This window comes from Notechis scutatus, chromosome 1 (assembly GCF_049901735.1).
Source record: "Notechis scutatus isolate UNSWTSFEM ecotype Mainland chromosome 1, rNotScu1.2, whole genome shotgun sequence".
NCBI classification, from domain to species: Eukaryota; Metazoa; Chordata; class Lepidosauria; order Squamata; family Elapidae; genus Notechis; species Notechis scutatus.
The window spans coordinates 253,648,930-253,793,108 of NC_142009.1; the positions used below are offsets into that span (position 1 = coordinate 253,648,930).

Here is a 144,179-nt window from a genome sequence, read left to right on the forward strand (position 1 = left end):
AAATGGCAGCCTGCAGCAAAAAAGTATGTGGGGGAGGACTTTCCCTGCGTCCAAGGAAAGATAAGAAGCAGCTCTTTTTCAGCCACAGCCCTGTCCTTTCCAATGGGCTGCATTTTATTTAAAAATAAACATAGTTGAAACCTTTTACCACACATTTAATATATCATCTGGTAAATTCTGAATCAGTCTTCCCCAGATTGGTGTCTTGAAAAATAGATTCAATTTTAATTATCTTAATTTTCATCATCCTCAGCTACTATGGAAGCAGTGTGAGGATTATGAGTGGTCCAACTCATTTGGAAAGCACCAAGTTGAGCAAAACTATCAAATCTTTCCAAGTATTGAAAATGATTGATTGTGTGACATCAGGTTGTTGTCAGTTCTTAGTCACTGTGGACATACATTCTGAAATCTGAACTATAATTATCACTTGTGGGTTTCTGATCAGTCCATAGCTTATGTTTTCAACAATCTATTCTTGGTGAACTATATTAGCTTCCTTGAGTGCTATGAGAATTAATTCAAATGTCCAGATTGTTCATTTTGAAAGATTTCTTAACCCTATATTAAACTGTGCTTTAATTTGATACCATTAAAGCAGGCAATGATCTCTCTAGGTAGAATCTTGGAACTGGATTCAGAAAGCTTATGTCATGACTCCATTTCATTTTTAAGTATAGCTGTGTTTGTAATATTAGTGCTGAACAGAAAGAGTAAAAAGGCATTATCAGCAGATTTCTTTCTTTAGCCTTTGGAACCAATTACTTCACAATTCAGAAAATGTGATTTGTGTTATCCGTTATCTAGTTTATTGTGTATTGTCATGCAAATGAAAATAGGAATCCTTAAGTTACTATTTATTGCACATTTGTTCCAAAGAATAGTAAAAATGGAACAGGCAGAGATTATTTTTGACCAGAACTGTATAATCTGAGGGATTGTGGTAGAGGAAGAAGAATTCTGTTAAGTGGTATGAAAGAGAGAATGGAGAGGATGAGGTGAATAAAGAAAAAGTGATTGGGCCTTTTAGAAGCCCAAGTATGAATTAAAAGGGTGACTGGTGAATACAGTATCTGATTAGAAAAAGATATGTTTGTTTCAAATATGTGGCTTAAGCATGTCTATTGTTCATACAAGACAACAAAATGAGTACAACAAGTTCCTGAGTTTCCTGCCCTAGTTTAAGGACAATCCATAGTTAAGAATAGAGGCTACTGTAGCAAAATTCAAGTTAAATACACAAGTTCATTGCTTCAAGTTCATCACACAATGCTACTTATTCAGTATTATACAATAATATTGTTCTGGCTTATAATACTAAAATTTTGAGAATGGAACTTGTTCTTAAGCTCTGGACTATCTGAACAATTCTAAAAGTGTGATTGTGTTGATAGTTTATGGTGAAAAATTGAGAGAATTAGTGCAGGATATTAATGCAATAAAAGGTTATGAAAGCATTATTTTATAATAGCAAAAATGGATTCTGGGAGGACTGGCCATAGAAGAAGTGGAAAGAATAAAAGAAGTTAAAATTATAGAACTACTCCAAGAAAGAGGTTGTACAAGTATTGATCCATATTAGAGTACAGATTCTGATCTTGAATCTTTGGAAGAGTACAGTATGACAGCAGGTATAAGTGATATAAATAAAAGTTAAAATATGGATGTGTTTTGTTATGCAGGATCTGTGTGTCAGGACTATACTATATCTATGCCTCATGATAGGAAAATGATGTTATTGTTAGTGTTATTTGTGAAGTGTGCCTGTATTCAGTAGAATACTGATTGAAAGGTGATGACAAGAATTGGGAAGTATGGGTTCATTTTATGTCTGGCAGGGTGTGTGCAGACTGAATTCTGCTGTTCATCAGGTCACTGAGAAATAAATGAATGTGAGAAAGGAAGTTTATTGCATGTTTGTTGAGTTAGAGAAAATATAGGATAAAATGGATTTAATCATGTTTTAATTATTGAATATTTTGTGCAAATGTGGAATTGAATGCAATAAGAGTAGCTGAACTGCTGAATGTAATAAGAGTAATATATGATGGAAGTATACATGAGAATAAATAAAATGCTTAAAATAGTTAAATATTGAGCAAGGATTAAGATGTAGGATATTATCTTGATAATTTAATGCACTTACTGATACATTTTTATTTGTACAATGACATTAGAAGTGTGTTGGCTGGGAATGTGGATCTGTAAGTACTTTTGTGAGTAGAGGATTCTGTATTGTTGGCTAGACTCTGAAGGATTTGCAGTGATAGTTTGGTGATTTTATGATATAATAAGCAATATAGATCAGAAACATGTCAAAAGATAAATCACAAAACAAATACCTAGAAATGTGTATGGTTCTAAAAGAGGAGAAGACCAAGAAAATTTGGTTGGATGAGGTTGATGAACTCCAGAAACAGACAGGAGCAATAAATGTAAAGAACAAAAGCAATGTATGAGGCATTGTTTGAATTTAGTGGAGTCAAGAGTGGTTTGTAAAAATAGAAACTGATGGACAGATGTATCAAATAATGTTGGTTTTAGGCATATTTCCCTTTTCTTACTGCATACTTATGTTTTCTTTCTCTTTTTCTGCTATTCTGCATAATTTTACAAAATGCAATAAAATGAAAGATGGTGTGACCATAGTATCCTGAGAGTTAAAAAAAAATTCTGCAGCTTTTTTGCACACAAGTTGTTCAAGTAATATAGTCTGAAATGTTTGCTTGACATCGGATGAAAAGTATAGAGTATTTGAGATCCAAATGGAAAAGAATGTTATCCAACTGAAATTGTCTGCTCTCTTTTAGATTACATAATTGTTCAGCAGAAGTATGACTCACTATGATTGCCCTTCTATTTTCAAAACGAGTATTTTAACTAAAAAATATCTCGAGTAATACGTAATACAAATCTGGAATTCATTTCCTTTATAGTAATACACATTTTTGTTGCTGATACAATATCATTTTACTGAAAAATTTAATATTAAGTTAATTTACTGATTCCATCAAGCCCCCAGGTTGGCCATAATTAACAACTAATTAAACTGAAGTACATCAAGTTATTATTATTTTGGGCAGTAATCTAAGACATCTTCAGCTATGTGTTTTTCTGAAGTAATTTATTGTGCTTTTTCTGCTGCCTTTCCCAAAGGTTAAGATGACATAGTTTATCCTTGCATTTCCTTTATATGTTCATACTATAGAAGATAGTTAGGCTGAACAGGTTTTTGAAACCTGATTATCTACTAGAATATCTCCTTATATTCTAATATCACTGACTCTTAAAAGGTATCCACAAATATAACTACATCTTAGCATCTGGTTTTCATTCAGTGAAATATTTTTACACTATTTTTTTAAAGTGCTACTGTATCTAGAAATCCCAGCTGTATCATAGTCACAATGAATTACTATATTAGATAGTTCTTGCCTTATGACCACAATCAAGACCAAAACTTCTGATATTAAATGATGCTATTGTCATTACCTATTTTATGACTACTTTTGCCATAGTCATTAACTGAACCAGGCCATTATCAAGCAAATCCAATTTCCCTATTTGCTTATTAGAATCTGATTGGGAAGTTTGCAAAAGGTAATCATGAAATATTTCCTCAATATGCTGCAATTGTGGTAAATTCATGCTGGTTGCCAAACGCCTGAATTGCAATTACGATTGCAGGGGCACAACAACTATTGTGTGAGAACCATTCATCACTTTTCAACACTATTATAACTTTGAACAGTACTAATCAAATGGTTATAAATTGTGCACTAACTATAGTCCCATGATTAGGGAATTGTCTTCTGCATGATTATTTGTCTGGTGTTAATCCCTGCTTATTTGGGTGTTGGCTTCTGCAGAGGATGAATTGTTTTTTTTCATTTCTTTCTTAGCTTTTTATTGTCTCCTGAATGGTATGTAAATGTGGTTTATCCATGTGTTTATTCATGACTGATTTGTCTGAATGCCAAATTTCTGAAATTTCCTAGCATGTTTTGGATTTAGCTTGGTCTAGGATAGTCTATGTGTTGTAAGATTAAGGAGTTTTCATCATTCTGTTGTTTCTCTTTTTATGTGTGTATATACAAACAATTATATATACACTTAGGCATCCTTGAAAAGGCTAATTTTTAAAAAAATATGGTAGTGGAGTGTTTACAATAAACATTTCAAAGCATAAAAATACTTTATTAACTTAATAACAAGAAGATGTAGAACAATAAAGAATATGTACTTATGGCATCCTGTGTAGAAAGTTACAGAAATAATGATAAGCAGGATAATTCATGGAAACAAATTAGAAGAGATTGTTGTTCTTTTACATTTTAACAATTTCTCAAGGGTGTAACTGGTAAAAAATGGATGCTTTTCTATCCTCATAGCTCAGTATTAGTTGTTTAATCATGTCTATTTACATGCTAAATAAGCAGAGAAACAATAAAGACTTGTTAAAAATTTAAAACTTGTAAGGAAACATTCTTTAACATAACATTTAATATCCAAATAAGCTAGCAAGATTATATTGTTTTGCTTCCACACTCAATTTCATGTATACTAATTGGGTTAACCTTCGGGGCAGGGCTCAGTATTCAATCTCTTTTTTCATTAAGTTCTGATTGGAGCTCCACTCCTTTGGAAAACATTTAGATTTTTTCCCTCTAACCTCTCCATGTACATACTTAAGAACAAATTTAGTCAAGTTATTCAATGAAAGCGTAACAATATGATTCCACAGAAAGCGCCAATATTGCTCCAATCAGTCTATGTCCGGGATTGAAAATTTAAAAAGGTATCTTTTATATAATCCCCGGAAGACCAATATAATTGTGACTGAATTCTGTCTATAAAGTGGCTACACAAAAAATTTCTGTCATTGCTGTTCCAAGCCAAGAGGAAATGCCAAACCAGACTGAATAACATCTATGAAATGTGGAGAGACGGTTGTTGATTCTGAGCTATTTCCAACTATTTATGGCCTAACGGATTTCGTTTTCTTCTTTGAGCTCTTGTAGGGCTGGGTTTGAGTTAGTGACAATATCTGCCCACCTGATCTGTTGATTGTTTTTCAATTGCCTTTGATTTTTCTAAGCAGATAGAACCGTAGGTCATTAAAATTACACACTATATTTAGATTAGAAACAACTTAGATTACAAACATCTGGATAACCACTAGATGGAAGCAGAAAATTTCAGCTTTTATTGCTAACTAATTGTCCTCTGAATTTCTGCAGCCCAGACATAGTATGCTTACTTTTCTACCGGTAATATTCCAAGGATTTATAGTTAATATAAGAGGATCTTCTTCATGTAGTCCAAGGCTTAGGCACAACATTCACTGGGAAAACAAACTTACAAAGAGAATGAAAATTTAGGAAAGATTTGAGTCCTTATAGTAGATTTAGAGACACATTTAGTTTAAGAATCCTCCTGCAAAGTCACCTACTACACTACAGTACTCCTTTAGTAAGTTGAAAAGAGAATTGAACAGAAAGTTCTCTTTTACATAGCAGTTAAATCTGTAGCTACCTTAATCTGTTTTGTATCACTTTTATCCTTGTTCAATGTAAATTGGATTTAATAAACCAAATTTTAACAAACTGCACAAAATCTACAAAAAATCCTTGGTATTCTGAAAGACAAATCTATTCAAAGCCTATGATAAATATTAACATCTCTCTGAATTGCAGGACTTAAAAACATGTTTTAACTATTTCTTAAATATGTGTTAAAACTAAATAAATGCAAAATTGCTTTTTTGCCACATAGAAAGTTAACATTAGTTGTTGAATTTTATTAATATTCAATTTAGAGCAATAGTTTTTAAAAAATCCTTCATGCAGTTTTGCTGTTGTCCAAGAAGATAAATGATTTCAAGAAACAAAAGCTAGCAAAAAGCATGGAAAGAACAAAATTATTGATGATGTATGTTAAAAGAACTACAACTAGCTTTAGGAGCCAAACACATTTACATAGTAGCAACTATTTTTTCAAGGAAATGTTTAGAAATTAGTATGTTTAGAATCTTGAGGGGAAAAAGCAGCTGCTTCTCATAAATATGGATTCATTCTGTGAATAATTAAAAAAAAGATAATGCAAAGGAAGGAAGACAAAAGGGGACAAGAATCATTTCAGTTAATATAGAATGGAAATAGGCAAGCAAACTAACATGTAAGCTATCATAAAAACTATAGGAGTCTGGCTCTATCAAGACCCCTAAAATGAAGATTTATAATGAAATAAAAGTATTATTTACAATTTTTATTTTTAAAAAGGAAACATAGCTTTAAATATTTGACAGAGCACTTACAAACCATACATTTCTTATTCTAAGATAATCTCAAGGAAAATTGATTGTTTAGGCATCCTCCCAAATTAAATTAGAAGACTTATGAGAGTACAGTGTGTGTGTGTGTGTGTGTGTGTGTGTGTGTGTGTGTGTGTGTGTTCAAAAAAAATAATCTAAGACCGGGTATATAGTCTACAACTCATGCCCATTTCAGCATGTTGGTTGAAGCAAGTGGAACTCCAATTCTGTTCAAAGATTGTAACTGGGAGAATAATAGTCAAATGAAAGAAAATAAGAATGAAAACAATTTGGTTAAGAGAGGGAAAGAATCATAGACCCCAAGATATGAATCCAATTTTTTTTTGGCTCATTCTTAATATTTAAGCATTTGTTTTAGAGAAAGTTAAAAAAGTACACCATCTGCCATTGGAGATAAACTGTGGAACATAAAAAGGATATTAAAATTTAGAATGCTTAATTTAGTTTTTAGCTTCATATATATTTCTTGTATTAAAGTTACAATATAAACTTAAAAATTATGTCTGTGGAGATTTTCAGTCATCCAGGTCATGGATGTCCCAAAGGTGCTTTTTCAAAAGGCAGTTTCAAGAAGAAAAAGTCCATTTGCCTTTTGAAAAAGCATTTTTGGGTTAAAAACTATAACACACCTAATAAATCATTTTGAGAAGCTGATTCTATTGGTGGATTCTTCCAAAGTAAGCATATCAGACTTTTTAAAGCACTAGATGGCAATCTTTCACTTTAGTAAGTTATCTCAATAATAAAATATTCTGTCTTGCTGTGATAGTTTAAAAAAAATTAGGTGAAGTAAATCTAAACTTAATTCTATTAAAACTAAAGCCTCGCTAATGCCAAACAAAAATTCAAGTGGTGATTAGTTTTAAGGTCAACGGGGTTCATGATGCTGATTTTTGTTGAATTGTACTATCTTAAAAAATGTCCCCTTGTATTATTTAATGGGAATGAAGCTGATACTGCCATATTTTTTATTATGGATTATGCTTTCTTGCAAAAATGATGTATTTTAAGGAAAAGTGAAGACATGGTCTCAGAAATGACAGCCTTTTCACATACAGCAATATAGATGGGATATGCAACGATGATGTGCCCGATTTTATGGATTTGCAAAGCTGATTAGGTTTTCATTGATGGAATGACATTATTAAATATGTTTAAAGAAAACATTGGGTAGAAGCCATTGGAATCTGTTGTTGGTTGCTTTTGGAAATATTGCTGTTGTAGACACTGCATATCTATAGTCCTCAAAAAGGGAAAATCAGACCCTTTGTGGCCTTATGCTACATATCACAGTATGATTTGATTTTTTAAATGAAAAAATTAAAAACTATAGAATTCAGCACCATGAAAATCTATTCTTGTTACTCTGAGGATAATGGCAGGAAAATTAGTTTCTTTTAATTTTGCTGAGTTTCTTTTGGTCACAACCATATCCTGAGGTTCTAGTACCCATTTCCAAATATCCTATCTAAGAAATGTGTCACATATCTTACAATTGCAGAGTATCATTTATTTTGATGTGTAGCAACACCCTGGCACAATCAGTGGGGTTAGTGCTTGGTTGAAGCAGTATCAATGATGATATATGGACCAAAAGAGGAAAGGGTATTTTATAGTAATAAAAACTGGCTACTGTCATTTGGTCTTAAGTTATAGTACAAAGTTACTGTTCAGTTTCTCTGGAGCTTTGCTGGCTATCCCTCTATTCCCACTTCTTAATGATTTTAGAAGCCTCAAGAATCCCAACCATTTTCTTCTGAAAAGTGGGGCAAATTTAAATTAATCTCACTTTGACTTAAATATGAGTTTTCTATGCAAAAGAAGACAACAAGCAAAAACCTCAAACCTATTTTTATCACCTTGGTTTGGATTGCTACCATTTCATTTCTTTTGAAAGTGTTACTTGGTTTGTTGCAACCTTCCAGAAGCACAAAACCATATAACCTTACAGTGGAGTACCAATGGCAAAAATCTATTAAATCTTTTTGTTGTTGTTTCTAAAGGCTTAGCCTATATTATCAACACAACAAAAAATTTTTTATAGAACTCTGTGGACATCAGTTATGGAACATTACAATGTAGATTAGGCATTCTTGGATTGGTAAATTGTTCCAATATTTGCCTAATTGTTGGCAATCCAAAAGAATTCTTTGGGAAGGAAATTGTTATCTTAGAAAGAGCCAAGCAACATTCAACAGTAGCTTTAGCTCTGCAAAATCTCTTTAAGGAATTTAAAGCCATTTGTGCAGAACAGGGAGAGGCACAATGAGTTATTGCTTCCAATTTGGCTGAGTTTTCCTGGGAAACCATAGGGGGTGGTTTGCCCGTTAAAAACTTGCTTATTTTAGAATACCCATTACATTAATCTATAGCTGAAGCAACTGGTCTTCTGATATCAGAATATTATCTTCTGATGCCTATTCTTTGTAAAGTTCAGAACATAGCCAGTTATGTACTCTGCACAGAGCATGTTTTTTAAAAAAATAATAATGATAAAGGTATTTCTCTGGGTGATCATGATTCAGGGCAAATAAAAATAAAATTGGAAGAGAAAATAACTGTTACCTGGTGCTCAGTGCATGTTAGTAGCTATCATATTCTTGTTCGAATGACCATTTCAATTTCCATAAAACACTCAGTAAAAGGATGGGGAAAATTACTTTCACATTCAACATAAAGCATTATCTTTTTTTCTTTTCCTGATGAATTAAAATGAAATAACTATCATTCCATCATTTTCCACAAACCATTGATAACATCACAAATTTCCAGGGTATTTATAACCACTCAGTAAAAGGATTAATGCATTAACTGAGTTACTCAATTGTCAGTGTGGAATGAGGCAAGCAGTGGCAACCTTATAGATTTATTTTAAAAAGCAAGCAAAATAAAATCTATGGAAACCTTGGCACCAGAAATTCTATCAATTATTGATTTTTAGTAATATCAGATCACCATAGAAGTTCAAAAGATTTCATCTGAAAGAACTAGAGGACAAATTTCAAAGCTTGTAACTTAGCATCTCCTGTTTATAACATTTTCCCCCAGGGTTATACAACACATTCCATAAATCAGTCGACTTAAGTGTATATAACATTGCTCAATTGTGACCAACAGATTATAAAACTCTTGCAACATAGCAGATACTCCCAAATCCTCCAGAACTGAGATGTTTGACTATACCATTGTATATACTTCTTTGAACTCACTAAAATGGAATTAAAAGAAATTATCTTCAAAGCTTTTAATCACAGAAACTATCCAGACCTTTTTTTTTTAAACTCAATAGAACTGACTTCCAAGTAATTGAGTAAAAACTTGCAACCTAACCATAAGTGAAGAAGCCAGCCCAATGAGTTACTAAGATAAGTACATAGATTGTGCCAATGGTCATTTTATTTGTCCCCTCTATTTCAGATACATTATGCTAAAGAATGCGGAAGAATGCAATAAAGCAAGCTTTCAACGTTTTGCCAGTTGGCAAAATCCTTTTTTTACTGACAATAACTCGAATCCCCAATAACTCGAATTTCCATCTGTCAGAAAGCTAAGAAACGAACTTAAAAATAGGCGTATGTCACTTTTCTGGATTTTTGGGTACCTAGCAAATATAGCGCCCCCATCAGTTTTTTTTTTCTTCCAGCAATGGGAAACAACCGTCGATTTGTCGTCTGAACTGTCTTGCGCAACCTAAAGGTAGGCCCTTTATTTTGCTCTTTCAAGGTGCTCGGCTGAAAATCGCCAACAATCTGCACTGAGGTACAGTAGGAAGGGCCGATGTGATGGAGGAAAGTCCGTCTGTGAGGAAGCGTGGCCGGCAAAGAGTCCCGCCGGCGTGGCCGACCAGAGGGGAAAGGGGAGGGGGGGAGAGGGTCGCTTGAAGCCCAGCGAGGCGCCCGCTCCCGCTCAGCCCTTGAGATACTCTGTCTTGAGGCGGCTGAGGCGGGCGCCGTGGCTCCGGACGGTGAGCGCCAGTAGTTCGTACTTGTCCCGCAGGCCGGCCGAGACGGTCAGCGTCTCCTTGAGAAGGGCCCGCGCATGCACCAGCATTCCCAGGAAGTCGTCGTTGAGGCGGCTCTCCTCGTGGCTCTCGTGCTCCTGGCCCTGCCGGAACTTGTTTTCCAGCTCGCCCAGCGACTTCTCCGAGTTGGCGTAGGCGTCCCCGATCTGCGCGGATTCCCTGCGCAGGTAGTTGCCGTAATTCTCCTCGCCGTCCAGGTCGTAGGCGATGCTCTTCTGGATGCCTTCCAGCACGCGCGCCGCGTCCTCCACCTGCCGGCCCAGGAGGGTGAATTCCTCGCGCAGCGTCAGAGCGGGCGCCGCCGCCGCTACCGCCGCGGGATGCGAGCGTTCACCCTCCCCGTCCGCTGTGCAGCGGCGAAGGCGGTCGCTCACCCTGAAAAGCAACTGACACTTCTCCGGGTCGTCGTTCTCCTCGTAGTCCCCGTCGGGCACGAAATAGTGATGCAACGTCCCGTTGGACATCTCCGGATAAAGCGGGCCGTCGAAATAGCCGTGGCACAAGCTGATGGAAGAGCTCAGCAGCCACACCGACAGGACTCCCAGCAGCATCCCGGGGAGTGGGAGGGATGAAACCTGCCCCGACACCCTAAGCGTCCCGAAGTGGAAGAGGGCAAAGAGGCAACTCCGGTCGCGCCTTGTTTCAAGTCCTCCGGTTGCGGCCGTCCTTATTGCAGGGCTTCATTGGGACCCGCTTGGCCCTTCTCGCTCCCCGCGGAGAGTTCTCCGTTGCATCCGATTTGCCCGCGAGAACTTTGATTTTTTTTCCCTCTGGGAAGGGGGTGGTTGTGGGGGAGAGATTAACAAACCTTAAAAGGAGGAGCCTCTGGCTTCTTTCCCACCAACTTTTCCTTAACCACGTTTTCCTTTCTCCTTCCTCCACGCGCGTTAGGAAACTCCCACGTTAAAAACGGGGAGGGAGAGAGGGCGTGCTGGCGTCCAGATTTGACTGAGACCTGCCCGAAGCTGCTGCAAGCGCTTTGGGCTACTTTCCCCCCTTCTTCATTCTACATCTGGATTCGTGCTGCTAACGCGGGACTTCAGCTTTTGGCCGTAGGATCTCTCTTCTCCTCTCAAATTACAGCAGTGGGCCCCCGTTGCTTACGGAGAAGCCCAGACACCAAGTTTGGAATGAATCCTTACCTCAATGTCATTATTAAAGCTACAGTATCATCTCTGCTTGGAGAGCCCACGATTCTACAGGAGAGGACTTTCCTATAGAGGAAAAAAAAATCCTGTGCAAGGGGGATCTTGTAAAGATTCTTCATCAAATCAATTTTTGGGTCACAAATTGATTCTCAGCAACCTGTTTCCAGCAGAAACTCCAGATAAGGCTGGTCAGCCTATTTTTGAAGATCATAGCAGGAGACTGGTTTTTGAAAATGATTTATATGCTTTAAATGTAATAAAGGCATTGTTCACTAAGCAGAGTAAACATAAGGAACTTCTTTTCCTGGGCTTGTGAAAGCGGTGCGGAAAAAACAACTAGAAAGTAACCTTTGTGGAATATTCAGTGAAATCATGAAATGGTTAATGAAAACCAGAGTTGTGTGTTGTTGTTTACAAAGTACAGCTTTTCTATTTTAAAAATAGAAATAATAGGAATCCAAATGACACAATGGAATCGTGCAACATAGAATAGAGTTGAATCATCTCTACTATATTTAACAAATGTCCTCTGCCTCTTGTTCTGGATAGGATGGCCTGTGTTCCCACTGGCAGCTGTACTGTAATCCAGGGCTTCCTAATCCCTGGGCCATGAACCAGTACCGTTCTGTGGCCTGTTAGAAACTGGGCCACCATAGCTGGAAGTGAGTGGCAGGCAAGTAAGCAATGTGAAGCTATAGCTATATTTGCAGTCACTGCTCAGCAACTAGCATCACCGACCCAGTGCTAGCTGAGATCATCAGGCATTAGATTCTCATGGAAGTATAAACTGCACATGTTAGGGATCTAGGTTGCATGTTCCTCCTCCCCCCCCAGTTTGTGGAAAAAATGTTTTCCACGAAACTGGTCTCTGGTGCCAAAAAGGTTGGGGACTGTGATTACAAGTTGATTACAACAGTGATTTTCAACTGTTTGAATTCAGTTATCATTTCCTTCTTGGTCCTCTCAAATCAAAAGACTTCTGTTCTTCCACTATATCCCAGCAACTTTGGACAAATAGTTGTACGTTACATTTATATCTCACATTTAATTCAAGAGTGCAAATTGGCATACAGAGATTACTCTCTTCACATTTTTCTCCACTGCAGTGGCCCTGTGTGGTAGGCTGGGCCAAGAGATTGCCTCCAAGAGACCCACTAGTTTCTGTGAGTCAGGATGCACTTGATCTGGATTTTCCAAGGGACTATTCATCACTTAACCCACCACACTGGTTTGTCTAGCAAAGCTCTGGATTTCTCATACTGACCATTCTGCATCATTAAAATGCCTGGTGGGTTGACATATCATTTTATATTGTGAAAAGAAGACGTCGGACTGAAACAATATAGTTCACATTTCTGTCACTGCCTTAGTTGAGTCACATTACTGCTAAATCATTTGGTAAACTCTCCAAAGGAGCCACAGAAACAGAGGCTATGAAACTTGACCAACAAAATCATGCCCTCCCTCCCTTCCTTCCTCACCAATGTCTAGGCACACCTTAGCCAAATAGTAAATGGAGTAAGATCTCATGCTTGGCACTATCAAGACATTTCTATTTATTTATTTAGAATATTTATATGGCCACTCACTTTTAGTGACTGGGTGACTTTCAAACATTGTAATCATCCTGGCATTTTCCCCTATATGCATCTTTAGTACCTGACCCAAAAATGTTAAAGCTGGCAACAATAAGTGTTTCAAAATAAGTCCAGGGTAGGAAGATCCAGGAAATGGCAGGCATTAAACATTTAATACATGTTCCAGGCAAATTTGAAGAAGGAAGAACAAGCATACAGAACACATAAACTTCGCAGAAGAAGAAATTAAATATGTCTTGCAAATAGTCCTGTTTTACAAGTTCCTTAAGAATACCAATAAATATATCAATGAAGGAATCTAGTACATAAAATTCCTTGAAACAAAAATTACAGTTCTCTACTAGCATCCTGTTACGTATTACAGAGTTGTAAAAGAATTTCCTTAAAGTGGATGAACTGCTTTAAACTGTCTAGCTTATGTTCTTATATTTATAGAAGAACGTATCAAAAGTACTATCTAGGGTTTTTGGCCTATTCAGCCAAACTCATTGTTAATTCTCCCAGTGATGGGCAGATTCTTAAAGCTGTCGCAAAATCCACTGCTTCATCAATTAATTGGGGAGGGAGGGGAAAAAGTCCATTTTCTTCTGCATCCAAGAAACATCTTGTTGCCACTGTGAGAACCAAAGTGTTGGACCAAGATGATTTGATCACATGACCCCGGGATGTTACATTATGGTTGTCAAGCACCCAAATGTATGGTTGTCATACATTATGGTTGTCAAGCACCCAAATTTTGATCACAAGACTGAGGATACTACAGCAGTTGTAACCTCAAGGACAGGTTGTAAATAACTTCTCAGTGCTGTTGTAACTTTGAAGGTCAAACGAATGGTTGTAAGGCAAGGGCTACACATCTGGATGTATCTGGAAGTTAGATACAATAAGATATTGTTATTGGAAGCAATAAGATATTGGTACTTCAAATACTTAGGAAGATTAGTTAGGAATTAGCTGCTATGGAAAGATGACAGAACAAGGGCTCAGGTATTTATGCTCCTCACCCATCAGATAGTCAAGTTTTTTCCTTTTGAATCTCATTTATGAACCTTTTCAAAGCTCAGCATGCCAGGCATTTTTCTACCAAGACAGCAAGGCTTTTGTTAAACTTTCTAATCTTTACAATGATAAAACAAGTAACTATTGCTGTTTCAAAGGCCTATGAAATAATCCAAATAATCCAAACAGGCAGTTCCTCACTCTATTACAAAGATTCATAGAGCTTCCCAGCAGAACTTAATAAGCAATGGGTGGTTAAAAGCAGTTATGCTGACTTAATTGGTCCCACTCCACACTTGCTTTTTTCTTTCTAGGATTCTTAATTTTCTTGATGGAGTTTCTGGAAGGCAAAAAGCATACCCCGCTCCTTCAGTCATAAAATTAATGGATTTTCATACAAATATGCCTTTGCGGGTTGCTTTGTGGCTGAAGTATACATCACATTTCAATAGGTTTAAATTAAAAGAAGATGGTTTAAATAGTTCATGGGATGCTAGCTAGTATGGCAAAGAACAAAGAAAATCTCTCTGATGCTTTTTCAAGCAAGATCAAACTGGGCTGCATTAAAGACGTCAGAAAGAGGAGAAGGAAAAAGCCAGGATTAAACCATTTTGTCATCTATCTATCTATCTATCTATCTATCTATCTATCTATCTATCTATCTATCTATCTATCTATCTATCATAATCTATCATCTATCATTGTCTATATATTCTTGACTAATTTGATTAATTCAAGTCGAAGAGAGCCCAATCACAAAGCAACCTACGCAGCATACAAAGGGGGCTAAAATAATAACCAGAATAAAATAAATAAATAAAACAATGGCAATATTGTCTACTGTTGGAGCTTTTTTTAAAAAAACATGACACACAAATATACACACGCACACCTACACAGCCTACATACTTATACAAAAACCTACACACAAAGAATATTTTATGTAACTGACCTATAGCAGCTAACCACTGTACAGCTGTTTAAATATGCAATGTTACATTATGAAATTTACTTATTTTTTTGGCTTAAATTCCATAGGACAGCAAGAAGTTTGCTCTTGGGGCTGGTTTGTCCTCCAAGTGACACCACAGAAGTTAGTGCCCAGTTTTTTCATAGCAGAGAGTAATGTTGCTACTGGAGTTGGCAAGGTTTTTCGCCAAGAAAAGTGACCTCATGCTTTTTTCCCCCCTATTTAAAACAGTTCATCTTCAGGACTTGGCCAGAAAGATAAAAAAAAAAAAAGCTGTGTTGTTTTTCTACCGTGCTTCATTTTGTTAGGATTGTGATGGGCAGATAAAAACTTGTTTTGGAACAAGGAGTTTTATGCTAGTGATTGAATTTTATACTTTGTTTTCTTTCCACTTGAATGCCCTCTGAATATGGTAGACTGCCACTCCCGTAATCCATCAAATAGCACAATTTGCCACCAGTGTTAAATGGAGTATTGCAGAGTTATATTTGGAAGGGATTCATTTGTCATTGTTGCCTGATAGATTCCTAAAGGAATTTAAAACAACTCACTAAATATTTTCTCATACGCTTGGAACCATATGGTTATATATAAAATGTTGTGCTAGCCATCAGACATCTGGAAGGACAGGTTGTGTAAACTCATAATGATAGACATTTTGTTTACTTACCTTAATTATGTAGCCATTTTTCATGGTTTGAACCACATTATATAAAACATACCGGTACTTTCCCAATAGACTTTGAAAACAGAGTTTCATAAATATAAATATAAATTCTGTTGGAGGTTTCCTATAGCCTATAATTTTGTTAATTTTTTTGTACTTGTATCTGAAATCCAAATAAAGCTTTATTAAATGACTCTGATGAGGTCATAAACTGCTTTCAGCATGGTCTCAGCCATTTTGGGTTGGTTTCCTATGACTTTTGTGTTTGTGTTTTCATATTTAAAATACAACATTATTGTCTATCTTTTGGGGGGATTTTATGGTTTTGGCATTGCAAAATAGAATTCTTAACACAAAACTCAATCCATAGTTGTATATCAAAAATCTCAGCACAACAATAAACTTGTACTTTGAATTGCACATTCTCATTATTATAACTTTATATACTGGAATCCATACTCTATACCTGGAAGCTTAGAATTCAAAAAGCTTAAAAAGAAACAGGACTATAATGCCCCAGAGCTATATGAAGCAAAAAAACCTAACTGCTGCTTTGTAGAGTAAAATATTTGCTGTAGACTATAGGCTCTAATTTGAAAGTCTGTCATACAACAAGTCCTCTGTTTGAAGAGTTTCTCAGTCAACATCTGGTTTAAAGGACCATAATAATAGAGAGAATGACATTACAATAGCTAACTAGGAATGCATACAGAGTATGTGGCCAAGGGCTGTCCCATTTTACTAGGATATGTAATAATTCTTTTAAAATTACAGTACTTCTATGCGTGCATCTACAGTATATAATTTGAAAATCTCCTTCAGATCTTGAATAAACACAGCTAATTTCTGTGAAGAGTCCATTTATTTTGGCTTCCATCTGATTTTTCTTTTTCTTTTTAAATGTAGCTGTTTTCAGAATGGCATTTGAAAGCAATGTCTTCTTTTTTTATACTTATGCTTGTTTTTTATAATTGCATAAAAGCCATAGAGAATTAGCTGTGTTAATGAATAACAGTGTGGTACTGTACTTGCACAAGATCCAGAGCCATTTTTCTAAAATAAATTTGAAGTATGCAAATTACGATAAACAAATTTATGGAAATCTGTATCTGCTTTTTGAGGTGCTTGATGACTTTCCTTTTCTTTTTAATTGAACCTACAGGTGGATATCTCTTCCAGAAAATATATAATGAATGCCAGAAACTTTGTAACAATGTATTCTTTGTACTTCTATGATTTTACTAAACCCAGCAAAAACAAAAAGAAGACAGTAAAGAAGTCATTGCAAGTAGTATAAAAATAATTAAAGATAGGGCAAAGTGGAGATCGACTTGTTGGTAAATTCAGTCTGAAAAGACTATATGTGATTTAATTAACTGTCCTCACTTATTTCCCTATAACTTCTGAATGCCCACAAATAAATATTACTTTGATTCCAGGTAGGTTTGTGAGATGTAAAATTGTTTTAACTACTTTCCACCAAGAACGTTAAATCCAGACTAGTTGTAGAATACTTGGTTAGATTTCTATGGAATCTCAGTGCGAGTTTAATACCCTGAAGTTAAGTGTTTTGTTTATGAATCATTTCATTTGAGACTGACTCAGCCATATTTCAAGGATGTACAGGCTTAGGAGTGTTTGATTTGTTCCATATGCTTATCGACTTTGGAGTAAGGCATATTTCTTGACTCAGTAACATATAATGTCAAAGATCAATTGTGTATATCACAGGAATTGAAGTTCCTTCACTTTAAATATACAACAAAGCACTTAGCTTAATCAGAAATGTGTTGAACAAGTGCATTTTGCCTCTAGTAAGAAAATTTCAAAACCTAGATAGTCTCGACATCCCACTGATGCTTCATTAGCTCTGTATTTATCCAAGAATACCTATTCTGTCATTTCATCTTTGCTTTTTTGTTTCCAAGACAACTTGTTTTAAAACATCACTTACACTTTTCTTTTGCAGTCATACAGTGTAATATCTACCAACAGAGGAGAATCTTTGTAGCTCAGTTAAAATGAGGGATCCTTGGTGGTCTCTGAGTTTGCTTGTTTTCTTGAAGACATTTTATTACCCTAACTACACTAGCACTGATGATGTTACCTAGTTAGGATAATGAAACGTCTGCAAGAAAACAAGCAAGCTCAGAGAGCACCAAGGATGCCTTAGTGTAATATGCTGTTTGAAAAAGAGAGGGCAAGAGAGGGAAAGAAAGGGAAGGAAGGGGAAAGAGAAAAAAATGGATGCTCTTAATTCTGCAGTAAAACCTCCTCCTCTTAATAAATGTGTCACTATGCTAGATGCAAAAAACAGTTTTGTGAAGAATTGTTTGTTTATCAAATTTTTATACCATCCATCTCATTTCTGCGACTCAGCAGGTTCCAAATAAAACAACACAATCACATAAAACAACATTTTATGCATCAGCAGCAATATTTCTTTTAACACCATTGGCCATTTCATAGTTTTTCATGACCAAAAACCAACGTGCTTTCATCCAGCAATCATCAGCATGGCATTGTTTGCTTGTACCTGAGACTTTAGCAGCAATTATTGTATTTTCTATTAGATGTACTAGCAATATCTGCAAAGTTAATTAATTAATTAATTAATTATATGTGAATTGCTTCAACATTAGTGTTTATGTCATTGTACAAAGCTGTTGGAACTGAAGAACTGAATTCAAACAGTTTCAAAATGCCAATTAATGTTTTACAAGTTTATGCAACTTTTTTTCCCAACTGTAGACTTAATTGGGCTGATTTTCTGAAATATCAGAGTAGTCTATCTTTTGTAGAAAATTATAATGGGCCTATTCAATTTGGACCAGGCAAAATGTAAATAATTCATCAGAATGCTCCAGAAAGCAATATTTATCATGTTCAATGTTGATTCATATATGAATTAAAGCAGGGTATATTAAGGGTAAAAAGCTATATGCTTCTGAGTAAAATAATAAAGAAAAAAAATCATTTCAATTACTTCAAACTGTTTGTTAATGTTCAAATAGCTCTGAAGAAATGTTTGTAATTGCCTGGAGAGTTTTAATCTTCTTTTATCAGAGTATAGTTAATATAAAAAACTCATCCAGCAATTGAGCCTTAAGAGTTTTAACATTACCTCATTGGCATCCTTGTCTATCAGCCGTATTCTTCTGATGCAATTTATGATTAACATTCTTTCTGAATCATTTTCCTACAGGTTTAACTGATTATTTTATTTTTTTAATGCTACATTACTCATTTACTGTCTCTATAGATTTTAGGAAATTTCCAAACTTTGAAAAGAGGCTTCAATAACATTTCAACTAAAATCAGCAATCAAAACAGATTCATCAAATAATTAATCAACTACATTTACTTTCATTAATAAAATTCAATAAAAGTTATGAACCCTGTATACTTAATAAAATAATTTCAGTCTTCTGGCATATTAGAAATTTGTTTGATGCCATGTGGCCATCACCCAAACCTTCTCACAATATTGAATACTGGGACCAATTGTGCAGTAGCCATTTTTCATGGGGAAAATTGGGGCATTCAATTTTCCTGATGTGTGAAGTTTAACAATAGACACCTCATGTGGTTAGGCCTTTCCAAACCAAGGTATAATTGTTAAAAGAAAGAAAGAAAGGATAAAGAAGAGAAATTACTTGGATAACTAGAACAAGTGTATCTGCTACATGATACTGAGCATGGAGTGTTTCAGTTAAATTATCAAGGATTCCTTCCACACCTGCTTTCTTGGAAATATTGCAAACAAGCTCATTTCTCCCTATTTTACATAAGTGGTGCCAATTTAGCTATCTATATGTTCAGTTGTTTCATCTATATTTCATACACCTTCACTGTGGGATTTCATCACACTTATAGGCAGTTGGTCTAGTGGTTAATGCAGCAGATTAGAAAGCAAGAGACTGTGAGTTCAAGGTCCTTCTTGTCCATAAAACCCAGCTAGATAACCTTGAACCTGTCATTGTCTCTCAGGCCAACTCACCTCACAGATTGTTGTGGGGAAAATAGGCATAGGAAAGTGTGTTAGATAATAATATTTGTAGGGACATTTATGAATGAATATGTGAAATCCTTGGCATTTTCTAAGGTTTTCTTGCAGACAACCAAACTAGCTACCGGTCACATTATTAATTCTAGAAGGGAATGTGATTTGCTCTTATTTTTATATATTGTGACTGATAGTAACTTGCCCTATCAGTATTGATGAATGGTCTTGATTGTTCCTTGATTAGGCTTTTATTTACTGTTGTTAGTGTGTTTGTCTGGATACATAATTCCTTCATTGGGTAATTGTTTGCTTGATTGTTGGCCTAGTGTTAATCTTGGTGTTAATCTCTGCTCATATGGGTGGTGTTACTGCTGCTGAGGAGATGCATCCTTGTCTTCCCTCACAGCACATTTGGAAAATGTTAGTAAAAAAGACAATCCTTTTTTATACCTTCATTTTTGCATTTCATGTTTTGTTCCTGATTTTATGATAGAAATTATTCTGTTTGGCTACTAAAGGGCACTGATGGTGGAATATGGCATATATCAGTACCTTTAGAGAAGCTATATCTGGCTGATAGAATCAAATGCAATGATCAAATCTGCCAGAAAAAAGAAAGAGAGAAAGTGACTGGCACCAACATTTACTCTAAGACTTGATTCCTTCATTCTTTTCCCTCATGGATAGACAATCACTCCAGTGGACAACTTTCCATTTTTTAATGACTAACTAGAGTATGGGTGAGGTTTTTGTAAAGTTGTTATCATATATAATCTACATGAAGCAATGGTACACAGCAGAAATTAATTTAAAAAGTGGTTTTGGTAAAGGAAGGTTTCCATCTGGTGATTCCAAAGTTTTTAGAATTCAGAAATAGCCTGCCACATTACAACAAAAAATAATTCAGCAATAATGCTAACAATCTGGTGGATGTGGAGTTTTTTCTTTCAATGGGTGAATCATACAAGAAGCATAATCTTAAAATCAGACCTAGCTTTTGCAGTAGGGTATTATTATGCTGCGGTTGATTTACCAGCTGTTTTACTTTCTCTCGTGCTTCATTCATGTGCTATTTCAGTATACCTTATTGTAAGATAAAGGAATATCTTATATTTTATGCTTGTGTTCAGTAAAAAGGACTCCATATCTTTCTATCTAGCAAGAATAGCTGTATGAATCTATCAAGGGATTTTGCAATTTGAATAGCACCTAATTGGACTACTCCTTATATTTGTATGACTGAATTACTGAACCAGATCAGATCAGATTAAAAGTTTGATTTTTGGTCTCTTGGGTGATTTCTAGCTTTGCAAAGTCTGATTGTTACAGCTTTCCTTTCTTCCATGGAGTAAAGGTTGTGTAATGTAATGAACTCCATTTCATGACAGGAGATTCTGGTCAATGAGCCAGGCAAACCACCTTGCAAGACCAGAGATAGTCAGAGGGATGGGCTTTTCTACTTTTAACAAAATTATTTTTGAAAAAAGAACTTGAAATTTTTAAGAGGAAATAAAACATGATAACGTAAAAAGGTGATGCATATAACGTAATGGCATCATTATGCAAATACCATAACTTTATGTTATGTTATGAAATGATGATGCACTTGTTGTCATTCCCTTCACTTTTGAAGCTCGCATGGACCTCCAGAGCAGGTCACTTTCTGTATTTGTTCAGTCTAACTCAGTGTTTTTCAAACTTGGCAACTTTAAGATGTATTATAGTTTACTTTGGCTGATGAGCATACCCAAATGTTGAGGAAATCATAGCTCATTTTGTCTGTACATCTCTGCATGCGAATCTTAAAATCTAATGTTAGAGGTGCAGAGAGTTACATGTATGATATTCAGGGTTCTCTGAAAACACCAGTGTAACTTAGAGCAGTGTATGCATGCAGCTAGCTCACCACGTTCTTTGCATACAGCCCTTATCTGTCAGCAGGTTATGTTTTATAAATTGGGTTAAAAGGAAACAGGATAGAATAGTTCCCCCAATATTCCCTCATAATGTGTTTGCCAATAATTTCCAGCATTCTCTCCCAACATTTCTGTAACAATATAAAAAACTTCTGAAAATGTTTACCAAAGTCAAATGTATATATCATGGGTAGTTTTGTAAACTGTCTTTAATATTAATGGGAAAAAAACCAAAAGATATATCACAAACTACAATTGTCTGTCTCTCACAGTGACTATATACTAGTAATAAATTTTCCCTTATGATAATATGCTTCTGAAATCCACTTGAAATTGAAAGTAAACTATAATACATTCGTCTGCAGATGAATAATCCATTCTGTCAAAATGCATGAAATATAATATTAAATAATAATCCATTGTCAACAAATGCATGATTTTGGAGAGGATGTCTATTCACAAACAATTACCAAAATTATCTCCTTAAAAATACTAAAATTATGACAATATGCTTATTTATGAAAAACATTTTGAAATAGTTTTGTACTTGTATTGTAACAGAATAGTAGGGTTGTTTGATCAGAACAGTATATAATTAAAACTAATTTGGGACCAAATTATAAAACATTTTCTAGATTCTAATAGCTATTCATTTTTTTCTTTTGAATGCAAAACATTTGGGTCATAACTCATTGCAAGTGAAGGCTACAGATGGCTAACATATATCAAATCAAGGAAATGACACAACTCAGACATTATAATTATTATAAGAGCCATGGTGGCACAGTGCTTAGAATGCAGTACTGCAGGCTACTTCTGCTGCCTGCCTGCAATCTGGCAATTCAGGAACGTCTCTGGAGTTTTTTCCCCTTCTTTTGCTGGTACTTTGCTTGTGTGGAGTGACCATTCAAAGTTACAATGGCACTGAAAAACGTGACTTATGACCATTTTTCACGACTGTTGCAGCATCCTCACAGTTATGAGAGGCCAGGTGAGAAGATGCGTGCCTCGATGTGAGTAATATTGAGTTGGCCACACCCAGCCAATAACATGACCAGCAAGCCATGTCCACCCAATCACATGACCATCGCCACACCCACCACCTAAGCCATGCCCACAGAACCGGTTGTTAAAAAATTTGAATCCCACCCCTGCCTACCTACCTACCTACCTACCTACCTACCTACCTACCTACCTATCTATGCTTACCATCTCTGTCCTAATGTTTCTTTTTATTCGTATTCATTTCACATATTCATAATCATGTTTACACTTATACCTGTTATCTAATACTTGCTTGACAAATAAATACATAAAATAAAATAAAATATCCATCAAAGGGAAATCCACCACTTCCCTGATAACTGGTTCCACTCTTGAATGTATCCCACTGCTACAAATTTTTAAAAATTAATTGGTATTTATTTGTGCGTTTTTTAAAAAATAAAATGTATGGGTTGCTCTACTCCCAGTGACCCTGGGCAGTTTACAATTACAAATGAGAAAAAAAAAATACAAATAACAAAGAAGAAATTCATAAGTTCCTGAAGACAAATATGTACCTCACCCCAACCTCCCTTCCAGCAGGGGTTCACCTATCCCCTTGCCCCAAAGCTTGGGAGAATAGAGAATAGACAAGTCTTTAATAGCTTTAATAGCTTCCTGAACATCATCAAAAGGGCCATGGTGGCACAGTGGTTAGAATGCAGTACTGCAGGCTAACTCATTGCTCACCTGAGGAGTTTGATTCTCACTGGTTCAAGGTTGACTCAGCCTTCCATCCTTCCAAGGCCGGTAAAATGAGGACCCAGATTGTGCAATATGCTGACACTATAAACCACTTAGAGAGGGCTGTAAAGCACTGTAAAATGGTATATAAGTGCTATTGGTATAATAGTATTTTAATTTGTTTCATTGCTTAATCATCTGGCAATTATCTTTTCTTACTCCTATCTTGGACAATGGGTTATAGCAGGAAATAGATATGGAATATTGATTATATTGTTCTTGGTTTTTAAAAACCTACTTTAACATGCATTCTAAGATTTAGAACTTTTTCAATAATTGATATATGATATCATCATCACCATCATCACATTATTATTACTCCACTGACCTTAAGCAAATTTTCTGCTGTTTGATATAATGCATCACAATAATATGCTTATTTTCCAAATTGTCCTGCACCACTGCCCAATTGTATGTCCCACCTTTTACTCAAGAACTTAAGTATGTAGTATTCATTTTTCCTATTGTTCTTCAGAACAATAATCCTGAGGGTTGAAAGAGTATGACTGACCCAAAGTAACCCCATGAGTTTCTATGCCTGAGGGTGGGTTAGAACTTGGGGTTTCCCATGACTGCAATCATTGCAGCCATTTTGCAATAGAAATGAACTAATAGAATAACAGAATTACAGAGTTGGAAGGGACCTTGGAGGCCTTCTCATCTAACCACCTGCTCAAGCAGGAAACCCTATACCATTTCAGACAACAAGTGTTTGTCTAATCTCTTCTTAAAAACTTCCAGTGTTGGAGCATTCACAACTTCTGGAGGCAAGTTGTTCCACTGATTAATTGTTCTAACTGTCAGGAAATTTCTCCTTAGTTCTGGGTTGCTTCTCTCCTTGATTAGTTTCCATCCATTGCTTCTTGTCCTGCCTTCAGATGCTTTGGAGAATAGCTTGACTCCCTCTTCTTTGTAGCAACCTCTGAGCTATTCAAACACTGCTACCATGTCACCCCTACTCCTTCTTTTCATTAAACTAGACATAACAGGCCTTGTTTTGTGGGAGTCAATTAGGCAAAGAAATTTTGGCAGATTGTGTTGTCCCAAATGTGCTTTTTTCAAAAAGGCAACTGGGCTTTCTTGTTTTCTTTTCCACTTTGAAAATGTTTTGCTTCTCATTCAAGAAGCCTTTTCAGTTCCAACTGATTGATGGGTCCTATGATTTTAATTTTAATACCCTATGGTTTTAAATCTCCTTTTAATGAGTACCATCCAATTTGGTTTTTCCATGCTGTGAATCTCTGACATTTTAATGGAAGCTCTATTGGATCCCAAGGCACATCTGGATGCTTTATAACTGGAACTGTAGCTATTCAGATGTTTACCTAACCAACCCATTAATTTTTTTGGTTCATTATTCAGGCTAGTAAACAGTTTGCTTGGACACATTGCCAGAAGTCATGGAATGCATACTGTCTTTAAATATAGATGCTCATTTGAGACTGCTACTGTCTTTGGATGGCTGATATACTTATTTTTGGTAATACTGTAGTGTAAACAGACTCTATTCAGCACTAATTATTATGGAAAAAACTAATGAGGAGAAAATTGAACAAAATGTTTTGAAAGGTTTCAAAGCTAAGTATATATAATTCTTTGTGGAATGATTTATTTTCTGCTAATCTGGGACAAGTTGAGCTGTATATGGGTGAGAGCCTGAAAAAGCAGGGAGAGGAAAGTATCAAGACATCTGGGGTCATGATTCGGAGTAGTAAAGAAGACAATTAATTCATGTAGTGATAGGATAAACAGGACAGACGTGTATGAAAGCTGGAAATGTGAATCTTCTATACCTCTTGTACTGAGTGAAATTAAACAATTACATTTTCATACTAAATCCTTTTTGATAAATAAAACATTATTAAATCAAATTTCCTTCAGGTTGAAATCAGTATTGTTATTAGTGAGGTAGTAATCAATGCATTTTTATTCTAAGAAAATTTTTCTTGAGGGACTGTGGCAGGCACAATACTTTCTATATTTCAAATTCAACCACATGCAGTAGATCACCCTTACTTCCAGATTGGGTTTTTTTCTTTTCTATTTGTCACATAATCTCCAGATCTTAACCCTTCCTTTCTATTATTATTATTATTATTATTATCATCATCATCATCATCATAGAATGTGGGATATACAGGTGAAACTCAAAAAATTAGAATATCGTGCAAAAGTTCATTTATTTCAGTAATGCAACTTAAAAGGTGAAACTAATGTATGAGATAGACTCATTACATGCAAAGCAAGATAATTCAAGCCATGATTTGTCATAATTGAGATGATTATGGGTTACAGCTCATGAAAACCTCAAATCCACAATCTCAGAAAATTAGAATATTGTGGAAAGGTTCAATACTCTAGGCTCAGAGTGTCCCACTCTAATCAGCTAATTAAGCCATAACACCTGCAAAGGGTTCCTGAGCCTTTAAAGGGTCTCTCAGTCAGGTTCAGTAGGAATCACAATCACGGGAAAGACTGCTGACCTGACAGTTGTGCAGAAAACCATCATGGACACCCTCCATAAGGAGGGAAAGCCTCAAAAGGTAATTGCAAAAGAAGTTGGATGTTCCCAAAGTGCCGTATCAAAGCACATTAATACAAAGTTATGTGGAAGGGAAAAGTGTGGAAGAAAAAGGTGCACAAGAGCAGGGATGACTGCAGCATGGAGAGGATTGTCAGGAAAAGGCCATTCAAAAGTGTTGGGGACTTTCACAAGGAGTGGACTGAGGCTGGAGTCAGTGCATCAAGAGCCACCACACACAGACAGATACTGGACATGGGCTTCAAATGTTGTATTCCTCTTGTCAAGCCACTCCTGAACAACAAACAATGTCAGAAGTGTCGTACCTGGGCTAAGGAAAAACAGAACTGGTCTGTTGCTCAGTAGTCCAAAGTCCTCTTTTCTGATGAGAGCAACTTTTGCATCTCATTTGGAAACCAAGGACCCAGAGTCTGGAGGAAGAATGGAGAGGCACACACTGCAAGATGCTTGAAGCCCACTGTGAAGCTTCCACAGTCTGTGTTGATTTGGGGAGCCATGTCATCTGCTGGTGTTGGTCCACTGTGCTTCATTAAGTCCAGGGTCAACGCAGCTGTCAACCAGGAGATTTTGGAACACTTCATGCTTCCTTCTGCAGATGAGCTTTATGGGGATACTGACATCATTTTCCAGCAGGACTTGGCACCTGCCCACACTGCCAAAAGCACCAAAACCTGGTTCAATGACCATGCGATTACTGTGCTTGATTGGCCAGCAAACTCGCCTGACTTGAACCCCATAAAGAATCTATGGCGCATTGCCAAGAGAAAGATGAGAGACATGAGACTGAACAATGCAGAAGAACTGAAGGCCGCTATTGAAGCATCCTGGTCTTCCATAACACTGCAGCAGTGCCACAGGCTGATAGCTTCCATGGCACACCTCATTGAGGCAGTAATTGCTGCAAAAGGGGTCCAAACCAAGTACTGAGTACATATGCATGCTTATACTTTTCAGAGGTCCAATATTGTTCTATGTACAATCCTTGTTTTATTGATTGCATGTAATATTCTAATTTTCTGAGATTGTGGATTTGGAGTTTTCATGAGCTGTAATCCATAATCATCTCAATTATGACAAATCACAGCTTGAACTATCTTGCATTGCATGTAATGAGTCTATCTCATATATTAGTTTCACTTTTTAAGTTGCATTACTGAAATAAATGAACTTTTGCATGTAATATTCTAATTTTTTGAGTTTCACCTGTAGCTATTCTTTTTCTTCTATTTTATTTAACACTATAAAATAATTTGAGAAAATGGAGTGCAACAATGAAGACAACTGTTATTCAATGTAGAGTATGTCAGGAAAAATAAATAAATACATGTGTTCATCAACAGAAGCAGCTCAAGCAGCTGAGCAGAATTATATTGGGAAATTTTATCTGCTGGAATTGGTTGACAAGCTCAGATTCAACACAGTTGCCATGTTTGTCTTGGAATATGTAAATGTTGTTTAAATGCTATGAATTATGACGGCTTGTTCAAAGAAATAAACAGCATCTTTGACAGAACAAGTCTTTGAAAATATTTTCTGGATCTGTTTAAACTAGAATGAGATTTACAGAAGATACAGCTTTTCAATAATGACATCATCATTAAATACACAACAAAGGCATATTCTGTTGGCTTTATGCCATGCTACTTCCTGATGCTCTAAGAATGCAGTACTTTCTTTTCTAAAACATCTGTGGTTAAGAAAATGATCAGGCTGCCTTTGATACTAAGTTCTTAATAACTTTGAAGCAAATGGGAAATCTTAAGCATTGGGCAAAGAAATCTAAGCTTCTGTGGCATTAGTTTGAACACTGAACACTGAGATGCTATTAAAAGCATCTTATGAAATAATGATGATGTACAAAATATCATTTCCAATTTGTAACAGAAATGGTTCATCAAAACATTATTGGACTCACTAGAGTTCAGCCTCAGTTTTATACCAGCTTTTATTGTTCTAACATTGTCTCCTTCCTTTTTGCTATAAACAGTTGTGGTATTCCAATATAAAAGTGTAACTGTTTAATTACCAATACACTTAATTATTATTTTGAATAGAAATGACTGGAAGAAAAATCCCTGGTTTGTTCAAAATCCAGTGCAATAAAATTGGACATCCAAGGGAATTTATTATTTTTCAATTTTAAAAAACCTACTTGATTGTTTTTGTCTTCATACCTACAAAGTTTAGAATACTGCAAACAATTATCCTTGTTACACTTTATAGAAGCAGAAATTAGACTTTGGTTAAGACAGATAGAAAGTGTATTGATGTTTTTGAACACATGTACTATATTAAAGAAGATTCCTGAGAATACCATGATAGCAAAGAAAACAAACAAATAGTTCAACAAACAAATAATTCCCTATAGTTGAGGCATAAATGACCAGATTAAAGCAATCCTGTTTCAGATATTAAGTGAAGAACTACCTAGAGGCAAATAGAAGGAAATAGAAGAGAATGACCAAGTAGCAAGGTGACCAGTTACAGTGGTGATAAATTCATTGTTGGAAGACCTGCAATACTAGGTTGGGAACAAATTGACATGGAGAAAATCTAATTGGCTGCTAAGAATTGACCCTGACTTGATTGCACACCAACCAACCAACAACCAACCAACCAACCAACCAACTAATTAATTTTCCTCTGTAAGACCTTGATTCTTTACAAACTTGACAAACAATGGGGTAATTTATTTGATGTTATTTGAAAAAAAATGCAGTGTAGTTGATAATATTTATATTAAAGTATGCATGCATATTTTGCTAGAATATGATTTTTGATGTATTGAGCACAATTGCTCTGACTTTACTGATCTCAGAAAATTTATTTTCCTGGCTAGTAATGATGGAAGAGGATAACTGTAACTGCTTATGTGTTCTCTATATTCAGCAAAAGCTCATGAATTAATAAAGCAACAAGGAGTTGTTTCAGCTTAACAAATATGCACACATCAGCAGAAACGTTGAAAGTTTTGGATCCTAAACCTATACTAAGAGATTTTAAAATGCAGGTTTCTTTTTACATGGAATATCCACTAATATAATCAACCATGGGAAAATTTCCTGTAGCAGTGCTGTCTCATCTTAATGGCATGAGTTCTTATGAAAACTTTCCACAGAAATGTCTTTAAAGAAAAGTATATAATGAAATTGCTAACAGCATTATCCAGGCTCTGTATAAATGGCTTTGGTGACCTTTTAATATAGAAAATGTATTTGTGTCTCAACTAGGGTAGTAATACTTCAAATGGCCCATCTATTAGTTTGGAATTATATGATATCAGATGCTTTTGAGACATGAATTTTGTTAGTGTTTTTTTTAACAGTTCTGCTGAGAACTTTAAAACAAAACAGATAAAAGCTGGTATTTTCTCTGCAATATTTCAGCCTTGCAGAACTTGTGAGCAGTCTGTTTTTCCCTTTGGTAGGAATTATGGAATCCAGCTCTCAGCTCGCCACTCATCTAGGATAGTATATTCCAATCTGCATTGTTGACTTTTCCTATGGTAGCTGTGGTAAAACCAGGTTACAAAATTGTTGATAACTCAACTCATGTGAGACATTTATTCAATATGGAATAATGGTAAGGGGATTTAATAGAATATTTTATATATTTCTTTACTGATCAGCTGGAGGAAGCATTAATTAGTTATTGGTGATCACTACATGAAGATAAATGATAAGGAGTCCTGATGGCGCAGTGGTTGGAATGCAGTATTGCCAACTGGCCACAGACTGGAGTTCAATCAAGGTTGACTCAGCCTTCTATCCTTCCAAGGTTGGTAAAATGAGGACTCAGATTGTTGGGGACAATATGTTGATACTGTAAACTGTCCAGAGAGAGATGTAAAGCACGATAGGACAGTATATAAGTCTAAGAGCTATTGCTATTGCTATAAATGAGGGATGACTACAATGGCTTTAGATGGCTTATGTTTTCCTTTTAAATACCATGTCACCATAGTTACCAGTTAGGGTGAGGTTTTAAGTTCCCTAACTTTTCAGGTTGGTTTAGACAGATCTATCACGCTACCAAGTCATGCTTTCATGTTTACAAATCCTGTAAAATAAAAATAGATGGGGAAAAACAGCAGCTTCCCTCCCTGTTAAAGGACAGAACACAAGATTGCGGGATCCCACTAAAGCAAAGCTGAGCCACCAAGCTACTTCATTTTTTTCTAAACTGCATAGCTCTATCAGCCTCACTTCCTCCTGTGAACCCACCACCTACAGTTTTTGTCTATCCGTATCCTAATTTAGCCGCATCTGTATTTTAATTATGTATACAATGCGCTAATTGAATTGAAATGTTGTGCACTAAATGAGTTTCCGCTGGTGCCATATGGTTCAAAGGCTGAACAAATGTTCCAGTGATTCTTAATTAAGCCTGTCTCTGCTGAAGCACAATAACAATAGCCACAATAACCAGGGTTAATTTATGTTCCAGCTAAAAATGCATGTTGACATCTTGTCATGGAAAGAATAAAAATGTTCTAAGAAAAAGGAAGTGGAGGGTTGAATTTGGGCATACAGCTTGGCAATTTGGAAACCAAATCTTACTAATTCTACAATATGATCAGAAGGTATTACTTCTCAAAAGTGCTTTTTCAAGAGGCAACTGGACGGTCTGGTTTTTTCTTTAAAAACATTTCACTTCTCACCCAAGAAGCTTCTTCAGCTTCTTGGATAAGAAGTAAAACACCTTCAAAGAAAAACCAGAATGTCCAATTGCCTTTTGAAAAAGCACTTTTGGGACAATCATGACCTGGATGACTGAGAATCTTCTTGGACATATTGCCTTTCTCAGGAACATCATTCTTCCTAGAACTAAAGTAGCAAGATTCTACCTCCATAAATATTTATTTATTTATAACATTCATTGGCTTCCATTTTACCACAAGGCCTAGCTCTGTTCCTAGAGGAACAGAGTCCATTTGTATTTTATAGGGTTATGATAGCTTTGATTCTATGGTGGTTCTAGAATCCATTGAGTCTGGGGAAAAGTAAAAGTAGAATCCAAATGGGAGAAGCTCTGATAGTCAAAATGGAAATAGTTATTCCATTTATTCTACTTCCCAAAATTATGGTTTTTGGTGAGGTGCAGTGTGGTTGACAAAAGAAAGAACAATTGCAAAGATTACTAGGCCTTTCTGTAGAGGAAAGGACACTAGGAGAATTTTACCAATATTTGCTAAATTAAAAAAAAAATCCTGAGAACCAATAATTTTAATCGTCTTTTTATTCCTATTTCTTTGTAAAGTGGTATCGATTTGCAGTTTACTAAATTGTTTATTTAATTGAAAAAAAAAACCTATACTTGGGTCACATTTGTTTCCCTGTCCCCACCCAAAAATGAAAAATCTGATACAGCTGTAGAACTTCTAAGGAATTATTTCAATTGGCCAATCTTTTTCTTTTGCATTTTCCTTTGGAAGAACTGGCCTACAAAATAGCTATACTTAGCTTCAAATAAACACGTTGCCAAATACTTATTGTGAAAGAACTTTTCATGTCTGCATTGCATCAAGCACTGCTGGGAAACTTTTTCAAAGCTTAAACTGTCTGTGGGAATGGTGTACAACAAACAAACAAAAAAGCCTTGGTGTAAAATCTATATTCCACATGGTTGATAGAGACTATAAATTATGAAATGCTTCAGTAGGAAACTAAGACTACAAACTTTCAGAATTCTGCTTCATTCACTTAGAATTTCCTCCCCTTCTCCTGCATTTTGGGAACATCAGAGACGACCAATTTTATCAGGAACCACCCATATTTTTACTGGACTCTTATGCTATTCTTTGACCATAATAAAGGTTTGATTGATTGAGTACTGGATCTTGAGCGTTTGTACCATATGCTTCTAGGGGTAATTGTTGTATAGTGCACTGCATTATCTCTCTTGCCAATTCAGCCATTGCACATGTCCATCCAAGCCTGACAGTGGCTTTTTCTAAACAAAAAGATCCTTACGAAAGCTTCTTATCCTACATGGAATGTGTTTGTGGCTTCCTTGGGGTGCTTCTGAATCCTTTGGTACTGTATCTGGATTCCTAGCTTATTCTTCATTACCTGTCCTGGCTTGCTTTTTTGTTCTAATTCTTGATTTCAACCCACAACTCCTGGTTCCTTGCTTATTGTAGACTATTGCCAATGATACAGTCCAACATCATGCTTTGAAAAAGTTCAACTTTTGCATGTAAGATGTCTGAACTTTGAATCATTAATATCCTTATAAAAGCCATTCATATGGGCAGATTTCCAAATTGCATTCCTAAACATACTTACAAGGTCAATGTTTTTATATATTCCATGGAGATTTGATAATACTCTTGCAATAAAACATTTAATACCATATTCATACTGTAGGACTACTATTGGCAATTATTATGTTTATTTATTCACGTATACATTGCTGATCATTATACTACATTTTAGTTTCTGCTCAAAGCAGGCTCATCCCAAAGGATTACCAGAATATAAGATACTATGAAAATTTAAAAAAGCTAGTGACAAATGATGGATTCAAATACTTGGCCTGCTTGAATCTTGGTCAAAACTAAAGTTAAAAAAAACTAGTAATGTTCTTGTGCCCAGTTTCAGGGGGGGGGGAAATGTAATTGTCCTTAGCTTTGTTTCCTTGCATTGTGATAAAGTTCATATTTATGATGTCATTTTCTTCTGAATAAGAATTCATTTTTAACAGCCTAGTATTTCACAACAATAAATTAGAGACTGTGAGGAGGGAATAAGTGATTCCTGGTCTTAGACAGCAATAGCAATAGGACTTAGACTTATATACTGCATCACGGTGCTATTATAGCCCTCTCTAAGTGGTTTACAGAGTCAGCATATTTCCCCCAACAACTTGGTTCCTCATTTTACTGACCTCGGAAGGATAGAAGGCTGAGTCAACCTTGAGCCTGGTGAGATTCAAACTGCCAAATTGCAGTCAGCCGGCAGTCAGCAGTAGTCTGCAGTACTGCATTCTAAGCATTGTGCCACTTCGTTTCTCAGATTACTATTATGTAAACATAATACTCACCTCACAGAGCTGTTGTGGGGGGAAAAGTAGGAGGAAGATATGTTGGATCTGTTCACTACCTGGAGTTTATTTGTAAAAATAATAAAGTGAGACACAAATAAATAAATAGTTTATGCTTACACAAAAGCCACTCTTGCCAGGGTACCACCATTTCCATCCTCAACTCTCACACTGAGGGAGAAATGTGTGGCTGAGTTCACATGTTGGACTAAGCTGTGGTTTATTTAATAATGGCTTTCAATAAACATAGCGTTGATTTGCAAAACATGCTAGTGCAGACCAAGCAAATATTACACTATATCACTTTATGTGAATCTAATTCTAGTCTTAACCAGAGATAATCATATTTCTCAAAGGAGCATTGTCCAGTTTGACAATCAAAAGAACAGACCAAAGTTAGTGGAAAGTCATAGATACTATCAGATATGTACATTTGATTGCGTACATATTCACAAACACCAAGTGAAAAAACAAACCCATTTGCCAGTAATATTTTGTTGGTGTCAATTTGTTTGAATGTGGATCTGGCTTCCATCACTGTAGGACTAGACAGTTGAATTCAAAAACTCTGAGAATTATGGCACCAAGGGGACATTACAGATTGATGAAAAACATGTTTTTTTATTTATTCATTGGCAACAATAGGAAGTATGACTCTTTTATAAGCCTTGCAACTTGTAATCTACAGGGTATGTTTGCATCAGCAGGAACACAGAGTTATCCCAATGATTTTTATTCACATCACAGATAAATGCAACTGATGGAATATATACTGTATATATAACTGAAATATGCTACATTTAGAATTTAATATAGAACAGAGTTGGGCAATATGATGGCCAATGGCCACATGTGACCTCCATGTCCCCTTTTAGTAGTTCCTGGAGGGTTTTCTGTCCACTATTATTGAAACATGGCTCATTGGCGCACATGTAATTTGAGACAGGAAATGTGTAAACTAGAGAAAAATAGCTACCCATAATTTAGAAAATAATTGTGAAATAATTTTGATGAGCGGATGAGGCTACTATGTGTTCCTGAGTTCACTCCTGGCTTCTACACTCATCATTGCACAATTCACATCTTTCACATTTTCCTTTATACTAACTGTTATCACTTATCATTTTGTCTCCTTTCAACTCCTAACAACCACTAATATTTTTGGTTTTTTAAAAAAGTCACAGTAACACACACAAAATAATACTTAAGATCAATTTTTTAATGATCCAGGAAAGATGAATTTGTCTTGTGATAATTTTTCATACTATTATAGTAATGAAGGGAGATTCTGCTTATGACTATTGGAGAAACCATGGTCCTCATTAGAGATGACTACAAACAAAAGGGGTTGCAGCCACTAACTGAAAGTACTGATTTTGCGTTAAATTTCAGAAACAATCAAGGATTGCTATTTTTTTCACCAGAGATAGAATCCTAATATGTTCTGATGACCAGAGAAGGAACCCAGAAGAAAATGGAAAGGAAAACAATATGCCCAGTGAATGGTTTGTTTGGTTTTTATTGCTCTTGGACAGATATTACAAATATTATAGATGACTGCAAATATTATGGAGGAAATAGTTATTGCTTAGAGACAGCTAAACTCTGATACTACAAAAAAAAACCCACCAAGAAATATTTGTAGTACAACCATATAAAATAAGAACTCAATTAGTAAAAACAAAGCCCCATATCAAGGCAACTTCAACTTGTTTCAGCCATGTCACTTCAGATTCCTTCTTGGCAAACGAGGCAAATGATTCGAAGGGTTCATAGGAATCCTGATTGGAGATTGGCTCTTCTCTGTGGTAGTCATTTTGTTAATGAATTCCCTATTAATAAAGTCTTCTATTTGCTACATTGTCTTTTACCATAGTTTTATGGTTGTATGATGTTATGAGATGTGGCATTTTTCATTGTATTCTTCATTACAAAGAAGGGAGGGAAGGAGGAAAAGAAAGGAAAGGAAATGTTTGTATGTTTATAAATAAAACTTGAACACACAAAATCAGGTATACAGTTAGTGGAAAATTCTTATATTAGTATGTTATTCATTCATGCTCCTTATTCATGTATAGATCTAAATTGATAATCAGGGATGTCATACTCAAGGCCCGGGGCCAGATCCAGCCCTTGTGGTACTTAGATCTGGCCTGCAGGGGCACCCTGGAAACAGCAAAGGACTGGCCCATGGTGCCTCTGACACAGAAAGGGGAGCTCGGGACATGGCCCTCCCAAGCTCCGATTTTGTTGGCAGGAGCTTGCAGGAGGCTGTCGCAGCTGAAAATGGAGCTTGGTGCCTGCTTTTGCTGGCAGAGTGCTCGAGCCACCACAGGTGCCCCCGACATGAGTCAAGCTGGCCACACCCACCCTGGCCACACCCACCCTGACCCCCAAGGTCAAACACAACCCTGATGTGGCCCTCAATGAAATCGAGTTTGACACCCCTGTGCTAGTTCTTGTTTCTGATGTCATATATTTTGTTGCTCCTATCACTAATATCTGTAGGGGTAGACATCTGAAAAGTGACACTTATATGAGGAAGGCCTGTATATGAGCAAATAAATTCAGATATTTTGTATTCAGCAATGTAAGGGACAAGTTGACATGATACACAATGCAAGTGTGTGATTAAAAAAAGCAGATTTCCTAATCAATCCCATATACAGAAGAAATATATGAGATTCAATTCAGTTTCTGTTATGATCCTTTCATGTATTTCCTTCGGTATTTATATTCTACTACACATAGTACACACGCAACCTCAGAGGAATAATGCAAATATAAAAGTTTGCATTAAATCAGTATACTCAGTATAATATTATCAAATCTATTTGTACTGTGTTTTAATAAGGGAATCAGTACCGTTACTGCTTTTCAACTAAAAAAACTTTATACGTACAAGGCCCTAAAAAAATGAATGAATGAAAAAGTAAGGCTTTTGGTTTAGAAATGTACCTTTGGCTGCCAACTAATCCACAATTTGGAATGAATTGTAGTTATAGTTTCCAAATTCCATCAAAACAGCAGTATATATTCTGTCTATACTAATATTTTGGGAGTGAGACATCTATGAATTAAAGGTTTGACTATTATTTGTCATCTAGTTTCACGTGGAAAGTTAAGCAAATGTAATGGAATATTAAATACAGGATTTAGCACCAAGGATCATTTCAAGCACAATCCCACTAGTTTAGCCTCCATATATTATTCATTATTATTTGTATTTACTTACAGATTTACAAACACTATTATTTGTATTTCTGGAATCTCAATTAAAAGATATCAGATGGTTAATAGTTGAACTCAAAGCCAAAACTTACTATAATGCGTTGGGTGGACCAAAAATGTTCAGAACATCTCTAGCAACTGTTCTTCTCAAGGGTAGACATGTTTCTTTCATTATGATTTCAGAGGTCAAGAGAGAAAGGCATCTCCACCCCCACGCCTCTAACAGGCTGTATCATTAATCTTGAGTCTAGTCATTAAAGAGTCCACACCTTTACAGTGTACTGCCAACAGATGCTTCTTATATTTTATGCTTTATGGTGTACATGACCTTAAGAGATACATGTTAGTTTATAAGATTCCTGTATCATGACATAGTTTAACTCTCACAAAGCCTTATGGAGCAGACTGTAACACCAATATACATTCAGTTATTCTACTGACATTTTTTACTTTCAAACAATCCACTGTGTTCTACCTAACGTTTCAGCATTCCCTTTGCTTATAGATTTCCTTTCAAAGAACACTTAATGTTCAAGTTTATCTGAAGTAAGTTCCATTGTGATACGTGGTTAGGTAAATATGCTAACTAATCAAATTTATTGTAATATAATATCCAGTCATTATACTTCCTGTATTTAGCCCAGAGACATCACCCTGCCAACAAAAGTGCATACAGTCAAGGCAGTGGTTTTCCCAGTTGCAATGTATGGCTGGGAAACTTGGACCATAAGAAAGGCTGAGCACCAAAGAATTGAGGCCTTTGAACTATGATTCTGGAAAAGACTTTTGCAAGTCCCTTGGACTGCAAGGCGATCAGACCGGTCAGTCCTAGTGAGAGGAGATCAACCTTGACTGCTCTTTAGAAGGCCAGATCCTGAAGATGAAACTCAAATACTTTGGCCATCTGATGAGAAGGAAGGACTCACTGGAGAAGAGCCTAACGCTGGAAAAGATTGAGAATAATAGAAGAAGGGGAAGACAGCAGTGGTGGGATTCAAATTTTTTTACTACCGGTTCTGTGGGCATGGTTTGGTAGGTGTGGCAGAGGAAGGATACTATAAAATCTCCAGTCTGAGGTGGTATTTGCTGGTTCTCTGAACTACTCAAATTTCCACTACTGGTCCTCCAGAACTGGTCAGGACCTGCTGAATACCACCTCTGGATGACAGAGAATGAGGGGGCTGGATGGAGTCACTGAAGCAGTAGATGTGAGCCTAAATGGACTCCAGAAGATGGTAGAGGAGAAGGAAGGCCTGGAGGAACATTGTCCATGGGGTTGCGATGGGTTGGACAACAACATTTTGCAACTAATAACAACATTTAGTCCTAACAATGAATAAGAATCCCTTTAGGTATATAACAACAACAACAACAACAAAAAACAATAATAAACTTGATTGGGCTTCCGATTGCAGCGCTGCGGCGGGGTGGGGAGAGAAGAGCAAGCTCTGCTCTCTCATCCCCAATCTGCGCATTTGGAGGCCCCGGTGAGGGGCACATAGACCCTGGAGGGAAAGACAAAGGTGTGAGGAAGCCTGAGGAGAAGTTTGACAGCGGCAGCTGTTGACAGCTTCAGGGAAGACCTCATTTGCTCCGACGTGTGAGTGATCAGCTATCTCGATGGCAGACTGAAGTCGCAGCGCTTTAGCCCAATGAGGAAGATACCAGAGCATGAACAGCGTTTTTGGCATCAATTGACGGATTGAACTTGGAGTGAAGGAGGCGGAAAGTGAAAGTCGAGGAGAAAAATGGCAGAGAGAGACGGCAGAACTGTGAGTCTTTTTTTTTATTTATTTTTATTGGTTTTTAAAACGAACATAGACAAACAAAACATAAAAACATCAAGCTATCTTCCATAGGTGTACATACAGTGTGCCGGTTGGTTTACAAATTGTTTTGTGCTTCCATTTCGTAGTCTTCAATTACAATTACATTGTATATATTCTCATATTTTCAATCAAGTATTAAATATATTAATATCATTGTTAATCAATCATTGACTATACTTTTATTCATTCATGTTTTACGAAATAATCATATTTTACTTAATTTGTTTTATGACAGTTCATATTATCATCTCAAATCTATCCTACAATCATTTTGTAGATATAATAAGAAAAGAATACATCTTTATATATTTATTATTTTCTAAGAATCTACATATTTCATTAACATGTTTTATTGTCTAACCATTGATAGAATAGACCCCAAATTTTATAAAATTGTTTATCATCTTGTTCTCTGATTTCAAATGTCAATCTACTCATTTCAGCACATTCCAATATTTTCTTAATGATTTCCTCCTGTAATGGTATTTTCTCATTTTTCCAGTTTTTAGCAAATACAATCTTAGCCGCTGTTAATACATTTATAATCAGGTATTTCAATTCTTTACTATATATTTCAGGTAAAATTCCCAATAAAAATATCTCTGGTTTCAAATCTATATGCTTTTTTGTCATTTTTTCCAACCACGTGTGGATTTTAGTCCAATATTTTTTAGCATCCGCACAAGTCCACCACATATGGTAATATGAGCCAGGTGTCTGATGACATTTCCAACATTTTTCAGATTTGTTCTTGAACATTCTTGCTATTCTTGTCAGGGGAAAATGCCACCTGTAAAACATCTTATACAAATTTTCTTTATATGCTGTTGACATTGTCATTTTATAATTTTGAGACCACAATTTTTGCCATTTCTCTAGATCAATCCCATATCCAAAATTCTTCCCCCAAGCAATCATAGTTTCTTTAACTTGTTCTTCTTCTAGTTTAATTTCTAATAAATATCCATACAGTACGATTGGCTAAATAGCAGTAAAAACTCAAAAATGGAAGAAAAGACCATAAACACACACAAAAAAGAAAAAATTGTTAAATCCTGAAAAAGGCAGAAAAGTAAAAAGTAAAAAAGTAAAAAAGAGAAAAGGAAAGTTCTTCAGGTTCTTCAACACCTTAATTCAATTAAGAGGTCTCAGGTATAAAGGATGCATAAGAAAAAAAAGAAAGCCACAAAAAATAAAACAAAACTAATATGGAGGGTAAAAAAAAATACAAGGGAGGGAGAGAGAAAAAAGAAAAGAGACTACTCCCTTAAAAAGAAAAGAAATCATTAATACTAAAGCTTTTCCTTTAAAATAAAATGCAAATGTAAAAAATTTGACTTCAAAAAAAGAAGAAGACAAAAACAAGTTCCAAAAGGCCAAAAATCCAAATAGCTATTACGAAAAGTAAGCGAGTAAGGAGGTGGTTTGTTAAAGTAGGAAATAGCGCAGCTTAAAAAAAAATAAAAAGAGCACACTGCACCTTGTTTGATTGTCCAAGGCTTTTGTTAAAATTTATAACTCTCTTCTCCAGAGTCTTATAACCCTTTTTTTCCTTTAAGCTTCAACACCAGACTCCAACTGTTGACAGAAACCTAGAAGAGCACCTGCAATAATACTCTCCCATGCTCTTCCCTCTATCTTATCAAATAGCAATGTCCTTGAAAAGAAGTCTCAGTTCTTTCTCAGCTTTGTCTGGTCAAGAAAAAGAAATAGAATATTTCCAAGCCTCTAGTTGGCAGTGTTACAAAGTTTCTTTGCTTTCACTTTCCCCCTCCTTTTCCAAACAAAATATAATAAAAATTAATTAAAAAGGGAAAAAGATACTAAAAAAAGATGACTAAAAGGGAGTCTCTATCCTAGAATATTATAAAGTCAAAAAGGAGAGAAAGAATAGGTGAAAGAAGAAAAAAACAACCCAGTCCAGTTTCAAAAAATAAAATCATGTGTAGAAAATCCAGCAATGAGAAATAAAAATAAAAATATTACTTTGACATTCCTGTTTAAAATCGCCACTTAATCACTTCTGTCAAAACTTTTACAGATTCTTTCTTTTCCTTAGGGTGTCTTTTCAAATCTTAAAATAAAGAAAAAGTTCTCACCAAACCGGCACACTTTCTCTTTCTGTTCTCTTTCATTTCGGAGCTGTCCCAACTTCAGCAGCTTTAATGGCTGCCTCTTTGCCGCTGGCAAAAAGAGCTTCTCCTGGATCTACCAGGGACTTTGCAGTATCCCTGGGATTGACAGGATGCACTCTTTACATTCACCGTCTCTTCGGGACGGTTTAGATCCGATTGGACCGTCCAGGAGCAAAGATATCGGCAGCGATCTCAGACCTCCAAGATGGCATACCGTATCATCGTGACGCCAGCTCCACCCTCTCAGAACTGTGAGTCTTAAATAAGAGGACGGAAGTCCGAAGGGAAATGGCGATCCGGCGGTGGAAGCAAGGAACTCTTAAGACAGAGATCAAAGCTGATTTAGTTGATTAAAGATTGACTGGTGTCTTGGACTTGTTCTGAAAAATTTGGAGTTGATTTAGACTGATTATCTAGGAATTTGGAGTTTAACCTGATGGATCTGTCACTTGTAAAAGAAGAACAGTGGGAAAAAAAAGTAAGAGACAGGACTAAACCCAAGAACGGAAGTGACATTTTGAGATTATACAGAGAGAAGAGAAGCTGATGTAACAGACTATGACTAAACAAAACATGAATGGACAAGGAAAGGAAAGTGATTGAATATTACTGGACTTCTTTTCATAGAATATAATTAATGAAATAACATTTTGATTAAGATTTGATTGAATTTATTAAGAATTTAAAAGTTTAAATGATATGAAGCTGTGAAAACTGGTTAAATACTATTTTGATGATTATTGATTGATTACTAACAACTAATGAAATAAGTAAGGTCATACATATAAGAAGTGAAATATAGAATTGTTTAAAGGAAACGGAACTTTACAGTTAAAGATAAAGAATACAGTTGATATACCATAATATAGTAATATAAAATAGTTGTATAAGAACAATTAACTGCAAGTATATTTTAGGATATTATATTACACTCTTTCTCTCTTTTCTCTCTCATTTTGATATTATCCTTCCTGTCATCCCTTTAGTTCTCTCCCTTCTTTATCTTCTTTAATTTTGGTGATTCAGTTAGTTTCAGATTCTATAAAAGATTGAATCAAATCTGAATAATTTAGAATATCATAAGTGGGAAAAGATATTTTTATTCTAAGGGAAACTACTGAATAGAACTAATAACAAAAGAAAAATTAAATAGTGAATGGTAAAGTGGGAAGATATCTACAATAAAGTTAGGAATATGACCAGTACTACAACAGTGAACCTGAAAGGGAAAAAAACGATGTCTGGTTCATCAATGTCTATTGCATCTCCAGTGGGCCAAAAAACAATAGAAGGAATGTTGAATATGGAAAAGATGAGCAACGTGGCCAGCATGCAGATGATGCAAGCAACATTAACAGCTATTCAGGAAACGATGCTTAAAATGCAGGAGACAATGGTTAATAACCATACAGATATGAAGATGGAAATGGGAGAAATTAAGGGTAAGATTCAAAATTTAGAGGAGAAGATGGGAACAATCCAACAGACACTGGAGAAGAATGAACAAAGAATAAAGAATATAGAAACTAAAGCTGAACAAACAGATAAGAGATTGGAAGGAATGGATGGATAGGAAAGTAATAGAGATGAACAGAGACTTAGAAGATTCGATTATCCATCTCGAAATGGAACGTGCAGCATTCTATTTGAGGTTCCAAAATGTATTGGAATCCAAAGATGAAGACCTGGGAGACATAACGTCCCACTTAATAGCAGAGGCATTGCAAAGGGACCAGCAGGAAATAGTGAAAGAATTAGATGAGGTCTACCAAATCCATACAAACTACACCAGACGAAACAAGCTGCCTAGAAAGGTCCACATCAGGTTCGCCAGAAAAAATGTAAGAGATATTGTATATAGAATCACAAAGGACGAGCCAATGGTGTATGAAGAGATCATGACCTTGAAACAAATTCCGAGGTGGGTAAGAGAGTTGAGGAAGGACTACAGATCTCTGGCGATACTCCTGAATAAACGAAACATCTAGTTCCGATGGCTGGTCCCTGAAGGAATGCTGGTGATGTGGCAAGAAAGAAGAATAAATATTGATAGTATTGAAAAGGTGCAAGAACTTTATGATCAGTTGATGGAAACAGAGGAAGAGGGGAGCAGTAAAGAAGAGTCAGAAAGCTAGAGTCAGGAGGACCAACAAGAAGATCAGCAACAGGGAATACAGGAAATGGACCAAGAAGAGAGAGGCAAAGAAAAGAGAGAATACCCAAGGATTGGATTAAATTAAGAGACAAGAGAATGTTAACATTAGAAGGACATGACCTCTTGATAGGTTGGCATGCATTTTTGTGGGAAAATAAAATTAATATACATACCTATTTCAATCAACACCTAATAAGAGACTCATTGATTACAATTTGGAAAAAAATCAAGGGTAAACACTATACAGAAATCCCATGATGGCTGTCAACTATAGAAACCATAATACATCCAAATAGATTAGACCTACGGAAAATGGTAAGCTATGAAGAACTATTAGATAGTCAAGGGAAATTAAAATCAAACCAAGAACTGAAGGAAAATGGAATTATAATCGATTAGTGGCCATATTTGCAAATTCAAAATAAATATAAAAAAGACTCAAAAGATTTTGGATTTGACAAAGGGCAGAACCAACTAGATAAAATATTAATGGGACCGGAACAAAAACTTATAACTAAAATATATAAATATTTATTAGATTTTAAAATGGAAGAGGAAATAGTCAAAAGTACAATGATTGCATGGGCACAGAATTTTGGATACACTATAGAATTAGAGGAATGGGAAAAAATATGGAATATAAATTATAAATTAACGGTATCTGCAGCATACAAAGAAAACATATATAAAATGTTTTATAGATGGTATTTAGTCCCAACAGGATTGGCAAAAATCTACTCCAATATGAGTCCTGAATGTAGGAAGTGCAGAAAAGTTTATGGTACATTTTATCACATGTGGTGGATGTGCCCCAAGGCCAGGACATACTGGATTCAAATTAAAAATTGGATAAAAGAGATCACTGGCTACCAGATTGAGCTCAGACTGGAATCCTTCCTATTAGGAATCATTTTAAAAAGACTATCAAAAGAAGTAAAATACCTAGTGTTACATATTATAACAGTCGCCAGAATAGCCTTTGCGCAGGTATGGAAAACACCAAATACCCCCAATGAAGAACTAATAATACACAAAGTAACAGGAAGTGCTGAGATGAATATGCTAACAATAAAATTGAAAGAAAAATACGACTCTGAATTCTTTACAATTTGGAACAATTGGTATAAATGGCTAACAAACAGAACCAAGAAGTGAGACAAAAATGTTAATTGAAACAACCCTTAAGAAAGTAAAATAAAATTTTGTAAACTATATAAAGATTTAAGAATAGTAATTATAGCTAAAGATATTATTTAATAGTAGATAAATGCAATATAATGTATTATGATATTTAAATCAAAATCTTGTATAGATGCCAAGAACGTTGTTGATACCATGATGTTTTACAATGTAAAAAAAAAGAAAATTAATAAAAATATATTTTAAAAAAATAAATAAATAATAAACTTGATTGACATCTAGGATCTGGCAGCATCCCGTATCAACCATCAGAGCCAGTCAATGATTTGTGATACATTTTTAAATGTTCAGTTGACTGAGTTTCATGTTTAATGAATAAAAGTATAATAATAATAAAATTAGAGATTTAGAATCTAATTTTATAGTCCCTAGATTATTGTAATATCACAGGAAACTCAGAGTGGTCAGATTTTTACTTTCTAAATTGGGGAGACTGCTATAACTCCAGAAGAAGAATGTCTAGGGAGATTCTCATTCATCCAAGTCATGGTTGTCCCAAAGGTATATGACCTTAGGAAATACATGTTCGTTTATAAGATTCCTGTATCATAACATAGTTTAATTCCTGCAAAACCTTATGGAGCAGACTGTAATGCCAATATACATGACATAGTTTACTTTCCAAATTGGAAAGACAGCTATAACCCCAGAAGAAGAAAGTCTATGGAGATTCTCAATCATCCAGGTCATGATTGTCCCATGGTTGTCTTCTTCTTCTTCCTCCTCCTCCTCTTCTTCTTCTCTCCTCCTCCTCCTCCTCCTCCTCCTCCTCCTCCTCCTCCTCCTCCTCCTCCTCCTCCTCCTCCTCCTCCTCCTCCTCCTCCTCCTCCTCCTCCTCCTCCTCCTCCTCCTCCTCCTGAACTGAAGAAACTTCCTGGATGAAAAGCAAAACCAAGTCCACTTGTCTTTTGAAAAAGCACCTTTGGGGATGCCCAGAAGAAGAAATACAGCAAAGATTTCATTTGTCTACCATATGCTTGATAGTAGGTATGGCAAGAACTGTATAATAGAGGAATTGAAGTTTTCAAACACGCTGAATTTTCAGGTTGCTTTCAGAGCTTCACGCATGGCAGGAAAAAAGGTCTGACTTTCATGTTACTCTAGATATACTCCTTCCTCTGTGGTAGAAAGAGATGAAGAGAAACATAACTACCCTCACTTTGGTTCTGATGCTCTGCATCTGGCAGAAAATAGGAAACCTCAGAACATTTTCTCCTAAAGAGAATGAGATGATAAATTACTTTTCAAATCATTTAAAAAAAAAAACTAATAACGGAACAATCCTAGTAATAAAGGCAAGCAAATAAGTGATATGGAACAATGCAAGCAAAAGGAATGAAGATTCTGGATTAAATATTGAGTGTAATATTTTAATTGGAATAAAAAACTCATTTTCTTTCTCTTTCTGGAATGAGTAAAAGTATGGAAGGTGATATAAAAAAGAGGAATGAGAAAGACACATTTGTATGGGCTGGCAAAAAATTGAGACAGGTGAGGTGATAACAAAGATACAGACTGTTTTAGCTTATTGCTGTCATCTAGTACTCATCTGGATTTCTGCCCCCTTATCAGGATTGAGAGAAAGGAGTGGTGTAGTGGCCTAGAGATGGAGCTTTTGCCTCACAATCAGGAGGCTGTGAGTTCAATCCTAGGTACAGGTAGGTGTTTCTTTTTCTGGGCACACTGAGAATATATCTGCTGAACAAAACTCTGCATTGGTGACAGGAAGGGCATCTGGCCATTAAAACACTCTGCAAGCTCCATTCCTCAAGGGATTATGGGGTCCTTAAAAGAAGATGATGAAGAGAATTGAAAGAACCCTCTTTCTGAATAAAAGAACTGTTTCCAACATACATAATCTGTTTTACGATTATGTAGCTGTGAACAGATTAAATTATTCTAGCCCATCTTGGAGGACAAGAAATCCCTGTGAATGGAAAAACTAGACTCCTGGAGAGGAGAAGTATATAATGTCAAATATGATAGAAACATAATAATTTTTAGTGTCAGGGAGATACAGTAGCATTTGTTAAAGCTACTGACAATATTGAAGTTATTTTCATTTTGGAAAAATGGCAATATGAAGAATCAATTATAGTTTCTAATGCATCCTTGTGCCCACCAACAATAATAGATTATTAACGTGCTTTCATCTCATCACCTGATGATATAAATTGTCCTCACTATAATGTAGATTGATGATCTACTTTTAATTTCTTCTGTCTGTCCAAATAGTAGCACAAAATTAATAAATATAGCTCTTGGGTTCATATTTTTACTAGCATTTCTTCAGAACTTTACATGATCATAATCCTAAAAATAAAATAAAATAAATTAACTTGAAATGCCAGCTCTTCCTCTTGATTCTTTTACATGCCCCCACGCCCCAAATTTCAAATGATGAAAGTCAAGCTGACCCTCAAGAATGTTGTTTGATTCATATAATTTTTTCAGTATTGTTTGATTTCAAGACTTTTCTAGGGATGTGGTAATGAAAATCCATTCCAAAAATATCAGGTGCTAAAACAAAGTCAGGAAATCACATTGTTCGGCAAGTAGGCCATACTGTTTAAAGTATTTCTTTGGATTAAGATTAAAGATATTTTATAAATGATCTTACAAGACTTTTCTCATACCTGCAGAGCTTCTGGATCTCACCTCTGCTGAGACTGTTTTTCAACTTTTTGCCAGATCAAATCATACCTAGCAGCCAAAAGAGTCTGGGTTTTTTGATAGACACGTGTAAAATAAAATTTATTACTACCCAACAATGAAATAATATTGAATGAGTGAATGAATGAATGCTAAATAAATAAGATGAGTAAATTAATACAGCTTTGCTACAGCTTTTACCCTTCCACTCTCCAGCAAACTGCATTGGTCTGTAATGAGTTCTCAAAATGTGCGCTGTCCCTTCTGATAGTGTTCTAGGATATATTCCATGTATAGGAAAAGTATTTGGGGAAGATTGACTATAGATTCTCATGTGGGCCATTCACCATTGTACCTTTGTAATATGCAGTATGAGGCAATTTAAAAGCTCAGTAATTCCAATAACTCAGTGATTACAGGAAATATATACTAGTTTTCCTAGCCTGATCACTTCCAGATGTATTTGAGTACAACTGTTGCCACCCAGACAGTGAAGTCATGAATATTCTTCTTTCAAGATACTAGGAAATGGAAATCTCCTACAGGTTTTATATGGTTTATTTTTACCCAGAAGCATACTTTAACATACATCATAGTCTAAGCAGAAAAAGATCATACTTCTTCTTCTATCTAGCCCCCCTATTTAGGGAACCAAGCTCCTTTGTGTTTTACTCAGGGTTCTACCTCTTTTACATAAGGAATTGAAAGAGAAAAAACTACTCTTGAATTACACATCTTTCTAGTTTCTTTCACAATTTTCCTTCCTGGATTTTTTTCATTAGACTCAACAGGCAGATATTTTTTTCAGAATATCTCTTTCCTGGAGGAATATACCATGGCTGACCATGAACTTGCAGTTTGGAAGCCTTCTTTGATATTTCCATTTTCACTAGACTTTGCTCAATAAAACTCAGTCCAAGTGATGCCTTTATATTGATCCCTTTAAAATCTTACTCTGATTTGAAGAACACCTTGCGGTCTCTTCCTGCAACCAGAATATAAAGAAAGAAAGCCATAACTTTGTCTCAGCTTGACATGTTTTAGATTTCTCTTACAATTGTTTCTGCAACCAAAGCAACCCACCATCTAGTCTCCTTTGTCTCAAGTTGGTTTCTGAGATAGCTTATGTATTCTCAAGAAATCTCCATCTCGGGAAAGGCTGTGACCTTACTTCAGTAACTCCTCTAAATATACTTTTTGCTGTTCAGACTTAGAGTAATCAAATGACTGTAAAACAGTTCAAAACTATCTCCTGGTCTATATTAGTTCAGAATCCTTCATGATCTGAAGATGTGTACTTCTGAAATAGCAGTGTCTCTGCAGCCATCGGTGGAGGTGTGTACCCGAGCATGTATAGTAATGGGATATTTTGCAAATAGTCTTCTTCTATTTTATTATTTAAAAATGAATTTTGAGGGGCAAAATGTAAAAGTGTTATGCTGTTTTTCAATTTTTATGTAGAAGAGTTATGAAACTTCAATATCCTCTTTTCACTTGCTCAATCCCTAGTCCAAAAGTTAGACTTGGAACTCATACTATTTATAAATGTAAGAAGAACATTGCTGTGTCTGGGGATTGTGATGAAGAAGGATCTCCACTTGGATGAAAAAGGTTACCTGTGTTCAAGCTTACCCTAAGCCTGCTTTATGTCTTAGAAACATTACATTGGAGAACTATGGATTTCCCTTTCTAAACAAAGGTGCTTTTAATGATGTTTTGATTTTCTTCCATGAAATACTCACAATAGCATCATAGAAGAAACATTCATATTAAGGAATTAAGACATCTAAACTGAACAATGGCCAGTATGGTATAGGGGTTAATGTATTGGATTTTAATCGCTGAAACCAGGTTCAGTCCACCCTTAGCCAAAGAAACTCATTTTGAGACAAATCACATGCTCCCAATCCAACCAACCTCACTGTGTTTATTTATTCATCAAATTTAGAGACCATCCATCCAGAGGTGGGCTGCACATACTGCAACAACCGGTTTGTCTAGTGCAAAACCGAAAATGTGAGCGCCCACAGACCTGCCTGTTTTCTGCGGCTGCAAAAACATGAGGATTTCCTGAGTGTGGCAGCTGTGGTGAGTAGAGCGGGTGAGGTCTGACAGTCAGCTGGGCTGCATGGGTGGGGCAAGCAAGCCAGATATACAGGACGGAATAGCACTGGGGTGGATGGGTGAGCCCAGCCGGTGGTTGGAACTACCAGTATGGGTGAGCCGGTCCAAACCAGCAGCAGTCCACCACTGATCCATCTCACCTTTAGAATGACTGTGGTCAGTATACAATTATAATATTTTCATATAGTTTTTATGTTTCTATCTCAGTAAAATGAGCCTGGCAAAACAAGGATGAAATAAATTAAAAGTTAGAAGGACAGAGGTGCTTCAAGGTGCTAACCAACCACAAGATTGTGTGCTCCTATGTGTGTCCCATGTGAGCTGGCAAACCCAAATCTTCAAACTCTTTTAAAAGGCAAGGAAAGCACTGTTACTGCTTAAACATAACATAAAACATAACATTGAACATAAAATTATGGAAATTCTCATCTGAGTTCTTGGAGGAAAGGCAGGATATAACTCTAAGGGTAATCATAATGAAATAGCTGGTGCCACCATGAAACTACCATTTCCTACCATGACATATATAACTTAAAACAAAATCAACAAGAAAAGAAGTGTTTGACTAAAACTTCACTTTGAAACTTACAGAGGGACAATAGATGACAGTCCAATCTTGTTAAATGTTCTTTTGCTAAAGCAACATCTAAGATTGTACAAATGTAAATGATTATACATATGTAAAAGAAATAAATGAAATGATGATGTCTAGACTCTTTTCCCCACATGACTCCAGCACAGAAACTTCTGACCAGCCCTGTCCGAGCCTGCATAATTTATACATCTGCAGTATATTTTCTCTGTATACAAGCCAAGTTCCTATAGTTGTCTTGCCAAGGAACTTTCCCACTCATTTTTCACTGGATCAGGGTATGTTTGTAAGCTGACTTCCTTTTTGACCAAAACCCAGGAAATAAGAGCTGATTTGTTAGACACTGTATTTTCCATTAAGAAACCAACATAAAAAATATTTTAACATATACATTATTAGCTGTACCCTCTTATTATGGGAGTTATTCATTTTAATTAACTATCGGTATTTGTTTTCTTTCCAATTATTTGCCTTCAGTATGGGATGCTAGGAAGGTTACAAACCGCTATAGAAATTGATGCATCACAAAAGAAAAAAGCAGTCTTGCTCACTAAAGAGGAAGAATCTGACAATCCATCCAGAACTGCCCAATATATATTTTGTATTTTTTTACTGGGAAAATCCTTTTCTGCTAAATGCAATAAGAATAATGGTTCAACCAACTGGTCATTCTAATATGATACCAGTTATGTAGCATTTGATTAACTCCTTCACTACACTAACCCATCTTTTTAGGATTGTGTTAAAGTCTTTGAAGAAGATCCTGCTCTTTAAGGCTTTGTTTTTAGAAGTGAAACTCCTGGATCTGCAATGTTTTCCCATTTCAGGAATATTTCATTATTGATGTAGCAATAGCACTTAGACTTACATACCGCTTTATAGTGCTTTACAGCCCTCTCAAAGTGGTTTACAGAGTCAGCATATTGCCCCCAACTATTTGGGTCCTAATTTTACTCACCTCGGAAGGATGGAAGGCTGAGTCAACCTTGGGCCTGGTGGGATTCGATCTGCCAAATTGCAGTAGGAGTTGCTTGCAGTACTACTGCACCACCGAGGTTCTTGTATGTCCTCCTTTCTCAGCTTTTTCACCTAGCTTTCACCTTGGTGTACGGGGTATGGAATAGCAAACATAATGTTAGTAACAACAGCAAAATATAACAATGTACTTGAGTTAATGTTTATAATTTATGTATGTATTTATATGTATGCACTATATTCCTCTCTTTGTCTTTTGCATGCTTTATCTATTTCTGTTGTTTTTATAATTGAAAGCAGCAAAATAATCAGACAGGCTCCCCAAAGTTCATTCAGCAATCTGAAATTCTTATCGCCTAGCTAAAAAGAAAAAACAAGTATTTATACAGATTTATTAGTAATGGATAAAAACAAATATTAATATTGTGAGGAATAAATAAGTGGGCTTGTTTGGAATGGTGTATTCCTGCATTGAAAGGTAGTCCTGGGATTTGTTGATGCTCCATCACCCAGGTACTATAATACAAATGTGCAAATACAAATACATTTTCAATATTGAAATATTTTGCCTTAGACTGTTTAAACAATTTTGTTTTTTTGTGGTGAGATTGTGTGAACAGACGATAAGTAGGTAAGTAGATAGATGATAGATAGATGATAGATAGATAGACACAGAGAGACAGACAACAGACAAGATGACTCAGCCACTTTTTAATACAGGATAATATTACCAAATGAATGTAAATATTCACAGAAATGAAGAGTAAATATTTGAGATGAAAGAAGGCAGGCAAAAAGGATTATCATAAACCAATCCCCATTCTACTATTCACAGAGCAGATGTCTTTGCCAAAGGGCTGTAGTCATGGTTTTTATTTATAGATCAATAAAGTAATGCTGCCAAGGAGCTGATAAACTTCTATTAAGCTATTTTGCAGGGCAAAACAAAGTTTCAACAACTGGGGGAAATGATTTACCATCATAAATCATGTTACAAAACCAAGGCTGGAGGCTTGAGAAAAGGGGAAAATGAACCAAAATGTGCAAATTTACTTCTAGTTCCAGTTTTCCAGGAGTTGTAGCACCTGATGACTCTTTCACTTTGAGCCAGCCTTGGGCAGAATGACAACCAAATAACGTATCCCCATCCGATCAAACCATCTGTGAACAATTGCATGAAAATTGGATTGGCCAGTGTTATATCAAGCAGATGTAAATTCCATGGATGCTTGCCAAACCTCTGCTATGATTTAGAGCTCCTGGTTTAAATTCTTCTGAACACCAGGATTGTTTTTGAAACCCAAGGGATTGCAGTACATTAAGAAAAAACAAACAAACCATAAAATAGGTAGTATTCTCATTACGTAACCATTCCAATGAGCTCTTCACAAGATTTGGCAAACACAGAACAACACATTTGCAAGTATAATGGATTAGCAAAGGTGCCAATCAATGTATAGATGACAGATGGAACCATCACATTACAAGAACAACCGCCTTGCCATACATTGGCACATGTCCTATGCACAATAGTTTCCTATTGGAGACATGACTTGGCAATCATGGTTGGATGAAGAGTTGTATTCAGACTTTTAGAAGGTACATAAGAGCGTTTGCAAAACTGGATGGGGTTGATAGGGAATTGTAAGGGTAAAAACCTGAAAGTTTGTCTAAAGCAAACAGATGGATATTATATTGTAGATTGTATCATCTCTTTGAACTTATGAACTTTTTTTGACAATAGGCCAAATGATGAGAGATAGATAAGGGGAAGGTTCTTTCCAAGCTGACCCTGTGTCTATCTCTCACCTTCCCTGTGGTTAGTAACTTGAGTCTTTCTGTTTAAAATGGTAACTCTTTCCCTCTCTCTCTTCCAAATATAATATTGTTAGAAGTGTGGCTTTCTTACAAATCTCATTTTTACTTCAAAGGCAGTAAGTATCTATTAGCACTCATTGATAGGATAAGCCTATATTCAGCACCCCAAATAACTATATTATGAACATAGTTTCAGCTACACAATTACACAATTCTAATGTGAAATTCTATACATTAGAAACTAATGAAACTAATTCTACACTGGGATCTGAAACTGCATTCCAATAACATCAGAGAACACAGCTGGACAGAGCTAGATATATTGGATTTGATAGTTCTTTGATTCGATTCCTTAAAATAATTTAGGTGAATTTGCCATAGTGGTGAATATCTATAGCTTGGGTTTAAGAATTTTGGTGAATTCAAGTGGCTGGAAATCATATTTAGTTTTTGGAGGAGGAGACAAAGTCACAGTAGGTGGGAGCAATAATGCAGATTGGATGGGATGAAAATGTACTGTGCACACAGGCCAATTGTTTAAAAATTTGGAGAATTGCTTTATCTCACCTCCCCACCTTTAAAACATGTTAAGTATAACAGCTGATATTACAGCTTCTTTCACATAATGGAGGGAGATGCTATCAATTTTGGGGAAGAACATTTGGCAGAGCAGTTGAAGTGCTGGGGCCACCAAAAGGAGATCTGGAGGTTACTGGGGGCTTCACAACTACTTGTTGCCATTCCTGAAGGATCTTTTTTTTTTTTTTTTTTTTTGGTAAGGCATTTCTGAATTTTTCTGAAAATGTCTGAATCTTTTCTAAAAGAAGCTTTGGCAAACGCAGGACCATGTATATGAAATTCCCTATTACATGTATATGGGGAAGAGGTACAGTTATTGTTCCAGTTTTCTTGTAAATCTGTAAATGCTCATAAACTCTGCTTTAGGGCTTCCTCAGTCTCATTCAGAGGATGAAGATGATTGGTACAACAGAGTTTCTAAGGCACATATTAGCTACTTCAGAGAAAACAATACCTTATATAAAAATTTTTCTCGGTCTGTGTCCTCCGGTTGTACTGGCCCATTTTTCAGCAGACATTAAACAACAGATCTCTGCTTTTCATATGCTTAAGATGGTTCTGCTTGTGAGTATGGATTCCAAGTTATCCAAAAATCAGCACTTTTCAAGTGTAATGGAACATGTGGATGACCTTGGGGAAGATGTGGGAGAAGGGATACTACCTAGGAAACAATCAGACAAGTGAGGCTTAATGGTCAGAGAAAGAAAGACAAAGGAACTGCCGTAATGGATCAAGCACTTCAAAGTGGCGGCACCAAGCTTGTATTTTTAGACCTGTCACATTCTGTTAATGCAGCCTTACAGGAAAATACAATTAGTTCATCTAGTCCTGTCTTCTGTCTGGTTTATTTGGCAGGGCTGACATCAGCACACTGGAGTTTGCCCTAATCTATTCTCAACAGGACAACCATCAATCCAGAACAGGTTAAATTCATTTTCCTTCCTTCTCTTTCCTTGCACTTTTATCAGGGGCTTAAGTCAAGCAGAGTTTCTGACATGTGCACAAAAGCTAAAATGATTTAATGCTAAAGGCAGTTACAGTTGCAGTAGATCATTTTTATCTATATCATTTTTATCTATATAAATGTTAAATATTATTTGACTAAAGACATTTCCAAAAAAATAATAAAGAGCACTTTTTAAATTCTCTTTTTACTCTAGAATTTAAATGAAACACGGAATCGATGCATCTTCTTGTGATTACTGAACTGAAGAATTTATTTACAATTCAGTACAGCAGCTCCAAAAAAATAGCACTTAGCTTATAAACAAATGCTTTGAAGTCCAGCAGCAGCTGGGCTTGCTGGTTAGCTGACAGTTCAGCCTCCTCGGAATGCAGCTTCTCCAGCAGCAGTTCATCTGGCAACTCTGGAACTGGCTGCTCATTGTTAATATCCTCATCTGATTCTTCGTTGACGCTGTCATCGTCCTCTTTTAGTGACACCATAATTTCTTGTGGGATGGAGTCTGGACAACTGAATGGAGCTAGCAGAGTGTTTTAATGGCCGTATGCCCTTCCTGTTACCAATGCAGAGTTTTGTTCAGCAGATATAATATCAAGTGTGCCTAGAGAGAGAAATAGCTGCCTCTACCTAGGATTGAACTCAAAGCCTCTGATTGTGAGGTGAGAGCTCTACCTCTAGGCCACTGCACCATTCCTCTTCACTGACTCTATGAAGTGCTCAAATGGTGATCATGTGACCGCTGGATGCTGAGACTGTCATAACACCTGTTGGCTATGAAATGCCTGAATTTTGATCACGTGTCCATGGGGATGCTATGATGGTAGATTAAACAGGAGGGGCATGCTTCAGGCCCTTTTGTTAAAGCACCGCTTGAGTCTATCCTCTTGGCACCTTAGGAGGTATACCTTCTGACTAGCCACCCTAGCCCTTTGGGACTGGTCAAAAAGTTACTTTTTTCAATAACGTAAAACACCACGTAGTTATTAAATAAGGAGGACCTGTAAATTCCTTTTGTCTCATCAGTACATGTTTTATTCCATTAGTGAACTTTGAAAGTGATTTCCTCTGGAACCATGCTCCATCAACAATATGGATTATCCTTATTGCTTTATTGCAAGTAGTACAGCAATAGAAAAGTGGATCAAAAAGGGCTGCAATGTCAGTACACACCATTTATTGTTGAACTTTACAGACATAGAAAAACCAATAAAGAGGACACCAACATCTGGCTGTGAAATTCAGGGACAGAAATAATTACATACATCTATTTCAACATGCCCATGAGAAATCAAACAGTTAATTTGTATATTAAATAGACATTTCATAAGAAAGGAAACTAACATGTTAAGATGGTATTAAACTGGATGGCTGGTATAGCATGAGAGCAAGTCACAGTTGACTATTAAGGACAGGTAGTGGGTGATATTGTGTTCCTTGAAAACCCTCTTCCCCCAACATACAGCAAAAAATCTTGCTGTATGTTCATTTCCACTTATATGGATCCATTTCCACTTATATGAATCGATGTAGTCATATAATATAAAGGCTAAAAAAAGAAAGAAAGAAAGAAAGAAAAGAAAAAAATGAACCAAAACTAAAAACCAGCATCAGCCTTATTCCAATAAAGTCAGCCATTCGGGGGAAAAATGTAAGAATATGCTTAGGTCTCACACTAACATTAATGGGTTAAATATTTTGCACCCAGCTTCTTTTCCTGGGAAAGTTTCTTGGATATATTCCTTGCCAAAATTCCCAACATCAGAGGAAGAAGGAGCTGTCTTGAAAGCTTTTCCCCCTTTCAGCTTTCTGCAACACCTTTCACATTTGGAGGAATAAATTTCAACAGCCTATGATAAGCTTGGGGATATAAGAACATAGGAATTTACACCTTAGCCTTTTCCAGACCCGCAGGAAGCTTTTTTCTGCTGCATCAGAAACTTAGTATACATATGCATGGAGCTGTTCCATCCAGTGAAGGCTGGTCCTGGATCCAGCTTAATATATCTTCTCAAATGTTGAGGTTATTAGAGGTTCTTCAAAATAAGGTCAACTCAATGTTAAATAGATTCAATAACAAAAAACAAAGAACAAATATAATCTTGATTAAAATTAAATTACATCATTTTTTTTCAGAATCAAAAGCTTTGGTCAATTTGATATTAAAAAAAAACCTATTACATAAGTTTCAACTGGGAAATATGGGAATATGAAGATTATAGCTTCATGGCTGGCAGATATTCGCACAAATTGCACCCATTTCTCAAGCAGGAGAGATGCTCTTGGTCACTGAAGTTACCTCCCATTTGGAGTCTGCTGCAACTTCTACATGGGGCTGCCATTTAAGACTCTCTAGAAGCTGCAGCAAAAATGAAGAATGCAGCAGCACATTTTGAAATGCCCTACAGTTCATTCAAGTTATACCATTGCTGTGTAAGCTTCTTTTGGTATCTAATTGCAATTTAAGGTGCTTCTTATAATACCTTTGAAAAAGACCCGGGTTATTTGCAGGACCACCTGATGATATCTGCCTAGTAGATTAGAGAGGAGGGACATATGTCTTTCTCTTAAAGGACCTCCTGGGTCTCCTCTCCTGGCATCTCAGGAGGTACAACTTCTGGCTAGCCATCTCAGCCCTTGGATATAGCTTCTCTTCTGAGATTCAAGTGATTCCTACTCTTTTAGACTTCCAAAAGCTGTGAAAACCTGGTGGTTGACCTGGGAGACTGTTTACTTTGGTGACTGGTGATAGACATGGTTTTGCTTTTATGCAAAGTAATCAAGAGGTTTGTTTCAGCTTTATCAGCCTGCACTATTTATCAACCTCAATCAGTACGTTTTGCAGAAATGATAATCTTTTCCAAAAATGTTAACAGAATTGCCTGCAATGAGATGAGTGGCAAATAAATTTAATAATAAATAACATCAAACAGAATTGGTTGCAGCTTTCAATTAAGTGCTTCTTTCACTGTTTCATGTTTTATTAATTATTTTGTAAACAGCAAGGGGGGAAAAAACCATACATTGGCTTTTTGCACAGTTCACAGGAGGTGTTGGGAAATAGGTTTTGGGATCCCACATTAAACACCTTGGCATCTTAGCATTTTAGTAATATTCAAACATACAAATTCAATATTTTAGAACCAGCAAAGTCAATTACTGGTAAACATTTGCAAGCAAACCATATTTCATGTAGAAACATTTTATTTCATCAGCAAACATAAAAGAAAAAAGACATGTCTTGATGACATTCAGTATAGTTGAGACAAATCTCTTCCATTTAAGTCCTGCTGCTATTTACTGGATTGTTACCATTAATCACAAGGTTTTATTAATCACAAGGTTTTATAATAGTAGCACTAAAATGATTTTTTAGCCAGCTTGTCCATAGATATCCCCTTTCACACAGTTGGCCCTTTAATAAAATACAGATTCTATAGTTGATTAGAAAAACACATGTGCACTCAGAAATATATAGGAATTAATTCTTCCATCAGTGGAGAGATCAGTGGCAAGGGATAAATAAAAAAATAGTATAAGAGAAACAAATCCTAGAAGAATTGGCCATACCATAATAGTAAAGCTGCCTAAATATTTTCCAGTTTTGCAACTAGCAATTTTCATAGTATTAAAAAAACTTTCCTGAAAAGTGCTTAGCCTGTGTATTTAGTCCATTTTTGTCCAATACTATTCAGCAATCTTCCATTGCTTCTTTTTCTGGTAGCTGCTACTTTGGTACCTTTTTCCCACAAAGATTGCAGTAACTTCTTCCTACTGTAATTAGTCACAGTGGTGATACTAATTTCAAAGTGATTGGGATGTAACCACCTACCACAGGTAGGTAATCAGTAAATAGGGACATTTGATTAAGAACGAAAGTGCTCTTGAGTAATTGAAAATCAGAGTGTCAACTCATAAAACATTTTGTACACACATTTTATAGTTGACAACAGAAAGAAGGGGCAGAGTTTCAAAGAGCAGGCAGCAGTGTGGAATTGAAAATACATTCCATTCATATTTTCTTCAACGACTGATTAGATGACTGAGGCTTCTGCCATGCAAAAATCTAATTGGAGAGCATGATTGATAACTCTTGGCTATGGACGTTTTTCATTGGATGATACACCCAGAGAGGTGGGGATGGGGGAAAAGCAGGACCAAGGGAATTACATATCTCAGAGTTGGCTACACCCAGGTAAATGCCAGACATAGAATGTTAACTTCAAATAAATCTTTTTTAGTTTTGGGAGTGTGGCTAGACGTTTATGATTTAATTGGAGTAACTGTCGGAATCCTGACATAGAGAACATGAATGTGGAAAATTACCAAAAAAGAGAAATCATTATTAGGAGTCCCATTGTGCTGGAATTGCATGTTAAAAGAAGTAATTGCTGATTGACTGCCAGTGAAAATGCAAGATAAGTTAATTATAGTTAGCTGCCAAAACTGAAATGGAAGTAGATTACAGGCATGGGGGAAACCAGTTAATTCACCAAAGAAATAGTTTAACTAAGGAGAGTTCAGGCTGGAAAAAGGGGTGTCTGTTAAATGTAATTAAAAAGCAATTAAAGTGGGTAACTTTTGTATCTATAGAGGTAGAACAGTAGGTATACTGGAGGATGATAGCTTTTTTGTCAAAGAAGTTATAGGAAACAGAACTAAGTGAATTTAAAAAGTAAAACTTGAAATAGCATTTGAAAAATGGACTAAAGATATTTCAGGACAGAAAAAGAAAAAAAAGCTGGAGTATGGGAAGGAAGGAAGGAAGGAAGGAGGAAGGAAGAAAGGAAGAAAGGAAGAAGGGAGGGAGAGAGGGAGTGCAAATATGGGTGATCTTTTGTTTTGTTAAATCAAAAAGAGTTAAAGTTTGGAATAAGCAATAAGCTAAATTGATTATACAGTATATTCAAGAGCAAGCAAGCCAGAAATATATCAGCTATCCAACTTACTTATTATTTAACTTTTTGTATATCCATTCCTCACCCTGAAGCTGTTCCTGTTCCATGCTGGTGCCGGCTGACATTAAGCTGATTTAAAAAATTTTCTCCAGATTGGAATGTCTTGACAGTGACTTGCCAGGTTCAGTTTGGATGGCCAAACTGCTGCCCCCACTCCTGCTTGGACAATCCTTCTGCTGCTCTGTGCTCTGAACTTTCTGTGTCCGGAAATCCATTTCTAATTACTTTCCTTTCCCTGAGTGAGTCTAATTGGACATACTGTGTATACTTGTTTAAATTTGTGTATGTCGAGAAACTTAAATGCGTTTATGTATAGATATATCAACAAGCACAGTTACAAAATAAAAACATCTGCTTTGACTAGAGGTGTTAAGTGAAAAGATGGGTTAATGTACAAATGAAACCATATCTAGCATTTAAAGAAAAGTCCCACTGTATGTCACAAAATGACAAGATTTGACATATCCCACCATGACAAAGCTGAAGCAACTGAAGATGGCGATTGCATGTGGTATGTATACAAGATGAACAAGAATTAGAAATGTGGACATGTGCCTTCATTTGTTCTCTGGGCCTCTGTTATATAATAACCTTCTGTGGTTTTACAACAGTAATAATTAAAGCCATAGTGTTGACTAAATGCCCAGCCACATAATTTTCACTGGCATTTGCTACTGCTAAATTTCCATTATTATCCTTCCATTTAGACTACTATGCATTCTTCAGAAACTGAATTTGTCTGATCTATAGCTAACACAACACTATTGGATATTTATTTACTTCTTTATCTTATTTGTGAATTTTTATTTGTTTATCATATTTTCAGAGTCAGTTGATAGAATTAATATCTTCACAGCCAGCCAGAAACGAATAGAAAAAGATATAACCCAAAATTGCAGATCTGATTTTCACTGGAATTCTTTCACCAGAATTGTGATACGAAACCATAGTTAAATTAAAAGGTCACAGTAGTATTAATGAGGGCCAAGTCAAGATTAATGAAAGAACAAGTGTTTGAGGAAAAAAATAAGGGCATGTCATTTTCATTAGAGCACCTGGAAAACTTCCCAGAGTTGAGCAAATCTTCAGGCCATTGTTCTTCAACATATCCAAATATATTCCTTATTTTATATATGAGCAGATATTTCAGTGGGTTAATTGATAGTTTATACACTAGCAAATATCATATACCTAAATAAATTTACTTATCTAAAATGAAAATTATTTTTAATAATAATTAGTTCAGTCTTCCCATCCAGCCCAACAAATCTGGAAGGCAGCTTGGAAACACTGTCATAAACACTTTTGCAGAATAATTCATTTTATACTCTGTTTACAAATCAGATCATGAATTTTACAAAACTTCAACCAAAAGTAATTATTTCTTTTTCGCTGCATAAGGAGCAACCAGAAACAAACATATGCAAGTATTTATCCAACAGTTTCTATTCTATGGTTCATTTTATTAGCATACATTTGTTTATACTCGCTCTTATTTCTGTTGTAGAATCATGAGATTGTATCTATTTATTTATTTTTGAGGAAATAATGTTTCATTTTGTTTTCCCCTCAGCTGAATCCTACAGCTTGGATTTGTCAGAATCCATAACATTTATGTAATCTGGTTGCTAAAGTTATGTATAGATTTGGAAGAATGAATATAAATTCAAGCATTAAAAACTATAATCTGATGTGAGAAACATTATATTCCCAGATACTTTCTTGTTGATTTCATTTTGTAAGAAACTTTTTAGGTTATATCAATCTTCCTCTCCTGGTATCATGAGTTGGAATTGTAGACATTGTAGTCTTATAGCAACTGTAAGGTAGCAGGTTGAAAATGGCTGGATTTCATCTGAGAACAGTTTTATTTTGGGAAATAATCTTTCAAAAGAAAGGAAGATTACAATTAACTACATCATATATTTTCCATTCAAATTTAGCTATTGAATGTTCATTAAGAATAAGACAATATGCTAAATGTTAGATTTCAGGGGAATTAGGTCAATAGCATTGATGGCAGAGTCAAATTATGGAATTCATCAAAACTATAATAAATAATTAAGAAGAAAGAAATGATGTGGTTGAGTTTCAGAATGAGTTAAAAATCCATTGGTTAATTAGAAAACCAATCAGAAAGATAGCCACACACACACATACGCCTTACATATGCAGATTATCCTATGCTATGATATTCTGCAGCTATGCAACATTTCTTGTAAGATCAGTCTCAAAGGTTTTTTCATGTTTAATACTATTATTACATATTGAACTGGTCTCTTTAATAGTAAACTGGTGAGCAGGAGTAAATTATTTTGCATTATTACCACATCATTGCAAAACAACTTATGTAACATACATGTCACATTTATTTCCGTATTAATTGAATAATGTAGCATAGCCGTCACAAACTTCCAGTATTTATTTTGTAATCTCTTCCTGAAAATTCTCTGGGTGAATTCATGTAAGAACTATTTCTACATCTTATAAAGTGCAGTCAGCTAATTTTAGGATTCTCTAGGTGCAGACAGATTTTTTTTAATGATTTTCAGATTTATGAATTCTCTTCTAAAAATACAGTGATGTCAGGCTGTTGTGTGTGCTGGTAATAAAATGCAATGCCATACTGTGATCTGTTTGGTTTTGGCACTAGGTTTGAACCTATCTATTATAGCTTAATATGTAGCACAGGAGTGTCAAACTCAAGGCCCGGGTGCTGGATATGGCCTGCGAGGTGCTTAGATCTGGCCCATGGGGCTGCCCTGGAAACATTGAAAGATTGGCACACAGTACCTCTGCCAGCAAAAACGGAGCTTGGGAGGGCTGCGCAATGGCCTCCTCTGCCATTGAAAATGGAATTGGGGAGCTCCATTTTCAGCTACGATGGCCTCCTGCAGTGGTCTGACAGCGAAAACAGAGCTCAGGACAGCTGTTCTGAGCTCTGTTTTTGCTGGCAGATTGCTGCAGGAGACTGTTGCAGCTGAAAACGGAGCTCAGGTATGTGGGGTCCTGGTGCCCTGGGAGCTTGAGGGCCAGGCTGGGCACTTGCCCTCTGCTTCCTAGGCTCTGGACAGCCTGCACTGCCATCTGGGGTTTTCTGTGTGGTCTGAGAGGGACAGAGAGTCTCCTCTGGAGGAAAAGGGTTTGACGTTCTCCGTGGTTTCTCCTTCCTCCGCTTAGAGACAATGGATTCCTCCAGCCCTGCCCAGGCCACCACAGGCACCCCTGACATGAGTGACATCAATCTGGCCATGCCCACCTTGGCCGCACTCACCTGGTCCCCTGAGGTCAAACGCAACCCTGATGTGACCCCCAATGAAATCGAGTTTGACACCCCTGATGTAGCAGGTTGCAAAATTAAACTGCAAAATTCCAGGTGACCAGTAGATGGTAGCAAAACACATGCCTCTGCTGCCCTCTAGCTGTCTTCTGGATTCTTACAGCTTAATATGGCAACCTTGTCCTATTTGTTAGTTTTTAACTATGCCTACATTTCTGAGAAACCTAAGCACAATCTTATTCTTAGTAACACAGCACAAAATGAATATTATGGAAAGGCAGCAGATATAAGTTATTATATATTTTTCAGTCACCATTACATTTTTACTTGCCAGACTAGGAGAAACTGTTGAAGAATTTTCTGTCTAAGATGCCAGAATAAACTATCTGGCCGTGAACTTTATGCATCATAAATTGGGCAAACGGGAGGAAACACAATTTACTGTTCTACTGCAGGTAAAATGGCTTACACTGACCCTGGCATCTGCAAAACTAATATAAATACTGCTATTATGCAATAAATTTTGTGAGCTGGGGTTCACTTAATGGAATACATACCCATAGTAAAATAGCATCTATATAAAGAAATAAGCCTATCATAGCTCCACGCAGGGCAGGAAGACTTACTCTATATATTTCAGTACATGATACATACAACAAAAACATAAATCATTGGAACCCAAAAAGTTAAAAATACAATCTTTCTTTCACACCAGTAATATGAAATCAAATGCAGGCATCCCACATTGAATAGTGCTACTATGGGTGTTTGTTCCATATCCTGAACATGATGTATCATATTATACATCCGAGTGGGCAGCATCTTTGAATATAATTTTTTTTGTGCTAGAAATTACAATTTGGGAATTATAAGAAGAACTAGGGAGGCGAGACTTCCAGGATTAGGAATTAGGGCTAGCAGTCAGAACTGTGTTAAAAAAGTTTGCACTTTTTTTTAGACAGTTCTGAGTGCTATAAAAAGTTTGCTAGCTTGTTTGAATCATATTGATTCCAGACCTCACCTAAAAACCTATCTTTAACAAACCATGGAATGTTTGTGATAGTCTTCACAGAGAAGCATCTGTGAATCGCAATTTGTTTAACTGAGGTGATCTAAATTTAGGCTTATTTGTCCCTTCCTTCATTTTAACAGCATTAAGACATAACAAACTAAAATATAATTTTGCAATTGCAAGGATTCTCTTAAGATAGACACTTTTGTAATCTATCTCATCAATTGTTGATATTCTTACATTAATTCAAAACAGGACTTTTTGTCTAAAATACGTACATATATCACCTTGAGAAATAAAAGTCAAAATATACACCATGTTGGATTGTAATATTCTCTTTATATGTGAAATAGATCATAAATAGTGAAGGGTTGCTGCTGGCCTGGGGGTAGGGTGTGATTTTATGGGTTTTTATGTTGTGGGTTTTTAATGTTGTAGCCTCCTGGAGTCACCTGTGTGGGTGTTGGGTGGCCATATAAATTTGTTAAACAAACAAACAAATAAAATAAAGACAATAAAGACAAATTTAATTAGAAGTAACCACTTAAACTCTTCAACTGAAACCAGCCAGCAGTGATTGGCTACAATAGCCCAGTCATGAAATATTCAGGGCATGAAGCAATTTGTAGTCTCAGAAATCAGGAGCAGGAGCAGCATGGTTCTAACATAGAAAATACAACTTTTAAACAGTCTCTCGGTTAATTAACTTGTAGTGAGTTAATCCTCTAATACAGGGGTGTCAAATTCGATTTCATTGAGGGACACATCAGGGTTGTGTTTGACCTCGGGGCCTGGGATGTGTGGCCCAGTGACATAGCTTGACATCACTCATTGAGGCTCCGTTTTCAGCCATGATAGCCTCCTGCAGCCCTCTGACAGTGAAAACAGGTGCCACATGTGGCCCAGGGTGCCACATGTGGCCCTCCTGAGCTCCATTTATTCTGGCAGAGGCACCATGGGCTGGTCCTTCACTGTTTCCAGGGTATCCCCATGAGCCAGATCTAAGCACTAAGTTTCTGTAAGCAGCACCAGAATGTTTCCTTCCTACCTTCTTCACAGGACTAGGCCAGTAAATTCTTCTAACAACCGGTTCTCCGAACTGCTTAGAATGTTAACAACCGGTTCTAGCGAATAGGTGCGAACTGGTAGAATCCCACCCCTCGTTAGGGGTAACTAAACAATTCCTTATTTTCCATGATATAATGCAGTGTCTGTTTTAGACATTTTGGAATGTGAGAGAGACATTCAGGAAAAGGAAATCGGTCCCCACTTCTTTGATGTCTTTTACTTCTTCCATATAAATACCTGGCTAGCATTCATGTCTATGAATGAACTAAAACTTTTCTGTGGATAAAATTGTCACAATCCTTGAACATATCAGCTTTTATATAGAGAGATATGTTGAGGAAACCAACAGACAGGATGTTGCCAACAGCAGACTCTGCAGTTTGTAGATGTTTTTTCCATTCTGACTTCTGCCAGTTATGAGGGTAAGTATTCTACTAGATTATAATGATAATACTGTAATGTCAGCATATTGTTCTACCTTTCTAAAACTTTCCCTAGAGACTAACACTCACCCCCCCTCTCTCTCTCTCTCTTCCTTCCTCCTTCCCTCCCCCCTCGTTCTCTCCCTCCCTCCCCTCTCTCTCCTATCGGCTCCCCATCTTACTCAGTGGTTATTATAATAACTTTTAACAAGGAGTACTTAATTGTCTGCTTGGTTTAAGAATTGATGAATATTTTTTCTCCTGAGGGACATTATTAAGAATATTTAGAAGGAGAAAATAGATCAAAATTTGTTACAGGTATTTGGCTTTTGTTTTGCCAAAAGCTGAAATGAAATAGAGCTGTCAGTCCTGCCCGTATTAGGAAAATGAAAGTACAATATGTTTGAATCACTTATCCTGGATTTCTCTTTTTTCCTCCTTTCTCTAATTAATTATGTAATAAGGTACAATATTATCTTGATCATTCTCTTGATTTATTACCATGTTTCTCATAAAATAAGGCCAGGTCTTATATTTTTTTGAGCCCTGAAAAAACGGCTAGGCTGTCTTTTCAGGGGTGACTTAATTCCCCCCTTTCATCCTCATCTAGAGCCCCCCATGGGCAGCCTCGCCACCAGCCTCTCCTAACGGGTGATCATGGCGAAGCACAGAGAGCTCCCTACTCCCACCAAACACCTTTGCTGCAGACCCAAGACCCTTGGCACCTGCCGCAGTTGCTTTCCCTTCTGCCCATTCCACCACCACGTTTGGAGCTGCCGCTTCCGTGTTTGGAGTGCCGCTGCCATTTGGAGTGCCGCCGCCATTTGGAGCACCGCCACCACGTTTGGAGCTGCCGCTTCCATGTTTGGAGCTGCTGCCGTGTTTTGAGTGCCGCCGCCATTTGGAGCACCGCCGCCACGTTTGGAGCTGCCACTTCCATGTTTGGAGCTGCCACTGTGTTTGGAGTGCCGCCGCCATTTGGAGCACCGCCGCCACGTTTGGAGCTGCCGCTTCCACGTTTGGAGCACTGCCACTGTTTGGAGCACCACCGCCATTTGGAGCGTCTCTGCCCCTCCAAACATGGAGGCAGCTCCAAACATGGAAGCAGCAGCTCCAACTGTGGCGGCAGTGCTCCAAATAGCGGTGGCACTCCAAACACGGGGGCAGCTCCAAACATGGAAGAAGCGGCTCCAAACGTGGCGGCGGTGCTCCAAATGGCGGCGGCACTCCAAATGGCAGTGGCACTCCAAACACGGAAGCGGCAGCTCCAAACGTGGCGGCGGAATGGGCAGAAGAGAAAGCAACAGCGGCAGGTGCCAAAGGTCTTGGGTCTGCAGCAAAGGTGTTTGGTGGGAGTAGGGAGCTCTCTGTGCTTCGCCATGATCACCCGTTAGGAGTGGCTGGTGGCGAGGAATTGCTGCCTGCGGGGCGCTCCTAATGGCAAGTCCCCCCACTCTTCCCCCCATTTTGCTTGTTTTAAACTAGGCTTAAATTTGGGGGGAGGGGCTTAATTTGATTTTATACCTAGAAAACATGCTGGGTCTTCCTATTGGTGGAGGCCGTATTGTTGGAGAAACACAGTATATTTATTTTCAAGTCTTTATCCATGTCACTTTCTTGGCTTGACATTTGTGTTTCAATTTTATTTTATAATCTCTATGGGATTATTTATTGTTGTTATTATTGTTTTGTTGTTATTATTGTTATTGTTGTTATTATTATTCACTATTTCTGTTTCTAGTATTTTTGCATCAGGTAAAATTTGTATCATAGCTGACATTTTTTTAATTAATACATTTTGGACATGGGCTATCCATAGAAGTGGACATCATTTCTAATATATAGGATATAGTGGCTACTAATTTGGGCCCCATTCTTCAAAAATATCCTGGAGTATTTCAAATGTTATAACATCTTGTGTTATTTTGTAAATTTGCAAAGTAATGTGTGTGTCTGTTTGTATCTTTAGCCTGTTAGATGCAAGAAATAAGATTTCTGTCTATGATGATACAAGATTACTTTATACTTTGTAATGTGAAATTATTTTAATTTGTACTTTTGTTCAAATGAATTGATCCATGCATCCTAATCCTATATAATATTGCTTAGTATTATATATTAAGACTGAAGCATATAAAGAATAGTTGCTGCTGGGTATGTCTAGCCTAATGAAAAGAAGGACCTGGGGAGACACGATAGCAGCATTCCAATATCTAAGGAGTTGCCACAAAGAAAAAGGAGTCAACCTATTCTCCGAGGCACCTGAAAGGACAAGAAACAAGGCCAATCTCCTTATGCTGCGTCACCTGTAAAGTCATGGAATCAATTATTAACCAATCCATCATCCTTCACTTAGAGACAAATAACCTACTCTCCAATAAACAATTTGGTTTCAGGAAAAAACTATCCTGTAATCTGCAACTCTTACACTGCAAAAACATATGGACGACACAACTCGACCAGGGCAAAACAATAGACGCAATCTACATAGACTTCTGTAAAGCCTTTGATTCAGTGGTACACGACAAACTACTCCTAAAAATAAAATCCTATGGTATCTCTGGACAACTGAATAACTGGATAGAAGCATTCCTGTCAAACAGACAACAAATGGTCAAAATCGGGAGCGTCCTATCAAATCCAGTACCTGTCAATAGTGGCGTTCCCCAAGGCAGTGTTCTAGGACCAACTCTCTTCATACTCTACATAAACGACCTCTGTGATCATATTAAGAGCAATTGCGTTCTCTTCGCTGATGATGTAAAGCTGTTCAATACCACAGACAATACTGCTACCCTACAAAAGATCTTGACTATGTATCCGAATGGTCAAACAAATGGCAACTTCAAATCTCAACAAATAAATGCTCTGTCTTACATATTGGCAAAAAAAATCAGAAAATAAAATACAAGCTGAATAGTCAAGATCTTGTTGATGACCCAAGCTCTGTAAAGGACCTTGGAATACTCACCTCTAATGATCTAAGTGCTAGAGCACACTGCAACTACATAGCCAAAAAGGCATTAAGAGTTGTTAACCTAATCCTACGTAGCTTTTTCTCTGGTAATATCACACTACTAACCAGAGCATACAAAACATTTGCTAGACCAATACTCGAATACAGTTCATCAGTCTGGAACCCACACTACGTATCTGATATTAGCACAATTGAGAAAGTCCAGAAATATTTCACAAGAAGAGTTCTCCACTCCTCTACTCGCTGTAGAATACCTTATGCCACCAGACTTGAAATTCTAGAACTAGAAAACCTTGAATTACGCCGTCTTCGGTCTGACTTAAGCATGGTATACAAAATCATACATTGCAATGTCCTACCTGTCAATGAATACTTCAGCTTCAACCATAACAACACAAGAGCACACAATAGATACAAACTCAAAGTAAACCGCACCAAACTTGATTGCAGGAAATACGACTTCAGCAATAGAGTGGTCAATGTCTGGAATACTCTACCCGACTCTGTAGTTTCTTCCCCAAACCCCAAAAACTTTAACCTTAGACTGTCTACTATTGACCTCACCCCTTTCCTAAGAGGTCTGTAGGGGGCGTGCATAAGCGCACCAACGTGCCTACCGTCCCTGTCCTATTGTTTCTCTTATTCTTTTATTTTTCTTATATGTAACCATTTCATGTATTCACAACTATGTATACATTTATACTTATTATCTTGTAAACAATTGGCAAATCAAATAAATAAATAAATAAATAAATAAATAAATAAATAAATAAATAAATAAATAAATAAATAAATAAATAAATAAAGAAGCAATGGATGGAAACTAATCAAGGAAAGAAGCAACCTAGAACTAAATGTTTTTGGACTAAAAGTCCAATTGCTTCTTGAAAAAGCACCTTTGGGACAACCTAAAACTAAGGAGAAATTTTCTGACAGTTAGAACAATTAATCAATTGAACAACTTGCCTTCAGAAGTTGTGGATGCTCCAACACTGGAAGTTTTTAAGAAGAGATTGGATGACCATTTGTCTGAAATGGTATAGGGTTTCCTTCCTGAACGGGGTTGGACTAGAAGACCTCCAAGGTCCCTTCCAACTCTATTATTCTGTTATTATAATAATGTATTACAGAAATCCACATTTGAAGCTGGATCACATACTTTCTTTCCAAGAAAGTAGAATATTTTTCTTACGATATGGCAAGCTGTTTGAGATAACTTGCTAAGATGTTTCTTATTTAATTAAATACATTTGGGGATGATAGTCAGGGTCAGCCAAAACATTTTCTAACTTGCAGTCTCTACCAAAGCCCAGCTCTTGCTATGGCAATAGAAGGAGATGCCAGTACAATGTTGATTGTACTGCTCTTCCTTAATGGCTGGTGTTCTTTAGTACAAAAAAAGGAGTCACAAAAGGGTATATAAATCAAGCCCTGAAGATGAGGGTTTCCAGGGGAGAGGAAGTGAAAATTGAAGTTTCCAGGCCATTCCCACGACCCCATCAATAATAAATCCAGGAAAGCTATTATTGTCCAGACATGGATCTTCCAGGAAGAATGTTCCAACAAGCAGGGTAGATTGTCAAATCCTTCCAGAGAAAAAGAGACAATGGTTGTTGTTGTTATTATTACCTTCATTGTCAGAGTACAACATGTGTACAGTGAGATTGGCTGAGCCTCCCTTTGTGCACTCCCCCCCAACACAACTCACAATGAGGACAGAAGTCCCTAATCCAGTCCCAATCTTATTACACTATGTGACCTTGTTGCACAATGCGCTGGCTCTGCAAGTCTATCATACTATGCTGACATGAAGTTATTTTCCTTTCAAAAGTCTGACAGCCCACAGGTAGAAACTGTTCTTCAACCTGCTGGTGTGGCTGGCTATACTTCTATATCTCCTATCTGATGGCAGGGGAGTGAAGAAGTGCTGACTGGGGTGTGAGTTGTCCCTGAGGATTTTCCTCACTCTTCTAAGGCAGCAAGCCCTAGTGATGTTATCTAGTGGTATCAGGGAACAGCCCATGATGTTTTGTGCTGTGCTCACCACCCTCTGTAATGCCTTTCTATCCGTGGCTGTGAAGTCAGCATACCACACCGTAATGCAATATGTGAGGATGCTTTCTACTGTGGACTTTATTGTGGTCATCAGTCGTTGTTCCACTTTATTCTTTTGCAAGACCAGGAGAAAATGGAGTCTCTGTTGGACCTTTCTGGCCACCTGGGTTGTGTTGATTTTCCAGGTAAGATCTTCGCCGAGGTCAGCTCCCAGGAATTTAAAGGAGGAAACTCTCTCCACACACACCCCCTTGATGTAAACTGGGGCAGGTTCCACTCTCTTCTTCTGGAAGTCTAACACCATTTTCTTTGTCTTGCTGGTGTTTAGGTGCAGGTTGTGGGGATAATGAGGATAATTTTTGAACCTCCCGCTGTAATGAGACCCAAAATGGTAGTATCATCTGCGAACTTAATGATCACAGTGGATGGGTCAGATGATACACAATCATGTGTGTACAGTGAGTACAGGTAGGGACTGAGCACACTGTCCTGGGAGGAGCCAGTGCTAAGCTTCAGGGAGGTGGATGTGACAGACCCAACCCTCACTGTTTGTGGTCAGTCCCTCAGAAAGTCTTTGAAAGTTGTATTTCTTTGTCTCACTCATCTGTTTCTAAGCAGCTTAAATAATTGAATTAACTCAAATTCTTTCTGATCATTGTACTCAGCATGTACTGAAGGATAAGCCCTTAAATGCAGTGATTGAGAAGAAGAATTAATTGCAGGAATGTAAAATGCACCTGCCTTTTGTTCTTCTTCAGATGTTGTTATGCAATAAAGTTAGGAAATGTCCAGGAAAGGCTGTGAGATCTCTAACTATCCTATATGCTACAGTTAGAGGAAAGACACCAGATAAATACCACCATCCCTTCCAGGGCAGGTAGGTAGTGACAACACTACACACCAGCTAATTGCACTATGCTGTGTAAATAGTGTCAAAGTGGGAACAGTTCCAGAAAACTTCTGAGACAGGAAATGAAATCTCCCACCCTTTATCATATGAGGGCAAGCTTGTGTTCTGCTACAGTTTTATTGTAGCAGCATGATGAACATGTGTTCAAAGTACCATAGAAAGTAAGAGTTAGATATGCATATAGCTTGGCAAAAGGAAAAGAAGTCAACCAAGATTTTGGAAACAAATGAAAAGTTTCTGTTCTGCACAACCAATCCACTGAGTAATTCTACAGTAAATCTGATGTGTTACTTTTTTCAATGAATGACATAATTCTCATCTTTTGTGTTAATGAACTATGGAGATCTGGAAAAACTCAGTTTGCATTTTTGTGCCAAGATAAAAAGCAGAAAATAGCTCAGTCTGTAATGGCCCAGGCATTACTTAAATTTGTTGGAATTTCATACAAAAAGTGTTCTTGTGGTGGGGATGTATCTGTCTGGAAAAATTGAGAGATTATTGTAAAGAATAGCAGAACATTTTAGGTGCTTTAATTATGGACAAACTGAATCCAAGAAATTAAAAGCAATAGTTTCCAGTTTTTAAGCCACAAAGGAAAAATGGCTTGATAGTCTCCTTTAAAAAGAATAATATGCAATGTTTTCGATACAGATATAGAACACTGCAAGTACTTCATAAACATGAAATATTTAAATTTTTTGAAATAAAAATAATTAATAATCAGTTGATACCGAATTGGTTGTAAGACCCATTAAACAGTGATCCAAGTAGTAGATAAACAGGGTCCTCCTCCTCCTCCTCCTCCTCCTCCTCCTCCTCCTCCTCCTCCTCCTCCTCCTCCTCCTCCTCCTCCTCCTCCTCCTCCTCCTCCTCCTCCTCCTCCTCTCTTGATAAAGCACATTTGGGACTTATTGTGAATGTAGCTTAACCAAGAAGGTGGTGCAGAACAGAATGTGACTTTTGCATTCTATGTAGCTATGAATATGTTCTTAAGTAAGGAAGGGAGCCAATGTTAAAATAGGTATATATCAATAACCAAAGGGATTCAGGTTTCATTGTTCACCAGCATGACTTGGCTTGGCTGCTATACAAAGGAGGGCAGCCATTATTTTGCCTCTTTGCAAGAGAAGGTTGCATGGGCAAAACTGGGAAACTGGTCAAAGTTATCAAAGCCAATAGGTCTGTTGAATCAGATCATATGTGTTTCTATAAAGGTTTTCTGTTCTAATTGAATATTGTGTATCACTGTGAGGCATTTTCTACATAATCATAATATAGATCCTGAGACTTTAATAAATTTTTATTGTTGATTGATGACAAACCACATTCTAGTCTACCATTGTACTAAAGCATTGTTTCTTATTTAGCATTTGCATCTATATTGTTAATTTATTATTATTATAATAAATTACTTTGCATTATAAAAACAATGGTTAATGATCTTGTCAGAGGCAACTAGAGAGAGCCTAATATAATAACTGTTTCCAGTGAGCTATGGATCATGATTTCAGTTTATTTTAGACTTGGCAGAAGCTAAGATATAAAACAGGAGCTGTTGGAGGAAAGTGGAATCAGAAATAATGAGACAAGAAAACTACCCCCAACTTCCTATTTATTTTTTCCCTTATATTTTCATAAGGTTAGATGAAACTTGATTATAGCATTGAAGGCACAAAACCAGACAGTGGATGACTTTATTTATGGCCACTTCAGCTTGAACTAGATATCAAGAGAAAAAAGCTGATATCTTTATTTGCTAAGAAGGTCAGAGACCCCAGAGCAGACGATGTGTCAATCATGAAGAATCAGGACCACTTGTTAAATTCCAATTATGCTGATTTACTGCTCATACTTAAACACAAGAATCTAATCAATGAATGGTCAGCACTTAATTAGCACTAGAAAAGAATGAACGGAATTCACTGGGGCTAGACTTGGATCGCTTGTGGCAACATAATGATTCCAGACTGGTTCCTCTCTTGATTCCATCCCCAGATTCTCCTCCTCCTCCTCCTAAAGTTGGAGAGTAATCATGAGTAATCATTCTAGGTATCTCCTGGAAAAATAGTGCAGAAAAAGATGAGTAACTTTCCAAGTAATTAAAAGGTAACTGATATATAGCATTTTCCAGAGCGGGTCTAAGATAACATTTATTTTTCAGTTGCAACAACTTGGTCTGTGGCTATTTTCTGTTTCAAATTTTCAATCCAATTAGACAGTTTTTCTTTTCCTTAGAAAGGTAATCCAATTCCTAGTTTCCAATTGTATTCACTATAAGCATATAACAGAGCTTTAATTCTTTTGATTTAGGGCCATTGTTCTCCTGCTGTTCAAACAAGTTTTACAGAGGCTGAAGGATGAAAGGAAAAAACAATGCTTTACTCTCGATGTTTTGAATTTCATGTATATATAAGTTCAGAAGAGGCAGTAATATAGTTGGGAAAGAGGAAGAGATCTAAAGGTTTACTATAGAAGAAACGGCTGTCAGAAAAATTAAAAAAATCATTCCTATAGGTAATAATAAGATAAAATTTCAAAACCACAGTGGATTATGAAATTGTGTAATAACTTACCATGCAAAATTCCACAATATGAGCAGTTATATTATCAATTTAGATTATGTGGTCTATCCTTCTTTAAGAATGGAATAGTTGCCTCTAGCATGCAAATTTAATGGATTATGATACACACTTGGCTGTAGATTACTATAGAACTATTGTAGATCATTTCCTTGCTTCATTTATTTTATTTTATTTATTTATTTTTGTCAATTGCTTACAAGATAATAAGTATAAATAGAAACATAGTTATGAATTCATGGATACATATAAGAAAAATAAAAAATAAAAGAAACAATAGGACAGGGACGGTAGGCACATTGGTGCGCTTATGCACACCCCCTACAGACCTCTTAGGAAAGGGGTGAGATCAATAGTAGACAGTCTAAGGTTAAAGTTTTTGGGGTTTGGGGAAGAAACCACAGAGTCAGGTAGAGTATTCCAGACATTGACCACTCAATTGCTGAAGTCGTATTTCCTGCAATCAAGTTTGGTGCAGTTAACCTTGAGTTTGTATCTATTGTTTGCTCTTGTGTTGTTATGGTTGAAGTTGAAGTATTCATTGACAGGTAAATCATTGCAATGTATGATTTTATATACTTTCAGTTATGTTTCCTATGATGATTTCAACAAAATTATGTAGACCACAGTTCTACACAAAATACTATTTTAAATGTAAAGCTAGGACCATGGCCATATTCTTTTACTTGCTCTGACATGATATTTCCAGGGTTTTTATATAAGCTACAGATACTAAATTAATAGCTGGTAGCTTTCTAACCAGACCAGTTTATCTCTTTATTGAAGGGGTTCCCAACCTGGGGTTCTCGCACCCCCTGGGGGTGCGAGACGATATTCCAGGGGGTGCGAGAAAAGTCCAGGTAAATAATAGGATATTGGCTATATGTTGGCATTTTGATTTATTATGCAATGGATTAACTTTGTTTTCATTTTAGAGTTAAGTATCATTATTTAGTGGCCGTCACATACATAGCTGAAAAGATTCAATCCTACCATATATTTAACACGTTCAGTAGTTCCTAAAGTCTAAATTTCAGGGGGTGCGAGGTTCGAGTGAAATTTCTTTAGGGGTGCGGGGCGAAAAAAAAGTTGGGAACCACTGCTTTATTGGAACCACACTTCTAAGTCTCAACATACCTTACATGAATTTGGGATATCCAGCAGTTTTTATAGTGTGCTCTAGTCTTATCTTTTGCAAAGGAAAAAGATAACGGTTGTTCTTATGACTTCTAATTGTACACAGGCATCACCTTCCACAACTCATTTGCAGTGATGTTATCCCCACTTCATCCATTAGAGGTGGTAGCTGCAGTTAGAAAACAAGCTTCTTCTCAGAGATGAAAAACACATTGGCAGCCACTGCAAAGATCTCAGCCTCCTTTCACCGTGGTTTCACAGCCTTGTTTTATTTTTGCCGCACTCAAGCATTTAGAACAGCATGTACTCCAGGAACTGTATGAAAAGGCTCCTTAAGTGGATACAGCAAAGAACAAAGCTATGAGCCAGAAGGCTGGGCAAGATATCCATGGGCTGTCTCCACAAATGACAACTCTCTCTGACTGGATTAATTATTTGAATTTGGATTTATGGCAAGCCCTGTAATAATTGTAAAAACACTAATGCACTTTTTGCTTGTGTAAGTTCTAAATGGGCGACTTGAATCACCAGCACATTCACAAATTAAGCTTCTCCTCCTTAACTCTGCTTGTTGGGAGTCAGCTGGGAAGGTCACAAATGTTGATTACTTGACCACGGGATGCTGCAACCATTATAAATAAATGTTGACTGCCAAGTCCCAAATTTTGATGATGTGGCCATGGGAATGGTTGTAAGTCACCTATTTCAACCCTGATGTAACTTCTAATGATCACTAAATAAATGATTGTAATGATGCTCTCTGAACTTGCTTCTTTTCTTGCAGATGTTTCATTACCCTAACTAGGGAACATCATCAGTGTTTGCTGTCCATTTACATTCTAATAATTGTAAGTCAAGACCTACCTGTAGTCAGAAAAATCCAACTGTACCTTAAAGATCTACAAATCCTTTTTCAATTTTTTGCCCTCCAGATATATAGGGAATAGAAGTCCTAGCGCCGCTGGAAGTTGAAGGCATTTGAATTTAAAGAAATAAGGATGTTGTTATAATTAAATAGTTAGTTTTTCATTTGGCCAAAGCCTCATTTTCAAGGTATATTCAATCATCTCTTTTGAACAAGATACAAATCACATTTGGTTTCAGTGGCTACTTTTTTCCTTCAACTGATTGTAACTTTCTGGTTGTGGCATTGGATTCATCCAGCATGAACAAATCCTGCCAATTCTGTGTGCTAGAGCAAATTTTATCCAGATGTCCCACTTGCTATGAATAGAGCTGCTGTAGGCATAACATAAAATAGTGACCACAAATTCTTAACATTCATCTGCTGGTGGAAAGGAATATATCACCTCAGGATCTTCACAGTAACTGTCCATTTATGCCATGTGTTGCTTGTATACATTACTTGTCTCTTTGTAATGAGCACCTTCCACAAGACAGTGGAATGAGGGCCATTCCCTCTGTGATCCTCTATGTATTGTCAATGTCTACTTCACACAGACAGAGTAAATCTGCTCATTCAATCCAAGATTTCAGCCTTATCCTGTCCTGCCATGTTTTAAAAATGCAGTACTATTACCTTGGGACAAGTTTGGGATCAATGGAAGATTTTATGGTATGGTATGGTATGAAGTTAAAAAGATTTATTCTTCACTGTATGTATGTATAATTAGGTATCTTTTATACTGTAGCAGAGCAAATTCAGTTAAAAAAATCAGCCAGTAATTCCCACAGATTATTGGTAGATTTTTAAAAAGCTTTATTTTATGAACATAAGCAACATTCAGCTTTTGCGTATAAAGATTCTTCTTATCACTGACCAGTTACCAAAAGGGAATGAATGCACCTTGATGGAATGGAAGACAGGATTTCAGATTCCTTGCAATTCTTTATTGATAATGCTGGATTGTTTCATCATGATTGCTTAATTCTCTCAGCATGACAGACTATATCCTAATTATATATGAAAATCTGGTAGTCTTTCTCAGTGGCCTCCATCTTTCCAGCTTTGCGGACCAGCGGGGAAGGAAGAGGAAATGGTTTTGCGCAAGTGGTGGGAGAGTACACATGCACAGCTCCATTTGTTAAGCAACAGGCACACACACCTGCCGCTTGCACAAGTGGAGCTGCATGTGCATACTCACCCACTGCTCCCACAAATAGAGCTGTGTATACATGTGCATGCTCACCCACCACTTCTGTGGCTCAGTTCCGAATGGGCCACAGCCTGGTACTGGGCTGCAGCACAGCAGTTGGAAACATTTCTGATTAAGATGTTTTTTTTTCTAGAACATAGGAAATAAAAGAATTTTATCAGAAAATATTCTCAAAAATTCATTAATTGGCTTGGAAGATTCAATATCTTGATAGTTTTGCACAAGCACCATTTTTTTTTAGCACAACTTTTTTTAATGATCATTATTGTCTCATTAATATTATTAACTCATCCTAAAACAGTGGAATGAGTATTGCATAATGCATTTGATTTTATAATTGCAGTGTATTTTAGAATGAATTTGCCATATTAGAACAATAATGCTATAATATAGAACTATTTTTCTAGTTAGTCCTTCCTATTTTAGTTGCTTTCACAGTTACATCAAAAGATATTCTAATGTTTTGGCTTATGGTTATTCCTGACAACTTAAACAAGCCTGCAATGTTGTATTATTACATGACTGATTTGAATATATATACATTCGTATATATGTTATAATTCTTGCAGTGGGTAGAGTTAACTGTTCTAGAATTCTCAGTCAAGCAGTGACTTGTTTTTCTGATCTTATTGTTTTTTATAATAAAGAAAAGTGGGAAAATAGTAAAGAATAAACAGAATAATGCTAAATTTGTCACTGTGAATAAAAACAAAGAAGAAAAAGCACAGTAGGATAGATAGATCCATTGGGAGTAGTATGTGCTTTATTGTGCTGTAGATGATAGATGGATGTTATATACATAGAAAGACTTCATTTTTTGTAAGCAAATGGGATACTTGCTGAGAGAAAAAAGGTTTTGCAGAATGGGGAAGCTAAAATGTATAGCTTATTGAGATGCTTAACTGCTCCACAAAACTCTTCATAATTTAGCCTTTACAAAATCAGTAAAAATAATGCAGAAATATTTGGTTACAAACTACTATTGATTGCAGTATTTTTGGTTTCATATCTCTTCACCCCTAGAAACTCTATTGCAGCATATACAGTTAAACCCAAAGGTGCTTTTTCAAGAGGCAACTGGACTTTCTTGTTTTTCTTTGAAGACGTTTCGCTTCTCATCCAAGAAGCTTCTTCAGCTCTGACTGGATGGTGCAGAATGGAAGAATTTATACTCCTTACAGACAGCTTGTCATTTGCATTCTTTTAGAGACTCGTTGAGGCCACATGGAGGTTTATCTGTGTCATCAGGCTCACCTGAGTAGTGCAAATGGGTGTGGAGCCTTCTTGGAATTGTTGAAATGATCGTATTGGAGATTGGAGATAGATGTCATATCCCTTCCCCTCTGTTGAGAGAGGCTGTTCAGTTTTGACATAGATAGTCTCTTTGATCCTCTTTCAAACCAGCAGTCCTCTCTGCCCAAAATGTGGCCTTTGCTGTTTTCAAAAGAGTGGGCTTTGTCTTTTAAATGCAGATGAGCATGACTCACTGCATTGTACTGCATATACCATGTTGTTTAGTTTGTGTCTGGGTGTTCAGAAGTTCCAAGAAGACTCCATACTCATTTGCACAACTCAAATGACTCTGAGGACACAGATAAACCTCCAGGTGGCCTCAACAACTCTAAAATAATGCAAATGACCAGCTGTCTGTAAGAAGTATAAATCCTCCCATTCCCCACTAATGAGGAAGGAGGTGGGGTTTGCTATCAAACTAGTAGCCTTCAGTGTGGTACTCCCCCATTGGGTCCCCAATAACATTTCCTGTTATCATTTCTTAAATGAAAATAGTATGAAGGTAATTAAATCTGTATGCTCGAAAAATTATCGATTTCTTGATCTATGGTCTTCCTTTCTACTTTCTCAGACATGCACCAATCTGTGTACAATTTGGAACGTGGGAATGAACATAGTTTTTGTTCCATTTCTTCTATTACAATTTCTTTGGAGGGAGATAAAGCAGAGCAGGAATGATGATTTGTGTAATCTCCAACTTCTGATTAATTTATATTATCCTTATTCCCATGGTGACTAAAATAGTCATGCAGCCCAATGTTTTTTTTCCAGATGGACGATTGAGAAAGAGGGATAATTTGTCAAAGGATTTGTCATCTTTTGCCATGTGTTCAATAATAATGTCTTTGAAGTCCCAAGCATCGTTAAAATCCACTTAGAAAAATTATTTCATTCCATGGAACATAACCAATGTGAATCGAACCGGTGGTGATTTGTGAATAGTAAGAACCAAAAGTCTTTTTATTTCAGTTGGATTGACTCATCCGATACACTGAAGACTGAATAGTATAATTTCATTGATTATTGCATTGCTGCCAAACCCAGCAATTTTGTGCCACATTCCTTCTCTGTAATCTGTAATATAGAGATTTATGCTGTGTTATCACCCAACTTCATTCTTCTTTCTGCACAAAAACTTCAAGCAAATTGTGGGAGTTTATGTGTAAGAAACCAAACCAAACCAATATAATGTGGACATAATGGCAGAAAGGTGGAAATGAATTGTTGGAGAGCTGGATACAGAACAGCAAGCAGACAAAAGATAAAGAGAAAAATCTGGAATCCATTTCTCACCTTTCCATTTGTTTAATGTTTTCACTAACCAACTACATGGACCTATAAAGGCAGCCCTTGATTTAAAACCATTCGTTTAGCAACTGTTTGAATTTACAGCTGCACTGAAAAAGTGATTTATGATGGTTTTTTCACATTGATGACCATTGCAGCATCCTCATGACCATATGATCAAAATTTGGGTATTTGTCAACTGGCATGTATTTATTGCAGTTGCACTGTCCCAGGTTCATGTGATCAACATTTCTAACATTGACTTCTGACAAGCAAAGCCAGTGGGCAAAGCTAGCGACCCAATTCATGTAACAACTGCAGTGATTTGCTTAACAAAAAAAAATCATAAAATGGGGCAAAACTCACTGAACAATTGTCTTGCTTAGCAACATAAATTTTGGGTACACTTATTGTCATGCCCTTGCTGGAGTCTGATTCTTTGGGGGAGATTGAGGAGCTGACAGGGAGTGGGAGTGTGGTCCAGCGGCTGTGGAAGAAACGGTGGAAGGGCACAGTCCGGCTGGGCATTCAGAGGAAGACCCAGGGCCACCACTTCTTCATCCTAGGGCACGCAGGGAGGAATGGAGAAGGGAGCAAGATGGCTTATGGGAGAGAAAAAGGCCTCGATCCCTTTCATTAGTTGCAGCTGGGAGAACAGGATATAAGAAGGGCGTTTGCACACAGCATCTTGCTGGAAACAAAGCATGCATTATTTTTGTCAAGGCTTATCTGGGTTTTGGCATCCTCCCAACTGTGTGTGCTTTGTTATCTTTTGGAAATCTGCAATTTATTATCCTGGCTTGTTGTGTTTTATTTTATCGTGGTTTGTGTTGGTTTTTTTATTTCTAATTTATCTGTACTTTGGGATTGGACTGCATTTCTTTCCTTTGTAGACTGTTTTTGGAAGAGTTTGATCTCCAGCTGAGGATAATTGGACATTGGGGGCCAAGTTGGAGGTATTAAAGAGATTTTGCCCATTTTTTTTGACTTTGTTGTTTTTGTGCCATGCCCCGGGTCATCCACACTTATGGTCATAAATTGATCCTCCTCTTTCTTCAATCAAAAATATTTAAGCCTTCAAATATGCACAAGCCAGGACTTGTTTTACAGATTGTTGGCTATCTTCATTCAGTTCTTATTTTTGTTGTCAGCAGTTTTGGCTCTTTAATCCAAAGAGGATGAATCTTTGTTATCGTCTGTAGCTGACAGCCATTTTTTCATAATTCCATTGTTAGCTGGAAACAAAATAAACACAAGAAGATGCTTGGCACACAAACTGTGTTGATAGCAATATTTATGATACTTATTGAAAACATTTAAAAGTCATTGCAGTAAATCTGTATTGGCTGCATAATTACTTGTTATCTTTTTTGATGAGATGCACTAGAAATCAAGGAAAGATTTTTTAAAAAAATATTTAAGCTAAGCATTTCAGTACTGATTATTTTAGTGATCAATTTTCTTTGTAAACTTGGTGTTTGATTAAAATTTGAAACTTGTGATACACCCAAGGTTGTTTTGTGATTGTTCCTTAAGAAGGAATATCATTTAACATTTTATGAAGCTACTATGCTGGATGCTGTTGAAAAAAATAATAAAAGTCAAAACATGAGTTATGGCTCTGTTTAACAAGTTAGGGCTTGTTTTATAGTTTATTTATACTTTAGAATTGCAAGAACTTAAAGCTAATTACTGAATATTGTGTAGTCTTAATAGGCTGAGTATCCCAGATGGGCCAGAGAGTGGCTGGACCACAGTGGTAAGATTGCAGGGTACAGAATGGAAAAATGCAAACAGAATGGAAAAAATGCAAACATTATAAAATATGACCACAGAATCTCCACAGCTTTCTGTGTAAAACTAAGACAGAAGTCAATTTAATTCAGTTTCAAAACATAATATGGAAAGAAATTGTTCCTTCTTTTCAAACCAATAGAGAATAAAGAAATATTTTATGCTGATGTGCCCTTTAAATAAATGCAATAATAGATAAATACAATGAGGCCAGGGCAAATCTATGGAGAGGCATCAAGGTAGCTAAAGAAAAATATGAACAAAAGGTGGAGAACCATCTAGCAGACAACAATCCAAGGCAGGTGTGGCAGGGACTGCAGCATCTAACCAACTATAAGGGCAAAACAATGAAGACAGTCAACTCTGATTCCTCATTTGCAGAGGAATTGAACACCTTCTTTGCCCACTACAAGGTCAAGAGACCTGACCCTGTAGCCCCAGTCTGCCTGCCCTCCAACTCCCAGCCATTCATCTTGCATGAAGACCAAGTGAAAGCTGTATTGAAGGCCATGAATTCCATTAAAAATGCAGGTCCAGATGGGGTGCTGGGGATAGTGGTTAAAACCTGTGCTGACCAACTATCAGAGGTCCTAACAAGGATTTTTAACATCTCCCTGCAAATGGTCAGTGTTCCATCATGTCTGAAAGCAGCCACTATCATTCCAGTCCCAAAGAAAACAACAATAAACAGCCTAAATGACTATAGACCCATTGTACTAATGTCTGTAGTGATGAAGTGCTTCAAGGGACTGGTACTTCAATACCTCAGGTCATGTCTTCCATCAAACTTCGACCAATAGCAGTTGGCCTACGGACGAAATAGGTCAACAGGCAATGCCATTGCTACTGACCTACATTCTGTAGTGAGTCATCTAGAAAAACCTGGGAACTATGTCAGAATGCTTTTCATAGATTACAGCTCGGCTTTTAACACCATTTTGCTGGACATCCTCATTGAAAAATTGACTGACCTGAATTTCCCTCCTCTCACCTATGAATGGATTAAAGACTTTCTGATGGACCAGCCACAAACAGTGAGAGCTGGGTCTTTCACACTGTCCTCCCTAAAGGAGCTCAGCACTGGCTCTCCTCAGGGCTGTGTGCTCAGTTCCTACCTGTACTTGTTGTACACACATGATTGCATATTTTCTAATGCATCTAACGTGATAATAAAGTTTTCAGGTGATACCACTGTACTGGTCTTATTACAGGAGGAAATGAATTAGCATATAGGGAAGAAGCCCAGAAGTTATCCGCATGATGCTCAGAAAACAACTTGCATCTAAACACCAGCAAGACAAAGGAGATAGTGTTAGACTTCCAGAAGCTGAGAGAGGAACCTGCCCCACTCTACATCAAGGGGGGGGGGGCTGTGTGGAAAGGGTCTCCTCTTTCAAATTTCTGGGAGTCCACCTTAGCCAAGATCTCAGCTGGAAAAATAATACAATCCAGGTGGTCAGGAAGGCTCAACAGAGACTCCATTTCCTTAGGGTCTTGCGGAAATATCTGGTGGAACAGTGACTGATGACTTCCTTTGACTAGTCTATGATAGAAAGCATCCTTACATATTGTATTACGGTATGGTATGCTGGCTTGACAGCTATGGACAAAAAGGCATTACAGAGGGTGATGAGCACAGCACAAAAAATGATGGGCTATCCCCTGACACCACTGGATGAAATCGCTAGGATCCGCTGCCTCAACAGAGTAAGGAAAATCCTCAGGGATGATTCACACCCTGGTCAGCACTTCTTTACTCTCCTACCATTGGGCAGGAGATATAGAGGCATAGCCAGCCAAACAAATAGGCTGAAAAATAGCTTTAATCCATGGTCAGACTTCTGAACGCAACATAAACACCACAATTAGGTTTAATATGATAGATTTTGCAGGGCCAAGGAGGCTCATTTCAATTTCATTGTATACATGTGCATTGACAATAAACAATTGATTAATTGATTTAAGGTTTTAAACTTTAAATAAATTATCTCAATATTTACTGTTTTTTGTGAGAACAAAGAATTTCTGAAACAGTACAGTTTTGTTGAGCTCTCAAGGGTTAATAAATAAGGGCGTACAATTTAAAGTGTTTCAGAAACTAAGTCATAAAAACATCATAATCTTCATATTGAATATCTTGGATTATATTTTATTTAGATGCTTTGCTTTTGTTTAGTGCTAACTTGTTCATTGATACCCAGATTCAGAATTAAAGACAGAATGTCCACTTTAAAAGTAATGTTTTGCTTTCCTCACACATTTGTTATTGTTCTCATGTTATTTCACAGAAGGTGACTGCTACTCTGATTATGCATAGTTTCCTGTCCTACTGGATGATAATGAAAAACACTATCTATTTAGAGAAAATAAGTTCTTGCATTTTCCTTTGGAAAGGAAAACCACATTGAAAAGAAAAAAATTCAATCAGTGTAACATGACCAGTGGCAATACTTGCCATTTGCATAATCAATTTAATTGGGCTTCTCTGCATTTGGAACAGCGGACATGGTTTGTTGCCTTGTTTATACAGCTTGATTTCATTCAGTCTCACCTGCTGAGAGTTGGACTCTTGCCCAGTGGTTCTAATGAAAACTGGACAGGAAGGAAGGAGTGATTTATTCATTTACCAACTAAAGCTGTTAATGAATACTTCATTCAGGGACAATGATTCTAAAAGCTAAGAACATAATCTGAGATTTGTAGCCGTTTAGAAGGATGGAGGAAAGAAAGGATTGACAAATGGATAGATAAACATGTGCCGGATTCCATGGATGATTGCACCCATATTTTTGGATAGCCCACCTTCAAATAAAGTCATGCCATCTGTTTCCAGAATTTACAGTAGTCAGGGTTTCAGTCAGAGATACCTCAGATCCAAATGAGTGGTAGTTTCAGATTTGAGGGAAAAAAGCCAGATATTGTCCCACACATATTGGCACACAAATTGATAGCAAATTCTACAGTATCAGGAAATGGCTCGGGAAAATGTTGCTATAATCATGAAACCTATAGGACACATAGGTTCTTACTCAAAGCACTGAGCATCTTTTTTACATAGCACCTTTGGCTTTCATCATGCAGATCAGTAGAGAAACAGGAGAGGAAAAGAATATGAAATGATATCTAAAAACTGTGGAGAAGAGGAATATCCTTGCCTATTTTCCCAAGCAATACTAATGTAATAAAAGTAAATGTACTGGGTGGAGCATGTAAGAAAGAAAACCATTCGTCCTAACTTGAGATGCTTGGAGAAAATACGTGATATAAAAATGACAATAAACCAAGATGAAAACTTGAGTGGAAGTCTGTCCTTTATTTCAACACCTGTGAACTCCAAGAATTGCACATAAACAAGACAAGCTCTTATTGTGCTAATGCTTTTATATAGCACCGCTTCTTTTCAAGTTCAAGAAAACCTCATGAAAACCCTCAGTATGATGGTTTCTTAGCAAGTAGTAAAGCCCTGGATAGTCAGGTTAAGTAGTATAAGTAGTAAGATTGAAAACCCTGTGTGCCAGCTTAATATAATCTCTGAAATTTATGAAGATGTCTTTTTCAGGACCACAGATCTAAAAAAATCCCAAACAGCTGCAGGAGATTTGAATGGTTCATAGGGGAAGTAGAATTGCCAGAGTCCAGAATATTCCAATCCCAAAGATTTGACAAGTTTTGAATATCCTAATTTTTATCAAGCTTCCTATGGAATGTCACTCCTTCAATTGATAATTGTGATTTGAAACTTAAATCCTCTTCTCAGAAAATCCTCTTCTCAGCCTGAAAAAAAATAGTTCCACCTTGTTTTTGTTATCTTTTTACTGTTATCCTTTCTGACAGCATCTTTACAAATTTGGGCTATCTGTATATACTCTTCCTTGACCTGCCTGTTTTCACCCCTAAATATGCTCTTTTTATTCAGTTTTTCACTTAAGGTATTTGGCAGCCATGTTGGCTTCTTCTTTTGCCTTCCATTTTTTTTGCCTAATTAGAACTCTTGTTTTAGTATCTCCTTGTCTCATCCAGGGGACGGGTTTCTACCGGTTCTGTCCACCTCTGTAGAACCGGTAGCTCTGAAGAGCAGCAGGCATAGAACCGGTTCTATGTCTGCTGATGTTTTTGCCCACCCGTCCACCCAGGCTCTTACCTGATCTTTATTTCCTGATTTTTTCAACTTCAGCTGCTGTATGAGGCACAGCTGCAGTTTAAAAAACAAGAAATGAGGGCTGTTTCAAAGGCTGCTTCTCGGCATGCAGCGTGCTAATGACGATTAACAGGCGCACGGCTCACAGCAGGTAGGGAAGCTCGTAAATCCTGAACTGGTAGTTAACCCTGTTGTATCCCACCCCTGGTCTCATCCATCTTAGGATACTTTTTCATTAAGCTCTATCTTCTGCTATGGAATCTTACTTATCATTTCTGTATTGACAAGAAGACAAAGAGTGATTTTTGACATCACTCAGCTTTAACATTTCCTGAAATTCTAACAACATGGGTATTTCATGATAATTTGTCCTAAAATACCCATTGTTTTCTGTTAGTTTACTGAATGCTTTCTAATTATTAGTATCAAGGATAATTGATCCTTCTATGTTTTCTCTATTTTCTGAATGAGAAAAATGTCAACAAATCAAGTCAGGAATTTTGTGCAAATACTACATTTAGCAGAGTTAGTCTCCCAACAGTTGTCTAAAATGAAAGTTGTCATCCTGCCCCCACCCCCCCCCCCCCCCCCCCCCCCCCCCCCCCCGTTCCCCCTCCTCTTATTCTCTTTTATTTTTCTTAAGTACCCATGTATTCACAACTATGTATACACTTATACTTATCTTGTAAACAATTGGCAAATCAAATAAATAAAAATAAATAAATAAATAAAGTCCCTCCTGACTAATTCAAGCTTCTGTTGCTTTTGAAAGATAACATCCACACTGTCATTCTGGCTTGTTGTTTGGGGAAGGACATCAAAATCTTATCCTTTTAGCAGCAATACGTTTTAATGGCTCAGCATCTCCAACAAGAGCTACCTCATAAATCCTTGAAGGCAAGCTCATTTCCTGGTGATTTAACTGAGTTATCCATGTCGAATATTACAGTGTATGCAAAATTACACATTTGAAACCCCAGCCTTGAATGCTAAATTTGTAAGATGTTTCTTATAATTTAAATGTTGATGAATTTGAATTTCTTAGTTCATATCTAATAATTGCTGAGACTTGCACTAGGTAGAACACCTGATGTAATTTAGGCATCTTGGATGAGTATGTAGAATAACTCTTTCCCCATCGCTACTAAAACATTACATTACAATCCTGTATAAGGTTCACGGGGGATAAATGCAATACTGTTATATTTTTGAATAGGCATTTAATTGGTTTTTCATTTCAAAATCTTGCAATAATTGAAGAAACATTTTTGACGCACGTATGGGATAAAATAAACTGAGTTCAAACTCAAATTAAAAAAAACCTTCAGATGAAAATTATATTGTTAAAATATGAAGAGGCTGCCATCTTGTGGTTGCAATTTAAATAGACTGATCTGCATATATGTTTAGAGAAATTTGGTGAATATAACCAAATCTTTATTGTACTTCCATCAATGTTTTCATAACAAAAATGGAGAAAGAATGAAATAAACCAGAAGAGTTTATTTCATTCACAATAAAAACAAAGTTAAATTTAATCCATGGAAAAAATTTTAACTACATTTTTAATTACCTATGTTGATGCTTCTTATTGTGTACCAAACATATACATTCATATACACACCATATTCATTTCAAAATAGGTAGAAACCAGAATTAAATGAAATAATGAGTAGCACAGTCTGGCAAACTATGTTTCATAAAATTGCAACATATTATATATCATGGTGGTTAAGATACTGGGAACCAGTTTGGTCTGGTTGTTAAGGCACCAAGCTAGAAACCAGGAGGCTGTGTGTTGTAGTTCTGCTGTAGGCATGTAAACCAACTGGGTGACTTGAACCAGTCACTCTGTCTTATCCCATAATGTCAGGTTCAGATGAAAAACTGGTTGGTTCATTGGTAGCAACCAATGGATCAACATTTGGATGTTTTTGGTTTTTTTAGAAAGCTTGCACTTGTGGAAAAAATCCTAGGAAGAAATAAAAACGGTGGTTCAGAAGTTTCCTCTTTATCAGCCTCACCTAATACACAGAATTGTTGTTGAGGAAAAATCAAGTGCTACGCATTCCATCATTAGCTTTTAGAAGAAAGATGAGATATAAATCTAAATAATTACTTATTCATTTTTAAAAATTGCAGAAAATTCTCCACTGTGTACAAATCTGAACTAGCACATATCTCGAAGATTTAAATGTGATATTATACAGCTGATTGTATAATGCCAGATTATACAGAAGGTTGGGTTTTAGGTCCTTCTCATTTCTCATAAAGTTTCTCATTGACACATGGAATTCCTCCTGAACTAATTTAATAAACTAATCATTAACTTGGCTAACTTTTCTACCTCTAAGGTTTTTTAGTTGATTACATCACTGTGTCCCAACTTTACTTCCTATCTAACATATCTGAGATATCTTTTTCCCTGAATCTTGGCATAATGTTTATTTTATTTTATTAGACCTTATTAACATTTATTTAGTCTGATAAAAAGTACATGCATGTAATTGTCTATGCAGTTTATACTTATTTCAGGATGCATGTGTACTCTTCCATGTTGTGATTATAATGGTGATTCAACACTCTCTTTATAAATTTATTTCATCAGAAATTGCATTATACTTCTCTGTAACGATGGGATATGATCAATCATGCAAATACTTGGTACAATTTAAGATTGTTAGGAATCTGAAACATCTCTAATAATACTAGAATCCAGGGTTGCCAAGGAAGTTGAATGGTAGGTGATTCGTAATGTACTTTTTCCAACTAAAATGTTAATTTATGGTATTTAGGATCAGATAAGGTGATGGACACCACTTTGGATAGCTATAAAAATAGCTTTTAGTCATGATATCCAGAAAACACTTCTCTTATACAAAGCATTATGTGCCCTCATATCAATTGCTGAAAAAACTATGGTAAACAAAATGTGCTATTGCATTCATATATTGTTTATCTGTTTCCTGGAAATGTCCCGATGGACACTGGAGACAGAGTGATGAAGCAGAGTAATAGTTTTTGACATTTGTATCTTACTTCCCAATAATCAATCATATAAAAAAAAAACCTACTTTCCATCAAAAAAGAAACAAGTCACATTTTAAAATAAGACTTATTTAAAGTTTCAGTGACTGTAGCCTATCTGTACTGACTCAATGTCAAGTGAGAATGGAATATGTGAAGCATGGACAACTTTATGCTGATCTTCTAGAAAAACGTATACTTACAAGTTGCAAAATCTAGATGATAATAGCTGACAAAGGTCAAGCATTATAGAGTTTGCCTAAAATCAGGGCATTTGTATCACATAGAAGACATGGGAACCGTATAGCAGCAGTATAGCAGCAGTATATTTTATAGCTTTAGAATGCATATTGAAATATGATATATTGTTCCATTGCTGACCTTCATTGTAAAGAGATAAGTATCTATTTATTTGAACAAGTAATCATTAATGAAATTGTGCTTTTGAACTGTCAAAGTCCTTATCTGAAGTAAGTAAAGAAAACTCTTTTACGAGAATAACCACGTATTTGACTTCCATGTGTTTTATGCACTAGATGTTCTTTTACTATTAATGTAGAGGTTAAAGTTTCTCCCTGACATTTTATAGGATTTTTGCACCTCAGTTTATTAAATAACAGAACATTACAGGTAATATATACCACAACGTAATCATTCAATTCAGTTTCAAGAAAAATGGAAATAAAATGTAAAACAGAGGGAAAAATAAGCAAGGGGCACTTGAGTCTTATTATGAATATTTTTACTTCAGTCAGAATAAATTTTTTTCTTAGTATTAAAAGATGCAATTTAAAAAGACAGTTGTAGTTCTGTCTGATGAAATCAGTGCAAAAATAATGGAATTAAGTTTAAAAAGTTAAAATGAGTCGTTATAAAATCTCAGCAATTACCCAGACCCATATTCAGACTTAATGAGGGGATCTAATAATTCCTGGTTATTGGGTGCAAAAAAAGAGGAAGAGGAGGAGATTCTAAAACACAGAATATAATAAATGTAATTATAGAAAAATTTATATGTAAATGTTTGTAAATGTCTACACATTCACAAGCCAGAAGAATGACCCAAACAAATGAAATGTAAATTGAGAGATGATACCACATTTCCCCCCCCCCCTCGTGTTTCCACAAATAAAAGGAAGAACATGGAATGGAATCTGCTTACAGGTTCATATGCCTAATATTCTTAAGTCCACAGGATCAGTAGTCAGCTGAACATGCAGAAATATCCATATCCTGGAAAAATGTGCCAGAATATAAGCATTTATACAGTATATAATCCTGGTTTGGAACAGTTAAAATGTGTGAGTTTCAGTCAAAATCGCAGAGTTACTATATGTTTTATCTTTTCTTTCCTACATAGAAGAACACTTGAACTGAATTAGATTATTGTTTCTTTTTTTTTCTTATTTGTATCCATTTTATGTATTTATAACCATGTTTATACTTATACCTGTTATCTAATAATTGTTTGACAAAATAAACAAACAAACAAACAAACAAACAAAACAAACAAACAAACAAATAAATAAATAAATAAATAAATAAATAAATAAATAAATAAATAGTGATCCTAGAAAAGGAAGTACGTAGCATAACCTTGAGAAGTTTATGCTGCTCTAACTCTTGTAAGGGGAAACTAGTTGTTTTCCCAAATCTTGAGATAGGATAATTGTGTGGGCTGGTAATTTTTATTAGCCAATAGAAGAGAATATACATAATTAGGATTGAATGATGAAGTGCTGGGTGCTCTATGAGTTTGGTTACTTGCTTGCAGGTGTTTCATTACCTGACTAGGTAACATCATCAGTGCCTGTGAGGGTGGCTTTTTTTCTTTGTTTATATATATAGTAGCTTGTCCTGCTAGTGTTGATGGGGATGTAGTTTTCTCCTTGATTAGGGTATTGTTTTCCGTGTAACTGTTTTTCTGGTATTAATCCTTGCTTATCTGGGTGGAGGCAGCTAAAGAGAATGATTTTCAGTCTTTTTGTTTCGTTATTAACTTTTTAATTGCCACTTTCTATTGATGTGTATGTGTTTTATCTGTATGTGTCTATTAACAGCTGATTTGTCTGAATTCCAGAAATTCCCTGGCAGTTTTGAATTTAGCTAGGATGCTCACAGATTCTCACATATTGAAACTATGGTTTGTCCATGTAGCTTCTATGAGCTGCAGTGGTTAGAGTGCAGTACTGCAGACTACTTCTGCTGCCTGCATTTGGCAGTTCACATCTCACCAGGCTCAAGGTTGACTCAATTTTCCATCCTACAGAGGTCAGAAAAATGAGGACTCAAATTGTTGGGGGCAATATGCGGACTCTGTAAAACTGCTTAGAGAGGGCTGTAAACCACTGTGAAGCTGTATATAAGTCAATTGCTATTGTTATATCTTAGCATGTAGAATAAATTTTCTTCTATTCAAATATGTGCAAATATTTATCCTTTACTTAAATGCAAATTGATATAGAAGTAAGATAGATTACATTGAAGGCTGGAAATGACAAACTAAGGAAACTACCACATTACTGTAATAACCAATATCGTGTATTAGATTTTTAAATCAAAACTACTCAAGGTGGCATTCAGAAGTGGGATCACAGTTTGCCCTGGGCTCTGCTCTGTTTAACACCTTTTGAAAATAATTGGTTTATTCTTCACAATTTTTCAAACTCTTGCATTCAAACGTCTTTTATTTCCTTCTAAAATTTCAATCATATTTACATACATAAATTGATATGAGTAGACTGACCTCATAATGGATGTTAAGATGGATTAAGGAACAATATTTGACTGCGTACATTGTTTATAATAAACCCCAGAATCTTAATTAGAAACTAAATCTTTTGGAAAGCTAATGAATATCCCTTAAGGGAAATAGAATTCTTGTGCTCATTTACCCTTAGAAACAATGCAATAGCTTCATGAACTGATAATTCTCTTTAAAGTGTAAAAATTTCCCATTCAACTGGGAACTTAAAAAAAATAGGCTAAATTAAAAAGATATTCCTCATAGGATTTAGTTTCAGATGGATATCAATATTGTAGGAGGATATCTAAACTATTTTGCAGCTTTTCCATTATGTGAAATTGTTTCCTCCCCATCCCATTCCCAAACTTGCATTTACAGTGAACTGTTATTGTAACAACTTATATCTGCAGGATGGGACAAAAAAACAACACCACACCCACCATTGGCTTATTAAAATAATTAGTTTTCTCTTACACAAAAGATGTTCATATTACTGGTACTAATTTATCAATCTATCTAACAGTATTTATCTTTCTTTACCCACCTCTCAATTTAAGGTACAATATTATTATTCACGTTATGACTATGCTTTTCGTGCTTAGTTATCAGGATAGATGTTTTGAAATAGGCTTCCATACTAATATGTTGGAGGAGGAGGAGGAGGAAGAGGAAGAGGAGAAGGAAGCTAGTCCCCATATTACATCTGAGTAATGCTTGCTTGGACTCTTAAGGAACAGCTCTAGAGCTGCAAGGTGTATAAGATAGTTTCAGTTTTATTTTAGTTAAAAAAAAAAGATAAAAAGTCTTCAAATCATGTTGACTATTGGCGACTACCTGGATAAATCCCTATGGGTTTCTTAGAAACATTTCAGAAGTGGTTTGCCATTGCCTTCTTCCTAGGGTTGAAAGAGAGTGACTGGCCCAAGGTCATACAGCTGGCATTATGCCTAAGGCAGGGCTATAACTCACACTCTCATGGTTTCTAACTTGATGCCCTTAACTGTTATACCGAACTGGTTCTCTTAAGGCAGAACTTATGCTGCCTTTTTAAATACTATATGGACGATATATGCAGTCTACCCACAATAGTCTCATGAAGAAAATGCCCAACTACTGTTTTTCTCAGATGTTAAACCAGGAAACCAAATTAAAAAAAAAAAACTAATGTAAACCTTTGACCTTTCATTCTATTAGAGTGTTACATTAAACCAATATCCTACATACTTTACGGCCTTATTTATTTGCTTGTGTATTACCTTGCACAAGCAAAAGGACATGGCAGCATGGAACAAAGCCTTGTTTCATGGGATAGATGAATTAACCATTGTTGGATTCCCAAGGCTATGAAAAAAAGAATCTCATTAAAAGCAGTCCTTTAGATTCCTTTTGCTTGGTAGAAATAGCTTTTTAAAAGATTGAAGGCTAGGGGAAGAGGAATTATGCTTGGCAATTAGATACTAGTTTCATGAAATGGCTATGGCCACTTTGTGTTTATAGTTAAATGAGATTCAACAGAAAGAAACTGAGGAATTTAAAGATAGAAGCGAAGCAATGGGGAAAAGATATAAATAAATAAAGTAAAATAAAATAAAATCTGTTAGCCCATGGTATTAATTATACACTGTTTTCAAAAATCAGATACTTTACCACCTTCCTATCTAAAGTGATGAAAGAGAAAATTTTGAGGTTTTAAGAAAACCAAGGTATTAATTAAAAAAAACAATACAATAACTGATAATATACATTCTGGTTTCAGGGTAGATAATTTCTTTGGAACATAATGGTATCATTTTTCTCGGAAGAATTATCTTACTTTAAGAACAGAAAATATAACTTCCAAAATCATGGGAATGATGCAGAATTTATTTAGTTCCCTCCCTGACTAGAAAGGAAGTTTTGTAGAATGTAGAATATACCAAAATATGCAATTAGCTTCTAGGATGTGTAAAATAATTCAAAGTTTTTCCTGCAAATTCAACCCATTGTGAACCATTTAAAAATATTTCTGTCAAATCCATTGTCCCTTCTGCCATGCCTCCTGCTCGATACAGCACAGCAGATGAAAATACCCTACCCACTTTTAATATGAAAAACAAAGCCTTTTATGTGGTAGAAAAGTGATAAATTGCTTCCTGGAGCAAAGTAAAGGGTCATTGTTACTTTCCCAATCATCACCTCTAAAGCTTGCACTGTGAAAAAAGACAGAAAGGATCTTCATTGAGCAGATCTCCATCAGTGTTGACCTAAGTTGTCACTTCTTTGGGTAATGCTGTGAGTCACACAGGTTATAATGGAGATGATCAATCTAGAGCGCTTTTAAATCATCAAAGCAATTTTGATGGCCTCTTCTCTTAAACAAAATGAATCATAATAAAAAGTACCGTATTTGCCGGCGTATAAGACGACTGGGCGTATAAGACGACCCCCCAACATTTCCACTCAAAATATAGAGTTTGTTATATACTCGCCGTATAAGACTATCCCTCTTCCACACACCTTCCACTTTTGCACTTTTTTTTTTTTTTGCGCACTTTTCTGCTTTGGACAATTTTGAAATGAGCTAATCCAATTTTGAACCAAGAATATGCCAATAGCTATGGAGTTTAGAAATGAGTTTTAAAAATATTTTTCATTGCTTACCATTAAGCGTAAAATATGTTGTAAATAAAATGAGAACACAGGAAACGTTCTCTTCTCAATACAGCTGATCTCTCTCTCTCTCTCTCTCTCTCTCTCTCTCTCTCTCTCACACACACACACACACACACACACACACACAAAACCCGGACACTGAAAAGGCTGCCAAGGAACAGTATATTCAATGCCTTCTCTTTAATCAAGAAACAAGGAATTCCTTAGAATCTTTTTTTTTCCCCAAGTGGCCCTCTTTAAAAAAATATATGGAGGTAACACTTTCATTCAAAAAGTCTTCCAGTATCTGGAGTCGCTCAGACATATTGAAGTGAGACAGGAGAGTAAGTGAAATTTGAAATGATCCAGCTACAATTTTCTTCCCTCCGCCCGAAGGCCATTATCTCCACATCAAAACGAACGAGGGAGGCAAAGAAGCCAAACACGCTAAAAGGATCTCTTTATTTTCCTACACAAGGTCACACCTACTTTTCCGCATTCAAGGACAACCTCTCCTCACCACCACCACACACACACACACCCCAATACCCGCAAACAATGTTCTGGGCATTAATCACCATTGCTACATTAACCTGGTAAATTTATACCCTGCCTCCCCAGTGTTGCTTTGACGGCAGGATTTCACACAGCGGGCACTCGCTCGCTCTCTTCTCTGCTCTCCCACCGTTCACACATGTTGGAAGCACCGTAAAACCTGATAACCCACCCGGGGCTCCCCATCCTTAACCTACAGCCGCCCGCATGCAAAACCTGCGTGCAAAAAGAAAAAAAGAAAAAGAAAAGTACGCCGCACGTGAGGATCTTCGAATCCTCTCCTCCCCACACCGCTAAGGAAGGAAGAGGGGAAAGGTTGCGCAGCGCGTGGCAGTGACACCCCGCACACACACACACACACACACACACACACACACCTCCCCCCAGCCTCCCTCCCGGCTGCAACTCAAGCTCGAAGTGGGAGTCGGAGTCCTCCCGGCGTATAAGACGAGCCCCCACTTGGAGGCATGTTTTTCAGGGCAAAAAAGTCGTCTTATACGCCGGCAAATACGGTACACTACATGTTGCTCATGGCTGATGGAGTCTTTGGTGCTCTCTGAACTTGTTTGTTTGCAGATTCTTCATTACCAAACCAGACCATATCATCAGTTCTAGTGAGTACGCAATGTGCCCCCTGACTATATATAGTAACTTGCTCTGCTAGTGTTGGTGGGCGTGTGATTTTTCCCTTTGGATATCAGTATCCTTGATTAGGGTACTGATTTCTGCTTGATAGTTTGGCTGGTGTTAATCCCTGCTTATCTAGGTGTAGGCTGTTGGAGAGAATGTGTTTCCTTCTTAACTTTTTCATTGTGTCCTTTGAATGGTATGTAAATGTGGTTACTTTATATATGTCTGTTAATGCTGATTTGTCTGAATGCCATGTTTCCAAGAATTCTCTAATATTTGGGATATGACTTGGTCTAGGATGCTTACAATTTCTCAGTTGAAACTATGGTTGAATCTCTCCATGCGTTGTGAGATTTAGTTTCACCATGTCTTCTGATTGCTAGTTGGCAGGTATAGACAGTCTTCTGACTGTCTGTTCTACACAGTGGTTGGTACAATATTTGTACTGTATATTGTAGATGACTTGTGATTTTTTCTTCTTGGGCTACTGGGTCTTTTGGTTTACTTAACATGTTTTCAAGGGTTTAGTTATTTTGTGTACTACAGTGATGCCATATAGTTGTAACAGCCTGGATTGTTTCAGAGTTCACAATCATTCACAAAGGAGATAAGGTTTAATAGGGTTATTTATTAAAATATTTCTGTAAATCTTCAGTAAATTCCCTTTTCTTACTGAAGGGAACACCAAGAATGCCACTGCAGTAAAGGATGAAAATAGAAAAAACCCTATGTTCACAAAAGTCAATACAGAAAGACTTTGTTTGACTGTACAATTGGGTGGAGAGAGGTAACCCTTAACCCCAAATGTATGTTAAATATGCTGAATAATTCACGCAGTATATCACTATGGCAAATAATATCTTTGGTGTAATGTTATCCTTATACAAATGCCATGAATTACTGTATGTGTAATAATATAAAGTTGAACTGCATCTTTTGGACTACTTTGAATGCAATAAAATTGTCTGTGAATTTCAGGGACTCTGCACATAGATTTTCTTGGTTGGACCCAGTATCTATTCAATCAGGATTAATTAGAGATTTTATTGTGAATTTGGATGTGAGTTTTAAGGTATACTCTAAGGTACAATCAGTTTAATTTTTAGCTTCCAAGTTTCTTACAAATGATTCATAGCCATTATTATATAAAAACCAGAGTCCTTGTTGGACTTGGACTTTTAGCAGAGATGGGAATGATGAAGTAACTTATTAGGCATCACTGCAAGAATCCATGTAATGTCCAGGCATACACGATGAGCCCCCTATGATTTCTTATTTTAATAAGATATTTAAGAAAACATAGAGGTCTTGATAGATTTGGTTTTTATTGGGAAGCAGCTTTTAAAAAATTGAAATAATAATTAGCATTATTTTAAAATTTAAATCCTACTATATGGCAAGAGTTTTAAGTTTTTGGAAACCTCCCCTTCACTGCTACGATTGCCAAATAAATTTTGGATGCTGCAGAGAATTCTATTAATGAGAAATTCATTTGTGCCAAATACTTGACAGGTTTCCTGAGCAACATTGCTGTTTCTGGCATACCAAAGCAACAAGCAAAAAACAAAAAAACAAACTTGGACAGTGGTGTAATGGTTATTTATGAACTCCTCTCTGCTGTTTGCTGCCTTTTCCCTAAGGAATTCTCAATAATCTTCAGTCAAGTTTTGGAGTTATCCAGAACTTGTGGTTGATAATTTTGGAAGTTTGGAATGGTAGATTATTTTGCTACACAATCTTCAGACATTAAAAAAAGCTTCTATTCCAAATTCATCCTTTCTCTTCTTTTCTCTACCTTCCTGTCTACTTCGAACTTTCTCTTTGACATTTTATGCTCAGTGTTCCAATATAACTTTGTGACTCTCATACATTGCTGATCGCATGTGTAGCAATATCTATCGATATTGTCTCAGATACCAAGGAAATGTAATTTCTGTGGTTCCCAGGTTTGATTAATGTTGCTGCCTATCCACTAACATGTACAACATAAAAGCGGCATGCAGTATAAAATTAGGTTCAGGAGAATGTCATGTAGGCGTTTCCTACAGTATATTTTATTGCATTTCAAGCCTATTGCTCTCCAGTTAAGTTGGAATTATAGATGTCAGAATTCCCAGCCAGATGTCCCTATTCATTAAACAGGAGCACATACAATATATGGAAAAATGCCATACAGTTTTAAAAACTGGCTTTATAGCCTGTTAAAATGCTTGTTACTATAGGGGTATGTAACTCCTGTCAATTTAAGAACTTACCAACATTTGCTTGGCCCTGTTAATAATCACACTGCAAAAGTGGGAGGGTGAAAACTCATTTTGGAAAGGATTCTAGAAGTTTTAAGGAGTCAAAAGGATTCCTTATATATTTGAAAAGCTTAAAGTAAGATGAATTTCTAGAAGAACCACAAGATTCCTTGGTGGATGCGAACATATCAAAGAGTTAGAGCAGTTTACCTCTCTGCAAATCACATTTTGCAGTCATAGAGAAGCTGCAATAGATATTTTTTGAATAGTTTTTATATTACAATATAAAATACAAAAGAAAATAATAGGAAGAATAGGGGAGAGAAAAGAGAAGGGACAACTGTAAAAAAGAGAGGAAAAAGAAAGAAAAGTCATTGATTTCCAAATCCCTTTGATGCAGTAGAATAAGATAATAATCAAATCTCAACTTTTTACTTTTACATAATAGTATAATCTGGCCAATTCTACAACAACAAACCTATCTAATCGGTAAAAATCAAAATCCAAGTTTCATTTTTTTTCCCACCTTAAGCACAAAGTCCAGGAGCGGTTTCTAAGTAGAAACAAAAGTAATTGAATTTTTTTCTTTAATTAAAGCAGTCAATTTAGCCATCTCTGCTAACTCCATCAACTTTTGCAGCTATTCATCCATTGTGGGAATCAAAGTGTCTTTCCATTTTTGTGCATAAAGTAGTCTTGCTGCCATCCACATATTTAACATCAAAGTTCCAATTTTTTCCCAAGTCTTTTTCCATTAAACCCAAAAGAAAAGTTTCTGGTTTTATCTTTATATTCACTTTGAGAATCTTCTGTATTAGGATGTGAATCCTCCTCCAATATTTCTTTGCTTTGTCACATGTCCACCATAAATGATAAAAAGTCCCTTCTTTACATTTTACATTTGCATTTGCAACATTCATTTGAAATACCTTTATACATTCTTGACAGCTTGTCTGGTGTTAAATACCAGTGATACATCATCTTATAGAAATTTTCTTTTAAATTATAATTTAGTGTAAATTTTAAGCCTTCCATTCACATATTCTTCCATAGATCGAGCAATACATTATATCCAGAGTTCCTTGCCCACTGAATCATGCAATGCTTTACATATTCATTTTCCAAATTCAAATTCAATAATAATTTATATACCTTAGCAATAATATGTTCACCACTACCACACAGTAGGATTTCCAATTTATTTTTGGCAAAGTCAAACCCATAAATCTTTTTGTCTGATTTACCGTATTTGCCAGCGTATAAGACGACTGGGCGTATAAGACGACCCCCCAACATTTCCACTCAAAATATAGAGTTTGTTATATACTCGCCGTATAAGACTACCCCCTCTTCCGCACACCTTCCACTTTTGCACTTTTTTTTTTTTTTGAGGCACTTTTTGTGCACCGTGGAAACGAATCCCGTGAAGCCGAAAGGAGCAGCCAGCCTTCAGGCCGATGTGGCGGGCCTCCTTCTCCCAGCTCCCAAGGAAGCAGGCGCTCAGCGGCCTCCGCTCGCACTGCCCGGCCTCCGCTCGCACCGCCCGGCCTCAGCTGCAACAAACCAGAGAAGGCATCCCCCTCATTGGGCTCCAGCTCTCTCTTTTTTTTTTTTAACATGCAAGGCTTGGGAAAGAGTTTCCTGGTAGAGTGGTTTATTATTTCTGAGTTGCCCAATAATATCTTGTCTTATTTTTGAAGCATCATCCATATTTTAGTCCCCATCAGAGAAAGGTAAATAGTCCTAATTTCAGAACTGGATAAACCCAGGAAAGCATACCACCAATGGGAAGAAAATATGGGTGAGAAAGGACATAAAGAAGAGGTGAAACGGGCTATTTTGCAACCCATATAAACTTTGCTGCTCTCTTTCTTCCTTGGGTCTCTCCCCATAGAGGGAAAAGTATAATCAACTAACTGCATGTTCCTCAGAGTAAAGGACTTTTCCTTTACTTGGGCATCAAAAGCACTGACAGCGTTGTAAAACCAAGGATGGAAAGAAGCCATTTCTTTTGCTCAGATGTGGTAGTAAATGGATGGAAGCAATTCCTAGCAAAGTACCATCCTCAAGCACTGGAAACAAGCAGGAAAGGATGCCTACATCACTGGGTTCAAGCAATTGCCTTTAAAACTCCCCAAGAAATCCAGGGTTTCTGAGAATAAATTTCTCCAGGGAGATTCCTGTTTCAAGAACTTTTCCTCTTCTTTTATTTTGTTTATCCCCACCACTTCTCTGAGAAGTCAAGGCACCAAACCGACTTCCTCATCCTTTAAGGAAGCTGCTACACAGGCACCTAACTCTTAACAACCTTCCATTGATTGGAGGGGACCGAAGGGACTTTCATAATTAAGGTGAAAGGCTGAAACTGGTAGAGTGAAAACAACGCCGACTTTCCAACAGAGCAGAGCTGACCCAAAACACATTGCCGGCGAAAGTGACTTTAATGGTTTCATAATGCAGCCCCGCTGCAATAGATGCGCTCATTCTGCCAGAGGGGGCTCTGGGCTTCTTCCCTGAGGATTCCTACATTGGTGGCACCTCTGATGGCACCTCTGAAAGAGGTTCCCAGCTGAGGGAAACAGCGAGGGTTGATTGCGAGGCCTTCTCCTCAGGTCAGGAGCACTAGTGGGTGGTCCCGCTCACGGGCTGCCGCGTGCTTTGGGACCCTCGGCGGGCACTCACCGCTCTTCCCCCTGTGCGTGCATGCGACGAGACGGCAGGCAGTCCAGCCCCATCAGCCGGAACCAGCCGGCATTACATAATCTTGCCGCGATCCTGATCCGGTCCCTGAGCCAGGCGAAGCCACCGGCAAATGGACAAGGGGTGGGGGAACTGGGGCGCCGGTTTGATTAGGAACACACACACGCACAACCTGCCTACCAGCGCGGGGAACACGCGACGCAACTGAGGGAAATGCAGAGGAGTTGCTGGAGGCAGCCGCTGCTGAGCAGAGGCCCCAAATTTTCCAACTAAATACGCCGGGGACGGGACGGGGGAGGGGTAAGCGGGGACCGTCGCGAACCAGCGGCCTCAGCGGCAGCAGGACACCACAACCCGCAAGGGTCGGGAGGGTGGGGGAAGGCGACTGGCTATCCCAGGCTTACGGCCGCACCACCGTCATTCGGGCAGCCGCAGTGCTTCCCATTTATGATTTGCCGGCGTATAAGCGACCCGGCGTATAAGACGACCCCCCACTTGGAGGCATGTTTTTCAGGGCAAAAAAGTCGTCTTATACGCCGGCAAATATGGTAAATCTTTCTTTCAGTTGTAAATATGTGAACCAATGGCAGATATGTCCTTCTGATTCTAACTCCTCCTTAGACTTGAAGATAGATCACCAGAATTAAAATATATTATTTGACCACAAATCCACCAGTGTGGCTTCGACACCATTTCTTTTCTAAAAGAACCTTCTTGGGGAGACACCTAAAGAAGCACCGCAGTAAAAAGCTATGATAGATGTTAAATCCAGGACTGGAAGTAGTATATCATTGGTTTCATCCAGTCTGGTCTGTGTAACCTATTAACACTGAGACAAAGCTCTGATTTTATAACGGTATTCATTTGCCAGTTGTAATATATACCAGTGGAACATGGAAGATGACATGGTAAGTAACACAAAACCTACATGTATTTTGACTGTGCTACCTATGAAAGATGTCACGCATTGCAGTTGCATGGTGATCATATAAAGAAGTGATTAAAGTGGATATAGGACATAGTGGAAGAGTGAAGGATATGCTGCGTGGCACATGTTTTATATCTTCCAGGTCAACATTGTGCCAATACCACAATCAGTTGTGACATTAATCAGAGAAAATAGAAGATAGGCAGATCTCATAAATGTTGGTGCAGAACATTTCAAAATCATTATAGGTTTCTGACAGAATAAGTGGAAACAACCACAATTAATCAAAAGGGTTGGAAAGAACTTACTGCTCAAAATACACTGAACCACAGAAGGATCAACTACTAGTAGTTAAAGCCCCTTGAAACTAGCAAAAGAAAGGAAGGAAGGGGAAGGGGAACAGGAAGAGAAGAGAAGATTTAGAGTTGGGAATCTGGGGGACACAAAACAATGTTGGTGTGCTTCAAATGACCACTGGATAACACTTTTTGCATGCCTGCTTAATCCGTATGTGATAATAATGGAATAAAATAACAGTCTGTCTTTGCAAAGCAAAACTACAACACACCATATCACTGAAACCCCACTTTTAATGTCAACATATTTATGCTTGACTTTACAGTCATCTGAATTATCTGGAAAGTCTGGAAATTTGGAACAGATAGCAAAGGAACATTTGGAAGTCTGGCTGTTCCTGGAAGCCCAGATTCTTACAAGAGGTACATCTAATCATTATTGTTAAATCCTAATGCTTGCAAAACATTTTAGGGGTCCTAAAGCGAACACATTCCCACTTCCTTACTGAACCTGAGATATTACCTTCCAATTAACTTTAATATATTGGTTACAAATTAACCTAGTGATAAGGGTTCACTTAATTGAGACCTTTACTAATAATTGAAGGAGGAAAAATCCAAAGAAAAGCATGGTTTACTGGAAGTCAAAGAAATGTTTCAATGTTCATATTACTGATCCAAGAATAAGGCAGAACAAGCTGTGCTTCAGGTTCAATTATTGTATTAACAGATTAAGCCAAAAGCTCACAAGTGGATAATATGAATACATTTTATAGCTTTAATTAGTTCCTTGCAATTCAGTTTGGAATTGCAAATTTATACAAATAAACATATGGATTTTCATGTTTGAAGATAGAAATAAGTTAAATACATTTATTAAAAATACAAAGTAAATTTCTATCGTTAAATTCCTGCCACAGTGGAAGCTTCCTGTTATCTCATCTATTAGTAGCCATAGTTTAACTGAGTGCCAAATTTAGATATGACACTAATTTCGAGTTTTGTGCAAAGTTCTGGAGACTCAATTCAATGGAGTTTTATTCAAATCACTAATATGAAATAGATTCTAGATTAAAATAATGCCATGATCAGTTTAGTGAATAGAATAAGAATAACTTTCTGCAGTAATCCTAAAAATCTGGTCCTTTTTCTCCTCCTGAGATTCTGACAACAGAAAACATTGTAACTTTTGATGTGTACAGAGAATTTGGGGTAGGTTGAATCATACTACCATTGACCTCACCCCTTTCCTAAGAGGTCTGTAGCGGGCATGCTTAAGCACACCAACGTGCCTATCATCCCTGTCCTATTGTTTCTTTTATTTTTCTTATATGTACCCATTTCATGTATTCATAACTATGTATATTCTTATACCTAGTATCTTGTAAGCGATTGACAAATCAAAATAAATAAAAATAAAATAAAAAAATAAAAATAAAATAAAATGAATAAATATGTTGGGTTGTCTGATATTAGTAGGATTGACTGGCCAATTAATTTTATCACCTCCTTAACATTCTTTCGTGTCTTGCTTTCATTGGTTTGCACAGTTATTCTGAACCTACTTTGTACAACTGGGTCAGGCCATACTAAGAAAATGGTGCTGGCCACCAGTTACCTGGTTTCAAAAAAGGGTTAGACCAAATTATGAAGTCAAGGGATCCAGGACTATTAACTTTGATGACACTGTAAGTGCCTCTAAAGGCCATCTGATAGGAGACTAATATGCTTCTTTGGGCACTTGGTTGGTCATTATGGGCATAGACTGGTGAACTTGATGGATCAAGGGTCCAATCTAGCAAAGCACTGTTAAGTTGTTTGTTTACTGAATTATGACTGACAAACATTATCATGTAACTAAATCACATAAATCCATGATGTCCATGAGAGAAATAAGACAGAAAATTCAAAAATCTTCTAAAAGGTAAATAAAGAGATAAGAGATAAGACTACAAAAATCTCACAAAACCCAGAGACCAGAAACAGCAAAACACAAGCTCATATGGTTGGCTCATAAAGCAACTGAAAAGGTTTTAAAATAAACCTATTTTCATTAGCTTTTCATAAAGCTATTTTCAGAGTTTGAATTTCACAACATTTTTTGTAACTTTGCATTTTGAAATTGGAGGACATTGCATTGTTTTGGTCAGTATGATATTTGCAACATAGTAGACAGATTAGACTTGTGTGTATGTGTCATCCTTTCCTTAGCCATGTTGTTTCTGTCTGAAAGGGAGTGGTTTGTAGAATCATAGGGATAGAGGGAACCTTGAAGGTCTTCTAGTCAATGCCCAAGGCAGGAGCCCTTATGCCATCTGGACAAATGAATGTCCTGTCTTTTCTTCAAAACCAATGATAGAACACCTGAAATTCCGGGAAGCAAGATGTTCCCTTTGTTCCCTTTTTACTGTTAAGAAATTTCTCCTTATTTCTGGTAGGATCTCTCTTTAACATGCTTTTACCCATGCTATAAATAAAATAAAATAAAAATAATTTTATTTACTATTTTTAAATGTTTCCAAAATTGATTGTGATAAAATATTTGAAGCTACTTCCTGAAAATCTGCAGAATATATATTTGGTAAGGTGTTGGTTTAAGATTAAGAAGACCATAGACATCCCTGGCTATGCATTTGCTTAAATCTGCAAGATGGCAAATTGAAAACTGTAATGCAAGATTGAACATGCAATACATGTACAAAAATAACAGGAGAAGCATCATGAAGTTTGGTCTATCATCTTGCCATTCTGAGATATACCCTGGTTCAAATCCACCCTTATATATGAAAAGTCAACAGGAAACTTAGCCCAACTTGCCTAAAGGCACTTAGACTTATATACATCATAGTCAGAGGTGGGATTCAAAAACTTTTACCACCGGTTTGGTGGGCGTGGCTTGGTGGGTGTGCTTTGCATGCATGCACACACTTTGCGTGAACGCATGCACCAAACACACACTTTGCACAGATGCAGAAACGTTTGCGCAGGCGCAGAGCATTTCAACTCACCTCCTGCAAGCCTGCACTCTCCTGGTCGCTTCAGAAGCTTCCACGCAGCACTCTTCTGTCCACACAAAGCAGCTGCACTTCAAAAGCAGAAGATAAGGTGAGTATGGGAGCCCAGGTGGGCAGGTGGGCCCAACAACAGAGTGGCAGAGAGAACCGGTTTGGTCTCCACTGCTCATTGCCGCTACCAGCTTGGCAGAACCGGGCCGAACCAGTAGCAGTGTTGTCATAGTGCTGTTCAGCACTCATTGAGCCGTTTACAATGTCAGTATATTGTCCCCAACAATTTTGGTTTTCATTTTACTGACCTTGGAAAGATGGAAAGCTGAGTCAACCCGGAGTTCTGTCAAGATTGAACTCCAGGCGATGGTCAGAATTAACCTGCAATACTGCATTCTAACCACTGTGCACAAGGGCTTCTTATCAGGTGCTTTTTATGGGGAAATATGATGGAAAAGTCCCATTTTAGCTACCTGCTAATCCCAGAAGAGAGGAGGAATATAAATTTAACAAATTATTATTACCATAAATCAAATGATATTCACATTTGCGGCTGTTATGATTAAAAAGAATGTACTGCACCAATTATATGACTTAAGTTTCCTGTGTGTTGTTCTTTAGTCCAGTAAGGATTTTTTTTCACATATCTTGTATATGTCCTTCTATATTCGGGCTACATTTTAGAAATCAGGACAAAATATGCGTATATTTATACATTTGTAAATGATATACTTATTATGAGACATGTACTTGTATATATCAATAAGAGTAGAAGTGTAAATGAGATATGTTTAAGGGCATCTGCCAGCCAGCCAGCCTTCTGTAGGCAATCCCATTCCTTTCTATTATTTTCATTTTCTTACAATTTAATACTCTATTGGCCTGGTATTTTGTTAATAAACACTTTCAAATATTTAAAGTATATTTATGCATTTTCAGTTGCCATGATCCCAATTTAGCACCAACTAAATTTACTATTACTATTTTCTAGGCTGATACATGTTTTGGAAGAAGTAAATCATTCCTTCCACACTCTAGATAAAAATTCTTAATAGATATGAAAAGCTATAAATGATACTCTTAATTAACTGGTTAACTGTATTGTGAACTTGTTCATTGTCCAAGAACAAAATTGTCCTTGTGGATTGTGAGGTTAATGTTTACTCAGGAGCCCCAGTTGATATTTGACCTGAAGATTTCCCTTGATGTAATGTTGTGACATGATCATTGTCAGATCCATGGGTGAGCTGTTAATCCCATTTTGCAAGTTTAATATTAATAGTGAAAAGTAAATTTTGTTTGGCTAATCACATTCTTACTGATTTCTGTCAGATTAACTGGATAATGTCTGAAATTCAAATGTAACTGAGCTGTGCAAACAACAAAACAGAACAATAAAATCTAACTGTATGTGGATTTGTAAAATTCAATCCCTAGAGTAATTTAGTTAAACTACATTGATTGATTGATTGATTGATTGATTGATTGATTTATATATATAGAAAGTGACTCTGGACATGCAAAAATCCAGTAAATAAGTAAGACAACCATTAGTTAAAACCATTATATGACAATTATTAAAAAGAATAAAAATATATAAGAAAACTAAATCAGGAAAAGGGAATAACTAGATGCAGGAATATTAATAATAAAGGAACCACCTCACAAATTCCCCTGTTCCCCGGAGTCTCCAGATCTACTGGCATAACCAGGTCTTGAGAGACGTTCAGAAGCTTGGTAGTTACGAGGCCAACCTTATTCCCAGGGGGAGAAGATTTCACTGTACTGGTACTACTACAGCAGAAAAACCCTGTTGTTTAGAAGCTGCTAAATGTAGCTGTTTTTGTTGTAAAACATAATATACCCATTCTATGAAACTTGGTGAGCGGAATGGATGGGATCAGGGAAAAGCAATCCTTCAATTAACCTGGTCCTAGGCCATGTAGTGCTTTAAACCAACTTGAATTGGAGAGCCTTCTTTTTACTCTTCCATGTCTGCCAGGTTTTGTCTACTTTCCAAAATAAATCTATTTATTACCTTGACACACACAAAACATATGCTTTTGATTTCTAATGAACTACGAAACCAAAGCATCAAAGTCAGGCTGGTTTCCTACAATTACAAATGATTGCAGCAGTACATGAATTAGATGGAAAGATGCAAATGTTATCAATTTCATTTTCATACTTAATCAGATGGTAAATGCCTTTTGGGATTGTACTGTTCAAACTACAGGTGAAACCTCCTGTGATTTCAAATAACTAAATGAGAAAAGATGCCATTGATAGAGTAAATAACATTTCATCAAAGGATGAAATTCAAAACCCAGCTCTTTCTTTTGTCGGAGGCATGGAAAATTCAGTCATGCAAACCCTCTACCTGAACAGCTTGAGTTGTTTAGTTTATGGGAAAATTTACATTTTAGTAACAACTAAGCTTGATTTTGGCTATTTTATCCTATTATCCTGTCCTATATATTTATCCTATACCCTACCTTATATTCTATCTATTACATAAATTGATTGGGCCAAGAAAAAGTGGCTGACTTACAGGTACCCAGTTATCCAACTACTGCCTGATCAAGTGGAAGCTTGATCCAAATTTTTACAATTCCAATCCAACACTCTATAACTGCTATAAAACTTTAGCATGTTACATCTGAAAGGCCAAATTAAATCAGGCAACAAGTGTAACAGGAACTTAGCAAATTTGGGGAATATTTTGACTTAGTCATGGGACATAAAGGCTGGAGAAGAAAGTATAAGAGAATATATTTGGGAGCAGATAAATGAGGATGGAATTATCCTTCTATCAATTCTGTATTCTAAACCCTAGTCCCAAAATTTAATTTGTCTTAAAAGAGAGAGAGAGAGAGAGAGAGAGAGAGAGAGAGAGAGAGAGAGGGAGAGAGAGAGAGAGAGAGAGCCTTTTGGATCTTATGAGTTGTTATATGTAGTATGTTTTGATCCTAAGGTATAGAAATAGTGTTATATACATGTCTTCTGGCATTGAGAGCAACTGCTAACTTTGAGTATCTTTTTGTCAATGGAAAAAGTTCTCAGAGGATTTCAACTGGCTAAACTGGATCTTCCACAAGTGATCTTGCTCAGTGACTTCTACAGTTTCAAAACTTCTAAACTTATCACAGACCATGAATTTGTTAACTTTTGGCTCAACCAGATTTACTTTATTTGGGCAATTCATTTTCTTAACTATATACGAGTTTCAATATCAGAGGCTTTGCATCATAATTCTTGAGGAGCATCTATAGGAGGAGGCTGATTCCATACATCCCTGGCCGGTATATTTGTCATAGATATTTGGCAAAGTGCTGCAGGAATATAATACTAGACATCCTATGCCTTTGGTCAGATCCAGCATGGTTTTTTTCTTAAATTTTCATTGTATAACATGCTGACCAATCCAAATGCAGTTAGTCAATGTGCTAAACTAATGTTTAACTTTAATAAAGTTTCTAAGATAAAAAGGGTGTGAACTCTTGGATCTTTCCTTTTTTTTTCAATCTTTATTAGCAGAAGGCTTGACTATTTCTTTGACAAGGAAGAAATCATATGAAAACCTACCCACAATTGTTTTTTTTTAACCATCTCTGCAACATGACCTTGGAGTGAAGTCTGAAGTTAATATCAGTTAGATCCTGGATTATATTTGTCTTTTGGAAAACCCTTTGTTCTCCCTTTGGAAGGTCTTTCTTTAAACAATCAACCAAGAATTGCTCAAACTGACAAGAAGCCAGCTAATTAGCACCATGGGCAAGTTCATCCCTCCAGTTGTGGAAAATTTTGTAATTTGGGACTATTTGGTCTTTGCCGCCCTTTTTCTGGTCTCTTCTGGCATTGGGGTCTTTTTTGCTATTAAGGAGCGGAAAAAAGCAAGCTCTGGGGACTTTTTGGTTGGTGGCAGGCAGATGACCTGTGGACCAGTGGCTCTGTCCCTCACTGCTAGTTTCATGTCAGCCGTCACTGTGCTGGGAACCCCAGCTGAGGTCTACCGCCATGGATCATCTTTCTTTTTGTTTGCTATAGTATATACATTTGTCATCATTTCTACTTCAGAACTTTTTCTACCTGTTTTCTACAGATGTGGGATCACAAGCACTTATGAGGTAAGTTCCCTTTTCTAGAAAGTGATTCTTGCTCCAGATCCTGGACCAGATTCCATTTGGTCATCTAAGACATCTTGGGAGCATCTTTGTTGATATTTCTTTGTGGAGACAAGAGATGCCTGACGTGACATCATCTCTTCTGCAAACAATATATCTAAATATATATCACGATATTTGTAAAAGCAGCAAGATGCAGAGGAACTTACATTAAGATAGAGACCGAAAATGTGTTAAAATCTGCAAAGACAATAAATCTGTATATATGTTAAATAATAGCAGGTATATTTTTGTTTCTAAAGGACAGACTATTTAACTGAAAGGGACCATTGTGATCAACTTTTACAAATGTATTATTACCAACAATTATCTGTAGATTGCAAAGATAGAGAATGATTCTCATTTAACTGTTAGAACATTGTCAAATATCTTCAATAACAGAAAATAATTAATTTTTTGAAATAGAAAAGAAGAGGCCTAATGATATGTTGACAAAAACCTGCTCCTCCCATATTGAAATATCAAAAATAAAGATTCCATTTCACACAATCACTCATCTCATCTTGGAGGGAGGGAGGGAGGGAGAGAGAGAGAGAGAGAGAGAGAGAGAGAGAGAGAGAGAGAGAGAGAGAGAGAGAGTGTCTAGGGATATTAGACAGACATATTTAGAATCTTTTACAAAATGCAGATCAAAATCAATGTTAAAAAATCCATTTTTTTCTTCTCTCATTTCCCCTGACATTCTGCGTATTTTATTCATTACATAGATTCAAAAAATGTCTGACTCCAACTAACTCTGAATGATTTGCATAATAAAAAGTCAGAATAATAAAACAGAGAAACAAATTAAACTTGTTCAGAATATGTATGTGAACTAAATTCAAGGAACTGTAGCAAATAGTAATTTATATATCATAGCATCCCATCTCAACAACACGAGAGGCTGGTTCTGGGACAATGGATTTTCTCCTAATGTTACATTCACAATTTAATTGTTTGATTAATTATTTAATAGGGGAATACTTAATAAAGGATTACTTAATTAACCTCCCATTAGAAGCCATTAAAAATCCAATTATCCCATAAATGGAACCACTCAACCCTCATATATCTATGTAAAATTATAGTGTCCTACTTGCCTACTTGGTGTTTCTAATATCAAGACAAAAAAAGCTACAAAACAGACAGAAGATATTAGAAACACCAATCAAGCAGAACACAGCAAACTCCAAGACCAATAAACACAGACCAAGACTCCCAACCAATCAGGATGAAGAAAAAACCATTCTGGCACAGCAGTAGGCTAGCACCAAATTTAAAACAGAAATGGCTGTGAAAGTCTGACTCACAGACGAACACTATACAGAAGCCTGATGATGGCAGATGAGATTCTGCCGAAATGTTGCTACAACTTTAAAAGCACAACTATAATGACGTGGGAAAATACCCGAACAAAGCTGAATACCATACATACATATATACATATACATATACATATACATATACATATACATATACATACATACATACATACATACATATATTAAATTGATGGTATTGTCTATGGGAAGATCAGTTTCACAGTCATTACTGGAACTATTTCTTGAATAAAAGGTAATACGGGGGATGATAATGCAACAGATATTTTTATTTATTATAACCATCCTTTTCCCTAGTACCTGGAGTTAAGATTTAACAAGCCTGTTCGCATGGCAGCAACCCTGATTTACATTTTGCAAACGGTAAGACATTTTCTTCATTTATTTGCATGCCAAAGGTGATTTCTAAATATTTTGGCAGTAGTCCATTGAATAGACGGACCTTTTGTGCAAAATCAGCTTCATTTTCTTTTACAGCACAGTGAATGTGATTAGAGGATGTCTATGTAGTGTTTCCAAAATTAAAGAGTGATAGAATCCTGCACATAGAAGACTCTAGATCAGTGATGGCTAACCTTTTTGGGCTCCTGTGCTGAAAATTGTGTATGCGCTAGCACCCAAAAGGCAATGCATGTGCCCCCATGCCCTCTGTGCATGCATGTGTGACCCCCCCATGCACCATGCGTCTCTGCACATGTGTGTGCATCTCCCCAGCCCCCCGCACATGTGTGCCAGATATTCAACAATCAGCTGTTGGGCAGGTGGCAAGCACGCATGTGCAGTAGGGTGCTTCCGAGTGACCTCTCGCATACCGGCAGAAGTGACTCTGCATGCCATTTCCAGTATGGATGCCATAGGTTTGCCATCATGGCTCTAGATCATCTGGATTTCTCATAGCATCAAATTCTACATTTACAGATAGCATAATCTTTCTGGATTTTCATCATCCCATTAACTAACATTTAATTAATAAGGGCAGTGTGATGACTCAGCATTAAAGATGCTGGGGTTGTCAGATGGAAAGACGACAGCCCGAGTTTAAGACCTGAGTGCCACGCAAAGGGGTAAGCTCCCATTCTTGCCCAGCTAATGTCCACCTAGCAGTTTGAAAGCATGCAAGTGTGAGTAAATAAATAGCTACCACTTTGGCGGACAGGTAACAGAGCTCCATGATGTCATGCTGGCCACATGACCCTGGAAATGTCTTCAGGCAGCACTGGCTCAATGGCCTTGAAACAGAAATGAGCACTGCCCCCTATAGTTGGCAAGTAAAATCTGCAGGAATTCCTTTACCTTTTTTTTAATTAACTAACATTTACAATGAATTTAAACTCTTCATAATCTGCATGATGTTCTGCATTCAAGAGTGAGATTTCCTTTTGAAATTTCAGCATCAAGTGTAGAATGGATTTTAACATAGATTGTGGGACTGTAAAAGAACCCACATTTTTCCAGATTAATCCCTATTGGCAACATTTTAGCTAGCATTTTTGTTGCACTTTAGAGTATAGTAAATAGTGTACACTATACACTACATAGTAGCTTATAGATCAGATCCATGACAGGGATTTAGTAGTCATGAATTGTTTATCTTGAACTAGTTTGTACCACAAACTCCCATGTCTCAGGGATGGAGTGCAATTTGATTGGCCATTTCTGAGAGAATCCCTACTATTTTTAATTGATGCATTCACACAACTTGTGAAACCACCCATAGAACTTTATTCCAAATGTGGATCTTTGTTTTCATATTTCTCATAATATGTCATTCTACTTTCTTAGGGAACACCACCAATAAATATTTCTTTAAGTGCAATTTGCTTCAGAGCAGTTAGGAATATCTTTATTTGTACCTTGCAGATGATAAAGAGAAAATCCTTCCTCCAACATCTTAGGCAACTGTTTACCAAGAATCATTTTCAGGAAACAGTGTAGCATGGGTCACAAATAGCCAATGGAAAGATGAGAGCTCTGTTGTTATTTGAGATTGTTTTGTAAGCAGTATAAAGTTAATTGGCTTTTCTTGATGGCAACTTCATACATTTGCTTACTTAGGGGAATATTTGTTCCCAAAAGAATTCTACTCTCTAAATTATTTCCACATTCTTAGAAAAGCATCAGCGGTAGATTGGCACCTTTTAGAAATGGTTCAATTTGCAATTTTAGGACATTCTGCAGAACTGCAAAAAAAAAAAAAAAGATCGTCCACTAGGACTCCAAGTCCCTCTCACAATAACTGTTTTTGAGCCAGGTTTTGCCTAATTTGTACCTGTACCTTTGATTTTTTTCTTGCCAAAGTGTAAAACTTTGCTTTTCTCCACATTAAATTTCATTTTGTTGACTGTTGGATTGTTGTTGCTGCATTGTTCAAGTCTGTCAAGATCTTTTTGGATTCTGAGCTTATGTTCTGGGGTGTTGGCTGTTCCTACTAGCTTAATGTCATCTGCAAATTTGATACATTCTATTCCCTCATCTAAATCATTTATGAAGATATTGAAGAGTACAGAGCCTAAGATAGAAACTTATGATACCCCACTGCTTCCTTCCATGTAGAAGTAGTATCATTAAGAACTACTTGTTTAGTATGATTTGTTAGCCAGTTACAAATCCATCTGCTAGGGATGCTCTCTATCTCACTTTTTTTTTTTATCTTACTAAGAACTAAGTTGTTGTATACTTTGTCAAATGCCTTACTGAACTCTAAATATACCATGTCCACAGCATTTCACTGGTCTTCTAATTTAGTCACTTTATTAAAGAATGAAATAAGAATGGTTAGGTATGATGATCTGTTTTCAATAAACTTATGCTGACTTCTAGTTATAACTTTGTGTTTCTAGATGTTTGCAGATTTTGTTTTACTCTTTCCTAGTATCTTTCCAGGTATTGATGTTAGGGGCTGATTGATTTATTCTTTGGATTTGCTTCAGATTGGGATCATTCACACATATATTCAAAATTACCTCCAATTAAAATAAGACCATCATAATATGTTGAGAAAAGTTCCAAGAGTTTCTCAAACCTCCAACTTTAAGCATTACAGCCTTACCACAGAATAAATCTATTAATACAGTTGGGTAATCTTCTGAATAAACCACAGTACAGATTCAAGCATATCAATTAAATACATTTAATTAATTATAATGTATTTGGAATTTAGAGTAAAAGAGTTGGAAGGGACCTTGGAGGTCTTCCAGTCCAACCCCCTGCTTAGGCACCACTTCAGACAAATGGTTATCTAATCTCTTCTTAAAAACTTCCAGTGTTGGAGCATTTACAACTTCTTGATCCACTGATTAATTGTCTTAAGTGTCAGGTAATTTCTCCTGAGTTCTAAGTTGCTTCTATTCTTGATTAATTTCCACCCATTGCTTCTTGTTCTACCCTCAGGTGCTTTGGAGAATAGTTTGACTCCCTCTTCTTTGTGGCAGCCTCTCAGATATCAGAACACTATCATGTCACCCCTAGTCTTTCTTTTCATAAGATTAGACATATCCAGTTCCAGCAACCATTCTTTAGTCCCCTAATCATCTTTGTTGCTCTTCTCTGTACTCTTTCTACAGTCTCAACATCCTTTTTACATCATGGTGACCAAAATTGGATGCAGTAGTCCAAGTGTGGCCTTACCAAGGCATTATAAAGTGGTATTAATGCTTCACATGATCTTGATTCTATCCTCTGATGTACCTTTGTAAATTCCAATATTTCTGACATAATCAGTTATGGAAATTATAGGAAGGCCAAGTTGAGATGGGAACTGGGAGAACTTGAGGTTCAGCATTTCTAGAGGTCAGACCTCATGTATAAGGTCCTTTTCTGCAGACTTTTCAAAGCAATCACATGGATTAAAATAAACCACAAGTGGCTCAAGAATATTCTACGAATTTTATCCATTTTGACAGGGGTGGGATTCCAATTTTTTAACAACTAGTTCTGTGGGTGTGGCTTAGTTGGTGGGCATGGCCAACTCAGTATCACTCACATAGAAGCACGCATCTCCTTGCCGAGCCTCTCATGACTGTTGGGATGCTGCAACAGTCATAAGTGTGAAAAATAGTCATAAGTCACTTTTTTCAGTGCCATTGTAACTTTGAATGGTCACTCCACACAAGCAAAGTAGCAGCAAAGGAAGGAAAAAAAACTTCAGAGAGGTTCCTGAGACAGGAAGTTTAGTCTTACCAATAATGTAATAAGGGAGAGGCAGAGAGGCAGTTTCTGTAAGCAGCACCAGAATGTTTCCTTCCTCTTCTTCCTTACAGGATTAGGCCAGTAATTTCTTCTAACAACTGGTTCTCTAACTGCTTAGAATGTTAACAACTGGTTCTAGCGAATAGGTGTGAACTGGTAGAATCTCACCCCTGCATTTTGAGTTCTTTTTTTGAAGCCTAGTCTGAAATTCTAACTATATATCTATGTTACAATCTAGAAATCAATCTATATTATTTAGGACAAGAATCATGGTATTTTTTCAGCTAGTAGTAGCTAGAACTGCTGTTAGTATTTTCAACCTAAAAGATGGACATGGTCACACAGATGTTAAAGGCATGTTAAACTGGGGGGAAATGATGCAGATAGTGTAGATTAATATCATTCATAAACAGATCTTTCCATTTAGGTGTGAGCCTGCCTTTGGATGCCAGTACCACTTTCCAGTCAAAACCTTGGAATATGATCCCAGCTGAATCTCCTACTTCTTTTGATTTTGCTCCCTATGAATATTACCTTTGAAATACTTACTAATAGTTTTTCTACTCTTCATAGATCTTTTACACAGGAGTGGTAGTTTATGCTCCAGCTTTGGCTCTCAATCAAGGTAAGTGCTTTGTTGTTGACTTGGACAAGAGAAAAGAGAAATTTGTTTTTCGTTATCTACCTATCTGAAAGCTCCCTCCCTACTTTTCCTTTTATTCAGTCTGATATATGTTATCACCCCCTCTTTTTCCCCCTAAAAAGTAACTAGAGAAGATAGACTCTGAATAGTTTTCTCAAATTCTGGGCAAAGGGCCCAGTTTAAGATAATGGATTAAGACTTTCTTCTGTACTTTTGACATTTTCTGTCCTTCCAGCCCAGTGCTTTAATGTCTTACATAATATGAAACAGAATGAAGCTGAGGTTTCTCACTTATTGATTTGGTGTTTTCTGCAAATGATAGTTTTTTTGGTAGGATGATAGGCATTCTTCTGCTTTCCCTTGAGAAACTATAAGATTATAGATATTTGATGATGTGAATTTACCATCTGTGCAAATGAAAACAAAAACTGTAAGAGATGGAAATGAACTTTAGTTCTGCAGCACATAAAAGAAAATGACAGCAACAGATTAATTAACAGTTCTAACTCTCATGCTATGGTATATTTAAAAATAAACAACTATGGTTAATTTAATTTTTTTAACTAACCTGCAGTATATCTAATTACACTCCCTTTGGCTTTTCAGTCACTGGATTTAATCTTTGGGGCTCAGTATTTGCAACAGGAATTGTTTGCACCTTCTACTGTACACTGGTATGTTTCTGCTATAGTTCAACTATAAACATTTTTAGAGGAATGGTTAAATAACTGTCATTTATGTTCTAATGGGGTTTTTACAGTTGAACGCAAATGTTAAGATGAACTAGGAAACTTCAGTATTTTTTTCTACAATAATCAAACATGTTACATTTTTAAATGTATAATTTGTTTCAAAATATTCATGTAAACTGTACTTTTGTTCAGTTAAATGGGTGATATGTGCCTTCAATATAAGTATTATTTCCAAATCATTTAAATATACGATTGTCTGAAAGTGGGTAGGGTATAACTTGCAACCATATCTTATTTTCTGTTACCTCCATGCACACTACTTCTCCAAATGATCTAAAATCCTATTTTATTTATCAGGGCTTCCTACCTCTGCTGAATTCTGGAGACCAGATACCTCCCCACCCAAATCCATAAAAACAGATAAAGCCTAAACTCCATAGGGAGCCATGCACAAATGACACCCAAAATAACACAAACAGAACAGAGGAATATTCCCCCTTCCCCCCCTCAAAAGGCAATATATCAACTCCTAGTCAGGTCCCAAAGGCAAATTTTAAGAATTTTCTATAACCTACACACACAGAGAGAGGGCACTGTCTTCATCTCTGGGTGGTTGCTGTTTCCAGAAGTTTGGAGCTACAACAGGAAAGTCACAGTTCTTCAGGTTTTATTTTTTTTTAACTGACATCATTTCATAGAGGGGATCCGGAGTACACCTACTCTACTGGAATATACTAGATGGGCAGAAACTATTGGAGATAAGTGGCCCCTAATAAATATTTGGGAGCTGTGCTCACACTTAAAATGAGCATGTATCAACTATCCTGTAATTTATTCATTTTTAAGCCTGTACATATTTAGGTAAATGGCAAAAAAGTCTACATAGGATAGAAGGGAAAGCTTACCGATGAGTGGAAATTCATAGGTAGACACAGTCTATCCTAAAGCATATGATTATTGTGAATTATCACTGCAGAGAAAACATCTTGTATGTGAGCTCTGTCTTATGACAAACTAATGTGAGTCATTTGTGAGTCGAAAAAAAGGAGCATAAAGGAGTATTCAGCATAAGAAAGCTTTGTTGAAACTAGAGCTTTAAACTGAATTGGTACAACTCAAAATCATAATATAATAATATTATAATATCATAATATTTTCTTTTTTTCTTTGATTTAGGGAGGGTTGAAGGCTGTTGTCTGGACAGATGCCTTTCAACTGATTGTTATGCTGATCGGATTCCTGACAGTTTTAGGTCAAGGAACTTTTAAGGCTGGGGGTTTTAGAAATGTTTGGGAAAATGCACAAAATGGATCACGTCTCAATGTCTTTGAGTAAGTAGAATCGTTTCTCATGATCTGGTTTGGTGTTTATAATGATAGGTTTACAGTTTTGGGGGGGCGTTATGTCAAAAATGTAATGAAAGAGAATAGTTTTTAAGTTTGTAGCAATATCTATGTATGGGAGTGTATTTAAACCTTTGGTCCGACCTACCCTGAAAATGGTAGAAAATTCCCAAGAATGGTAAAGTCAAGAAGAAGGTAAAATATTAGAGGGTTTCTTTTCCCCCAAATTCTGTCAACTTAGTACACATGATGGAGGGATGAACCTCTTTGGCTCATACTGGGATGCAAGTAGCATAACTCAGAAGTGTTTATTTCTTTCAAAATAAAATTAACTTACATATTAATTTGAAACCAAATCAAAACTGTTTCTATAAAAGTTGCTTTTATAATAATAAAAAAGAACAAGAACAGTGATAAGGGAAGAAAAACACAATCAGGTTCATATCAACATGAAATGGCAGCACAGAAGGTTTTGTGTGTGTGTGGGAGGGGGGAAGATAAAATTTGGGGAAAATAATAGTGAAACAGAAAAACAGATTGGAGAAAAAAATATCATGCTGCAATGCCATCCAAATAGTAATGATTTATACATACATACATGCATGCATACATACATACAAACATACATACATACGTACATACATATAAATGTAACTGTTCAAGTAAAATCATTTAGAAAGTAAAGTGTCTTTCAAGTAGGCTTTGAATCCTGATGTCTTCATGAATACATTCATGTAGTGTTCACAACAGTGATATGTAGGCAGTTTGCTATTACCTTCCAGGATTATAGATAAAAAAAAACATAACTCTTAAAAGGGCAGAAATGGAAGAAAATACAGATTTCAATTAACTATTCCATTAATTTTGTCTAATGGGCTAAGAAATGAGAGAACAATCAAGTATCATCTTCTCTTGCTCTCCTGTTCTGCTTTAATCCCCCTATGGGTCCATTGGCAGGTCTTAAAAATGAGGGTCTGGACCAGATGGCCACCTAGGCAGTCCCAGCATTGAACTTCTTACTTTCTTCTTGGTGAAATCCATTATTTGTGCATCAGCATTTTGCACAAATCAGCATTTTGCAGAAGCATTTTTCTTTGTGCAAAGGTGCATTTTAGCATCTGGCCAACTTTGTGGAGAATGCTAAACAGGATTAGCTCTGGTTAGTACTTAGATTTTTGTTTATATCAGATCAGATTGAGTAAGAATTGTACATGTTGCATTTTTCAAGATGGAGTCCTGATTTCAATATGCATCTCTTTAGTTATGCAACTTGAATGCTTATTTTTAACACTGATTTCAAATTACAAGAGGCACCAAATAGCCAATTCATGTGTGGGTGATAATTCCAGGGGTGGGATCTTACCAGCATAACAACTGGTTCAGTGAGTGCGCACTTTGCTCAGTATTTACTAATCACTGACTCCAACAAGCATTCACCATCTCCTGCTGTTGCACGGTACTCAGCTGTGCCGTGCAAAGCAGCTGAAGTGGAAAAAGCAGAGAATAAAGCACAGCCCAGAGCCTGGGTGGGCAGGTGGGCCAAACAGAAGACCCTTGCAGCAAATCAGTTTGATGTCAGCTGCTTGTTCGGAGTTACCAGTTCTATAGAGCCAGGCCGAACTGGTAGAATCCCACCTCTGGATAATTCCACCCTGGTGGCACAGTGATTAGAACACAGGATTGATGGCTAACTCTGTGCACTGCCAGGAATTCAATTCTGACAGGCCTTGAGGTTGACTTAGCCTTCCTTCCTTCCTTCCTTCCTTCTGATATAAGTAAAATGAGATTGTTGGGGGCAATATGCTGACATTGTAAACCATTCATTGTAAACCATACTGCAAAGCACTATGGAGCAGTATGTAAGTCTAAATGCTATTGCTATTCCTTCCAAATCTGTGCATTTATTTAAATCTGTTTACTGAATTCTTGCCTTGAAGTTTCTTAATTCTAGTTAGAAGTACATTGGTTTTAAACTAATCTGCTACTTAAACAATGGTCCATTAATAGTTTTTATGTCTTATTTGTGTAGCTTTGATTTTGACCCTCTGAGAAGACATACATTTTGGACAATCGCAGTAGGAGGAACATTTACTTGGCTAGGGATTTATGGGGTTAACCAGTCCACAATACAAAGATGCATTTCATGTAAAACAGAAAAGCATGCCAAACTGTAAGTAGCTATCAAAGTTAATGTAATTCAAGATTAAAATATAATTATTTCTAATTTTAACTTTTTAAATTAACTATCTAATGCATTCTATTTGGGATACATTAATTGGCCATTGAGAGAGGGCCAGTAGAAAATTCTCTACTCTTGTGGGGTCTGTGCTGCAAATGGAAAGCTCCTTCTCCTGACTTTTGCCTTACAATCTTAACTATTATTTCAATCCAATTTTAACTGTGGTTGCCTTTGTTGGGCTTATTGGGGACTTATCATTACTTTTTTTTGTGATTATTTTGGTTTTATTATTTATTTATACCCCACCTTTATTATTTTTACAAATAACTCATTCATCACACTTTCCTCCTCCTATTTTCCTCATAACACCCTCATGAAGTGGGTCGAGTTGAGAGAGAGTGACTGGCCCAAGGTCACCCAGCTGGCTTCATGGCCAAGGTGAAATTTGAACTCACGTTCTTCTGTTTTCTGCCATGGTTCCTTAACTACTAGACCAGGGTCTGCAACCTGAGGCTCTGGAGCCATATGCGGCTCTTTCGGCCCTCTCCTGCAGCTCCCTATCAGCCGATCCCACCACTGGCTGGTCCCGCCCCTCCTTTCCCCGTCACTCCTTGCCTGACCTGAGAATGTAAGGATGATGGTGGGGGATGGAGACTCACTCCATATTCCAGAGCAGGAGGTGACTGGGTGGGAGTGAGTGACATCAAGTTGGCCACGCCCACCCAATCACACTGGTTGTTAAATTATTGGCTCCTGGGGTTTTCTTTTCTGTGGGAAACGGGTCCAAATGGCTCCTTGAGTGTTTAAGGTTGCAGACCCCTGCACTAGGCCAAACTAACTCTCTTACCAGCGCTGATTGTTGCTTTTTATGATTATTTTTTGTTTGTTTATTTATTTATTTACTCTTTTTATTGCTGTTGTGTGTTACCCAGAATCCTTTGGGACTGGTGTCATTTATTAATATTAGAAAACAAATGAACGGTCTTAACAGAGTATCTATCCACAAAGATAGGATTTCAAACATTAAATGTGAAATTCTACTTCCATCTAAATTCACAACAGAGTGAAGGATTATAGCTTTCCAAGTTGTTTTCCACACAAATCCTATGTCAGGGATAAGGAAAGTTAATAGTACACTTCAAAGGAGCCCTCTTGGGCACTGAAAGAGATTCAGGAAGTAAATACATTATGAAAAGAGCAGGAAGACATCTCAAACTACTGGGAATATGAACCAAGGGGCAGATTGTGGACTTCTTTTATTGTGGCACACAAAGGTTTAAATCTTTGCTTCTTTTAACTGTGGTAAGAAACGTCTTAGCAAAAACTAATGTGACTATCATACTCTGAGATAGCATTAAGAATTTTCAGGACACTTTTTTTAAAAATAAAAAAAGCAGTGTCCAAGACATGATTTTATTCTTTATTGAATGATTTCTAACTCATCTTTTTTCTTCTCCTTAGTGCACTTTACCTTAATTTGGTGGGATTATGGGCCATTCTGGTATGTGCAGTTCTCTGTGGATTGGTGATGTATTCATTTTTTATGAGCTGTGATCCTTGGACTGCAGACTTCATTTCAGAACCGGATCAGGTAGATAAATTATTTAAAATTGTAAACAGAAAATTGTTCTATGATCTGAATTATTTTCTAAATGCAGCTGTGCTGAACTCAGTGGTACAGGATTATTTGAGTGTTTCTTGCACTGTAACATTTTTTTAAATGATGTGCAAATGGAGGGAATCTACAAGGGGACATTTACAAACAATCTAAGTTCCATGTATAGCAATAAAAAAGTGCTTATCAGGAATGAGAGGAACAATAACAACAAAATAACTAGTGCATATATTTTTATAGGCTGCATAGTTATTTCTTGTAAGATGGGCAGTCATATAAATATGATTAATAAATAAGTAGAACCAGCAACAAAGCATGTTAATAGCTACTAAATAGCAATTGTTCTTAGATTTATATACTGCCCCATAGTACTTTACATCACTCTCTGTGCAGTTTACAATGTCAGCACATTGCCCCCAACAATCTGGGTCCTCATTTTACTGAACTTGGAAGGATGGAAGGCAAAGTCAATCTTAAGCCCCATCACAGTCAAACTCCAGGCTGTGGGCAGAGTCTAAAACCTCTGGTCTAACATCAGAAGAGCTTAAAAGAATATGAATTAGATTATTAGTCCATTTAGCTTAGTACAGTAGGACAACTGAATGTGCAATGTGCAATCATATTCTTAGTGGCTTGATACCCTACTAAGATGATTTTATTTCTTGCTGGACAGTGTTACTATTTATATGTATTTAGTTGTTAGGGTGAAGGTATATAGGGTAAAGGAATCTCATCTGCCATCATCAGGCTTCTGTATTGTGTTCGTCTAAATTCTCCGAGAAGCACAAAGCCGAAGACACAAGCCTGAAGATGACGAATGAGATTTCGTCGAAACGTTGCCAAGATACTTCCAATTTTACGTGGGAGAAAACCCGAATAACCAAAGATACACACACACACACACACACACACACACACACACACACACACACACACGTATGCATATGCATATGTATATGTATATGTATATGTATGTGTATAGCATATCTATATGTGTGTTATGTATGTGTACACTTTTGAGAGCAGGCAACAGTATTTCATTTTCATGCCCATTAAAAAAAATGACAATAAAGGTTATCTTATCTTCTTTTTAAAAAGTTTTGTTCAAGTATATATATTTTTTTATAAAAATTCAAAAATTGGGGAGGGTATGATGACCCCCAAATCCTGGTTGTACCTCTTCTGGTTGATGTCCTAGCACAGTGATGGCTAACCTTTTCCATGTTGTATGCTGAAAGTGCATGCACCCCCCGCCCCCCTGCGCATGCACGCATGACCCCTTGTTCACACACCATACTCCTCTGTGCATGTGCATGTGACCCCCCACATGCCCCCACCCTTTGCACATGTGCGCATGTCTCCCACACATGCATCTCCCCCACGAATGCATGACAGATACCCGACAATCAGCTGGCTGGCGGGGGGCACGCGCGCATGCACAGTAGGGCTCTTCTGGGCGACTTCTCGCGTGCCAGCAGAAATGGCTCTGCATGTCCCTTCCGGCAGGTGTGCCATTGGTTTACCATCATGGTCCTAGCATTTTTGTTTCTGAATCTACTGCAAAGGATGGTGGGGGAAATAAAGAGAAGGAAGACAGTCTATGTATAGAGAATTTATCTACACCTGGTAGCAATTTTCTCAAGATGGGATCTCCATTGCCAGGAAGTGGTGAAGATTGAATTTTCAGCATTTAGGTATCCATCTCCCCACTTTTATATTCCCATCACTTTGATCTTGCATTGAATACCTAAGATAGAATTGGTGGTGGGAATCATCAGTTTATAGATCATATTTCTTCTTGATGAATCAGCCACTATACAGGCTGTCTAGTGTGTCCATCCACTGTTGAAGTCTAGACCCTACACTGACCATATTAGAAGAACAAAGGCCCTCTGCCCCTTAGCTTCATTTACTTCACTGGAGAATCAAGTGAAGTAAATCCAGAGATCTCAGTAAACTTTATTCACACCTTCAGGAGAGCCAACTTGGTGAGACCATGAGTTCTAGTCTTCCCTTAGGCACAAAGCCAGCTGGGTAACCTTGGGTTAGTCACTCTCAGTCCTAGGGAGGAAACAATGGCAACCATTTCCAAAAAAACTGTTGCCAAGAAGTTGCCAGAAATCAAGACAGATGTGTCTTCCTCTGTGCACATGATGGTGCTCTTTGAGATTTGTGAAGTTCATGAGCTCAGTCTATATGTGCATTAAGGTTGTATAGCAAAAGTGTTCCTCATCTTCCTTCTCTCCTTTTCCCCCCCACAGCTAATGCCATATTTTGTGATGATAATATTTTCATCAGTTCCTGGACTTCCAGGCCTATTTGTTGCGTGTGCATTCAGTGGAACACTAAGGTCTGTCCTATGCTGGATTTAATGGAGGTGTGTCAAACCAAGCTGAAGGGAATGAAGTTCTTGAAAAGGCTGCCTTGTGTCCCTCCTTTCCTCTTCCTAAAACGCTGTCCACTTTTTGTCTTTCTCACTGCAAAGCCTGCAGGGAATTTGACAAACAGATTATCTTTTCTTTCTAAATTTATTTTAAAAGCATGGTATCATCTATCTACCAATAGATTATGTGTGTGTGTGGTATGTACATTAGATCACTGGTCGCCAACAGGTAGGCTGCAGCCCACTGGTGGTCTGAGAGAAAATTTTGGTGGTCTGCAGAGAAATGTCACCCCCAGAGCACCCCCAAAGCAATTAATCCAGGCTACGCAGGAACACAAGGCTGCGCCACCCACATGGCTTGCCACCCACTCACTCCTGCTAAGTTGCTATTTTTCCTTTTTTTTTCCCCTGACCATCAGCTGTTCTGCTGTGCCAGGAGATTTCGATTAGCTAAAAAGCAGGAAATTGTTGCATTTCTTGCTTTCTAGCTAATCTTTAGGTCTTCGGCTCTGCAGAGCTAAACCTTCCTTAGGACTGAATCTTCTATTATTCGGTACAGGTAGCCGATTGCAGATAGATAGATCTGTAAGTAAATCTGTAATTTTATGAGCAACTCAATCTGCCTGCCTGCTTTGCCTGATTTTGGGTAAAGTTGCTCTTTTTTAAATAAAAAAATTCAATATTTACATACATAGTGTGTTGTGAGTTAATTTTGTGAGTTTGCTTACAAGCAAATTTTATGAGACAGACTCAGGTAGCCAATTGCAGAATCATAGATCTCTAAGTTAATCTGATTCTGTGAGCAACTCAATCTGCCTGCCTGCTTTGGCTGATTTTGGGTAAAAGTTGCACTTTTTTTAATAAAAAAAATCAACATTTACATAAATATTAATAATATTTACATACAAGCCATGCCCAGCCAGTCACATGACCACCAAGCCACACCCACAAATTAGGCCACACCCACAGAACCAATTGTTAAGAAATTTGAATCTCACCCGTCTCTCTCTCTCTCTCTCTCTCTCTGAGTGTGTGTGTGTGTGTATGTATGTGTGTGTGTGTGAGAGAGAAAGACAGAGAGAGAGACAGAGAGAGAGACAGAGTAAGAGACAGAGAAAGAAAGAGAGAGAGAGAGAGGGAGGGAGGGAGGGAGGGAGGGAGGAAGGGATAGAGAGAGGTTAAATCAGATCTTTCTTTCTCTCTCTTTCCCACCAATGTCAGCAAGCCATATTAGAGGTCTCAGGATTTAAAATTATGAATTTGATGGTCCCTGAGTTCCAAAAGGTTTGTGACTCCTGCATTAGATAATGTATGACACATACATTAGATATGTGCCATACATTAAAGCATTAAGCATTAATTATTAAAACATTAATTATTCTTTAAGAAATCAGAAAATCAGAAGGCCAGGATGAGTACAGGAGATTTGAAGCAAAGGCTGCTAATTCTTAGGAATAGGATAATGTGCTTTTTGTAATAAGAAAATGAGTTATTCCATGGATTCCTTGTTTCTTGGAAGATGCTGCATTTGTAGGATTGGGAGAGAGGCAAAAAAAAGAAAGAGATTTTTGGAAAAGGCTGGAAGGAAAATTGAAATAGATAAAATGTAACAATATGTTGACTTTCCTAATGTTTCCATCTTTCCTTGAAAATAACTATTTAAATATCCTTCATAAAACTATTGAAATCTTAATAAACTTTATTCAGGAGAGCCAGCTTGGTGAGACCATGAGTTCTAGTCTTCTCTTAGGCACAAAGCCAGCTGGGTGACCTGGGCCAATCACTCTCATGTTGCCAAGAAGTTGCCAGGAATCAAGATTGATTCAAAGGCACAAAACAAGCAAACAAGAACATTAACAAAGAAACAAATAACCCCCTTCGCAACATGTTCATGTATGGAAAGCTCTTTTTGATGCTGTAGCATTTATGTCATTGCATGATCATCTAATCAGTTATTGTATCAAGAGTTTAATCTTTCAAGTAATGGAAGTAGAACTTCTGTTTATAAAAAGGGATATCTGTGTCAATGTAAAATATTTCCATTTTTAATGCAACAGAAGTCATACATGCTAGCTCCTCCCTGAAGGAGGAAAGGAGAGCCATGGAAAAACAATATGAGATGCAGAAATAGTAAAAATATCCAGCAACAAGAATGCTGTATGCACAAAAATGGGCAGATACTTTAATTCCCCATAAAGGCTGACTGGCTGCAAAAGCTGATGGAGTCAGCAGAGATGGCTAAACCGACTGCTTTAATTAAAGAAAAGAATACAGCTAACTTTGTTTCTGCTTGAAAATTACTTCTGGACTTTGTGCTTGAGATGGAAAAAAAACTTTGACTTTGGATTTTGCTGATTAGATAGGTTTGTTGTTACCTAATATATATTACTATGTAAAAGTAAAAGTTGATGTTATAACTTTATTTCTACTTCACTAAAAAGAGTTGGAAGTCAATTCTTTTAGTTTTTTTTCCCCTTTACCTTTCACTTTTTCCTCTTCCTCCTTTCCTCCTTTACTTTCCCATTATTTTCATTGTATTTTATATTTTTATAAACTAATACAAAATTCATGAAAAATAAAATAAAGTTAAAATATCATAAACCTTAGTTATGATGGTACTAGTAAACCTTGCCTCAAAAATTAGATAAAGCTGCAACATAAGTATTCACATAGTTTAAGTATATTCATTCATTCATTCATTCATTCATTTTGTCAAACATGCATTTGATAATATATATATAAATATAAACATGATTATTACTACATGAAATAGATATGAGTAAAAGCAGGGGTGGGATTCAATTTTTTTAACAACCAGTTCTGTGGGCGTGACTTAGTTGGTGGGCATGGCCAACTCAATATCACTCACATTGAGGCACGCATCTCCTCGCCTGGCCTCTCATGACTGTGGAGATGCTGCAACAGTCATAAGTGTGAAAAATAGTCATAAGTCACTTTTTTCAATGCCATTGTAACTTTGAATGGTCACTCCACACAAGCAAAGTACCAGCAAAGGAGGGAGAAAAAAACTCCAGAGAGGTTCCTGAGACAGGAAATCTAGTCCTGCCAAGAATGTAATAAAGGTTAACAGAGAGGCAGTTTCTGTAAGCAACACCAGAATGTTTCCTTCCTGCCTTCCTTACAGGATTAGGCCAGTAATTTCTTCTAACAACCGGTTCTCCAAATGGCTTAGAATGTTAACAACCGGTACTAGCGAATAGATACGAAATAGTAGAATCCCACCCCTGAGTAAAAGGGAACATTAAGACAGGGATGGTAGGCATACTTTCACTGTATTAATCAATGATGCTTATTTAATTTTAATTTAGGGAGTTATATAAAGAAGTTAGGATTAAAGTAAACCATAGTGTTATATAATGTCTGAAGCCAATAAGTAATCTCTGCTCAGTAAATGCAGCGAGATAAATTCTTGCCCTCAAATAAAGTTTATTTTTTCCCAGTTTCACAATTTCGAATCTGGCTCTATTGGGCAAAGTCTAAATTCACACAACAACATCCTAATCTAAGCTAAAATGGAATGGATGTTGTAGGAATCCCACTGTTTTAGTAGGTTATGAACCAAGCAACCACATGACCAATTTTTGTTTAGGCATAGCATGTTATAAGAACAAGCAATTATGCTTTAATCCAGGTTTAACATATTATGTAAAGACATCTTGTCTGTTAGAACATTCAACTAATAATTATTATTTGTGGAACAGAAGCTTTAGCTATTTTAGCATGAGGAGTGATGGTGGTAGTATTAGTAATATAGTTCAAACCTCTCTTTCTCTTATTTGATTTGCCTCATTTATTTCACCTTTTACTTTTTACTTCTTTTGCAGTACTATCCCATAACAAGCTATTTAGTAGATGGATGGAAATAATTTAGTATTATTTGTCCCAGGGCCAGTCACATTTTAAGGACTAATCTGTAGTTCTGACATTGTACATGCTTACTTTTATAGCACTGTGGCTGCAAGTATAAATGCTCTGGCAACAGTAACATTTGAAGATTTTGTCAAGAACTGTTTTCCAAAACTTTCTGAGCGTGCAAGCACTTGGACCAGCAAAGGCTTATGTAGGTGGAAAATATTACCTTAATTTTTCTTAAGTTTAAATGAAACTGTTTCTTAATCTATTTTTCAAAATGAAAATGTCTTTAAAACTGATGTGTTTAAACTTTCCCCTTTTCAAAAGGCCTTAATATAATATCAGAAGGACTGTGTCTGGGCAATGACTTACACACAGTTTCTCTTATCAGTGTATGCAAAGAAGGATATGATTATTTAATAATGCTTTGCTCTCTTTTGAGATATTTATCATCTCAAATTATCAGCAATAATTTTGGAGCAGTATATCCAGAGATGTTGGGTTCTTAATCAGCTGCACTTAGACTATAGTTTTATATAAAATCAAGGGAGGATTAATAGATTAACTTAATGAGCTCCACCTTTTCTGAGCTGTAGGCTCAAGAACACTGCATATTAACTAGCTTAAAGGAAGTAAGTGCTTCCTTATAATCTGTACAGATTGATTCAGGCATGAATTTTTAATCTATTGACCATCCTTGAAAGAAAATGGACCCAAACAAAGATACAACCTAGCAGCTAAAAGCACAGCCATCAATATATATGAATAGCCAAGTAAGAGACTGGATTACCTTTCCTTTGATATTCTGTGATTTAGATATGTATGCTCAAAAGAGATCATGAAAAGGTCATTCTGTGGCATCATAGTAGAATGAATGCTTGGCTTATTGACATTCTCAATCATGACCAATGAAAATGATTTTGGATGAAATATATGATAGATAACTATTATAACATTTTTCCTGCAAAGTAAGCCATTAAAAAGATGCTTTTGTTGGAAATTACATTGGCTTCTATCCATGAGTAATTGAAATTTGAAGTTCTATCTTGTCCTCAAAACAGCAACACGAAAGGCAAAAAGATTATTTTAAAGAAAGTGAGAAAATGAAGATGTCAACACCATATTGCATAACGCAGTTTGGAATAATAGATTGAAAATATCTTGGGAATTTCTGTTGAAGGAGCAAATGTGAAAATGTTTTCAACTGATTTTACCATCTCCCTTTAACTAGTCATTTTCTATTAAAATTTTATGTGAAAGCTTTGGACAATTATGAAAGTTAAAGGAGAAGGGAAGAATGGGCAAATATTCTATCCCAAACTTTTTGCTTTCTGGAAAGTCCCATATGGAGTAAATCTCTGGGAATGTCCTTTTGATAGGAGGAAATTTTGAAATCCATCCACTGCTGTCATTAGTTGTCAACAATCTGATGAAAATATATTTGAATATATATATATATAATGAAAACTGCTTCCTTTTCTCCAGGCATAGTATTTGGAGTACTGTGTACTACAATGGCTGTTGCTGCATCACTCATGGGTGGTGTTGTGCAGGTAACTACATGACTAAGTATTTGATATGAGCTTGAATTTGTATCATCTTCCCTGAATAGCAATAGCACTTAGACTTATATACTGCTTCACAATGCTTTACAGCCCTTTCTAAGCAGTTTACAGAGTCAGCATATTGCCCCCAACAATCTGGGTCCTCATTTTACCAACCTCGGAAGGTTGGAAGGCTGAGTCAACCTTGAACTGGTGAGATCCGAACTTCCAAACTGCTGGCAGCCAGTGACCAGCAGAAGCAGCCTGCAGTACTGCATTCTAACCACTGCACCTCTGCGGCTCTTGGGCTCTTGGAATAAAGAAAGTTTCAACTTCCATAGTGAGAAAGTGTGACAGATGGATTTAAAAGTCTAGAGAGTTCTGCTCAGATTAAATTCATAGACTGCTTATCTGCCATTAAACCCATTCATATTCATATATCATCAGTTACTTTCCCTACACATTATAATCAGGAAGAGTAATCATAGAGCCTATTTAATTGAAACAACTTTTCTTTTTGATTAAACTTGCTATCTCTTATATCCTTGAGTATAAATATGGCATTTACAAATATAGGCAATGTGTATATGCAGGATTAAATTGTATTTCATTTGCATTCATGAATCCTAAATCATGAAAATATGGAGGATTCTCCTGCTTTACCATGCATGCCATGTCACAGATACCACTGACATCTCCTGGATGGACCTAAGAAACCAGAAATTATGGTTCTGATAATTTTACATATTTATGCATACATTTGAGTGTCTTCACAAGCAAGTTCTTGGGGCTGGTATTTAAATAAATAAAGAACTGTTAGTTGCCTCTTCATATGAGTTTAATAAATAAATAAAAGATTGCTTAAGATGGATTTGAATAAGCAATACATGTTGGAAAATATATGTCTTGTTGAAGATAGATATACATCTCTTTTTTATTATAGATGCGGTAGTTTGAGTTAGATAGCATTATAGAAGTGAATTTTCTGAAGGATTTTCTTTTGCTCCTACAACTTTTCATCAGGAATTTTCTTGGTGAAATTGTGCTAACTTAGCCAAATTCTGTGTGCAAGTGACTAATTTTTAATTCATAGAAGACTTTGTAAACTTTATATTTAAAATATATACCCATGTACTATTGAAAAAAACTCTCTGTAAAACAATTAAACAGTATGTTATAGAAATGAGATATATATATATATATATATATATATATATATATATATATATATATATATATATATATATATATATATATATATTTATTTTCTGAGGTTCTCATGGGTACTTAATGTATGGTGATCGCTTGGTTGGTATTTTCCCACGCATTGTAGTTGATTTAAAGTGTAGCAACGTTTCAGCAGAATCTCATCTGCCATCATCAGGCTTCTGTATTGTGTGAGCTGAGAGCACAGAGCTTGAAGACAGTGGCCTGAAGATTTGAATGGGGACTTCATTGCGTGCCAGATGGTTTCAATCTTCATCCTGATTAACCAAAGATATATATATAGTATAGATAACTGTGATATTTTCAAACTAGGCTTCACTTAGTATCCATGGAATGTGTGGAGGACCTATGCTGGGATTATTTACACTGGGAATTATTTTTCCTTGTACCAACTGGAAAGTAAGTAACAAAAATAGCATTAACTTTGCACATACTGTATATTCTATTACTTTTGCTGATTTATTTATTTATTTATTTTTGTAAATTTTATCTGAGTTTTCACAAAAAGAAAAAAAAATACAAATAAAACATCTTTTTTGAAAGTAGCGTAATCCCGGGTTACATTTCTTCGTACAGACACAAATTCAGGTTCATGCTCATTTTTATATTCTATTCCATATCTTATTACTATTTTACATTTTCTGCATAGCTTCTCCCCTCTTTTAATTTTATCAATTTTATTTTAATTATCTCATCTCAATTCAAATCATTATATTTGCATTTTTTGTCTGTCCTGTTTCAATTATCTATTATCTTTTCTCATTAAACAAAATTTCTCCTGTAATTACTGATTGGAGTATGACGCCTTTATATCTTTTAAGTTTATCCATTTAACTCTTATTTAGGCTTCAATATATACCTTCAAGTAATAACATTCAATATAATACATAACTTCCATTCGGATTCTGCTTGGTACATTCTTAAAATACACACTATATTCTTAAAAAAAGAAAAAATTATAAATGTATGTAATTAAAACAACACATTCCATTCCAATTCAATTCTACCATTAATATTAATATTCATTAAAGTCTTAACTTCTTTAACATTACTTTTCAATTAAATATCATACTTCTATGGGAACAATTATAAGCTTTCCATAATTAATCCCCCCCTCTTCACTTATATTTTATAAAACGTTAACTAATTAAAATGTTCCCGTCCCTTCCTAATTCAATTTTCTCATTTATTTTATTTCACTTATTTTATTCACAAACATTTCACTAAATTACACTATTTTATCCCTCATTTTAATCATACATTGTTTCCAATTTTCTAAAGTTATTTCTATTACTAATATAACAATACAATCTTATGTACCTTTACAGAATCCCCTTTTCAGTTAGATTTTCACCCATTATCTCTAAATAGGTCCTGTTTCTCTATATCTTGCTCCGGTCCTTTGTAACTTCTTTTCCTTCTTCCCTCTCTTCTTCTCTCTCCCCTTTTTACATCCTTGTCTCTCTACCTCTATTTCTCTCTTCTGTATTCCCCTTTTCTGTTGCTTTCCAGTATTATACTTATTTTTCGAATTATTTTTCTTTTCTTTGGTTGTTTTGTTAAATCTTAAATTCTCCATTCTCTTTCCCCCCTTTCCTTTTTCTTCCCCACATAAAATTACTTGTTCATTAAAGATGGCTTCTTCTTTGTCCCAGTCTTCTTGTTTTGCAGACGTTTCTTGTTGTTTCTCATAGTTCCAAATCTCCATTTCTAAGAATTGAAAAACGAAGCCAAAAGAACCCTTCCCTTCTTGTGCATCTTCTTTGTACTTTTAAAGTTCCATTTTCAATTCATCCAGAAGTGGTGCCATTGTATAAATTTTTAAACAACCACCCGATTATTTTTAGTCATTCAAATGTAATAACCAAGAATCCAAAGATCACCAAATAATCCAAATACACGCAAGCTGTTTCTTTTTGCTCTTTTTTTTCACTTTCTCTTCTTGGGGTTACTCTTTAGTTACAAAGTTTCAGTTAAAATATATCTTTTAGAAGTCTTGTTGAAGTTTTACTGTAGATTCTTTTTAATTCCAGGCAGTCTCCTCCCTCTTCCAGATCCTGCCCTTATTTTTTTCTCTCCCTTCCTGCTTATGAAAAAAAAAAAAATTAGTGTCCAGAAATCTTTATTATCCCTTTGGCTTTTTATTTTATTTTCAGCTTAATTGCCTATTGATGTCAAAGCGGATTTTTCCGATTTCTTATTTAAGTCTCTTAGTTGTCAGTATAGGGAAGGAGAGAGAAGAAAAAAAACCCCAAACCTTTCCCTTTTCACTTTCCTTCGCTGCTTCCGACTCTTCTTTGGGAGCGATGCAACTGCCTTCGGGAAAGGGAGTAATGACCAGCTGAGGAGGAGAGATGCAGCTCTCCGCAACCCTGCTGGCGGTCTCCCCCCTCTTCACCACCTCTACGGGGTGGCTTAGCCCCGAAACCAGTTTGCTCGAGGCGCTCCAGCGGCGAGCCCAGACCGAAACCACGCACGATCGCGGATTTCTGTCTGTCGCTGAAGAGACTTCAAACCGGAACACTTTTGCTGATTTTTATTATTGATATTAAACATAAGAAATGATCCATCCTTCATGACACTTCATTGTTAACTGGGGTGTGATATGGGAAATCTTCTCATAGCTCCATAAACTCTGAGTCTCTTACAGATATAAAGAGATGCTGCACCTGATGTCCTTCAGAAGTGACAAATACTTTTCCTAGCTTAGAAGATTTACAGGTAGTTAAATTTTGACAACTCCAATAATACTGTTTCATGATTGCTTTTATTTAAGGGTGCTTTTGGTGGTCTCGCTACTGGAATCACTTTGGCATTTTGGGTTGGCATTGGAGCTTTTGTGTATCCTGCTCCACCATCAAAAACTCTGCCACTCTACCTTTCAACAGCTGGATGCAATAGTACTGATATGGTTGTACCAATAGTTCCAACTTTACCTCCTGAAAGGTATCACATTCTTATCTAATCATCTATATATTTTATGACAGTGGTTCATAATTGCTTTCCACAGTAATTATAACCCACTATTACAATTAATCATTCTATCTATCTATCTATCTATCTATCTATCTATCTATCTATCTATCTATCTATCTATCTACCATCAATCTATTTATGTGTCTATTGTGTTGTAGCTGTATCATTAAATTGCAATTAAACTTATGAATGTCTTAAAGTTTATCAATCATCTATATGGTATTAAGATTCAAACCCAATTGGTAAGGGAATTGTGTGTACAGCAAAACCAATTACAGACTTTGTTCCATTTTGTCTTCCTAGGCCTTATTTAGCAGATTCCTGGTATTCTTTGTCGTATCTCTACTATAGTGCTGTTGGCTGTCTTGGATGTATAATTGCAGGGCTACTGATCAGTTTTGTGACAGGTCAGTTCTTTTCTGATATTCGCAGTCATGAAAACAACCTTAATTTTTCACTATTCTGTTACTCATGGGCTTTAACTATTCTTTGAAACAAGCAAAATGATAGCTTTACTTTTAATAATCTGGACATTCTCAAGGCTGATTAACTTCTCAAATAGTAAACAAGACATTGCATTTGGTTGCCATTCTTTGGCTAATTCAGTTTCAATTGAGGTGAACAAATCATGGCTAGATATGAGATGGAATATCAGAGAGCTATATCCAGATTTGGGCTTCACATTTAAGAAAGATATTTGTGAGAGGGCTGGAAACCAAGTCCCATGAGGAATGCTTGAAAAAAATGGATGTGCTTAACTTGGAGAACAGAATATTCAGGTAACACAGCATATTTGCTATACCAGAAAAGGGGAAGATCTATAAGAAATGGTTGAAAATTTGTAGAAAAGCATATTTCAGCTAAATATTAGCACATGGATAGATAATGGCTAACAAAATGATAAAAGGATAATACAAAATGTCAGCTCAAACCACAAGATTGATGGCATATAGATTTAACAAATACATTTTAAAAAATCAGTCAAGATTAAATAAGACTAAAAACCAAGAGGACAGGTGACACGGGGATAGATCAATCACACCTAGCATGAAGCACTCCTATCAGGACCCTAGGCCAGTCAGCAGCCATGTTTTAAGGTACTTCTGGAAGGCCAGGATATGGGGGCTGATTAATTTCTAGTGAGAAAATATTCCAGAGGGTGGGACCAGAAAAAGCTGTTCCTCTGGATCCTATCACCTAACTTTTTTTGGCAGAGGGCTTCCAAAGTAGGTCTCTTCTGGAATGACTTGGATGGGCTATTCCACTGGGTGAGATGGCTCTTCAGTGAGTAGCATGGAGTAATTATCTATACCTATCATGGAGTGAATAGTTCTGCTTCACTGAACTAGTCCATACAACCTCAAGAGTTTCTTATTTAGTATCAGATGGCTCAGACTCCATCATTGTATGTATGATGCTAGGGTCCCTTCTCCCCCTTATAAGAACATTTCTTTACACTTAAACTGAACTGCATTTGACATTTGGTTGACAATGCTGCTGATAAAAAATATGTTTGTGGAGTTTTTCACAATGCTGTTTTTTAGTTACCACTACAGTGAACATCATCCAACAGATTTTGTTCCTGCTGTTGTTTATGGTGGGAATATCGTTCATAAATAAGACAAAATATATTCCTATGTAATTTTTAAGTTTACTTCATATATTGTATTAATGGAATGATTTGGGTAAGAATTAGTAAGATGGCCAGGGTTCATTGCGTTAAATCTTTCATTATTAGTCAAGATTTCAGTAGCCCGTTTCTAGAAAATCTGCATTAATTTCAGTTACCAGAAGAAGGTCCAATGTAGATTGCTGAAACTGACAAGTGAATGGATAAGATTTACATTATTTCAAAATTTGTGGAAACTACTGGATGAATTAGGGACATGGCTTCTAATTATTTTATACTAAAAGAATTATTGTGATTTAACAAGACACGGAAATGTTTGCTTTCAGAATTAAGATTTTATATAAAATATTAGAAAATAATATTTGCTTTTTTGATAGACAGTTAATGATGTTTTGTTCTGCCTAGGTCCAAATAAAGGAAAAGATATTAAACCGCTATTAATTCGCCCAATCTGCAATCTATTTTGTTTCTGGTCTCCTAAATACAAAGCATTTTGCTGGTGTGGAGTGGATCATAACAGTAAAGAACTTCAAGTAAGATTATTTTATTCTTTTGACATATTCTTTGACATATCAGAGCAATGGATGGGGTTGAGCCTGATAGACTCCATCCCATTTCTTGATACCCTGTCCTGCTATATTTTTTCATTATCTTTCAATGAAAATTTTTTCACTAAGGACTGGACTTCAAAAAAATCTTATGGTTACTAAGACATCCTAAAATCTATATGATAGAACACTAAATAGTTTTTATTTCAAATATATATAATTCTAATTAATAAAAATGCATGTTGTTTTGAGCTATGAATAGCACTAATAGGTTTGGGTAGGAGAGAAAAATGATAAATCATTAGGTTCCAATCTATTTATTTTGTTCAGAAGGTTATGTTAGAAGAATTTGATGATATCAATTTCAAGTATCCCTAATTTTGATTACCTTATGGCAACGTTTCTCAACTTTGGCTAGTTGAAGATGTGTGGACTTCAATTTATTTTTATTTATTTGATTTGCCAATTGTTTACAAGATAATAAGTATAAGAGTATACATAGTTGTGAATACATGAAATGGGTACATATATGAAAAATAAAAGAATAAGAGAAACAATAGGACAGGGACGGTAGGCACGTTGGTGCGCTTATGCACGCCCCCTACAGACCTCTTAGGAAAGGGGTGAGGTCAATAGTAGACAGTCTAAGGTTAAAGTTTTTGGGGTTTGGGGAAGAAACTACAGAGTCAGGTAGAGTATTCCAGACATTGGCCACTCTATTGCTGAAGTCGTATTTCCTGCAATCAAGTTTGGTGCGGTTTACTTTGAGTTTGTATCTATTGTGTGCTCTTGTGTTGTTATGGTTGAAGCTGAAGTATTCACTGACAGGTAGGACATTGCAATGTATGATTTTATATACCATGCTTAAGTCAGACCGAAGACGGCGTAATTCAAGGTTTTCTAGTTCTAGAATTTCAAGTCTGGTGGCATAAGGTATTCTACAACGAGTAGAGGAGTGGAGAACTCTTCTTGTGAAATATTTCTGGACTTTCTCAATTGTGCTAATATCAGATACGTAATGTGGTTCCAGACTGATGAACTGTATTCGAGTATTGGTCTAGCAAATGTTTTGTATGCTCTGGTTAGTAGTGTGATATTACCAGAGAAAAAGCTACGTAGGATTAGGTTAACAACTCTTAATGCCTTTTTGGCTATGTAGTTGCAGTGGGCTCTAGCACTTAGATCATTAGAGGTGAGTATTCCAAGGTCCTTTACAGAGCTTGGGTCATCAACAAGTTCTTGATTATTCAGCTTGTATTTTATTTTCTGATTTTTTTTGCCAATATGTAAGACAGAGCATTTATTTGTTGAGATTTGAAGTTGCCATTTGTTTGACCATTCTGATACATAGTCAAGATCTTTTTGTAGGGTAGCAGTATTGTCTGTATTGTAATGGCTGTGGAATTCCCATAATTCCACAGCCATTACAATGAACCCTATGAATCAGACTGATAATGTCTTTCTTTTAGCCAAATTAAATGATTTTTACCATGATGAAGTTGAATTCTCATTGAACAGGCTTAAATTAAAATATGAATGAAGTGAAAAAGCTGGCAAAAAGGATAATTTTAAGCAATCAGAGCTTCATTTCTGAAAGAGTGATGATGGGCAGATGGTTAGATTCAGATTACTATTATTTCAGTACATAACTAAGTATTTAACTAAGAAAGGTACGTTTCACTCCTGGCCATTTAGGGTTGTGGCAGTGGATTTGGGTGTAACCACCTGCATGATTTAATGTTTTTTAAAATTTATTTTCAGGATGAATTGAAAATTGACTTTGAAATGAAGGCAGATGCAAATGATGTGCTGAAGAATGAATGGAAAAACAATTTACCTGGTTATAACCCCTATGAGAAATCCTACACTAACACAAGCATGCCTGAATCTTACTTTTAGCACAAATAATAATAATAATACAAAAATATAGCTGACCATAGAGATTTCATAATAACAGAAGAAAACATACTATTTATGTCTGCTAATTTGCTTAGAAGACATTTATTTATTATTTAATAGAGGGTCATATCCTTTCAGATTAGTTTCATAATGGATAAAGACTAGCTTCTAAAATGCTAGCAGTACTTTAAAGAATAATTTTTTTTTTTTGGTTTAAAAGAATCCCACCATCTTGCTCATAGTATGGGTTGGATTTTAATGCTGCTACCTTGGGATTAAAAGTGCAAGCCACGATATAAATTGCACCTTATATATACCGTGTTTCTCCAACAATACGGCCTCCACCAATAGGAAGCCCCAGCATGATTTATTGGCATAAAATCAAATGAAACCCCTCCCCCCAAATTAAGGCCCATATTAAACATGCGAAATGGGGGGGAATGGCGGGGGGGGGGGCTTGCCGTTAGGAAGTACTTTGTTGCATGCCCGGATATGGTGCTGCCTGCGTTGGTGGAGCACTTCATATCGGGAGACCTTCCGCCACCGTTAATTTCCCTTCTCCCTTGCTGCCGTAGCGTTACAGCAACGCCGCGGCGTTTGGCGCAGCCACGTGCAGCCAGTCAGGGCTCCTCCCTGCAACCGGAGCCCTGAGGAGACACTTGGCTTCAGGCGCTCCTGTGGCCACCTTCCCTTTGCCTTCGATGGTAAAGTGAATTATTTTAAAAACCTCCGCTCATCCCATCAGGGCCGTGCGAGCTGAGCAGAGCTGGGAAAGCAAGCCGCGGGTGTTTCCTGGTTCTGCCCAGCCCGTACGGCTCTGCCGCGGCCCTGGCGGGATGAGCGGAGGTTTTAAAACAATTCACTTTACCTTCGAAGGCAAAGGGAAGGCGCCACAGGAGCGCCTGAAGCCAAGTATACCAACAACAAAAGGCAAATCCTCAAAGTGGGCTGGAGGGAGGTGGCTACGTGCCCCCGGGCTGCTTCAATGCAAGGTCCTGACTTGCAGCATCCTGCCGTTGCCGCCGCGTCCTTTTGCCGCCGCCTCCCTCTCCGACTGCGAAACTCGTGTGTTAGCCTAAACGCTCCGAGCGAGGCGAGCTCTTTCATACATAGAGAGGGAAAGAGCCGCGACGTGCTCCGAGAGGCTGGTTCTTTTCTCTAGCCGAGGCTGACATCTGACTGAATTTCTATCCCGCTCCTTTATCCTCACGACGGGGTCGGCAGTGACGCTCTCTGGTGCGGCCACCTCAGCTTGCCAGCCTTGCCCCGCTATGAGACGATACTGTGACAGCCGCTGCTGCCGCACTCCCTTCTCTTTCCTCGCCTCTCCTCCCTTCGCCTGCTGCCACTGCCGCCGCTCCTGAGGCCATCTGGGGCGGGCAGGTGGGAAAGCAAGCAAGGTGGCTGCGCTGTCTTCTTTTTCCCTCAGCGAAGCGCCGCCGCTTGCCGCCGCCACCGCCACCTGCGATGGGCAAGGAGGCGGCGGAGGCACCCGAAATGTCACCAAGGCAACGAGTGCCTCCCCGCCGGGCCCTCCGCTCATCCCACCAGGGCCGTGGCAGAGCCGTGCGCGCTGGGCAGAACCAGGAAACACCCGCGGCTTGCCTGCCACGGCCCTGGAGGCACTTCCTGTCAGCCTCGGCTAGAGAAAAGAACCAGCCTCTCGGAGCACGTCGGCGTCTTTCCCTCTCTATGTATGAAAGAGCTCGCCTCGCTCGGAGCATTTGGCGAAGCACACAAGTTTTGCAGTCGGAGAGGAGGTGGCAGCGAAAAGGACGCGGCGGCAACGGCAGGATGCTGCAAGTCAGGACCTTGCATTGAAGCAGCCCGGGGCACATAGCCACCTCCCTCCAGCCCACCTTGAGGATTTGCCTTTGTTGTTGGTATACTTGGCTTCAGGTGCTCCTGTAGCGCCTTCCTTTGCCTTCGAAGTAAAGTGAATTATTTTAAAACCTCTGCTCATCCCGCCAGGGCAGCGGCAGAGCCGTACGGGCTGGGCAGAACCAGGAAACACCCACGGCTTGCTTTCCCGGCTCTGCTCAGCTCGCACGGCCCTGATGGGATGAGCGGAGGTTTTTAAAATAATTCACTTTACCATCGAAGGCAAAGGGAAGGCGCCACAGGAGCGCCTGAAGCCAAGTGTCTCCTCAGGGCTCCGGTTGCAGGGAGGAGCCCTGACTGGCTGCACGTGGCTGCGCCAACGCCGCGGCGTTGCTGTAACGCCACGGCAGCAAGGGAGAAGGGAAATTAACGGTGGCGGAAGGTCTCCCGAACATCCAAGCTGTCGCTGCCGCCCACCCGAGGATGCAAGGGGGAATTAAGTCACCCCGAAAAGACGGCCTAGCCAGTTTTTCGGGGGTCAAAAAAAATAAGGCCCGGCCTTATTATGTGAGAAACACGGTAATTATTATTATAGTATCAGGGATTATTTTTATCTCTGGAAGGCTATTTCCCGCCATGTTTTATAGGCTTCCAAATAAAGGATTTATGAATGAACATATGTCTGGACTGAATAATTTGCTAGTTTAGGAAAGTGATTGCAAACCAGTCTATCAAATTCAGAAAATACTTTACATGTCACACACATCCACAACAAAAGAGAAACAATTCATTATCTCTCTCCCTCCCCACCCTAAAAAATAGCACTTGGCAGTTTCACCAAATGTAGGCCTCGACTTCAGCCTGCAGCCATTAAAAGCCTGCTGTCATTCCCCAAGGTATATGAAGAAGTAACAAACTTCTGTCAAGAAAACAGTATGAACCTGGGCATGAACTTGTCAAGACCTGAGACTGACATTGACATTTTTGTTTCTTTTATAAATTCCCATACATTCCCACTTTTGTGCTCTCATACAGTAAGCTACAATGTTTAATGGGAGGGAAGTAAAGTAAGACTAGTAAGTAGTAAACAAATGTTTATTTTTCAAGCAAGTTTTTTTTTTCTTGAATGCACCAAAACACTGAGTTGAGTTGGTAATAGTTAAGACATTCTGGACTAATAACAAACTGTAGATTTTGAAAGACAGACTGTAGCTGCTCATGCAGTCTGTCTGAAAGAACATGCATAGACCAAAGTTATTGTAGGCTAGATCGACAATGATCTAAAGCATTTTTTTTTTTTTTGCATGAATGCTAGTTTTGAAGCTCTGCAGCTTTGCATGCATATACCACTGGTATTGGTCATTTCAAAATACAAGTATTTAGAAGTACAAAAAACAGGAAGTTAAATCTTTAATCCAGCACTCATGTAATGCACATTTCCTGAGAACAATGTGTGCTGTATATCTTTATAAGATAATATGCATTCAATGCAACATAGTAAACCAAACCTAGCAGAGCATTTATCTCAGCTAAAGCATATATCTCTCTATACATCAGCAATCTTCTAGGACACTGTTGAGACCCAATTTATTTTAAAGAAAGGAACATAAACAGTTTTTTTATTTCAGAAACTTTCCAATTACTGGGGAACAAAATTTATAGGTTTGCAAAATCAAAGCCATTAAACTTCCCAGTTGTGGAAGTAACTAGAATTTGTAATTTTCCACAATAAAAACTGGATTAAAACTTTCATTACGTTTGTATTGAGGGTACAATGGTGCAAAATTATATTTAATGCATCACAATGTTTTTGGCATTTTTGTTTAGTACTTAGAAAGATGTTTACTCAGAATGAGATTTGTTTGTCTTGTACAAGAATTTAGATTTTCAAATTTACATGTTAAATTAATGGCACTGGCATGTCCTTGAAACCACAGAACCTGGTTTTGAGAATGCAGCATAAGTTTGCCCTGTGATTAATTGGAATAAACAGTGATAAACAGAACACCAAAAAACAAGGATACAAGCTGACAAACAGAATCCATTTTAAAGCTTGGGTCCCGCCAAGGCAATAAGCATTGCTGTATGGCAAAACTTAAAGGTCAGATAAAGGTAACATAAACTGTGTTTCACAGCATGCAAAAAAAGTATACTTTGTACTGATTCTGACAGTTTTGGGCAAACTGATGCACCCATAAAGTTTGCAGGCTGGCAAGTTTCTCTATTCATGGGTGCACAAGGTAGCATTAGTGTTGACATGTGCAACATTATCCTGGGATTAAAACACATGGGAAAACAGGGATGGAAAGGCCTGGAATTAATATCTGTATAATAAGCAATTGCTGGATCAGAGAATCAATATCAAGAGTAATATTATAAAGCTGATTGTTATAATGTAGGACAGTATTTCTAAGAAAGAAACAGAGGAAGAAAAACTCCTTGAGAATAATGGTGTGGGCATTAGAATGAAATGAAATCACTGATGGTTTCAAGTGAAAGAGAAGATGCATTTCATGCAAATAGTGTAATATCACATCTATAAACCATTTGTTTACATGAGATATATTTGCTGTGCTTTGCTATACAATACTAAACCTGGACAGCAGAACACCTTTTAAACTTGCTTTGGTTGATATAAATAAGAAACTTTTGTATACCTGATCATTTTGTAAAAGGAAAATGCAGAACTTTGGAGAGTTTTGCACATAAGTAAATCTTGCACACATGTTTTAGTTTGGTGTTTCATACTCTTCCTCATTTTAAAAAAACCCAAGAAAATCAGTTAATAAATAATTGTTGCGACAATTATTTCTTTAACACTTTCTAAGTGTTATTGTTGCCTGGTTCAGGCAGCTGAGAATCAACGTTTGTATCTCCATAGTCAGTTCACTTATTTGAAGGTGCTTTTTTAGATATATCTTGGCAAGAGATTCCACAGGAGAATAATTTAATCCAATTTATCTTCCTACTTCCATAATTTGTTTTTAAAGAAAAAAAGTATGACGTACGGTCCTATCTCTTTTCTTGGAAAAGCAGTTCAGTGCTGTTATGCCTCATTTGCTGCATAAGCAGGAAGCTTTGCATACGGTAAATAAAACATTGGTTTCATATTTGCTACAGATTGAGACATTTCAGGTTGACATTTTTGTGAAATATAAAATATTCAGAGTTATACTTCCGCATGCTGCTTCGGCATGCTGCATTAGAGCATGGATAGGACAGTTCACTTAAGAGGTATAAGGAAACGGCCTTCAGTTGCACATTGAATATCAAGAGCAATGGAAAATGCCACATATTTTCCCCAAAGAGTTGAGTCATCAAGGGCAGTGCAGTGGTGAGTCAGCATACCAGGTTTTCTGAGTTAGGGAAAAGAAACACTCATGCAGCTTTATGCACATCAAATGTGCAGAATGAGCCATATGAAGTAGGCTTTTAGGCTTCTGCATTCAGCGGAAGTTTTTCCAGGACCAGGATTGTTTTCTTTGTGTAAGACTTTTAGCTGAGATATACATTGCTCTGCATGAAGAATCAAGGTATCTCACGCAGTAGTGGATCATTGACTCTTGGCTTGAAGTCTTGCTTTGTATGTGTGTATGTGCGTGTTTGACATACACATATGGGTATGCACACACACGCACATATATACGTACGTATCTGTACACAGAGAGAGACACACAGCAGATGGGCGTGTCTGTATGTGCATGTCTATGCACGCCTGAATGTACACTGAATTATGGATACAAAACAACAAAAAGTGATGTGCAAAACATCAAACTGCATAGTAAATATAGGACAGGCTGGCCTCCCTTTTAACATCCACAATCTCAGCAAGAGACAAGGATAAACCTGACAAAACGGGAAGCCTCACGGACTGTTACAGCATCAACAGATGGCCACTAAGGCAGCAATTGTCAGAGTTTTTCATTCATTAAAGCAAACAGAAGGGGTAAAAGTAGTGAATAAGCACATCATTTTTTAAATAAACCCCTTACTATGAAAGTTTAACAAACAAGTAATGGACTCTATATTTTCTCAGATCTGTTGGGTTTATTATGTGCTTGCCCAGTAAATTCTCCTCTTCTACTTCTGTTCTTCTACAGTCTTCTTCCTTTTTTTTTTTTTTTTTTTTTTTGAGCACAGAGCATGAAAGAAGCAGAACGATTGATTGTGTCTGCTGGTAACAGGATTTGTTCCAATTTTACAAGAAAGCTTGATAACATTACTTCCTTACATCAACACACATACACAGCTTGATTCTGTTGTCTTCTTTCCAAATCCCACCATGATCTTGACTTCTGGAAATGTTCAGTCATGATGCTTCTGCTGGTGGTTTTTTCCCCCTTTTTTTCTTTCATCCTTTCTTCTCAGCTAAGGCCATTCATGGTGATACTGCCTACCATTCTTTTTTCGCTCTCTTTGCAAATGCTCCAGCTCAGCCTCATACATCATTTCCTGAACTAAGTATTTCTCCCTTCGCATTCTGTCACACAAGTCTTTGGGCATATCTGGAATCAGGTAGGCAATGAAAGATTTTATTCCAAAAACTAGATGCTGAAAGACAGAGAAAGAGAAAGGTGAGTAGACATTTTTAAAATGCTCATGCTGATCTGACATTGTTTGGAATTCTCCAGTATGCTTTCTTGAAAAACCAAATTTGAGGCTGTGAAAATATTTACAGATCCCTTACATCCCGGACATAAACTGTTTCAACTTCTGTCCTCAAAATGACGCTATAGAGCACTGCACACCAGAACAACAAGACACAAGGACAGTTTTTCCCCAAATGCCATCATTCTGCTAAACAAATAATTCCCTCAACACTTTGTCGCTTGTATCCTTCCTATTTATATTGACTGTTTCCTAGTATGATTTGATTGCTTATTGTACCCTATGACTATCATTAAGTGTTGTACCTTATGATTCTTGACTCTTGATGAATGTATCTTTTCTTTTATGTACACTGAGAACATTTGCACCAAGACAAATTCCTTGTGTGTCCAATCATACTTGGCCAATAAAGAATTCTATTCTATTTGTCCTTGGACATTGTCATTCTACAAATTTGTTCTTTGTAGACACACATTCTCCTTTGCCAAAATCTGCAAGATGGCAGACACATTAAGATCAAAACCTCGTCTCATATGTACTAATGTCATGCCATAACCACCATCTTGATCCCTTTGAACCTTGATTCCTGACGGGCTCAAGATTGATTCAGTCTTCCATCCTTCCGAGATCAGTAAAACAAGAACCCAGATTGTAGGGGGCAATATGGTGACTGTAAACTCTGTAAACTGTTTAGAGAAGGTTGTAAAGGATTATAAAGTGGTGCATCAGTCTATTGCTATTCCACATAAATGCCCTGTCATTCAGTTTCCTTAAAACGGCATTAATTTTCATAGTACTTTAACATTTGTTTGGAATATTTAATTGTTACTGGATTTGGGGGCGGGTTGTATATTTGTGGTTTTTTTTGGGGGGGGGAAGATAATAAATTGAGTAATCTGAGTCATTATTTGGTGTCATATTTTTGTCATCCCATTGTTTCTGATAAATGAACTGGAGTTCATAAAAGCTTAGGCCTTTTAATAAAATGTGTTAGTTGCTAATAAAAGTTCCACCATAGATTATCATAGCTCTCCTCCTACAATATTGATAATTAAATCATGGAAAGCCAGGGAGGCCTCATATGCTTGAATATATGATTGCAGAATTAAACATCGGAGAACCTCATTGATTGCCTTAACTCTATTAAAGTACTAGAATTGTGACTATTAATTTTTCTAACAATTTAATTCTCATTTTAATGAAAAAATGGAATGCACATTTTCCATCAAATTGAATGATTTGATTGATTGTGTTTCTATTAATCCTTTAACTTATTTTATCCTATTGCTGATAGGTAGAGAAACACATGGAGTCTATCCTAGCCAAGAAATATGCGATAGACTTTGAGGTCTTTCAGCATCTGCCTCCAAATATACATGTTGACTTTCATGTAAGAGGTGGAATTTATGAGAGCACATGTATGATCCTTGGTAAAAAAAATAAGTTCTTTGAGGAATAAAATTAAGTTAGTATATCATGTGCTTGAAGGTCTGATAAACTCATTTAACTCATTTTAATATTGAGTAAACAATTTGCTTGTATTTTTATCTTGCATAAATTCTTCAGCATTTGGACATAAAATGTGCTCAAACACCTATGTGCTATGTATGGATGTGTGCAAGTGTGTGCATGCATACGTTGATAGGTCACTCACTTGCTAATCAATGTTTTTAGCCTAGCAGGTTGTATGAATGCAGCCAGTATTGCTACACATAGTCCACTTCTAGAGAACTAATAGAAACTTCCCTCCTGAGTAAGACAGCTAGGCGGCTCTCCATTCAGTAATCAATTCTACTCACCTCAAAGACTATAATGAAAGCCAACCGAGCTGCTAAAACATGCCAGAACTGTAAGGTGAATTCATATGGAGTTGAACTCCATGGAGGTGCTCTGTAATCTCTATACCTGTAACAGAAGCAGAGAAGGACAACAGTTGACTCTATCTGTCTGTCTAGCCAGTGATCCTTTTCAGATGTCAACATGCACACCCATTCAACATGCACACATGCCCATCACATTCTTAGATATATGCATTTTGTATACACACCCACACCCACACTTGGTCCCACACCCATCCACCCATCTATTTATCCATCTGTTCCTCCATCCGCTCATCTACATACATATAAATATATACATAGATATGCATATCTCACCCATACAGACACAGATAGATAAACAGAAATATTTCACCACCACAGGGCAGAATGATTGAAGAGATAACCATGCTTATACATGAAAAGGGTTGGGCATTTCATAACATTTTATTATTTATCCGGTTCTATTTATTATATTGAATTTCTGGTTAATGATCATAATGGATAGTATATATCTCTTATATTAGATGCACACACACACACAGGGAAATATCTGCAGATGAAGAAATGGGATAACAGCAAATGGAAAGAGGAAAATGAATATGGGTCAGTTTGCTT

The 144,179-nt window shown here is 36.8% G+C and overlaps 3 protein-coding genes and 2 long non-coding RNA genes across 8 annotated transcripts in view; 3 read left to right on the top strand and 2 right to left on the bottom strand.

The window, feature by feature from the left end:
• Positions 1 to 4,176: 4,176 nt before the first annotated feature.
• FIBIN (fin bud initiation factor homolog) lies at positions 4,177 to 11,413 on the bottom strand. The gene has a single exon (XM_087951085.1). It carries the CDS (start codon positions 10,904 to 10,906, stop codon positions 10,241 to 10,243), a length of 666 nt encoding a protein of 221 aa, XP_087807211.1. The 5' UTR covers positions 10,907 to 11,413; the 3' UTR covers positions 4,177 to 10,240.
• LOC148133327 (uncharacterized) lies at positions 9,931 to 56,326 on the top strand. The gene is made up of 3 exons (XR_015746679.1): positions 9,931 to 10,030; positions 48,184 to 48,323; positions 53,484 to 56,326. It is a non-coding gene; the product is annotated as an uncharacterized LOC148133327 (long non-coding RNA).
• A 37,577-nt stretch (positions 56,327 to 93,903) lies between these two features.
• Positions 93,904 to 101,275, top strand: LOC148133328 (uncharacterized). The gene is made up of 3 exons (XR_015747312.1): positions 93,904 to 94,096; positions 94,579 to 94,706; positions 100,394 to 101,275. It is a non-coding gene; the product is annotated as an uncharacterized LOC148133328 (long non-coding RNA).
• A 5,313-nt stretch (positions 101,276 to 106,588) lies between these two features.
• Positions 106,589 to 135,451, top strand: SLC5A12 (solute carrier family 5 member 12). The gene is made up of 15 exons (XM_026664625.2): positions 106,589 to 107,199; positions 108,873 to 108,938; positions 113,337 to 113,388; positions 114,013 to 114,080; positions 115,275 to 115,429; positions 117,471 to 117,611; positions 119,082 to 119,211; positions 121,497 to 121,585; positions 125,587 to 125,699; positions 126,977 to 127,044; positions 128,575 to 128,661; positions 131,039 to 131,208; positions 131,542 to 131,645; positions 133,274 to 133,401; positions 135,178 to 135,451. Exons 1-15 carry the CDS (start codon positions 106,843 to 106,845, stop codon positions 135,313 to 135,315), a joined length of 1,866 nt encoding a protein of 621 aa, XP_026520410.1. The 5' UTR covers positions 106,589 to 106,842; the 3' UTR covers positions 135,316 to 135,451.
• A 2,763-nt stretch (positions 135,452 to 138,214) lies between these two features.
• Positions 138,215 to 144,179, bottom strand: part of ANO3 (anoctamin 3) — a 258,297-nt gene continuing 252,332 nt past the window's right edge. For all 4 annotated transcript variants that reach the window (XM_026664760.2, XM_087951086.1, XM_087951087.1 and 1 more), the window contains 2 exons: positions 143,544 to 143,649; positions 138,215 to 141,687 (listed from right to left, as the gene is read on the bottom strand). In XM_026664760.2, the coding sequence (XP_026520545.1) occupies positions 141,505 to 141,687; positions 143,544 to 143,649 (289 nt within the window). In that variant the 3' untranslated portion in view covers positions 138,215 to 141,504. The remainder of the gene's footprint in view (positions 141,688 to 143,543; positions 143,650 to 144,179) is intronic.

What these genes read in the sequence shown, in the direction of transcription:
- FIBIN (XM_087951085.1), bottom strand. Translation starts at nt 10,906, where the DNA reads ATGCTGCTGGGAGTCCTGTCGGTGTGGCTGCTGAGCTCTTCCATCAGC.
- SLC5A12 (XM_026664625.2), top strand. Translation starts at nt 106,843, where the DNA reads ATGGGCAAGTTCATCCCTCCAGTTGTGGAAAATTTTGTAATTTGGGAC. An exon ending in GGATCACAAGCACTTATGAG is followed by an intron (nt 107,200 to 108,872) that starts GTAAGTTCCCTT and finishes CCTTTTCCCTAG; the next exon opens with TACCTGGAGTTAAGATTTAA. An exon ending in TCACGTCTCAATGTCTTTGA is followed by an intron (nt 115,430 to 117,470) that starts GTAAGTAGAATC and finishes TTATTTGTGTAG; the next exon opens with CTTTGATTTTGACCCTCTGA.